This window comes from Perissodus microlepis, chromosome 23, assembly GCF_051167445.1.
Source record: "Perissodus microlepis isolate ML-2025 ecotype Zambia chromosome 23, ASM5116744v1, whole genome shotgun sequence".
Taxonomy (NCBI): Eukaryota; Metazoa; Chordata; class Actinopteri; order Cichliformes; family Cichlidae; genus Perissodus; species Perissodus microlepis.
In genome coordinates this window covers 1,144,735-1,278,926 of record NC_140482.1, presented here as the reverse complement: position 1 = coordinate 1,278,926, position 134,192 = coordinate 1,144,735, and the positions used below count along the sequence as shown (strand labels likewise).

General features: G+C 41.1%; 8 protein-coding genes across 10 annotated transcripts; 6 read left to right on the top strand and 2 right to left on the bottom strand.

The window, feature by feature from the left end:
* Positions 1–21,682: 21,682 nt before the first annotated feature.
* Positions 21,683–26,468, top strand: tceanc (transcription elongation factor A N-terminal and central domain containing). The gene is made up of 3 exons (XM_084921235.1): positions 21,683–21,777; positions 21,935–22,952; positions 26,380–26,468. The coding sequence occupies exon 2, from the start codon at positions 21,940–21,942 to the stop codon at positions 22,909–22,911; it is 972 nt and encodes a 323-aa protein (XP_084777361.1). The 5' UTR covers positions 21,683–21,777; positions 21,935–21,939; the 3' UTR covers positions 22,912–22,952; positions 26,380–26,468.
* A 4,010-nt stretch (positions 26,469–30,478) lies between these two features.
* On the top strand, positions 30,479–34,345 carry LOC146360637 (ras-related protein Rab-9A-like). The gene has a single exon (XM_084921243.1). It carries the CDS (start codon positions 30,489–30,491, stop codon positions 31,098–31,100), a length of 612 nt encoding a protein of 203 aa, XP_084777369.1. The 5' UTR covers positions 30,479–30,488; the 3' UTR covers positions 31,101–34,345.
* On the bottom strand, positions 33,404–80,318 carry LOC146360636 (neuronal membrane glycoprotein M6-b-like). 2 transcript variants are annotated; one of them, XM_084921233.1, is made up of 7 exons: positions 80,296–80,318; positions 43,691–43,877; positions 40,573–40,732; positions 39,874–40,042; positions 37,510–37,583; positions 37,353–37,418; positions 33,404–36,709 (listed from the first exon to the last, which is right to left on the bottom strand). In XM_084921233.1, exons 1-7 carry the CDS (start codon positions 80,297–80,299, stop codon positions 36,557–36,559), a joined length of 813 nt encoding a protein of 270 aa, XP_084777359.1. In that variant the 5' UTR covers positions 80,300–80,318; the 3' UTR covers positions 33,404–36,556. The 2 variants fall into 2 exon arrangements, with proteins under 2 accessions (XP_084777359.1, XP_084777360.1); XM_084921234.1 differs by lacking the exon at positions 80,296–80,318 and adding an exon at positions 63,045–63,286.
* Positions 80,319–82,377: 2,059 nt separating this feature from the next.
* Positions 82,378–84,525, bottom strand: gemin8 (gem (nuclear organelle) associated protein 8). 2 transcript variants are annotated; one of them, XM_084921244.1, is made up of 4 exons: positions 84,425–84,525; positions 84,098–84,162; positions 83,563–83,905; positions 82,378–83,429 (listed from the first exon to the last, which is right to left on the bottom strand). In XM_084921244.1, the coding sequence occupies exons 2-4, from the start codon at positions 84,098–84,100 to the stop codon at positions 83,170–83,172; spliced, it is 606 nt and encodes a 201-aa protein (XP_084777370.1). In that variant the 5' UTR covers positions 84,101–84,162; positions 84,425–84,525; the 3' UTR covers positions 82,378–83,169. The 2 variants fall into 2 exon arrangements, with proteins under 2 accessions (XP_084777370.1, XP_084777371.1); XM_084921245.1 differs by having other exon boundaries at positions 83,563–83,902.
* A 6,126-nt stretch (positions 84,526–90,651) lies between these two features.
* On the top strand, positions 90,652–94,504 carry LOC146360634 (uncharacterized). The gene is made up of 5 exons (XM_084921238.1): positions 90,652–90,796; positions 90,960–91,268; positions 91,543–91,660; positions 91,917–91,950; positions 93,484–94,504. The coding sequence occupies exons 1-5, from the start codon at positions 90,733–90,735 to the stop codon at positions 93,688–93,690; spliced, it is 732 nt and encodes a 243-aa protein (XP_084777364.1). The 5' UTR covers positions 90,652–90,732; the 3' UTR covers positions 93,691–94,504.
* A 568-nt stretch (positions 94,505–95,072) lies between these two features.
* LOC146360633 (uncharacterized) lies at positions 95,073–96,830 on the top strand. Its single transcript, XM_084921237.1, has 5 exons — positions 95,073–95,217; positions 95,304–95,612; positions 95,693–95,816; positions 95,971–96,025; positions 96,161–96,830. Exons 1-5 carry the CDS (start codon positions 95,154–95,156, stop codon positions 96,356–96,358), a joined length of 750 nt encoding a protein of 249 aa, XP_084777363.1. The 5' UTR covers positions 95,073–95,153; the 3' UTR covers positions 96,359–96,830.
* A 7,197-nt stretch (positions 96,831–104,027) lies between these two features.
* LOC146360632 (uncharacterized) lies at positions 104,028–105,594 on the top strand. Its single transcript, XM_084921247.1, has 5 exons — positions 104,028–104,103; positions 104,308–104,628; positions 104,966–105,092; positions 105,397–105,445; positions 105,529–105,594. The coding sequence occupies exons 1-5, from the start codon at positions 104,043–104,045 to the stop codon at positions 105,592–105,594; spliced, it is 624 nt and encodes a 207-aa protein (XP_084777373.1). The 5' UTR covers positions 104,028–104,042.
* An 11,965-nt stretch (positions 105,595–117,559) lies between these two features.
* LOC146360631 (uncharacterized) lies at positions 117,560–121,141 on the top strand. The gene is made up of 5 exons (XM_084921242.1): positions 117,560–117,712; positions 117,880–118,200; positions 118,520–118,658; positions 119,012–119,081; positions 119,166–121,141. The coding sequence occupies exons 1-5, from the start codon at positions 117,649–117,651 to the stop codon at positions 119,256–119,258; spliced, it is 687 nt and encodes a 228-aa protein (XP_084777368.1). The 5' UTR covers positions 117,560–117,648; the 3' UTR covers positions 119,259–121,141.
* Positions 121,142–134,192: the final 13,051 nt, after the last annotated feature.

Sequence of the window (134,192 nt, the reverse complement as noted above, 5' to 3'; positions counted from 1 at the left end):
TCCCAGAAGCTTGAATTTTCTGGATCATGTGCCAAGTGAATTATTTCCATTCACTCGCCATATTTGTGGTCAATTTTGGTTCTCCTTCCATGATGACTGCGTGATTGGTTCTCTGAAAAGTCAACATTGTGTGATGGCTAGCTAGTAGACAACAGGGTTCAATTACTTCTCCAAACTCACAAAAGTGAACCTTGATATTTAAAAAAGTGCCAATATATAACTGATTATAACAATTACACTGAAGCAAGTTGATGATCCTATCGAATTCTGATGTTTAAAACACTGAAATAACTGGACCTTTCAGCTATGTGCAGGTAGATATTAACACTCCTTTAAAAAAGATTTAATTAAAAAAAAAAGCCAGTGCAGAGAAACCTTTAGTGAAATGTTGAGCATGGACAGTTTTTCACTGATTACAGTTTGCTATTGCTTCCAGTTGCTTTGTAACATTAACATGGTTTAAATCCTGTGCCTATTACAAAAAGCTCTGCACTGTTTTGGCTTCTGTTTGTGTGGTAAAGTTACAAATTGTATTTCTCGGATCATTTTGATTGTTCTTGAAACAACACTCTGATCTTGGGATGTTGAAATGCACCTCTGTTTTTGGATGTAAATGACCTGGGGGCAGATTTCAGTTGCATTCTGGCAGATGAAAAACAAATGTGAGCCAGCTATGGTTCAGATGGGCTTTTGGATAAAATATGAGTTTCTAGCCATGGGAGGATTGAGCTTAAACAGGATCATCTCCAATGATCTTAGGTCAACTCTTCATTGTGGCTGATGGTAAACTGAGCATGAAAGCACAGTGACTCGCTGCAGACCCTACGTGAACATCTGTATCGGATCTACCTGTGTAATCTATTGTAGGACAGTATTGTACTGCTAATACTTACCGATGCAGCCTGTAGGCAAAGCTAGGCTCTTGAAGTAATTACCTTCCATTTTCAGTTTTCAAGTACCTAAAATGAATAGACTTAATGCAAACATAGTGGTGTTATCAGTGTAACTATGCAGAACAAGGACTTTGCTAACTTTTGAGTCATGAAAAGTAAACAGTGATAGCTTGATAGGTTTGGTGACATTGTGGGACTCAGTGGAGACAAGTGCAAGAGTAGTTTTAAAGTTCCGCACTAAAAGGGCAATGAGATTAGACAGTGTTGAAATCAAACATCAAGTTTCCCTGACAATGCAAGGTCTGTCAACTCTCCAGCTACTGATATGGAAACAATAGGGGAACTGGCAGCCTCTCGCATTCCTGCATCCACCAGACAAGTGGCCTAATAGACAGCTCATAGCCATGCGAAACAAATCTATTTTCACATTGATGGGAACAGCTATGCTAAATGGACTCCTGCTTTTTGTACTTCTGTGTCATATCAGGGCTTGCCCGGGCTCGGCAGCAGGAGCACCCAGTTGCCAGAGGGTTGAAATGCTTTAGCTGGATTGCGAGGCCGGGCTTGGTGCCGATAAATAGGACAACTAGTGCTCCTAGCTACAGTAATGCTGCACATTGGGAGGCTCTCTGCACAGCTATGGCTTAACTTTTTTTTTTCCTGTTTCCCCTGAACAGAAAAACATGCTGATACATGTTCCTAACAGCATACAGAGCTTAGGATGCTTTTACGGCTAAGAAGATTTTTCATGTTGGCTTAAGCATAGTGTTTTCATACAAATTGAGTCACTGGAAGCTAGCCTTGGCCAGTAAAGCCAAACAATGCAGAATTTGTTGTATTGCACCATTTTGATGATATGATATAATTGTGTTTTGCCTGCGAAGTATAGGAAAGTAAATCTAGCCACATATTTATTGCTAAATGAGCAAAATCAAGAAGAAGAGTGCGTCTTAACTGGCACTACTCCACCGGCACCCACCAGCCTGTCAAAGAAAACACACTGAAACTCAGACACGCTAATCCTCTCTGACAAGATGCTGATCAGATAGAGCAGACTGCAGCCAGATACTTCAGACAAGACATGCAGGTCCTGTCAGGCTCATGCAGTGTATGTATGTGTGTGTGTGTGTTTGACTTCAGGCTGGATGTTATGTAACTCATGACTGACAGACAGAAAGAAACACAGTCACACAGATTGGGTTTGAGGTACCCCAGGGCAATACAGTCCAGGTTTTCTGCTTTCTGCAGAGCTGACATGGCTTTCCTACATTTTAAGCATTTATTTGACACCCTCACAGATTGAAATGTTGGCGGAATAACAGGCACGGGTCCCGGCAAGGACACTAAAAAAAGAGATGAAAAAACATTCATTTTTATTGAAGTAGCAATAAAATGACTGAAGTTAAAACTGAACTTGCAGTTAAAGTCTTTTAGAAAATACACTTCTCTATTATTTTTGAGAACTACAGCCTGCAATTAGCCAGTCTGCTTCTGGTAAGCTAAAGTAATACATTTACAAGCATCTAAAGCTTACATTTTCTATCCAGTTAATCAGTACAGATGCTAAATATATGCAGGAATTCAGGCTAACTGTTTCTTGTGTGTGTGTGAATGGTTGTGTAAAGCGCTTTGGGGTGCTTAGGGACTAGTAAAAGCGCGTTGGAAGATGTATATCTGTGTGGGTTCTTTCCAAGCTTCTCAGACAGAAAGGATGATGTTGGCCTTCAAAATAAAAGCTGTTCCTTACTGCTGAAACTAACATGTTTTAAAAATGTTGGCTTTTACTTTGAAGTCAGGCGTTCTTAGTTTCAGGGTTGGTCGGCACTTGTCACAGTTTCACTTAGCAAGTACCGTATTTTTCGGACCATAAGGCGCACTGTCGATGAACGGGTCTGTTTTCATACATAAGGTGCACCGGACTATAGGGCGCATTAAGTGAAACAAAACAGTCAGATAAGTCAAACTTTACTCAACTCATTCAACTCATTCTTCTAGCTTCCTCCACTTCTGCTCTATTCCCATGTTGTTGCAGTATATTAATGACTAACCTCATATTGTGGATGGATTAGCTCAGTTGTTCTCCTGATTGAAGTTTGGTCCGTTTACAGCATCCTGCCATGCGATTGCATTTGTCCCTCACATTAACTTTTATAGAGTGGAAAAAAGTTAGCATTTATCCTCCAGCTTCACTGTGTTTATGTTATGCTAACATAGCTGTGTCGCTAGCGATCAGGTAACACATCATTATATACCAGCTAGCCCAACTTCAGTAATGTTACAAAAGTCACTGCTGTTTAGTTAAGTGATAGCAGAGCTGTACGTTTCAATTTTCTCAGAAATCTGTCAGTCAGAACACTCTATATTATGTTTAGGTGGAAACCAGCGAGCTAACTTCCTGCTAACTTCTAACTTTGTTAAATTGAATAAATTCTGTTTTCATGGATGCCTGGATGTTAAACTTAATTGTTACACAAATACGGTACCTGGCAAGTGTTTGCTGCCAAGTTGGTGTCTGCTGTACAAACTACAGGTGACCACAGCAAACTGCTAGCAGTCAAAGTAATTGCAGATGTTGGTTTTTAGTGCAGCATTTATCTTTTTATCTTTTATATATCTTTAGTGCAGTTCATATCTCTGTTTGAGATTAATTTTACCCAATGACTGCAAGCAAGAACCTACCAACCAGTCCGGGAATATTAATTTTTTACCAGCAGTTGTTGCAAACCAGTCTCTAGGCCTGTGTTACTGAGGCCTTAAGTAACCCACTAAGGTACTGGAACTAAGGACTGGAAATAAATAACCTGGTTCTTCTAAAAGATAATTATGGAGGCTCGGTATTTCAGTTTGCATGAGCTTTGCATTTGATTGATTCAGAGTAAAGAAATGCTTTATATTTATAGACATGCTCTTTAGCTGCGCTTCACTTAAACCTATGTTTAAGTTCACCACTTCAGGTCTTGTCTTGTTAAGTCAGTACTCTCCAAAAGCCCCATTTCTTTTAATGTGTCAACTTTTGGAAGCCTCCTGAAGGTCTGTGCTGTCTGTACTTTATGTACATGTTTTCCCTGTAGCAGAAAGAAATAGACAAAAAGCTGATGTCAGCAACAAAACAATTTAAAATCTGCAAGTGAAACAGGCAAAATCTGTGGTACCTTCTGAACTGTAATAACACATTTTTTTTTACTTTGAAGTGCAATAGTCTTTGAAGTAGAGTGCTGTCTCGACAATCAGTAAGGAAGTTTATATATGGTTAATATGGAGAGCTGCAGTATTTTTATCTACTTCCTATTTTTAAATATGCAGTCTGTAATTAACAGCAAATTAAAGTGGTAAAACCCATTATCAGGTCTGTTTGTTCCTGAAAGAAGAGACAAACCTCACCCTGTAATTCATTGTCTGCGTGTCCTAAACACGAGTTTTCCATTGAAACAACTTGTCTGGTCACTTTTGAAGTCATGCTACAGTATGTGCAGCATTGTGATGGAGATTTATAGCCTTCATTCTGCATTCATTCAGCAGGTTATAGCACTGTGCTATCAAGTCTTGATAGTACAAGGTTGAAATCTGTAATAAAACATGAGTGCCACGAGTGGGAGTAGACAAACCTATGAGGAATTGAAAACTTGTGGTTATAGCACAAATGTAAAGGTCACGGGAAAGCGGATCTCCTCGCAGACAAAAGGCGAACAACTTGTTTTCATGGGAACTGTTTTGTTTGCTGGGTCTAGAGTACAGTTACAAAACCACTATGTAAACTTCCTCTAAATCAAATTGATATTGTGATGTGGTTTGGGTTTGCGCTAAATGGGTGAGAACCATTTTAGGATGTTTCTCGAGATCCTATTTTGGTGACTTTTCAGCTTAAGATCTAAAAAAATCCCCACTTATTCATATTATGGATGCAAAGTTATTTCTCATTCCTGATGTTGATAATGTTTAAAAATCTGTGTTTGTGTTCCCATCCTCAGCAACTTCCCCTCAGTTATGAGAATTTTGATCCAAGGATTACAGCTCATCTCTGTCAGGCAACTGCATCAGCCAGCGACAGCCTTTTTAATAAACATACAAAGGAAGAAGAGCAGGACTGACTTCACTACATTAGCAGATTGCAGACTTAAATAACACTCCCCTCCATTTATCAACACCACGTTGTCATGGAGATGTTCACCAGGGCCAAAAGCGAGCAGATGGCTCGAGAAATCGATGGCTGAGACTCAAACGAGCTGATCCGCTGATTTGCTTCAGACCCAGGGGGAGAGTGTTTGGGCTCGCTCTCAGCTTGTGTTTGTGCCGCCCGTGTGTGGGTGTGTGTCTTTGCAGTGCGAGCTGGGGTCAAACATGTACAGGCCTGCCACAATCACCCAGAGCATGAGATTGTTGTCTTTTACCTCTACTTTTGGCTGACATTTCAGATATTTCCACTAAGGGTGCTTGGAATGAGACGTTCCCAACATGAAATCAACACTATACACATTTAATGGTTGCTTAAACCTGAAGAAATATATATATATATTTTTGCCTTTAAAAGTTTTTTTTAATGACAAATGTGAATACTTGGCTCTTTATGTTGCTTCTGGCAGTTAGCTGGGGAGACCTATCCATGCTTTCAGCCATGCCTGTAGGGCAGGGTCACATAATGGCTGGGCTTTACAGCCTAGTCTTATTCAATCACCACAACATGACCCATGAGAGATAGAAAGCTAACCCCAGCTAAATGTTTATATAATACCTCATTGTGGAAGAGCTGCCAGCGACTGAGCAAAACATTAGCAGGCCTTTCTAGCATCTTTGTTTTGTCTGGAAGCTAGCTGGCAGCTCCCTCTTAACAAGTAATATACAAAGTGAAGCACAATGGTCTCTCAAATATTGTAAACACGGGGCTAAAATTAATTCAAATGGAGGAAATCACTGTTTTTCACCTGCCTGCCAGAGGCCCAAATGATAAAATACTCAGTTTGACTAAATTCAAGCGTCCAGTTGGACACAACCAAGTAAACAAGCAATCATCTTCACCTGAAATGGCTTTTTAATATGTCTTTAGTCATGTCCTTATGCAATATGTAATCCTGTCCCAAGTGTTCATTAGTAACTTTGTTCCGTTTCTGCTTTTACCTGCAAACACTATTTTTAAAGCTTTTATTTTGAAAAATACAGTTCCTTTTGCAGCACAAATACGAGTATTATTATCAATGGAGTTCAGAGAGAGAGAGCGAAAACAGTCGGTCAGACAGACAGTCTGCCCTTAATGCAACTTTCCAATATTACCCATAATCCACCGGGATGTATCTGTGCAGGCCAGTCCAGTTATCGTGCTCAGAAGCAGCCAATCAGACCTCATCTTATGTAATCCCTGCATTCATCTAGCAGCACAGCGAAGGCTGACAAATTGTGGAGGAGAGGTGTGCATGTGGGTGCGCACACACACACACACACACACACACACACACACACACACACACACACACAGATACAGTTAACCCATTCTTTTCCCTTTGAACTACACTACGCTTTTTCCCAATGTCCATCAAGACATATTCATCTCTTCTTTTATTCTTTTTAAAAATCTGTTCTTTTATTATAGTATTTCAATCCTTTTACACACACACACATACACACACACACACACACGCACACGCACACACACACACACCTCCACTCAATCCAGACCAGAGTAATTTGAACATTCCTCCTCCGCGAGCCAGCGTCTCCTGCTGCACATTCCTCAGACATTAGACTGAGCCGCTGCAGCAGATGGGAATTACTGTAACCGCTTCTGTTCCACTTATGTCATCACACACATCGTATGTGAATTAAGAGTGAAGTATAAATTACCGCATGTTTGGGATGTTTTGAATGACGATGGTGTTTTGTTGATGCTGTGAGGCAGTAATGTGCGCTGCATGGCGAGGAATGTGGAAAGTAAAACTGCTATTTATTATACAGCCGGGGGGATTATGGCAGTAAAATTGTTTAATGGATTATTCTGGCCGCAGCAAAACTGAAGCCCATTTTCCAGCATGCACTCACTCCCTGCTCTAAATCTTTGAATATGTTTACATGCTAATAGCAGAGGCACAGCTATCCTGTGGCTTATTTTCCTACATCTTAAAGGCTTTTTTGCCTACATGTTCATTAAAGTTGTGCATGGCCACATGTACAAATAAAAAACATGAAAAAGAAAAAAGATGTCCGGCGATAAGTTGCACAGTTTCACCTGCAGCTCTTCACCAATAGGAGGTTGGGTTTAGGTGCAATTAACTCAAACCTTGTGCTAGTTAAACTCTTATAGCCTAACTTGTTGTATCTCAGCCTATAATTTACAAAGACGGGAGGCAGCTTTCAAATGTGGGGCATTTATCTTAGACACTGTTATGCCTGCTCCTGTGGTATTCAGCTGATGACACTCCCCCATGATTCTCTCTCTTCTTTCCTTTTTTTTTTTTTTTAGCACTGGACAGCAATGTTGGAAAGCCAGCTTGTGCTAGCTGAAGTGACTCAACCCCGTGCCCTCTGAACCATCACCCGCCTCCTCTCCTGTCTTCCCTCTGCTCCTTCACTGCCAGTTATTCTTGTTTCCCGTCTCTCACTGTACAGTGTTAACACACCCGTGGCGGGAAAAGCCATTGTCTTATTGGGGGAGGAAGGGGCACTGTTGGCTGCGGACAACAGCCAGCCAACAAGAAGACCCCCTGCTGCGACAGCTGCCGTGCTGTTCCACTGATCTGTGGGCATTCCTGCTCATTAGCAGTCTTTGTTGTTCATTTTGTGCGTGTCTGTGTGAGTGTGTGTGTGCGCACAAAGCTGAGTGATGAATTGACTGTGGCAGGTAAAGTAAGAGGCGCAGGATGAATATGCATTAGACTTCCCAGAAAGCCAGAAAATATCCCATCGCTGGGACTGAAAACAAACTTCACAGCAGGTGTGCCGAGCACAGAGTTCTTATTAAGTCCTCCCAACAGTCTGAACTCTCACTCTTTGTGACCACACCTGAGCTCAGGAGGTCACTTCTCATGTTTTTGTGACGTGGGCGTTGAAAAACGAGCTCTCTCCTTTTGTGCGTTGTGTGGAACTCACGTCCAGGCTGAGATTTGTCGTTCTTACCTCATGTTTTCACTTTTGTGCCAAGTGCCAGCGTGCAGCCTTATTTGGACATGAACAAACATGCTCCCATTTTCAGGAATTTTCTTAATGTGTCCCTTCTTCTGTGGTAATCGATGCCATGATAAGACGTACTTCTGGCTCAGAATCTCCTGGGGAAAAAGAAAGAGGAAGAAACAAAGCTCACCGAAAACCAAGCAATGCTAAATATATGCTTATCTTCCTCACTGTTTGCAGAAAGGAGGAACCTCCATTAAGACTCTCTGCGTGTTTTTAGTGAAACGCTTTCATCCTTCACACATTTTTAATGTGAAAACCGCAGGTGAGGGTATGACTGCAATATTTACAACACCCTGGTGCTGGGTGGCAGGAATGAATTAAAGGTAAAAGGAAAACAGGTACGCGCACTGCAGCAAATTATCCACCTCAGTCTCAGCTGGTTGTTGGATTTTAAAGCAAGTATTGAGGGTTTTCAAGCATGAGCTCACCTCTAAAGAATGTGGGCTGCCCCTTCCTCTGTTACACTGAAACCAGCCAGATAACCTGCCCATTACAAGGACAATATGCTACCACATCAAGAGGGAATTTTTCTCTCTCTACCACACATCCCTGAGCTGAGGAACCTTTGTATTTGGTACAGAGAGCAGCCATTGTTTCAGGAATGTGGGAGGGATGATGTGTTTATTAAGGCGAGGATATGAGCTTGGAGCCCTGAAGAGTCCTCCAACAGCGTGCAACTTTTTGTGGTCGTCAAAATGGAAATGCCAACAACAGGAAACTTGTTTCCCAGTCTGTTTGTTATGATAAGGTTATCTGTTATCAGACTGCATATGGTGCTTAATGTCTGCAGTTTCTCTCTAATATGTCGGCCTATTTTTTTGTCACTGTTTTTTGGTGGAGGTGGTTTCAGTACTGCCGTTGTAAGTATAAACACGCCTGACATGGAGCTGACTCATAGCTGGTCATAGATCATACTTAGTGACCTTTAGGACAAACATTATTAACAGTTTATAGCTACAGTAAGAGTACTGAGCCAGGTGAAATATATACTTAGGAAGTTGCCAACATTTATCTAAATACACTGGAAAGAAGCTCCCCTGTTAAATTACACTAAAGTATTAGCAGCTGGCTTTGCAAGCTAACAAGGGGCCCAACTATGGACAAGCATTGCAAACTAGCTGAGGTTATAAAAGGTGGTGCATGGCTGGTTCATGTAACAAACATGTGCCTATAAAAAGAAACCATGAATAAAAAACAAACATCTGATATTTTACAGTGCGCCTACCGTAATCTGATCTATAAAAACATGTATTTTACTTTGCTTCACACAACATATGCTTTGCAGTATAATGCTTATATGTTATGTTCCCACAGAAACACTGTATTATACTGTTTACAGCAACAACATTTACAACATTTTCTCACAGTGCGTCTAAATAATTTTACCACAGGTGTTATTTCAGTCATAGAAGGAAGTGTCCCACAACAATAACACCTCATCGCTAATGACGCATAAAGGTTGCCTTATGGTCAAGCTAGCTAGTTCCTGCAAGGCCTTATCTGACAGCATGTGAAAGCAAAAATATTTAAAGGTGTTGTGAAAGTGGAGTAAGATGCACCTGCAGCTGAACAACAGAAATCCCACTTTGGCAGGTGTTTTTTTCTGTGCTGACTTTTTGTGAACTTAGTTTCGGTTTATTTGAACATGCATCGTCGTTTTCTTCTTCTTCTCGTCACTCCTTAAGTATAAACTTGTTTGTCTTATTTGTGTTCTGACTGCTATCTTAGCGTTTTGGCAGATATGAGCTCCATGCGTCTTAAGTTATTTATATGTTTTTAATGCGCAAAAGAAGAACAAACATTAACACTTGTCACTTTTTTGCTTTGTAGGTTGAGACAGTTCAAAACTGATGCATAACAATGGGGAACATCCCTGTCTTTGTGAATTCTGATAACAGGGAGGAAGAGGATGGTGAAGAGTTTCTGAATGAGAACTGAGAGCGACCTTTCTCCTTCTCGAAACCCTCTGCACTTCTGCATTTGCCCTCGCCAAGGAGGAAGTGGGAGCGTTGACTTCCTGCTGCTAACACAGGTGGGCGGGGATAAGGGGGGGGGGGGCAGACCCTACTTCATCATGGGTCCCTTTACCCAGAATCCATCGCGTGGATTCAAGCAGCAGAAAGGCAGGAAGTGTGACCCAGGCTTGATAACAGCGGGGGCGGCTATTTCTGAAAACGGCGAGCACAGAGCAGACAAGGAGGTGTCTGTTCTGCTTCCTGTTGGTTGTTTTGTCAGATGTGAGCAGCTGAATGTGTCTTTATGTGTCAAAATGAACTGTTTGTGCTCCGAGGTCACCATACTCAGTGACAGACAGAGAAACCTCTACATGGGCACCGACATGAGTTTGCATGGCAGATTTTGCACTTCTCTTTTTTCTTTCTTCACGTTAACACATTTTAGCCACAACGCTTAAGCAGAGGAAGAGCAGCTAAGGTAGCAATGAGTCCTGTCTTTGTTGCAAAGACTTCAGGCTTCAAAATGGCGGCCTTGATAACCTCCAGATATTGTTATTCTGCGTTCACGCTGTGCTTTAAAGGCTGCTGCTGACTCCAGATCAGTCTTTGATAAAAACCTGATGTGGAATTTTGGCCTTCGCCGCCCTCTTTCCTTCCTTCCCCCCCCCCTGTCCTGGGATGCCAAATAAGGCCAGGTTGCCACATCTGCTGAAACTCGAGGGCTGCTTTGTAGCTGCCTTTCAGAGTCTCCACATGAGACCGAAAGAATGAGACAAAAGGGGAAAAAAAGTTTGGCGTTTGTGCGTTTGCCCTGCTGACTCGATCGCGTTCTTTTACTATGAAAGCCATGACATCATCTGGTTTCTTTTTTCTCCCTCTCCTCTATCGTTCCCTCGTTTAAATTCTCCTGCACTTTTTTTTGCTTTCATATGTTCACTGTTATGTAAGTCTGTCGAGGCAGCCAGGGTGAAATTGTGAACCTTTTTTTTGCCTTGTGCAGACAACATTTCCCCTTTTCCACCCCTGGCCACAGCTGCTGTGTTTCACGGACTGTCAGAGTGCGCACAATTAACCCAACAGTCTCCACATGTCTTTTCTTGAGCTTATGCGAAGAAATAAGATGGCCTAAAATGGTCATTTAGCAAGTCTCCAGAGCTGATGTAAGTGCCTGGATTTAAAGAGGTTATAAGATAGTTTGATGTGTAGAAGGAAGTTGAGTGATATGAGAAGCAACCGAGGCTGGCGTGAAGATTGAAGGACTGCATCTTGTTGCTTTGATAGACTTTTGTGCGGAGACACGCCTGTGAGACAACACTGAGACAAAATGTACATTTTCTGTCACGATGCAAATGTGGTGGCGTCAGCAAAAATGAATAAGCTGCGTTATTCCTCCCTGCTTGCAACTATTTCCACCTGATTTTAGTAAAACAAGCCCCGGGCTGGATATCTATACACCATCTTCCTGTCAAGCGTTACTTCCTCAAAGCTGTGTGTGACTGTGTGTGCGTGTTTTTTTACTCTAAAGTTCCCCTTTTGGAATGAGAGAAGCGCCGCATGTTGCCTCAATGCGAGGAAGTGAGACGCAATGTTGTGGTTTACCTCAGCTCAACCAAGTAGCTCAGCACTCAGTTCAAAGCCAAGGAGATTAAAAGGAGCATGACCTGCACTCTGTCTTCAGATGTCCCCTCCTCCCCCTGCTCGGTGTGTTATTGTACCAGTCTCATTGTAAGAGCAGCTTTCATCCCCTGATTTTTATCTGCAGACAAGATTCGCCTCCTCCGTTTGACACGTCTTCATATCACAATACACATTCCACACCTTCAGCAGTGCAGAGGTTAACTATTCGTAGAACTGACAGGACTGAAGGAGACACGACTTTCAGACAGGCAGTCATCAAATGCGTGAGTTGGAGGAGTCCAGATTTAAGGGTGTGTGCTCACACTGCTCATGTTTGGAGAGGTTTGTTTGACCTGTGCACAGCAAGCCTTTACGCCTTTATCTTCAATTTGGTGAAACGCACTCTGGGCTCTTGACTAGAATTAAAGTGGCTGAACCTGAAATTGGAGGTTAACTTGGAAAAAAAAAATGCCATTATCTGTCTGAACTAAAAGTACAGTCCTGACTGGATTTGTTTGGTGCTTCCAAATATACAGGCATGAACACGGCTCTGCAAAATTGTGCTGATGTCATCAGGTATCTTCAAGCTCACATGAATTTCCCATAAAGTTTCCAGTTTCATCACGTGTGGATGAATGTTCATTACCTCTGGAAGTTGCGTGTGAATGCCTTTGGTGACTTTTTTAACATTATGAACAGGTATCATCACGGTTTTCTGCTAAACCAAAACAAGAAGTTTTAGGCTACGTCCACACGTACACGGGTATTTTTGAAAACGGAGATTTTCCATTTTCGTTTAAAAAAATAATCCACACGTAAAGGCAGGAATGAAGGAAAACGCTGCTACGAACATGCCAAAGCAACATGTAGCGATATATTCCTAACCGTGTAGAAATGTTGGCCAATCAGACGTCTAGAAGCCTCGGTGGGAAATAGTAAACAAGGATGAGGCATAGAAGCAAAACCGAGTCGTATGTGTGGAGGGACAGTAACTGTGTGTGTATATGTAAGCATTTAAACACTGCAGAGAGTACAGTAACAGTATTGTAGAAATTCATTTCACCGAAACAATAACGTGGCGCACAGTGTGATGTCAAAAAAGGCGCACACCTTTGACGCTGCTTTTTCTGCGTTTTCTCCGTTTTCCTCGTCCACACGTAAATGCAAAAACGGAGTTTTCAAAAATATCCACCATGGCCGGAGTTTTTAAAAATCTCAGTTTTCAGTGACCAAAAACACCGTTTACGTGTGGACGAAAGGTGCAAATGCATAGAAAAACCTGCGTTTTCAAAAATACCCGGGTACGTGTGGATGTAGCCTTAGTTCCTGAATCTAACCAAGCAGCGGGTGACTAAGAGTCCACATGGTACACGAGTCAAGGTTCAACGAGTCAGTCTTACTGTTTGGTAAGATTGGTTTTGCATATCTGGTGTTACCTGATCCAGTCTTATCACAAAAAAACATCTAAGAAGTTGTCCATTTAGATACCTAGCAGATGATTGGCTGAACCATGTGTCTGTCACCATCTAAGCCTTAAATGTTAGATTATTCCTTATCTTTGTAATAAAAGCTCACCTTCAAAAAAAAAAAAAAAAAAATCCTAGCAACATAAAACATGAACTGCAGCCTTATTGGCCAGTAGTTCCTTGTAGAATGCTGATTGGTCCAAACTCACTGTGGTTTGGCAAATGTGTAGGTTGGCGTCTAGCAACATGGATTTCCTTGCAACCGTGATCTTATAAATACTGTGTTAATTCCACAATGCTTCATCCCCTCCTGTTTGTTTTCAGCATCCGTTATTGCTGCAGTCGGTACATCAAAGATATCCAAACTTTGCTTACATTACAGTCATGTGACTCTTAGCAGCCTTGGCCCAAATTAGGTCACACAAAAGGACAATGATCCCAAGCAGAGCTGCAAAGATACAACAGAATGTCTGAAAAAGAAAAGAATCAAGGAATTGCAGTAACCCAAACTTCAGACCTCAAGTAGAATGAAATGCTGCGGTGGGACCTTAAAAGAGCTGTGCAGAAACAAATGCCTGCAAACCTCAATCAACTGAAGCAACGTTGTAAAGAACCATAACCCTAAGCCTCCACAGCGATGCGAGAGGCCGATAAAGTCATACAGAAAAAGAGTTACTGCGGCTAAAATTGGCCGTGCGGCCTTTTGAATTTAGAGATGCGTTTCATGTTTGGTGACCACAGTCACGTCTGTAGCTAACACGAGCTACTAGTCGCACCGTACTTAGTTAGACTGTTTGACTAAATATTAAAAGTAATGAAATGAGTAAAGGTGCGTTTACTGCTTTCATGTTAACCGTTTTTTTCTCTAAGTAGACTGAATGCGGCGTTGTGTTAACAGCTGCTTACTTATATTGTGTTGTTGTATGATAATGAAAGCGAAGTCCAACAACGCAATGATTTTTCAATGTTTTTATTTTTGTTCAATCAGAACTGTAGGTGTGATTCCACTGCTTATAACACATTTTCTATTCACAGCTTTCTCTCATCTCGAATAAAACAGTTTGTGTTTGTTGTGTGTGTCTGTGTGCATACATACATTTGTGTGTCTGTACATCCCCTTACTGATTACTCAAAGGGAGCGGCGATGACTCCTGCACTCCGTTGGCTGCCGTTGTATTTAACACATGACCAATCAGCAATCTGTAAGAGCATGCATGCGTGTTTGTGTGTGTGAACACAAACACATGAACTCAAAATGTGTGTGTACATTCCCATGGCTTGTGCCCAGGCACAGTCTCACAAGCACACCTCATCCCACACTTTTCTTTTCCCCACTCTTTTCTACTTTCAGCTTTCCATACTCTGTGTCACACTGCGGCTCCCGATCGTGCCTCCATCAGACAGCTGAAGTGGAGGACAGGCGCCGAGAGGAGGTTGTAAGAGGGGAGGGGAGGAATGCATTTAGTAAATCTACAAGGGGGTTTTTGGAGGGTGGTGGTGGTGGGGGGCAGCAAAGTGAAGGAGAGCGAGAAAATGAAGGAGAAAGAAAAGCAAAAAGAGAGGAAAAGGGAAAGGTAAAAGAAAGTTAAGGGGTTAAGAAGTGTCCTGTCCACACACACCGCAGGGCTATGAATCTTAACTGTGGGATATCAGGAATTCAGGCTCAATCACCCAACGGAAATCACCAGAGAGGGGAGGGGGAGGGGGAGGCCGGCTAAAAATGTAAAAAAAAAAGAAGAAGGACAGAACGTCCACTCTCTGTCCTTTCCTTTTTGAAAAACAATAAATCACAAGTTTGACTGTTACGTGTGTCCCCTACCTTGTGTTAACCTTTTCCCCCTAAAAGCTAAAAGTGCGTAATGGATGAATCATTAATCTCTTGCGGCGGGGGAGCTTTCTCATGTTAAAAAGTAACAGAGCTATCTTGGGACATTTAGATTCCGAGGAGTTTATACCAAAGCTGGTCCCTGAAACAACTCGATATGTCCTGCCTCTGCTTCATGTCAGGGTGAAAGAAGATATTATGGCTCACGCCAGACAAAGGCCTTCTGTTGTTCCATTTACACACAAGGCAGCGCCCTTCCAGATAAAGGCACTTTCAGCTGTTATCGTTCATGTACTTTGTCACACCTATTTAAATGTTGTTTACAAAGAGATGTTTAACTGTGTGTGGGGGGCGGTTATGTGCGGGTTTACATTTTATGAGAAAGTGAAAAATCTTTGTGAGAGATTCCCAAGCACTCTGATGTGTGTGCGTGATGATTTGCAAAATTGCTGCAGAAGTCAACTTTAACGAATCAGAACAGAAATAATTAGCATTGCCAACCTTTTCCAGCATTATTTAATGTTATTTTTTATAGGAAACGTTTATACACACAGTGGGCCGGAGCCAACCTAGTGTGATATTTATATCTAATGACACATTTATATAAATCAAATTAAATTAATGGGAAATTCAAAGCAGAATAAGGAACCCTCCAGTTGTCGCAGCAGGAGGCTGGCCCTCCCCGAGTCCTACTGTTAAAAGAGAGTTCTTCCTTCCCACTGTTGCCATCTGCTCGCTCATAGGGGGTTGTCTGATTCTTGTTTTTTTTCTGTATTACTGTAGGGTCTATACCTTAAAATATGAAGTGGTTTGAGGTGACTGCTGTTAAAACTGAATTGAAAAAATATTTCAAACAAAAAAACACTGAAATGTAGACACGAAGGGCTTGTAAATGGCAACAAATATTATGTAAAGTCGCCTGATTTCAGTGCCAGTGCCCATCAGCTGATGTTTTTGCGTTACATTTGGCCATCCTATTACTCAATCATATATAGGGCGTGTGGTTTAAGCAAGTATTAGCAGGTTTCTGCTACACTGCAAACCACTTTGCAACCCACTTCCACCCCATTTCCACAAATGGGGTGGAAGTGGCTGCAAACGACTTTGCAACCCACTTCCACCCCATTTCCTTACTGTCTGCAGCCACTAATGGCTGCCCTTTTCTTTGGGCTCTTGCTCCTGCTCTTGTTGCCCTAAGATGTCCAAATATGAGCACAGAACAACAAATGCTAAAAATAAACCACCAGCAGCACAAGTGAAATTTATTTTAAAATGCTATATAAAATAAACTGTTCTGCCAACTGTGTGAGGTGTAAAAGAACAAGGTTAAGGACGATGTTAGCCAACACTAGATGCTTATTTGTGATTGTTGGTGGGCTTCAGAAGTGACACAGGCGAGCTTAGTTGAGACCTATATGAGCATTTTTTCATGAGTCACCAAAATTGTATTTGTTGGGCAGAGAAGTTTGGTTTCTTTTCTCTGCTCAGTTGCAGTTGGACGTCATGTGGTTACTGTGAGTAACATGTGTCATCATCTATCGGACATACTTGCTCTGAATCCCTTAGACTCGTCTTTTGGTGTGTGTCTTAAAATTGAGTGTAATTGATGTCACACGCAGCTGAACCAAAGCAAAGAGCAGGACCTCACACCTGTGCACACTTTGAGCCTCAGACCTCCGCTGTGATCACATTACAAAAGTCCAGTGGAAGCTGCACAACTGTGAGCAACGTGGGGAGGATGTGGTTATTTGTAACCCGGGCCCACCGGCTGGTGGATTTCCCATAAGGCAGAGCATGTGTCCAGTTGGTGTGTGTGTGTGGGAGAGAGAGGAAGGGGGCGTTCATGGGAAAACAAATGTGATGAATCAATGTGGATAATTATTTGTACAGGGGAGGAAACATATGGTTGAACCCTCAGAGGATCAGAATAGCAAAATCAATGCTAAATTTTTCTCTTTGGTACAAAGGGTTAACAGAGGCAGTTATACAAAAGGAAACAATTTAATGAAACTATTTCAGAGTGTACAGTTTGAGCCCCCAAGTCTGCTTTGAACTGCTATCAAGTGCTGCATCACATCCCAAGAGACGCTATGAAATTGAGTTGCTTAAAAAAGCACGTTGCACAGCTTCAGTTTCACCATAATCAAGAAAAGGGTTCGAGTGAGTCTCGTGATTCTGCTTTGACTCTGCTGTTGAGCAAAGCACAAACAAGTCACAATCGTCTGCACTTCCTCATCGCTTCTGATAAAACAGAGGGTTTTTTTCTTAATCAAATGGGAAAAATGTTACGATCAGCAAGAGAAGACATAGCAACTGTGCTCTAAGCGGTTTCATGTTTGGGGAGGCTCATTTCCTGCCTCGGGGTTTGCAGGACTCCAAATAAGCACAAGCTAAAAAAAACAAAAAAACATGACACTTTGTCTATACTTTGCCTCTTTATAACATTTATTAACTCCCCCCCTCCTTACTCCTGCCCCTCCCACACACACACACAAACAGAAGCACCAAAAAAATCTTTGCAGCGCTTCAGACAAAACAGAATGAACCCTGAGGCAAAGAGAAAACAAACAGAATCCAGTCCAGTCATCAGTGATTACCCTCAAGGTAATGACGGATGGGAAGGGTATGATGGGTAGGGTACTGCCAGACAAGTCCCTCTCAACACACACACACACACACACACACACACACACACACACACACACACACACACACATGACCTGTCAAGAGCATTAAGCATGGATACAAAATAAGAGTTGACTTTGCTCTCACAGCATAAAAACCCCACAGTCTCTGTCGCATGTGCTTTTACAGAGAGATCACATAAATAATTAAAACACATCATTTTCATCATATTTAATAAAATCTGAAAGGCAAAGCACTCTAATTATAGAGCATTACATGATAAAACTTGTTTCACTTCAAACAAATAGGTAACAATAAATATGCTGCTGTTTGCGGTAAAGTTCACATTTTTTTCCTTTGGAATGTCAAAAATGGGAAGAAAACAAAAAAACATTTCCACTTCCTCCACCGAAAAGTCAGATCAGACTTCTGCCAAGAAAAAGGAAATATGCGTAGCTCTTCCTGTTTTCTAACCTTCTCTCACCCTGTTAAGAAAAAGGTTTATCATTGCACTGACACTAACTCAGCAGCATGTGACTGACGATTTCTTATAACACCTTTTCACTTTGTTGTCTTTCACACATGCACTTGGCAGCGTTGGGAGTATTTGCAGGTCGTGGTTGCGGGTGCAGGGACTTACCATGTTGTCATGAATGTCTGACCATGAAAAAGCTGATCACTCTAACAAGAAGGCCTTGCTCCTCCTCAGAATTTCTCAAGCTCAGGGCGGGGTAGTGTGTGCGCGTATGTGTGTGTGCTCATGCGTACACGCCAACTAGAAGGCGGGGACAACAAGAGCAGGATGTGATACAGCAGGACTCCACTTCCTCATAGGGCTCTGTTCAAACCAGCGCAGTGCAGAGAGCGCCACCTCTCGGCACTCGGCTGTCACAGCAGCTGCGTGCTGGTAAAATTCCATTCCCACTGATAAGAAAGTGCACAAGTGCAAGCAGGCCGCACTGAAATGACTTGATAAGATGCAAGATGTCTTGTGACTCTTGTGATGGAAATCAGTCGCATGTGTTTGAGGGTTCAAAATTTAGCAGGTTTAATGTATTTAACCACAGAAAGAGGAGTTTTACACGTGTTCATTGATGGTTCAGCCGGACCCCACCCATCTCAATCCACACCTCGGAGGGGGTCAACACTCAGGATCCTTCTGCTTGTGTTGGTTGGAGTTTTAGTTCACAAAATGCACTTAACAAAAGAAAGCTCGCTCACAGAACCTCGAATATCCCGCGCAGCACATTTCCTCACACGCTCAAAGAAAACTCCTCAAGCCAGAGAAGAAAAGTTAGACATTAACGCTGCTAAAAGCCTCCTGGAAGCTTTAACTTCCATTTGGGGTTTTAAAAGCAGCTCTTTGAACTTGAGAACCAGAAGCTTTTATGCGAAGAGACGCCAAATCAATTTTCCCTTGAGGCCTGCACTGCTATCGGCCCCAGCTGCGTGAATCTTGAAAGCACATTTTAATGTACGATCAGGAGGCTGATGTCACACCAGCAGTTGCATAATGGCGCCCTGCTCGTCTAATTACATTTCATCTGGGCTTTTGTGTGTGAATAATAACATATATGATTTAGCAGGACTATTAAAAGTGCTTCAGTGAATAAAAAGCTCATTTTGATATAAAGGCAGCTCGTGGTTTCTGTTTATCTCTAATTTATGAATGCAATTCACAGTCAAAGGAGTCTTGGAAGGCTTTACAACTTCTGCCACTGCAGCTATCGCCAAATTTGTTGAAACCAGCACCTCAGATGTGAAAATAATACTTCCTACATGGGCAGAAATATACATATATTCTCAAGTAACTTATAAAGGACTGTACAAAAATATTTGTCCTTATAATTAAGATTTTGAAAATGTAGAGGGTTTTATGATTTGTTTCTTGTGTAAAGGAACTCCTCTTGACATCATTTATTTTTATGCTTACCTTTAGCCTTGTGTTGCAAGATAAGTCGCTATAATCTACTCTACAATATCCCCCACACCATTACACCACCAACTGGTTATACAAGCCTGCATGACCCATGCTTTCATGTTATTTACTCCAAATGTGTACTACTATCTGAATGTTGCGTTAGAAATTGAGACAAACCAGTCAACGTTTTTTCAATCTTCTAATGTCCAATTTTTGGTGAGCGTTTGTAAATCGTAGCCTCGGCGACCCTGGGTGTGGTCTTCTGTTACTTCAAGGTTTGATGTGCTGTGCATTCAGATCCTTGCTGATGGCTGAGGTCAGAATGACCAGACTGCTTTGACCTGATCGAAAGGCAACAGTAACTAAAATAACCACTCATTACAACCATCTCAGCATCTCTGAATGTAAAGGTAAAAAAAAAGGCTACAGCAGCAGCAGACCACACCCGGCGCCACTCCTGCCAGCCAAGAACAGAAAACTGAGTCTAAGATTTTCACAAGTTCACCAAACATTTCTGCTCCAGCGTTTAGAATTTAGCATAAACAACATCCAGCCTCAGTTCAGGCTGCTGGTGTTGATGTAACGGTGTAGGGGATATTTTCTTGGCATGCCTTTCGACCCTTGAGTACCAACTGAGCCTTATTTAAACACCACAGTCACTTGAGTGTTGCTGCTGACCATGTTCATGCTGTCATGACCACAGTGTACCATCGTCTGCTGGCTGCTTCCAGGATTAAACACTGTGTCACAAATATCCTTCACAGTCATGAGATCCCAGCGCAATGCAGCACCAATGAGATGTGGTTAAACAAAAGATTCACATCATGGAGCCATGTGCAGCCAACAAATGGATGATGCTATCATGTCGATATGGATCAAAACCTCTAAGGAATGTTTCCAGCAGCTTGTTGAATCTGTGCAACACAGAACTGAGGCTGTTCTGAAGCCAAAAGAGGGTCCAAACCAGTCCTAGCGATGAGTTTACATTTGGTCTTCTTTGCTCACCATAGAAATGAAAAGCACTAACTCCTTTTCGTTATATTATTTTAGTAGTTAGTATGAGTGTGTTCGGGTGAGTCAGTGCTGCATGTTTGGAAACAAAAAATGATGATGAATGTGCCGTGCTGTTGGGGAAAAGGGAATAAAGCAGCAAAATAGGCAAACTGTCTAAAAAACAAACACAGACTACATCAGCCTCCCTCATCACTTCAGCAATTTCCGTACACTCCATAAATCCCTAAAGGTATTATTGAATTGTTTTGTCAATATTCAGATATGCTCCCATTCAGACAACATCCAATTAATACATAATCAACCTTTCAGCCATGCAATTAAGCCTGCATTTTTCTCTCATTCACGTCACCGTCGATGGTGTGATTACATCAAACCATGTTCCAGGTTTCCACGAAATACTAACAACTACCTGCGAACTGATACGTCCGCTGGAACGTTTCTGGTCTTAGCTCCACAACCATGAATTATCCTAAACACTAAATCATCTTCTTCCATCACAACATGTAATTGCAGCACAGCTGAAAGACTTGCCTCATCTTGTCACGAGTTGTGTTCCACTGAATTCCTGTCTGCAGGTCATTTGGCTGCTTGGATGCGAGGATTACACGTTTCTGCACGCCGAACCAAATATCTTTCATCTCGATCTCAGGAGCTGAAAAGAAGGAACACAAGGCTATAATAATAGCCATTAATGCAATGCACATTTGAAATCGAACACTTTGTCTGGACAACACCCTCAGCTCCTCGTGTGGTTTAGCGCAGGTTCATCCACATTTGTTATTGTGGGAAAAACAGGAAAGAGGCGTTAAAATAGACAGAAGTTTGGCCGTGGGAGTAACCTGCAAAATCCAAAAGCACACACCTAAATCCTCACATAAAGCACTAATCCCACAGTACATTTTAGATAAATCACAGACTGACAGCACAGCTGGAAGGCTCTGCTGGGATACTTTCAGATTAAACAGGCCGCAGTGTACTCAAAGGATGATTCGGGGATTCAGGGTGACACTTTCATTGCAAAGAGGTTTCATTTGTAATATTGCATCAATCCCTGTTTTTAGGGAAAAAAGATTGCATACATACATATATATATATACACATATAGTTCCATTTTAAGAAACTGATGGGAAACTACCTGCACTACCCTCATGAACACATTGACTTTGTGAGGCTACAGCTCCATCTAGAGGTGAATGCTGGCATTTTTCTCCCGTGAAGACACATTCAACATGGCTGCTTCCATGTAGACGTTTGCTAGGTTCACTGTTAGCAGGAAGAAACTGCAAACCATGAAGGAACTCAGGTAAACACGTGCAAAAGTCTATTTTAATGTGTTTCTAAGTGGTACATACTGCTGTGCTTTCAGGAGAGCACTGCTTCATTTTGCAGTGAGGGGCAAACATCACCACATTAAGAAAAAAAACATTCATTGTTTCATCTTTGCTTTTGTGTCTTTGCAGCCACGATGGATCCAAAGGAGATGCTCCGCTGTGCTCTTCAGATAGAGAAATTCAGTGCAGACAGAAGCTATGGGAACATCATGACCCTCCTTGGTGACCTCCAGAAGTCTCACGTCACAGCAGAACAGCTGGAAACAACGGACATCGTCAAAGTGCTCTACAGGCTCCTGAAAACCTGCACTGATGACAGCGTGAAGAAGACAGTCAAGAGCTTGCTGTCCAAGTGGAAGAGACAGTACACGAAGGACAGGCAAGGGGTGAAGTGCACAGAGGAGAGTGAGGATCCTGAGCTACCTGCCAGTGTTTCTTTACCAAAAGAGGCCATGGGTGGTGCGGCTTTTTCCCAAACATGTGATGGTGGAGAGGGGAATGCTGCAGGAGAACAGTCATCTATGCAGGCTAAACCTGGACCCAAAGCTCATACCTCTGCTTCATCTCCAGATAACGTGAGAACCAAATGCGTGCAGCTCCTCCTTGCTGCCCTCTGCCCCTCTGCCCCCGATCAGCACAAGGCTGCTGAGTTGGCACGAGACATCGAGCGGCACGTCCACGAACTTCATAAACACAACCAGTTCAAATATAAAGCCTGTGTGAGGAGCAAGGTGGCCAACTTGAGGAATCCCAAAAGCGGCCACCTGCATCAGGGCCTCCTGAGCGGCTCCCTGTCCCCCGAGGCCTTCGCCCGCATGTCTGCGGAGGATATGGCCAGCGCAGAGCTGCGGCAGCTGAGGGAGGAGTACTCCTCCCAGGGCGTGAGTGAGAGGCAGCTTCCTCAAGGGATAGAGGGGACGCGGACGGAGAAGATTTGCTGCAAAAGATGCGGGGGGTCAGACTGTAGGGTGACGCAGGTGTCCCGAGGGGTTCTGTTCTTGCCTGCGTGGGTGAGGCAGGGCGGCCCAGACGAGGATGCAATGACCTTTGTGACCTGCAGCCGGTGTGGCCAGCAGTGGTACCACAGCAGCTGGGTCTGCCTCTGAATCCACATGGATAACATACATGACTCAGCAACTAAGAGCAGGTTAACTGATAATGAAAATAACAGATTTTTAACAGTCATGCTGTGTAGAACTTTCATTAATGATTTACTTTCTCATTTTCGACATCTATGGAGTTAAAAATGTTCAAAAATCTGGAACATGACCTTCTTAGATTCCTAGCTCAGATACTCAGTGTTGCTAGTTTTGAAATAATACATTTTCTTTACACATTTACATAATACATTGACTTAAACTGCCATTGTTGCAGATGAATCACCAGCCATTTAGTTGATTGGTTGTTTCAGCTGTTCTGCCCACTGTAAAATTGCACTTGTTTGAGTTGGTTTTCCAAGTTTCACCCCTAGTACATAATTTGGTATTATAAAGGCTTTCCTGTGACCAGTTACATGATTTGAGTGTTATAAACTCAGTTCTGAAACAGGAGGATTGGTCACATGGGATGCAGAGTGGAAACTTTCCTGCAGGATGAAGTGCATACTTGTGGTTTAAACCAGATTTTTCCCACAGGATTTGTTCTTTGTCTTTCATGAAGTGACCACTAAAACCCACAGCTGAAAGCCTAAACTGTATCTTTACTGGCTGAAATGCCAAGTCATTGCAGTCTCCGACTGAAACCATGGGTTTTCAAGAAGTAGCTGTCGTCATCTTCTTCCCGCTGAATCGTTTCCTGCGTCTCTACTCTCTGTAATAGCCCTTCATTTTATTTCTACTTACAGTAGCTCATTGAACTGCTTTTACTGGCCGCTCTCTCTTACATTACTGATCTAAAGATCCATTAATGCCTTGACCACTGGCGGGGAATTCTTTAAAACATGCCTCTGCTCTACAATATCCCATTCATTTGTGGCAAACTGAATCCAGCAGATGAGACATGTGACCCCCGAAGTACTCTGAGCATGTGAGCCAGTAATCTGCCCTCCCCAGCAGCCGGAGGGGCGGATATCCCATGGTGCTCCAGCCAGCGTGGCACAATGACTCACATACACGTCACTGTGATGTCACATGAAGCAGTCTTTTTTTGTGTGTGAAGATATTACAGAGAAAATCACTTATTTTTATCCTCAGCTGTTCTTCCTGCGTCATTATTTATGTCACGTCCTGGCCCACTGCAGCTTTTTTGATCTTTGCAGCGGACTCATTCCAGGATGGCCGAAGGTAAAATGGCCAAATATGAAAAAACAAAGAAACCATATCTTTCCAGTAAGTGTTTGGTGTCTCAACACTGGTGCATTTGTCTGTAATCCATCTCCTCTCACATGCTCCTTATCTTTTTAGTAGATAAGGAGCATTTTAGTGACGTGGCCTGTCAGATTGATGCTCTGCAGCCACATACAGCTGTGGTGAGAAGTTTACATCCGCTCATCAAGGGCATGACTGTGATGCTAGTTTTGGGCTTTTAATGATTTCTTTGAGCTGTTTTGTTTTAAGGGTGGAACGATTGTACGGAATCCATTTTTAATTACTCTAAAGAAAATTCATTTTAATATTTGAATAGGTGGTGCTGTAGGTTCTACAATATCTTAACAAAGCTAAGGCCTATTGACTCCTCATTAGGGATTATGATTGGGTACAGCAGGGAGTTTATCTTTGCAGCATAAAAAGGATTTGTTTGACAGCACTCATTGGACTGACTCAGAATACTCAGAACAATTGGAAAATTCAAGGAACTCACTGAAGAGACCTGTAGATTTACATAAGTTGGAGTGGCAGCTGTTGGCGAGATAGTTAGGACTGCTGTCTTGTAGCAAGAAGGTTTGAATCAACCATTTTTCTGTGTAGAGTTTGCATGTTCTCCCCAAGTCTGCTTGGATTCTCTCTGGTTACTCCGGCTTCCTCCCACAGTCCAGTTAGTGGGGTTAGGTTAACTGATGAGTCTAAATTGCACAGACTGGCAACCTGTCCAGGGTGTACCCTGCCTCTATCTTATGGTAACTGGGATAGGTTTCAGCCCTCCTGGTTCCCTGAATTGGTTAAAAGGAAGGAAGGAAGAGAATGGATGGATACGCAAGTTGGGAAGGTCTCTTGGAGCCATTTCTAAGCAACTGCAGATTCCATAATTGTCAGTTCAAACAATTGTACAGATGTGTCACCATTGGAAGAAGAACCAGAATGTCAGATTTGTTAGGATGAAATTGGTTGGGATATTCCAGAACAACCCAGGAACCACCAAGGCTTAAGCCTGAAATGGACTGGAAAGTCCTGGAACACCAGTGTCACTGTCCAAGGTAAAGTGAGTTCTATCCCCTGGTCCAAAGTTGACACTTTTAAGGTCAAATGAAATTTAACAGTTGCTCACATGGACAAGCCCAATGCCGATGATGTATGTTTTGGTGGTGGTAGCATCATGTTCTAGGGCTGATTTGCTGCCAGTGGTTCTACAGCACAAGGTGGATGCAATAATGAAGAAGGAGGATTACCTCCAAATTCTTCAAGTTAACCTCAAATCGGAACTTGGACACAGTCGTGTGTTTCAGCAGAACAATAATCCCAAACACACATCAAGTTTATCAACTTTCGCTTTGAAATTGATAGAGCAGGCTAACATTAATCTTAGGTCTTCTCAAAGTCCTGACCTCAGTCCTAAAAATGTGTGGACTATGACTAAAAGCCAGTGCTGTGCAAGGAAACCAACCAATTTAAATGAACTCCACTCCTCTGGGAAGAATCATTAATAAAATATACAGAATTATACCCAAAGCTTGTTGATGGCTATGAAAAGCATCTGGTTGAAGTACAACTTGCAAAGCAACAACCAAATATGAGTGTGTGTGTTTATACATTTGAGCCTGTATATATACTTTTGACCCTGTGTGAATTAGAGAAAATCCAAAATAAATTTGAACTTTTGCACCCAGTTTTAGTTTTCTAAAGTCATCAAACATGTGTGTAGTACAATCATTCAACAGCCCCACGAATAATTAAAAGCCCAGAATGGCCATGTGACTCATGCCCATGAAGAGTGTATGTAAACTTCTTACCACAGCTGTACCTACTTTCCTTCTCGTACATATTTGCAAAACATTAGTCTGAGCTCTTTACTTCTGCAGACGTATAAACCTACAGAGGTGCATAAATGTTTAATATTTGCACTTGTTGTTGTAGTGCAGGAGGGATAGTGTCGCAGTTTGTGGATTATGATCCCTTCAAACAATTCATATCTGCTTAAAACCTCTTAATACAAACATGTCATAGTGATGGTTTGTAGAGGCCTGAAGTAGTAAACGTGTATTTAACGAAACAAAAACAGGACAAAAATCTTAATATAATTCAATAAAACTGTGAAATCTTTGATTTATTTTATACTTTCTGCAATTTTCTGGCTTATTCTGGAACACTTTGGAGGATCGCAGTGTCTATTTCAAACCTACACACACACACACACACACACACACACACGAACAGCAGGTTATATTGCCAACTGTATATTTCACTTTCATTTCTTCACAGTGAGAAACCCACATTAGACTGTGGATGCGTCGGTTTGATCCAGGAACGCGCCTGGTGACAGGAGGCGTGACAGCCCCTGCCGGGTCATATGAGCGTCATCCGCAGCTGCGGGGCCAGAGAGCAGCGGCAGGGACACCGCGGCGCCATGTCACCGGCTATCAGCAGCGGCCCATCGGGGAAAACGGGAGGAATTTAACCGCTAGAATCCAGCACCGATTGGCACATCGACAGGTACGGTTACCGAAAGGCGAAAAGTCCAATTTCAACCGCGAAAATACCAACTTTCTGTGGGTTTAATTGGATTAGGAAAGTCGCGAATGTGCAACTACCAGCGCGCCCATTATCGGACAGCAACAGTTTTAGGAGAAGCTTCCATTATCGGACAAGCTCAGACTTCTCTTTAAAAGGATTTGTCTCCAGATTTTGACGTCGACTAAATACGCGTAACAATAATAACATTTTCATACGTCATGTGCGCTGATTCTGCAGTGATGAACACCTAATTTGAAAGCAAACTTAGAGTTTATGGCTATGTTTCATCGAGGTGTTTCCTTTAACTGTTTTAATGCTGTTTTGTCAGCAAGTGGTACAAATGACAACATTATTCATAATAATAATAATAATAATAATAATAATAATAATAATAATAATAATAATAAAAAGAAACTATGAAAAACATAAGCGTTACTCGAGGTTTCCTGCGTGTCCGAAAATGGATCTAGTGCGTGTTTGCCAGCTGGAAAGCCCCAAAATGCTGACTCTGTGCTGTCATTATAATGTAGTAACTTATAGTGCAAACGCCTCCTGTGCCTCTCACGGCGAAGTTTACAGCCTACACACAGCCAGCTTTCTGAGAGGGCTTAACTGGTATCACATGTGGCTGCAGCTGTTTCAGCTCTTCATGTTGTTTACGGATAAGAAATACTGTCAATTATTAGCTCTCCCTCAGCTGAGGTGTGTCACCTGAACGGCCTGTGCTGCCATGACTCACGGCTGATGATTACCCTGCTGACTGAGCATAATGGCTGCTGCTTTGATTTGAAGATGCAGGATACAAGGTTGTTTTATTTTGAAGGCTCAGAAGTGCAACATTTGGAGGAAACGCACATTTTTATGGAGGAAAAAAAGACGCACATACACAGACGCATAGCAGCCCTCTCTTCAAATTGTATCCTGCTGAATGAAGCACATGACTCTTGAGTGAGTGACTCTGTGTGTGTGTGTGTGTGTGGGTTCTTTCCCGTTTCGTTTTTCTGCTGCATTGCTGCTTTTAGAACTGTCACAGGTTCTTCGAGCAGCTCTGTGCTTAAAGTTTTAATTGCAAAGACATTATTTGCCCCACTTTGGTCCTTCAGCCTATTTTTCACCGCTGGTGACTCTGCAACTCAAACTTTCCTATGGAGCGGTGGGTTTAGTCCGTTCTTCCCCTAAACTGTTGCAGACAGCACGTGATTTTTACATGTAGGACATATTATATAACAGTGCTCAGAAACGTGTCTGAGCAATAACTTAAAGTCACAGTCATGGTTATTTAGAGCCGTTAGCAAGCACCGTCACCTGGAAGCAGCATCATGGACATGTGGAACAGCAGCATGGGCTGTTTTGGTTCCTTTACTTCACCCCCCTGCGTGGAGAAGGCAGAAGTCATAATAGACTTTGTAGTGAAGTGAAACTGAGCGTTAAACCAGTCAAAACCACCCACTTTTTCCACTTTATGTGTCTCACGTGTGCTTTTTGAAATCTTAAATGTTTCTCTTTGCTCCTTCCACAGTCAAAGGATCAAAATCCTGCAGAAAACTACAAATGATAATTAGTGTACTTTTAGAATAATCAAACAAAATGGGGGCATTGTAAAAAGGTTTTGAGGGCAGAGACTGTATTACACTGAAGGAGTGGTTCAGCCACTGAAACCCACTGCATGCATGACGTCAAACGTAGAACATAAGGATTGGTACCTGTGTGAGTAATGCGGCGGTGCAGTCTCACCGTGGCTGTGATAGATGAGGTGATCGTGTTTGTGTAACAAAGCCGTTAGACTGCCCACGTTTGCCTCAGAGATGATCCTGAAGACTGTTATCCTGAAGGTGCATGAAAAGTATGCCAGTGTGTGGGACAGGATTAAATTTGCACTTAAATCCTCATTAGGCTGTTTTTTTCCTTTGCCGCTGAGCCTTCGTGGGTTAAACCCTTGGCCACTTCACGATCTGCGACTCTCTGTCTGTCTTACAGGCAGCTGATGCTGAAGTGATCGGTGTGCAGACGTAACGGTGAGGAAAACTCTCTTGTGAATGACTCACCAGTCCTGTGATCGGTGTCCATGTGATGTTTAGCAGGGGTCATTTCATGCACAACATTGTGCACATGGTATAGTAGCAAGTGTATTTGTTGCATAGAGTAATGAGGGGGCTGCGGCGGTTTAATAGGATTAGCTAGTCTACTGACTTGAATCAGATGTTCACGTGGTCCAAGTTGGAAATCATGCAAATAATACTTGAAGGCCACAAAAGAACTTGGAGAAGTTTTATTGATCCATTTTCTTCCACTTATCCAATTCAGGGTTGTGGTAGGAGTCTGCTCCAGCTGTGATACGCAGGCAGGTTGTCAGTCTGTCACAGATCTAACCACTGTCATGATCATATCCACACCTACAGCCAGTTTAGAGTCACCAGTTAGTCTAACGTGATTGTTTTTGGACTGTGGGAGGAAGCCACAGTACTGAGAGAGAACCCACATAGAAAGGCCACAGATGATGGATTAGAACCCAGGACCTTCCTTTGTTGTGACCGTGCAAACCCACAGTTCATCTGATCTCAAAGTATTTGTAAAGCAATGTGTCAATGTGTGGAAAATGCTCATACAAAAAAACAAAGAAAGCAAATTTGACAAATTTTCCTTCTCCTTTGGTTCAGCTGCTGTTTCCAGCTCATATGTGCATCGATTTATCGACGATATTCTCTTATTTGCAGGATTGATAGTGTTGAATCCAACAGCAATGCACACCCCAGGGTTCGGCTTTCTCTTTAGTAATTAGAGTAACCCAAGTTTTTTTTGTGTGAGATTCACCTTTTGTTCTTAAATAACTGAACTGCAAGTTTATTTCCTTGATTATTTAAAAAGCTCTTGATTAGAAAACTGTAAAAGTGCAGTGCCTGTTAGCATTTTTCACATATGATTTCTTTTATATCTAAATTTCACAAAACTCGAATCTATGATGGGCAGCCAATCAGAACAAGAGGACACAGAAGATGAACTGAGAGGCTGCTCCAAGCCCCTATATCAGATAAATGAGGATTATTCTGAACGCTGAAATCATGCAAAGCTACTTTAGTAGAATCCAAGAATGAAAATATGAAATAATTTCAATAGTTCCTGTTTAAACATAAATTGTGCAGCTTAAAATGGGAATTAATGTCACTGGGAGTATTGTTTGGCACAAGGTCACTAACTGGAAGTGTTATTGTTGTGGAGCAAACAACCACACCCTGCAGGTAGCCTCATCCTTCCTCATTCTCATGCTTCCTCATAATTCTTACCTTTATTTACTTTTTAGCTGAATGGCTTCTTGAACACAATGTTTCTGAAGCACATTCAATAACATACTTTTGTACCTATGACCTTAAATTAAGGTATTTTGCTTCCGCCTGCTGTTGGAGCTACATTGTGTACCCCACATTTGCACATATATACTGGTAGAGTACTAATACTCCAGTGCAGAGCCGAACTAATTAGTCTGTTTGTCTCATTTTTATATCATTGTGCAGTGCTGTGAAAGTTTCTCTAGGAAAATGGGGCGTTTTACTGAATTAATGCAAACATACATGCGATTACAGTAGATGAGGCACAAACAGAGCATGTGCATTTCCAACCAGCTTGAGGGTGAATATTTGGTATGACTACCTTCATTCATCATGTTACCATGAACATTTGGAACTTAAGTAAAATAAAGAAAACTGTTTTTATTTTCTTTTGTTTGAACATTTCCATATTTAAAACTATTCTTTGAGTTGATCGTGACTTTTTTCCTCTGCAGGTCAAACTGCTTCCTTCATCGTTCAGCCGTCCCGTGCGGTCTCCCTGCTCAGAGTAGTCAGTCCAAAGCACCAGGCTTCATGATGTCCAAATCCGCTCTCTTAAAGGTGATCCTTCTGGGTGACGGTGGCGTGGGCAAATCGTCACTCATGAACCGATACGTCACCAACAAGTTCGACTCGCACCTCTTCCACACCATAGGCGTGGAGTTCCTGAACAAAGAGCTGGAGGTGGACGGGCGCCGCGTCACCCTGCAGATCTGGGACACAGCGGGTCAGGAGCGTTTCCGCAGCCTCCGCACGCCGTTCTACCGCGGCTCCGACTGCTGCCTGCTCACCTTCAGCCTGGACGACGGACAGAGTTTCCAAAACCTGGCGAACTGGAAGAAGGAGTTTACTTACTATGCTGACATAAAGGACCCCGACAGCTTCCCCTTTGTGGTGCTGGGAAACAAACTGGATATTCCTGAGCGTCAGGTGTCTGGGGAGGACGCTCGAAAGTGGTGTCGCGAAAACGGCGGACACCCGTACTTTGAGACGAGCGCCAAGGATGCCACGAATGTAGCGTCGGCCTTTGAGGAGGCAGTGCGTCGCATTCAGATGACAGATGACAGAGATGGTCACCTCATCAGCACTGACACCAACACGGTGGACTTGCAGAGGAAGAGTCAGGCTCAGAACAGCTGCTGCTGAGCTCAGCCTTCAGTGTGTGATAGGAAGTGAGCGAGCAGGAGATCATGTGATACTCCTGCAGAGGGCACACAGGGAGTGTGTTTTCTGCAGAAAATGGGAACTGGCGGTGGCTCAGCAGCTCCTCTACAACACAGCCTGTGACGTCCTCGGCTGGAGTCTTGATGCAAATCAGCAGTTTTGTGCAGTTATTCATGATTTTTACACGTTATGATCTCGGTTACATTCAGTCCCTCACAGAAACAAATTGAATCATTAACATTTCTCATTTGGATGTTTCGATTTATAAATTGTGAATAACTCAAATGGGTTTTCAATTTATTTAAAAAAACAAAGAAAACAAGCTAAATTGTGTCACCTCTAAACCACTAAACACAGGATTTCCACCAGTTGGTGTTTCAGACTCGCTGATGGTTTTCATGTCACTGATGGAGCTCCGTCTGGAAGCCACAGAAAGTCCTTTACCATTGTTTTTGCACACCGAAGCAGACACTGTGCTCAAGATGAAGGAGTAAAACTTAAGCTACAAAATGGCTTTTACAGCAGTTTAATACTAATTATCCTTAAACAGACCTGCGAGTCAGATGCATACCTCTCAGAAAACAACCTAAATTTAAAGCTAGTAATGTTTTTGCCTTAGAAACACACGACACACCTTCTTTTCCATCTATATAAACACATAAATGGATGTAAACTAAATGATATTATTTTCTATTTTGGCAGCATAATAATGCCAAACCAGATATTTTCAAAATGTTGCTAGCTGGAGTTAATGTTTTGTGTTTATTAGTATTTATTCATCAGCTATTTTAATGCTTAAATTACTGTAATTATGGTTAAAGGAGTTTGTGTTTTTTAAACTGATAATAAAACAGAACCCAAAACTGGAGAAACACCTGTTTTCTGTACAGTTCACTTGTGTTGCAGTACCACTGTAATCCACAAGGTGGTGCCCCTGTGTCAGAAAATGGTGAGATCGTTCCAGCATCACACTATTTTTTTTGAAGAGGAGGAGGTCCTGTATGTTAGCATTAGACCTCAGATGTGTTAGAAATTGGGCTGAATGTTAGGAGAACTCTCCTTGGACTCTAAATAATATTCATTAAATAATAAAAAATTTTTGCAGCAATTTTGTTAGAACATGAGTGAAAACACCTGTGTGGGCAGACTGAGTTTGTGTGGCGTCTTTCAGTTTCTTTGTAGTCTGGAACCGTAGCTGTTCAGTAGTTCCACAGCTCAAATATTTAGAACCACATGCTTGCCTGAAAAAACATTATCATATCTGCTAATTTCCTTTGGCATTCTGAGAAAGAAACATCTACTTTTCTCTTCCCGTGACACAGAAGGTGGCAGCAGCATACAATTATCTCAGCTGGAATTACCTGTGATTTCAGAAATGACTTGTTCTTTTTGTCCTGCTGGCAAAGCTGCCAAGCTCATGAATCATGTAGGATTTCTATACTCTGGAAACGACTTCAAAGATTCAACTAATCTAACTTTTTAATTTGATGTATGCATTTGCTAGAATAATAGACAAACAGGTGTTACTAATGCTATTTGGCACAGAGTCTTAATTAATGTAATTATTAACGCTTGTGTTTATCTACTATTTTAGATCAAAAAGGCTACTATGCAAATGATTGTTTTAATTAGAGCTAAAATGTTTAATTAGATCACTATTGAAGCTTCTTCATGCCACTTGAAAAATAAATAAATAGATAAAATGTATTTATTTACCAGGCAGCCAAGTCAAAATTTCAGGTTACTGACTTAAAATTTTGAGATGATCTGATTATTTATCCATTGGAACAAGCTTCCATAGATAACTGCTTAGTCAGTGAACAGAAGATTAATTTCTATGCCAAGGCACGATCCGAAGAGGAAGTATTAAGTGTTCAATGCCATTTGTTTGCCATCATGATAACACAAAAAATGCCAAGATGAACTTGGAAAGTTTAAATGATCAGTAAAAATGATTAAATCCCAAATGAATCCAGATCACTCTTTAAAAATAACAAAATAGCGTAACGACGTTAAGAGAATATGCTCATGTGTGCCCTTTTTCCTTCAACATTGCATTTTATTTAGAGAAATGTTTGATATTTAAGCTGAAGTCTTGCATTTTGTTCCCATTACTGTACAAAAATGCACTCCAAGCGCTATTCTGCTGTCTTTTTGTTTTTTACACATTTTTGATTCAAATCACCAGTTGGAGCCTTAAGAGAAGTCTCTTATCTATACTTTCACTTTAATTTTTTAAATAAGTGTCCATAAAAATCACAAGGAAGAGGCGGGAGGCAACGGTGTCACGATAATAAAAAATATCGGTTTTACTAGAGAAGGTTACAAAAATCATCACTATATAGGAGTCATAGAACTATTTCCAACTTAAAAAATAAAACCATAATGAAACACCTACAGGGACTACAATGCCATCAAAGTACAATGGAGTTTTCTTTAGAAAAGAGTGGGTGGAAGGGGAGGAAGGAAGGGGGCAAACACCGCCTACCATAGTTGTCATTACAATTGACTACACATCACCTGAAAAACTGCAAAGACACAGTCATGTCTCCTTCATGCAAATAACAAGGAAACAACAACACCCTGACACGCATCGTCTTATAGGAAATTGAAGTTTGCCTTTACATCGACCTGGCGGCAAAGCACGTATATTTATCAAACATAACACACATGGCAATATAGTCCTTTTTTATACAGAATAGACAGCTGCACACATGGACGATACTGACATGCTTCATCTCATCAAAGTTCAAAAAATTGTTTTCTTCAGTGTTTTATGAGGGTAAACTAACCAGTAATGACTGATATAGAATATAGTTCATGATTATTAAACAATATCTGGTTATAAAATTAATGTCTGAAAATTCCTGACTTGTTTTATTCAGTGTAAACATCCAAAAACAGTCTCTGTGGCTCATTTGAGAGGCATGACGTATAAAAAAAAGGAAATAAAATAGGAGAAATGAAGAAAAGAGTGACTCCCCCTCATGTCTCGAGTCACTCACTTGGTCGGCCGTCGAAAAAATAAGCACAGACATGTTCCATAAAATAATTAGTACTAATTTACAAGAAGAACTCAGCTGCCTAAAACTGGTAAAACATTAAAAATCAATTTCCACTATATTTTTTTGTCACATTTTAAAATGTATACGTCACAAGCACCTCAATCCATCATATCATGTGACTGCACTTTATCCCTCTCACGACATATCATTTAAGATGTTACATTACAATTATTATATCAAATGCAGAACTAGTATCTGAGTGCTAAACACATATCTCAAAGGGTACATTTACATATATTTGTGGAAAAAAAATTGCATGGCAAATCACTGATTGTGTTCTCATTGGTTTGGGAACGGAGCTATTTCATGTTTTTAGGGTCATTCGGCTATTTACAGGTGAACTTTCTCAAAAGAAGGAAGTGAAAGAAGAAGTTTTTACTGTATAATTCACACAGGACTGCAGTCTGGAGAAGAGTTTAAATGGTGATGTTTTAGGAAAAGTACACAACTGGTGGAAAATCAGACTTGGTTTAATACCTGAGGTGTGTGTCTGTTGTTTAAGACCCGGACAGATTTATCTTTGATTTCTGCTGCGGCTGGTGGTTAGTGTAGCAAAACCCCATTTTGGTCTTCAAAGAGCAGTTTCATATTCAGAAGTATGCTAATATGTTTTCTTGCCAAGAGCTAGATGAGTAGATCCATACCACCTTTGTCAGTAAATAAACATCAAGCACTAAAATGCGTAAGAAAGTACTAAAATGATGTACTTCTTTACTTGCACTTGCTGTTTTGAATGCATAAATGCATTAATACTAAAAAGTATGGCTACAGGAAGTGTGTAAGGCTGAACTTCTCACTTTTAATAATGGCCACCAGCTTGTAGCGGAAAAATAACAGAAAAAGAGGAACCAGCAAACATTAGCCAAGAACTGGAAAAAGAAGGCCCTTCAATTAATTATTAGCCCAAAAGTGGTAACGGAGGACCCATCAAACAATTTTTAGCTATGAACTGGAAAAGGAGGGCTTTACAAACAATGTTTCAGCCAGCAGGCCCTACCAATGCTAGTTAGCTAGCTAGCTAACAGCAGCAGATATCTTTCTTCAGCTGCTTGCATTAGTGTTTTTGTGTTTGTTTTTGGATTGATTTTTGCATTTTGTATTACTTAATCATCTTCATTGTAGAGTGAATTAGGTTAATATTTGGTCGGCGTCTCAACAAAAAGGAATGTTTACAAAATACATTAGCTAGCGCAACAATCGATCCAACGCTACAACTGTTGTTTCTGTAGGTGCATGACTTGCTGAAACAAATCAAAATTCATACACTACATGATTATGTACACTGTGTACTACACTGAAGTGAAACATCTTAAATCAGACACAATACCAGTCTTTGTGTTTCCAGTCTTCATGCTAACCGTAGCGCTATGACGAAGCTTTTTACAAATCATACAGACAACTTTTAATCATTTCCTCTAATCCTTGACCTGAAAGCAAATGAGCGTATTCCTCGAAGCTTTTCCTTGCTTCAAAGGTTGCTACCTCTCCGGTCTTAAATAAACTGTGAGTGCCTTGATGAGTAAATAAACTCTTATCATGTAAATGCATAATAATCCTTGAGATACCACATGATTTGACATAATTTTAGGTATTTCTATGAGAGAAGGGATTGGAGTGGTTCATGTTTTTTAAGGGATTTTCATTGTCCCTTTTTTTTTTTTTTTATTTAATAGTGCAACAACGAGCATTAGCAAAAGAAGTTAAAGATGGAAAGAAAAGTAAAGGAGAAAAACCTATGAGCGCAAAAACATAAAGAAGAAAAAAGATCATAATAGTATCTGGCATACTTTTCAGAGAGTATTAAAAAAAACAACAACATTCGTACACATTCGCACAATATATTCATATTCATATATATATGCATATAAAACACCAAAAAAACAGAGGAAGTTGATCACTGCCTGGCTTTTTATGGTCGATGCAGGCAGTGAACAATGTTTATCTTTTTTAGGCTGTTAGGAGCTGTGTGTCGAGAGGCTGTGTTGGCTCAGGGCGCGAGGCCATCACAGCCGGGCCACGTTCACGAGTCGCCGCCCAAAAGCACGAGGGAAGAGACGCTTCTGAACTGATGTACTGTACCTGAGCTCGACCCCGCGGGCGAGCTCTCCCATTCTGAAAGCATCCGCCTCCGTCTGGGCCTGCCACTTCTCCTGACTTTCTATTCTCTTCCCCTCAGGTGTGAGGACGTGCCCACAACCCTTAATGAACACTGCGGAAGGGAAGAGGATGGAGAATCAGGAGGTTTTGGGACTATCAAACATGACCGAGGTGGTTTGTTTTAATGGAGGGAAAGGGTGGGTGTTAGTTGTTGCAAGGGGATGGGGGGTTGTGGTGTGGAGAGAAGACGGACGGTGGTGTTGGGCTCTCTTGTCCTTATGAGTAGGAGGACGAATTCTGGCCCTCCTTGGAGCGTGCCTCAGCCTCCAGATCCTGGTCATCCTTGGTCTTGATGTCCTGGTAATCGTGCGTGGAGGCGGCACTCTTCAGATAGGCCCAGTTGGCCCCCAAAATCATCAGGTAGTGGATCTGAAGAGATACAAGATTTTTTCTTCATGTTCAAGCACAGGAACTAACTCCATACTACTACTACTTCTATTATTACATGCATTCAAAATGTGCTCAAAAACCTCTGCGTGCATGTTTTTGGTATGTCCTGTTACATCCTGTTTTACATCTGTGTGCCAAATCCCCAAGTGTCTGATCCCACACTACTGATTTTTGCCCACTGAAGTTTAGCGATGTCTAAATGTAGAAAACATCCAAATATATTAATAGAAACCAACCTGAGAACAATGAAAATGTTCCAGAGCAACATTACTGTACAAGCCAGTTTTCCTCAGTGACTTTTTTCTAGCATGTCTTTCCACCTTTTGTAACACATCAAAGTACACAGAGCTTCCAGCTGACCCTGTGCCAACATCTGGAGTACTGCTTAATGCTTTTTTTGAGCATCTCCATCTCCCTGGACTCAAAACAAAAAAGCCCACCTCCGCAGCAGAGTAAAACACTGACCCTTGGTGAGCACATGCACAGAGGCGGGCTGCAGAAACCCATAGAAGGACATATGTGAGAGGCGGAGAGGTTGCCGTGGAAACAGATAATCATGCCATAGCAACATGCATATTTTGAGCGGCACACTACTGCATCGGTGGGATCATGAGGAGCTTACCAGTGCGATGACGGTGGCTCCGGCGCCGGCTAACGCAACGATGTAGAGGTGGTAGGACAAGTAGAACTGCGGGGAGAAATAGAAGCTAGGTTAGTGAAGGGAGGAAAGGAGAGCGAGGGAATAAGGAAAAAAACAAAGGAGGTCAGCATCCTCTCACCTCACTGGTGTTACAAATCTCTCCTAGCGTGGCTCCGCAAGCTTTTCCTGGCGTGGCATTATAGGGAATAACACCTGCGGGATCAGAGAGATGAAACGTCACAGGACTGAGACAAGAAGCTTTTTCCTCCCCAGAGACTGTGTGATATGATTGAAGGCATTATGCATTAGGCGCAGATAAAGATTAAAGGAAACAGGGCTGCTGCTGGAAAAATGTGGGTCATTGTGAATCCCTTTTTCCTTTCTTTCTTTCTTTTTACTGTAGAATCACTTTAGGGGATTGCTGCTATAGGCTGCTATTTGTAAAAAAACAAACTGTGTGCAGTTGCTTGTTTTAGCTTCTAAAACCTTTCCTCAATCACTCATCAGCTGGAGCTCCAAAACTGCTGACAATAATTTGACGACTCTGAGTAATTGGGGTTAATATTTCACACGCCGTGCTAGTGCAGCACCGCAGCCAATGAAGCATATGTGATCCTCATCCTACTTTGTAAGCGAGCCAGCTGTCTTTCAAATGTGGGTCACGTACTGTACGTTGGGCCATCAGACTGATGACCACATACGCAATCACAGGGGAGTGTTGCTGTGCTGTAACACTGCTTTGAGGTGGATTTTCATAGAGATCCAGTCACGCTCTCAATAATCTAAATGTATTCGTTTGACCTCTTCGTGCATAGACAATGACATTTAAAGTGGTTGGAGATGAATAGGTGGTGTTTATAAGGAGGGGAAAGCCTGAAAAAATGTTCCAGAGTTTTCTGCCTGCAGGTAACGCCTGTGTGGAAATGAGAGAGGCACCGGGATGTTTTTCCTATTTTGCTGCAGACTTTTTAACGTTAGCCAGAATATTTCTTGATCAGGGGAATTTCTCCTGAACTTTAAAGACAAGTACCATGACAGATTTTTTATTTTTTAAGACATCTTTTGAAGATTGTTTTAAAGTGAACTGAATAGCATGAAAGCAGGTTTCGTCATCTGGTCTACACTGTGCAGCAATGCCACAATTCTGTTACATTTTATACAGCACTTTAAAATATTTTGCACAGATTTTCATAACCTATGATTTTCAAGCATTGCATATCTTCTTGGATGTTTCCATACATACTATACTGTACATAGTAAACAGATACAGTGTATATATGTACATTTTTCATTGTGAGGTCGGCCATTTGCCTCAGGAAGAACCACTGTGTATACATTGTCAATATGTGGTTTTACATTTGATTCGAAAAAAGAATAAAATAAGCCTAATAGGTTTAGGAAGAGGTAGTTTAGCTTTGTTATTCCTAATTTACATATAGCACATTTGAATAAACAAGCTCTCCTTCAGGCTGCATGTAGCCCTGCATATGAGCTAACATGAGTTTGGAGCAACAAGGAATGGTTGTTGAGTTACAAATGACATATCTGTTTATAACCAAGTAATGGAGGCCCACCTGTCTGGCAGGTACTACTCCTGCACAAACTGTGATGAAAATGTGTCAGCTGTGATAACATAAGGTGGGCAGAACTAGGAGCTACAGGAAAAATATAAAGGGCAGACTGGCCTTGTTGGCTGGAGAAGGAGGTAAGAAACAATGCTAGGGAACTGCAAAGCCTTACAGCAATGACTATTAGAATAAAAACCAGGCTTTCAAAGATTTACTGGTGCTAAGTGATGAATTTATTTTGACAGGCTGCATCGTTTCAAAAACAACTATTAAATTGACAGATTTCCCATCGTCAGTATCTGAACATTTATTATTGTTCCAGTGCTAATTTATGTAAGATATTTTAGCCTCTCAATACTAATGTTTATCCTTTATAGGGAAAAACTATGATATTAGTACGGAAAGATACAAAATATCTCATAAAAATTCAGAGAATTATGAGCTAGCCTATACCAGCGGTCCCCAACCCCCGGGCCTCGGACCGGTACCGGTCCGTGAGTCGTTTGGTACCGGGCCGCGAGAGTAGAGGCTCAGGTGTGAAATGTATGGTTTTCAGGGTTTTTATCGGTTTTCAGCGTTATTTTGTTATCGTTTTGATCGTTAACTCAGTTTTCCTGGGTCTTTTCACGTGTGTTATGAATAAATCTTCTTTTTTTCGGTACCGGTACTAGTTTTATTTTGTTGTATTTATCCGCGACACCTTAAAGGCCGGTCCGTGAAAATATTGTCAGGCATAAACTGGTCCGTGGCGCAAAAAAGGTTGGGGACCGCTGGCCTATACCTAGCTAGCCAACCTAGCTCAAATTGGCTAATGTCAGCCAATTTCACTTATAAAATCTACGTATGCCACACATGTACGGTTCATTCAATCACCGAAAGAATGCATCAGACATAAACTTAACTAATACAGTTCACGTCATTTCTAAGTTACTGACCGTACTGCCTGACATCCACACAGATGGAGTCAGGAGAGGTGATGTTAGCATAGGGAGATTTCATGGTAGCACAGGTATTCCACATGTTAAAGAAGAGGAAAACCGGGATCGCCGTGAAGCCGAAGATGGCAAGGAAGGCCAGGAAGAGGATGTAGGTCAGGAACATGAACTGAGGAGAGGAGACAAGTGGAAATAAAGAGAAAAAATTGTGATTTTATAAAAAAGAATATTTTTTAAAGGCTGAGATTGTTTATACGGACACAAATCGGAGGCAAATCAGGGTTTACGCTAATGTTAGCCGACATCTGCAGCAATTAGAGTAATCAGGGTAGAAAGGACAAACAGTGCCAGAGTTACCCTGAAGGCTCAAGTGGGATTTTAAGCATTTGTGTATGTGCAAGTATTTGTTTATATCTGTCTTCGTCATGCGCATGTGCTCATAAATGTGTAAATGCGTGTGACTGGGTCTCTGAAATACTTTTAAGATGACCCTTATTCAGGCATGTAAAGCATACTGAAGGACCGTTTTCTGTTTGTTGTTTTAAGCCACTAAACTACTTTAAGCAGGAACATTTTAAAATACACATCAAAGTCATTAAGTCTCATTTGGAGGCTTTAATTTGAAGTGTAACTGGGTCAGTGGGTGTGATGATTTGCAGCTGCTTATGTGTGCGTGTGTGTATTTGTGTGTTCACATACGAAGGCGGTGATGCAGCGTCCACAGACGGTGGTCTTGAAGTCACTCTGCAGCTCCTTCTTGATGGCGCTGGTGGTGTAAAAGCCCTCAGCCAACAGGACGATGGCGTAGACAAAGAAGAAGGAGCCAATGCCATAGATGATGTACTGAAAAATCTGAATCCTGAACAAAAACAGAGGCAAAGCAAGGAATTAGCTTTAAACATCAAGGTTATATGAACCTGCACCAATTAAACCCTAAGCTAATGTTTTATGCTGGTTAATGTTAGCTCGTGTAAGCTAAAACCCTTTTTATTTTATGTTTCATTTAACTACTTTTACCTTTTTTTTAAAGAGATAAAGATCAAGATTATATTGTATTATATTGACTATTGTTGGGTAACCTTAGATAATGGTACCATTAGCTCATGGTGGTTAATCTTAGCTAATGTTAGATGCAGTTTTTGTGGCTAAAGTTGGTTAAGGTTAGACGTTTGTGATAAGTAATTTAAATTTTACTTAAAATGTAGACTTTTAGGACAAAGGGATGTGATACAGAGCTGGATTAATTGGTCAGGAAGCTTTGTCGTGCTTAAAGTCAGAATTTTCTATCAGTCTGTCTTTTTCCTGACTGAATCATTGTAATAACTCAGGTTATGTTCTGAGTTTCAGTTTAAAATAGATTCAGATCGCACAGTTTCACTGATTCTACTATCCACAAGATGTTTTAAGTATAATATAAATTCTCTACTGTAGGATATGTGCAGCTTCAGAATGAAGCTGTAGTGTAATGTTACAGCAGCAGAACGGCAGCACAGTGTCACTGGCATTTGAATGCAGCTGGTGATGCAGACAATATATATATGTTTTAATACTTGGTTCTAATCTCTTGCTAAGTCTTTTCTCCACTGCTGGAACTGAAGCTAGAATATTAGATTAAAAAACGGATTAGGGTATTTATTTTCAAAAACACTTATTCAGGCAACTTAAAGAGATTTCTTTTGTTAGACTACGGGACAGTAACGTTTAATGTTTATATTAAAAGTTTTACAGCTCTAACGTGCAGCCATCACGTAAGAAGGAAACAGCAGCGTTAAAATACATGAACTTTAGTTAAAATGTTTATTTTAATGCTCTGCACTAAATCCCAAGATTACGATAGATAAAGATCGAAATATGAATTTGTCTTTCTTTCTTTTTTATGTTCCTTATAAATTTTAAGCACGACTTTATCATCATAATCTGACGACATCTCTGAGTGGACTAGACAGAACTCATAGGGATGACTTTGTCAGTACGAAGAGTCAGATGACACATGAAACACCCCTCTTATGTGTACAAGTAGAGAACGGAGGGCTTAACAGCCCATGTTGATAACCATCGTACTGAAATCTGTTTTCTCTGACTAGAGTTTTGAACTTTATGATGATATGTAGACTACAGTGAAAGCTAATCAAAGACAGTTATATCCACTAACTTATGGTTTATGAGAGCTTTTGTTATATTTCGGATTATTTTTTTAACATGTTTAAACCAAAATACTAGGGGGATTTGTTAGAGGTTTCTTTTGTGGGGCACATTGATGAGAGTTGTTCGCCATATTGGACAAAATATAACCGCTGGTTGCTGGGGAAAGGTTTGCATTCTCTGACTAGCTGCTGTTTGATTATCGGAGGCTGTAATTGGGAGAAATCCATCACATAGAGTGTGCTGCACCAAAAAACCTCCTTGTTGCTACAGATTACTGCAATTGCATGTAGTTTGCATGAAAGACGGTGACTGTTATGGCCCTCTGCAACCCCTACTCAACTCAACTTACAGTGGCAGTGCAAGATTCTCTGGGTGTTTCCAAGGCATAAATGTCTATTATCTACACCTGACAAGGTGTGAATAAAAACATGCCTGAGGTTAGCTTAGGGTAGATGCCACTTTTTGTCTTCATGCTATTTGGGCTGTTAATTTTACTGAGATGAGTTAATATTTTTTAAAAAAACAAACAAAATATAGTCTCCTCTTTAAGTTGCTGCTTTTGAGCTGGGTCACTTGTCTGCAAACAATTGCCAATTAGTAGTTGAGTGGTAGTGAAGCTTCAAAGAAATGCGATGCCAATCAGAAAGCGAGACTGTTCACACTCCAAGTAAAACTCGTGTCTCAGTGCTGAAGCCAACACATTACAAAAGGCCCAACTTTTACTTTGAAAAGAATGGTCTGCCTTTTTGCTTTGCATCATAGGCTTTACAGTTTCATGATCACTCAGTGAATTAGTTGGCAAGTGTTTGCAGACGGGTCATTTTCAACATAAACTTTGGGTGATCACAGCTAAAGGTAATCACGAGGAGGTTTTTGGTTTTTGCACCTCTTTGTGACCAATTTCACCTCGTGGCTGCGAGCAACCTGTAGCAAATATTTATGGAATTAACTTTTCCTTCTTCTTTCTTTGCTTAACCTTAACCTGGTTTACATATCCAAAATAGTTTATGTCATGTGGTTAGCAGTCATATAACTGCAAAACCTGAATAAATGAAAACAGAACTATACGGTCCATCCATCGACTCATTTTCTTTGCTGATTATCCAGATCAGCATTGTGGGCCTAACTTAAATTATTATTATTATTCTGAATACCTGACATTACAGAGTGTATAAACACCCCAAGATCTTAGTTTTCATTTATATTTATGTCAGGATCCATTTTAAAAATAATCACCGAAAAATATATTTCAGTCCTGTGGGAGAAGATTAGGGCCAAAAAAGGGGGTTGGGGCTGGATTTCTTTTTTCCAGATTTTAATCTCAGATCCCTTTTTTCCCCTTTCAGTGGCCCTAATCCTCTTCCATACAATTCTAACCTTGACCTTTTAAGTAATAATTTTCTGACTGTTTCTAACATGACCAGTTTACCAGTTTAAGGGTTCTAAGTTATGGCACACAATGTGGCGGGTTCTTCTCAGCAGATCATTGCAAGCATAATATCAGTAAATTCTGGTCATACCAGTTTTTAAGTAAAAGAAGGGGAGTAAGTGAAATACAGTGACAGGACTTATCCATGTCTAATCTTTTCCATAAGGGACATGTGATAAAATCATAAGTAAGAGAACGCCTTAGTGATGAACTACACTTGGATTAGAAACTCAGTGGACTTACACCACAGTGAGGGTGGCGTGGTCGCTAGATACCCTGGAGAAGTGATTCTCCAGCATAGTCAGAGTCCCAGTCAGCGCTACGTGGCCACATCCGCAGAACAGAGCCACACCTATGAAGCAGAGGATGGTGGCCACCAGCGAGGCATAGGGCACCCCGCCCAGACACTTGATGCAGCACTCGAAGCATCCTATAGGGGGAGACAAAGAGAGCCTGATCCATAGGTGTTCTTTTGCATTTAGCTGCTAGAAAGCTTCAAAGACAGAAAGCTTTAAGGAAGGATACAAGAGCAAATAGGTTAGGTCAGATTTGAAAGCACACACATGGCAAAATTGCAATTCAAATGTATGAATTTAACGATAGCAACGAGAGCTGACTGTGGCAACGTGACATCTCACATAGAGACTTGTTCGCCTCTGCTGATGACACTCAGCGCAACACTCGACGGGCCTTTTTGTCCACCGCTCTTTGATTTTTACTCAGGCAGAAACCTGCATGGATGTTTGCACTGCTGGGGCTGAATCAAGCGTGCACGCTTCAAGGGCTTTATGCTCATCTTTCGGAGCAGAACACCTCTCCATTCACAGTAAGAGTGTGTTCACTTTGAGCTCAGTCGGGTGTGCTGAATATTACATGTAAGCTGTGCTACTGTACATGCTGTACATGCTCAAATCTTAAAACTACTTAGTTTTTTTCTTTGTTATGACCAACTTGCAAGATTAACTCATGACCTAATCTACATGAGTTAATAAATTCCTATGAGCTACGTTATTTTTGTAGACCAGAATGATTACAACACATTTGGAGTTCTTACGCTTTAAGTATTTGGGATTTCTATGCAACAAAAAATTGACAAATTGGACGTTTTCTTAGGGGAGGCGGAAAACGACTGAGATTTGCCTGTGCCCGTGTGCATATTTTCCAGCTTTCTGCAGCTGATTTTGCCTTTTTCAGAAGTCAAAAGAGAGTGATGAATAATTTAAAATTATCCCTTGTGCATGAGCAGTTTCTACACAGTGATGATGATGAATTAGTAAATTTGTTTTCCATTAACCGCAGCAGTGTATGAGGCTTCCTGCATGAGTTATGGGCTTGGGAGATACAGGTGCTGCAAACACTGTGCATCCTGCTGCCTCTGCTCCCTCTCACAATCAAGAGGATAAGGACTGATGATGAAGAGGGCAAATAAAACACTGTGTTGAGCTCGAGAGTTCGAATCTTAATAACTCCTCGAATAAACCATGAAGTTACTCAGGAAAAAAGACAAAATGAAATGTCTTGTGCGTGCCACTTTGCTGTTTCCATGACAACCCGCTCCAACCGGAAGCTTTGAAGCATCATAATTTTATTTTCAGAAGTTTGTTCAATTCAGACATTTCTGTATGTGAAACCTTGGAAACGTGATTTATCACATTACGCGTGTTTCACATCCTGCACATGAAGGTCTGCAGAGATCGGACGATCTATAGCTGACAGCCTCTGCTACTAAAGTTGATAGCGAGCATAACAGAATAACACCCTTCGTGCTAGTCACAGCTCTTTAATGCATCTGACAGTTGATTCTATCAGAACATGAAATTCACTTCAACATCCACACAAGCCGGCGCTAAGACTCTCTGACAGCTTCTATCAACGTCAAGCTCAATCAATAGACTCTGACAGGTGATGGCACGAGGTGATATCCTCCCACACAAAGCAATTAAACCGCACACTTGAATGCGTGCATACGCAGAAAGACACAAGGCCATCTCAAGGTTGGCCGGAAGGGAAGAAAGTTTCACCAAAATGCAACAAGAGTGTCATTTTATAGTGAAAAAACCTTTTCTTCCACTACACTGTTGAGAGCATGGTAGGGTTGTAAGCTTGTGGACACTCGTTATTGATGAGCTTAAAGGAGCAGATTGGATTTCAGCCTCCCCGGGGGAAAGAATCATCAATAAAATTACTGCTGGGAGAAAATATACTCCACCATGCTGAAGCTAAATGTGGCGATTATTACCTTTTAAATTTAGTTATCATATTATATGCTCCCATTTAATTAAGTCACTTATATAATAAGCTAATTAACTTATAAATAACTTGACAAAGTAAAAACAACAATAGCACTTTGCTTCCTGAAATAGACCGGGGATTAGCCTTGACTTCCATGACCTGAATACTATAAATTGTGTTTTATTCATCCATGCTAGTGGTGCAGCCAGATGGTAATGCTTATCTTTTGGATATTAATTTGTTCCAGATTTAAATTATTTAAGAACAGAGTGGATGATGCTAACCGATGTGACATATTCTGATGACTACTGGTGATCCCTTATATGCTTTCTTCACACCAAATTTTACTTGATTAATGCTTTAGTTGATAACCAAATGCCTTCAAAGCTAACATTTTAGCTTCCTCAGATTTCTTCAGGGTTTAGTTCTAAACCAAAACCAAAAGTTGACCTGCTTACACACTACACCGTGACTACTGTAAATGTTATAATTTGAACCAGCCAGGCTTCAGTATGTTATCGTAGTCTGCTGTTGTTAGTATTGATTATTAGCAAAGATTAGCATGCTAACACGCTAAACTGCTGGGGAAAAAGTATTCCTGCTGAACACGGGATTGTCACTATAGCACATTGACATGAGAATTTGTGTTTGCAGCTGATAAAGCAAACTTTCACTACCAGAAACATGATTTGTTCTATGCACAAGTGTAAAAATGTGCACTTCCTGTCACTGTTACAGTTTAAAAGGAATTTTTCTTCTTGCGGAATTTAGAGTAAAATCTCAACTGTAGAAACTAATAAAGGAAAAGCTTGCAAGCGTCATTTTTAATGTTAACTGTTACATATCTCTCTGTTATTGAAGGGTCTTTACCTTACAGTTTAAAGCACCTTTAGGCAACTGTTTTTATGATATATAAATAAAATTTAATTGAATTTAATTACATATCCTTACATATACGTAATGACAAAAAATGTTTAGTGTGACTTTTATTCCACCCCTTGAATAATTATAAAAAAGATTATATACACATATATATATTTTCACAATTTAATAAACAGCATTACTTTACAAAGCTTACACACATTTTTAAAAAACTTCTGAAATAGATTTTATGCACAGCAGTCACACAGTTTTTTGTTTTTCACTGATCTAAAAAGAAATGTTCACTCTGGTCAATGCCCATGTCCCTCTTTAAAAGCTGAGACTCTATATCTGCGTGAACATAACTGAACCATAAGTCTAAGATGCAACTGCTCCCCTCCAAAGAGTGTTGCTGTTGATGAAGACTCTACGTTGCATAACGCAGCGGAGCCTCGTTGCGTAATAGATCCAAATCCTATTAATGTTAATGAAGAAAACGGGCTGATGGAGAAGTGCAGCTGATAAGGCTGGATGGCTCTAAACTCCTGAGCCCAGAAGCAGGCCAGGCCTCAGGGGGCCTGCAATGGAGTCAGTGGTCGATACAATGACAACCAGGAGGTTTAAAAGCTGCTCTCGACTGACACTTCATCCTGCTATAAAATGTCTGTGTCAACAGGCAATTTAGTGTGCAAGTCTTCTGACCTTTCTTTCTTTTTCTTTTTGTTTAATTTGGAAAAGAGAATAAAACCAAAAGCGACGTGATAACCCTGCTTTTTCAAATGCAAATCAAGAACTTCCGGGAGATATTATCGTCCAGGTCTATTCATGGATGTGACCGAGGTGACTTTGTTCATTTAAGGCAAATCCTGAGATAGCGTGATTGGATTTTAAGGCTTATATTCTGCTGTTAACTCTGTATTTTCCTTGGCTCCATGCAGCTTCATGGATGAATTCATAGGTTTCTTTAAACACTGGTCAGGCCGCTTCTTCCGGTCTGCCTCTGGCTATGACTGTTTGTCAGCCTCAGTTTAAAACTGCGCTAATGGGAAACAGACAGGCCAGAGTGGTCAGCTCAAGCCAGCCCTAATGGAAATCAATGGGCTATTCATTAGAGTAGAATTTAGGTGAAACACCGAGGCTGGCCCATCTCTCTTGTTTTATAGCTCGCTGCATCCATCTCTGCCTTCTTCTGGTCTTCGACTGAAATATGACTGCACGCCCATGCAGCACTTACAGTGAGCCAGCTGGAGTTAATCGCTGAGACAATATGTTACGCTCCCGCTACGATGCTGCATCATATATCACCTCAACAATCTCACACCAAGGATGACGCATCAGTTTGTGGGGACATTTCACAGGCTGTCTGTGAAGGTGCCCCACCAATAAGTAAGAACAAAAGACTTTCTGCTAATATTGTCAAACAACAGAGCAGCAAATAATATGACAGTCAAAGCTGCAACTGAGGATTAACATCCCCCTACTGTTAATAAGCTTGTTTTCCTTCCAAGTGAGCCTACAGTGCAAAACTATACCTTTGTGGCTGCTGGTAAGAGTTAAGAGAAAGGATGATAATAGACGCCTGCTCTTTTTGCTTTCTGCACAGAGCGAAGGCTAAAGACACAGGGATAGAATAAAAGAGTTGAAGGCAGCATAAAGTCAGGAGTTTCAGGAAAAAAAAGGAAAAGGGTGAATGGAGATGAAGAGCAGGGACAAGATGGATAAAAGCAAGCAGAGGAACAAAGGGATGAGTAAGAAAAAGGAAAGAGAGAAGGAGGTGAAGAAAGGGAACGCGAGTGAGAAACAACAGAGAGAAGAATGAGAAAGAGTAAGTGAAAAGCAGTTCTTGGCCCCAGGGCCGGCAAATGGCAGTTGCTATAGCAACGTGTTACCCGCGACCCAGTTCAGCGGTAGCGTAGTCCTTAGCAGCCGCTGCGCTCTTCTCACACGTACACTCAGAGTGATGTAGCCTGAATCAAAACCCAGAGATCGGTGCTTTAATGGAAGTCAAAACAAAAATAACAACCAGCTGCAGGACGTTAAAGCAACTGAAGCTATAACACAGGAAATACGGAGGGAAGGCAATATCTGGTTTACTCTAAAGTCACTTTTTGGGAACTGGGTCAAACAGAAATTGCAGTATTGGGCAAGTAGGAATAGTATACTGTTAGTACATGCCACAAAAAGTCACATAGACTGCTGATGTGGAAGTATCGTGCCCCACTCACACATGTTATAACTTATAACTATTATAACTACTGACCATGATAAGCTTTCATGGTCTGAAGTTACACCTTTCATTAAGTGATGCAGGAAATTCAGCTAACAGATGCTTCACCAGGAACTAGTTAAAGCTTAGTTTTCTGAAGTGGACGTACATGAGATGCTCGTCTATATTCGTGTGTATTAATGACAGTGAGTGACTGCTGGCAAGCCCCCAGTTTAGAAAAGCATGAGCTGCAGCAGTAGATGTGCAGCCTTAAAGAGTATTTTAAGATTTTGAATATTTTCAGTTTTGCAGTCTCTTATGAAGGGAAACTGAAGCCATTATGTTCTCCAAAGATGTCTCTGACCAAAACAGCGCCTTTTCTCCAACAAATCATGGGAGTTGACAGTCAGCTGCTACATCTGTTTGTGTTACAGCGGGACATTAATGTGGATTCATTCTAACTATTTCACTATTTCAGCACATCCTTAAATCGGATACTTGTGAGGTAAAAGTGCCTCTATCATCACGAAAAGCTTGAAAGCTGGTGATGTAAAAACTTCCACTACCCACCATTTGCCTACTGTCAGTGTAAAGCAATGCAAATATTTTAAAAGTGGGGCACACCTACCACCATCAACTGCAGCTAACACAGCAATCAACAGGAGGTTTCTGGTGCAGCACCAACAATAACCAGCAAAGAGTTGCCAACTGGTAATACACCAAGAGTGCACATTTTCCCCAAGGAACCACAGGTTATGAGGGTTTCACCAGCTGGTCTCTAGGCCCGTGTGGCTGAGGCCTTAAATATTTAACAACAGTGGCATTTCTTCATCCTCATTTCAGGTTTTCTGAACAGTTAGCCTTGTTTTAGAACCAAAGCCTTATTTTTTTCATCAAATTCAAACCCAAGTCTTATTGGACAAGAGAGCCTTTGAGGCTCTTTGACTGGATAAATGAGGCCTGGCACGCAGTAGATGTGGTTGGAGACAGAAGCTGTCACAGATTGCTGACATCTTTTGTGGTTACGCTCCGCTTCCTGTCAATCACCTGACACCCACGACACAAAATGAAGAGTGTTTGCTATGAAATAATCCCTCAAATACACTTCGCATTATAAACTTTGTCACATTTTGTAGCATTTGGTTTTAATAACAGACATCTAAGTAGATATGAAGGGAAAAATAACTGAGGTCAATATATCATTGTTTTCTCAGTCGGTAGCAGGATCTGCTAATGTCTAGTTAATATTGCCTAAATTTATGCACTATATTTCTCTGGCTACATTGATTTCTGTGCCGCCGTGTCTATAAATCAGATTTAAATATAAACTGAGAGTAAAGGCATCCCACTGTTCTGATAGTTAATGATTTGCCATAAACCTAGTGGCACAGCATGATTATTGCCAACTGTGAGTGCGCACAGTGCATCTGCCAGGAATAACAGCGTTATTAAAGCTTTGTGAATATTTCAGCGGCCGATCTGGCCACTGCCTGAGGCTCCATTCAAATTTAGAAGTGTTGTATTCATTATGGGGCAATTTCCTAACAGTGCATTATGGGTAGATTCCCACAAGAGAGAAGAGAGTGGGAAAGGTGTGGGAAAGTGAAGGAAGAAAAAAGAGATGGGAGGGGGGGATGGATGACTGCGCCTCCTCTGGTGGAGATGAAAAAAAAAGCCCCATCTGCTCAATGGCTGCAGACACCCGGCACAGCCACGCACAAACTCGTAACTACAGCTTGGGAGATTTCCATTGTTCCACTTTGTGGAGAGGGATAAAATGTTCTTCAGAGCTTCTTCAAAACTGCAAAAGAGAACATCAAAAGCGCAGCATTACGAGGCCAAGAAAACGAGATTGTTCAATTTGCTTTTTCTCAGTATTTTCTTTAACCAGTTTTTTCCACCAACATTATTCACTAAATCTGGGAACACGGCTACATCACCGCAACAAAAAAGAAACATGAACAGTTGGATAATCAGCCTGGTTGTAAGGAAGCCAACAGCTAGGCCAGATTATGCACATTGGCACAAAGTTGCAAACGCTGATTGGTTGCAACCATTGTGATGTGCCAGTAATGTTCTGGGTAAACATTTTAATAATTCTGACTATAAAATGTTATAAAAAAATTACCGTGAGAAATTCCTGGAGCCCAGACAGTCTTCTACAAAGGATCTGTCTACACAACAGCAGCAATGTCAGTCCTTTCAGTGTCTACCTGTGATTGAATCAAGCACAGTGCTGGGTGTAGGCCATATGCATTTTGTCTGAGGCCATTTAAGTGGTTATGCAGATAAAAATGTTAAAAAGCAGAATTTAGGGTATATTTCTTGCACTTTTAGCAACTGGATTGATCAAAAAGACAGCAGATGATAAGCTGTCATGGTCCTGAATCTAAAGATAATCAGTATACTGTGGTGTAGATGCAAATAGAAGCCAAAACAATTACTCACTGCAATTAATTTTAATCAAATTTGACTAATATACTATAAACAGGACTATCTGCATTCTCTCATCTCTGTAATAAAAAAATAATTATCTCACGGCTTATCTGGCAGGTTATTAGCACATACACAGTTGCTGTATCTGCATGATTTGTCAGATCCGTCTTCTGCAGACCGTTCTGTGCAAAGAAACAACATGAAAATACTCATTTTGTTTTATTTTCTTTCAATTTTCTCCTCATTTTGCCTCCATCTGTCACTGATCTTACAACGACACTTTGAAGTTGTTTTCGGTTGCTTTTCAGAACAATAAGAAACAAAGCAGCACATAATGGTTTACCCGCAAAAAGCCTGTAATTCGCTCAAAACGTTTCACTTATTGCTCAAAAGAAAACATTTGTTTCCGTGAACAAATCAGTGTCAAAACCTTGACAAATGTACCATCCTGTCAGTGCAACAGAGTTGAGTTTAAGTAGTGTGGTTGTTAGAGCCACTGCCTCAAAGCAAACAGGTCCTGGTTTCAACCCCAGGCTGGCCTGGGCTTTCCGTGTTGAGGTTGCATGTTCTCTCTGTGCTTTTGTGGGCACAAATCCTCTAGCTTCCTCCCACAGTCCAAAAACATGTGTGGGTAAAGTGGTGTTTCTAAATTGGGTGAGCATAAATGTCTGTCAGACTGGCATCCCGTCTTTCCACCCCTTGACAGCTGGGGTAGACTCCAGCTCCCCTGCAGCTCTGAACTGGAAAATCCATGGATAGGGCTTTTCTGATGAGGGGTTTCGTCCTAAATTCTAACAGCAAGAAGTTACATATCACCTGTGTGTGGTAGAGCAACTATTAGACATCTTTCATTTTTGTTTTTTTCTTTTCAGCATCCCGATGACTTGGTCACATCAGGTCATGTTTGCAGAAAAACAAAATATGCATGACGGATTCTAACAACTGGCTTAATCATTGTGCGTTAATGGACTTACCCAGAAGACGTCTGAGTATGTTCAACTGAGAAGGACATGAAATCTCATATGTGGAAAGTGTGGACTGCTAACAAGCATTTGCATTTAGTTCAAAGGAATGATAAGTTCCTGATGTTGGAGATAGTTTCTGATCTTTTGATTTCTGTTCTGAGGAATGTACCAGCTTGTACCTGATTAAAAGGACGTGCTGGTTTTTTTTTTTTTTGCTGTTTTATTTCCCACGGTACATAACTGACCCAAATCTTCTGTTTGTGAGAAACCCTTGGCTGATTTTGCAGAATTACGAAGGGCCACTGGGTCAGCATCTGTCCTGGCGTAACTGAGCTTGATGGAGCGTGCGACGCTCAAATCCCGTTCTCGGCACTCCGCTGCGTGATCAATACTTTTTTATCCCGCTGATCTGTGCCGTGTTCATTCCCCTGCAAAGCTCTCTCTTTCAGCAGTCAATCTGAGCTAAACGCTGCCAGCTGGGAGAGAGAGAGAGAGAAGCAAGTCCCAAGACACACATAGCAAACACACTTACCCATGTTAAAATAAATTCTACAGAAATGCCTACACAGATGGGGCGCACATGAGAGCGGATGCTCACACAGATGTAGAGCAAAACACACAAACTGTCAAAATCAGCTTGTTGCCAGTTTCCATCCAAACCACCACGGTTGACACTGACGCTTCCAAAAAGATGACACACCAAGAACAAAAATAATGAGCAACATGAAGTTTAGGACCCCTGATTTATCTTCAGGCAGTCACGTCATTTGAAGCGTTTCATTGCACAATATGATGAAAGAACACTGTATTCCTCTGGGGCTATTTGGCATAATGAGGCGAGTGCAATTAACATGCACAGCACTAAAGGAGTTCATTTAAAAGCACCTGCCTTAAGCGTGCAGTGACACGATTTAAAGCCTGATTGCAGATAGTTCACTGACCTCATACCCAGTGTGAAAACTACTTAAACCGCTCTCCATTGTCTCCTATCGTCTCGTATTCAGAGGCAGGGTCACCTGTCCTGAGCCACCGTCTGCTGGCTCAGTGGAGCGCAGTCAAAGCTATTACTTTGAGTCTTGTTCCACCAAAATGTAAAATGGCCCCTCTGGCCAGAAGTGCGGTGCCATTGGAGTGAATGGCTCAGCGGTTACGCAACCAACTTGGCTAATGTCACTTTCCCTGAGACGTCAAAGAAGTCAGTGGCCCTCCCCTGGCCCATTCGCCTCTCCTCCAACTCGCCCTCCTCCCCCTCGATGTGATCATGAAGATTCACTTTCAGCCGCCTCAGGGACTCTCCGCACGTTAAGTCTGTGTGTGTGGCACAAAGGCACCACTGAGCATGAACTTTAAAATATGAGCTACGAGTCTCATTTACTATAACACAAAAGCACGTTCTGCGGTGGCTGACTTCACATAGTTACATCTCTTATACATATAAAAAGATCTTAAAAGGCTACGAGATGAATCGTACATAAAAAAGCAGGACTGAGACTCTTGCCTGAAATCGAGCCACAGAATGACCTACACATAACTCAGGCGAGTCACTTGTTGATGTCAGCTGTGGCTAATGATCACAAGCGCTAATCAGCGTCAGGAATTTTATTAGGTATGGATGAGAGAAGCAGATTGGACATCAGTGGGTGATGGACGGGGGCCAGAGGAGGTTGGCATCACTCAGGAACAAGACATGCTGCGCCAACCTGCCACTTGCTGCTATTCATATACTCACTGCAGTCTGGGATTCAAACATAGATGCAGTGTTGGAGGGTGATGTGTTCAGACTACAGTTTTTTTTGCACTAGCAGGGGTATTTGTTTCCAAATTCTAGCAATCTGTTGCTTCTTGCTAGGGCAACACAGTTATAGACATCAGCGGTTTGGGTGTAATTTTGTTTTTAATTTAGTCCTCAGTTAGAATGTTAGAATTAGCTGATAATGTTGGTTAATGTTGGCATGATTGTGAGGCTAATGCGAGCTAAGAGGTCCGTCTTCCACAGTAGGAAGTAGCTAGCTGTCTTAGAAAGGCCTGCACCTTCACTAATATTTACACACCACTTTGCATTCATTCATTCATTATAATTAATCTGTGGTTCTCTTTCACAGTGTGTCTTTTGACCCCTCATCTCAGACCAATTGTACCAGATGGCTGCCACTCACTGATTCAAGTGTTTGCTCATAGAGGGTCGTCTGATTGTTGGGGTTTTCTATCTATTATTGTAGGATCTTTACTTTAAAATATAAAGCTCCTTGATGCAACTGTTGTTCTGATTTGGTGCTGTATAACTAAAATTGAACTGAATTGGTGTTTGTGGAAGAACTGGCCCTAGTAGGACCTCATCCAGGGAATTTCTTTGGGATAACAAGGTATTTAATGCGAGGTAGGTAGCATACTTTAGAGTAAGAAGAAAAGCTAAGAATGGTAGGATGTATACTGTTAAACATCACCATGAAAAACATAATATTCAAGATGCAGTCGGAACAACAAAAACCAGTGCAACCATGATGATGATAATAATGAATTTTAGGGTTTTCCGTACAGGTTTTTGGGGCAACAAATTTAACCTCTTAAGCCCCAAGCCTAACAGATCTCCTGCCTTTTGCCCCCGTATCAGGGGGCGTTGGGGCTTAAGAGGTTAACTGTGACTCCCAAGATCCATTTTAGAAAGCAAACATGGCATTTACTTAAAAGACCAGTTCACAGAATAGTTGCAGACAAACTGTCTGATGACCAATTTTATATGACACACAAGGGAGGACGGCTCCATGCTTGTTTATGCCAAATTCTGATCCTACCATCTGAATGCTGCAGCAAAATTTGAAAGTCATCAGACCAGCCAACATTTTTCCAAACATCTGTTTTTAGAAGTGACACCCAGCGTGGTCTTCTGCTGCTGTAGACCAAAATTGTAAATGAAATGCTCTTCTGCATGCCTTGGTTGTAACAAGTGGCTATTTGAGTTACCTAATGCCTTCCAATCAGCTTGAAGCAGTCTGGCCATTGCCCTCTGACCTCTGGCATCAACAAGACATTTTCATCCAGACACCTGCTGCTCACTGGATATTTTCTCTTTTTCTGGCCATAAACCCCAGAGAGGTTTTGTGGGTAAATCTCACCAGATCAGCAGTTTCTGAAATACTCAGACCAGCCTGTCTGGCACCAACCATGTTCAAAGCCACATAAATCACCTTCCCCCAAGTGCTAACTTCATAGTCATGTTAACTGTTTCTGAATGCATTAACTTGCTGTCATATGATTAGCTGAATGAAATTATGGCACATTCTCAAGTTTAGTTTAGTCATTTTGGGCAAATTTACACGCTGATGTAGAAAAATCTCCTAAATCATCTACCTGATGTCCATATTTTAATAATTAAAAAGACTGGACCTGCCACTGTAAGTCACACAATAAAAACTAAGCTGAAATGAGTTAACCCACTCCAGAAACCAAGTGAAATTAAACTAACAATATTAAAACTCTGTTGACATGTTGTAAAACACCATGCTTTCTTTTTAAAACTCCTTTGTGACGCAGCGAATACAAAGATTCCTTTTAAGGTGAGAAACAAAAGGCTCTTTTAAAGGGAGTTTCCTCAGTGCAGCGCGCTTTCATGCAGACAATAAATAGCAAGGCACTCTAACACTACATAGTCCTTGTTTTGTGTGTACACACAGAGATCAGAGCCAAATAAAAAAAATGTGACCACAGTGCAGGGACCGAGAGTAAGAGCACAATGGTGCACCACACGGTCTCGCCCACATGTGTGTACAAAAATAGAGCTTTTCCTTTAGTGCAAGCGAAGCACTGACACAGACATTCCCCTCAACCACTCCTGGTCATTGACACGTAAACAAATACAAGCGCACACACGGACACACACACACATATCCAGATGGAGGCTGACAGCATGCTTTGGGCAAATGGCTTCAAATGAGGAACACATGAGCCTCTCTCTGTGTGACGGCTTTCACATGCTCCCACAACCTCACACACCTCCGGGGCGGGAGGAGGATAGGCGAAGGGTGTGTGCGCATTAGTGTAAATGTGGGAATGAGAGAGAGGGAAAAGGACAAGACAAAGAGGAGAAGAGAGGAGACAGAAGAAGAAGAGGAGAGAAGCAGAAAAAAAAAGATAAACGTGGCACTTAATGACAAATGAATCAGTGGGAACAGTGAAGATGCCAGAGCACATGGGGTCAGATTTGTCAGAGGGATTTTGAAAGCATTTAAAGACAGAATCACAAGTGTAGTTTGTGTTTTGCACAGAAAAAAAAAGATTTTCCTTTAGTTTTGCTGATTCCTTGCATGCAACATTGACCTGATAGCATAGCAAATCACCGGCTACATAAAAAATGCATGTAAAATCATCCATTTATGGATATTTTGAAGCCTCAACTTTGGCGTCTTTGACTATCTTAGGAGGATCTGACTGAGAAACCAAGCACACAGGACGCTTCTGTGACAGAGAATCACACGGTAGCCAGATCTTGTCTATTTGACTAAAATGGGACCATATTTTCATGTGTCGCCAAATACAGAGTTTAAACTGGCGATAGAGACCATAACCCCATAAGGAACATTCCTGCTGTGACATTAAATCAAGTGGGAAAAAGAGTCATTTTCCCATGCACTTCTATTCTTTTTTTGCAACCAGAGGAGTCGCCCCCTGCTGGCCATTAGAAAGAATTAAGGTTTAAGGCACTAGCAAATAAGATTTCACTTTTTAAAAGACAAACTATACTTCTTAAGTTTTTCTCATTTGTCTTTGATGCTTGTCTATATAAATAAATAAAGCCTTGAATCACTATTAATGTAACTTGTCCTTGTTTTAACCCTGTAAATCCTGAACTATGAAATAAACTTGCGCGTTTACTGAACTTTCTGACAAATTTAAAGTCATACTGATGATGTAGAGGTCTCAAAAATTCATATTAAATATGATGCAGTTGGTGTTACAGGTTCATATAATATTTTTGGCATTGATGAACAAACAGATTAAAAGTTCACAAGGACATAACTACATATAGTTGATGTGTGGGAGCTTTTTTCTTTTTTGTCTGCCATAAAAAGCAAGTAAAGGGAGTAAAAGCCTTAGTGAGAGGAGGCTGTTTGTAACAAAGTCAAGTAGGAGACCGATTCCAGCTCAGGCGAGTCTGTGCATTCGAGTAGACGTGGGTGTGTGTGAGAGAAAGAGCGAGGTTTGCATTTGGCCGGACTGTTAGGTGTCAGCTCCCAGTTTAATGGAGACTGAATCACTGTGTCAAAGCACCGATAAAGGAAGCAGCACCTGGCTTACACCAACACATGTCTCAAAAAATATTCATATCAATGTAACTTTGGTATATCGTGACCTGAACTTTATCTAATTTCTACTTTGCAAGAGAGAAAAATATTGGGATGCTCCACAAAGCTGCTGAAGATAAATGCGTGTAGGCCGAGTGATGAATTTACCAGTTTCCTGCCCTGAAGACAAATATAAGCGCTGAATAATGAGTGGCTTTCTGGTAAATCTTACTCCTTCACAAGTGTGGAGAGGAAGCTTCTTAAGATTTATGTGTGTGTGTGTGTGTGTGTGTGTGTGGCAGCAGAGCTTTGATTTGGTCTGTAAAGTGGATTACAAGGCAGAAAAAGACTGAACACAGGCGGCATGCTCCTTCAAAAAAGGAGCAAAAATCTCCATTGGATGTATATTTACTTGGCAAATAAATCCTCTGTTGGTGCTTTATATCTACACATAAATAAAAAATGAGAGGTCAAGAGAGGAGCCCGAACTTTTTAATATGACATTAAAGAATAGCTTGATTGAGATGTAGTAAAGAAAGCTGGGGAGAGAAACTACCCCGATATTCACGAGAAGCACAAACCAAATGTCAGCAGGGAGAACAGCCCCGCCCGACTCCTCACCGCCGCCTCACCTGATTGAGGATCATCAAACAGAGGTTGGCCTTTAAATTCAAGGTGTCAGCCTGGGCTCAGCTGGACTGTAGCACTGAAGCTTTTTTTCTCCAGTGACCCCTGTCTGCCCCCCTTAACCCCCCCCCCTCCAAAAAAAATATACACGTATAAGGCCAGGATGTCATCACACCTCACAGTGGTTATCTTCCTCTTTGTGCAACCTTGCTGTCACTTTATGAATAAAACTGAAGCATATTTTCAGATTGTTATTTTTGTGATGTAAAAATGTGTTAAAAATGAGCAAATTGGCATTACTGGCACTGCCTTTACTTGGTGCCGGATCCATACAAAAAATTTGCAGTATCACACAGTCTCTGATTGGATGCCCGGTCGATGGTCTTAGAAACCAGTTCTTACTGCATCCTGGATGAGCTTAGTGCAGCAAAGCAGCTCTCTGCCTGCAGCAGGGCCTGCTTAGAGTGACTTTTCAGCTCAAAGAAGACTCCTAGAGCAGAAAGAAAACTAGTTATGGAGTCTGTCGACCATGGGGCGAGAGATTCTCTAGGAAACATGTGACAGGAAGGGCCAGGACTGGTTGTTTAGCGGAAACAGAACTTTCAAAATAAGAGTGAAAGGATTGAAGTGAATTGATTTGATTTAAAATAAATTTTATTTAATTTTTTTCTAAAATGAGCTGTCACATCTGGCTAGATTCTCGCTGTCCTGGATTCTAGGCAAGAAAAGGAGCTTTTTGAAATTCACAAAGACATGCAGACCCTTCAGTCTGCTTTAGCGCGAGAGTCTTGTAAGATTCAGAATTTTTAAATGCAGATGCGGGTAAGACAGCAGAAAGCAAAAAAAATTAAAAAACAAACAGCCTGATTAAGAGGAACTCGCTTTGTGCTTCAGAAGCTGCAGCAGCAGCTCTGCCCTTCCATGCAGAAAATTCGACTAAACCTGTATCCTTCCAGACAATGATGTAATCTCTTACAGTTCTGATCTGAACATCATAACCAAAGACGGCGAGCCGGCACTGGGTTATGTAAGAGCAGGCCTGCACGCACACACAAGCAGGGGAGGGAAGGACGGTGTGTGTGTGTGTGTGTGTGTGTGTGTGTGTGTGTGTGTGTGTGTGTGTGTGTGTGTGAACAGGCCAAGCATTTACAACAAAGGGCAGGACAGAAGCAGCAAGTTGAAATGCGCTCTGGGGCACTTTCAAGCGCTTAAAGCCGCTTCAGGGAGTCACATTAAAGGTAAAAAAAAGGTTTTTAAAAAAGAGATGCTTGCTTTCGCTAATCAAACTGTCTCAGCCTAATGAAATCTGATATAATTGCACCTCAGAGAGCATAGATGATGTCTTGTTATCTGAGCTCAGAGCACCTCAACGCACAAACGCACACGCACAGATTAGAGATTATAGGAAGCAATCAAGCAAAAGGATCAATCCGAACCCACCAAAACGCCACCCGCCACCCACCCCCTGATTATAAACCACGTCTGTGTTCTGTGTTCATTTTCCAGTTTGTAATTACTCTCAGCGAAATGTCACACAGAGACCCTGCAGACACAATGAAGGTTCAACTAAGAACAAGACTCTGTTTACCATGATTGGCTAATGGAGCTGAAGCTAAGGGAACATGTAGCTAATGGAAGCAAGTAATGTGAAGAGAAATAATCCAAAGTATGTGCTAAAATATCATACTTATGACTCAGTTCACTTATAATATTCTAAGAATAACCAAAACTAGACACACCATGAAAGCCAGCTGCTTCACTGCTTCCTGTCTTCATGCTAAACGCTAACTGACAGACTTGACTTTGTCAAGAAAGTTTTAAAAAATTATATCTACAGAACTTTTGAGCATGAAACTCAAAATATTTACATTATGGACAGATTTTTAAATTGTAATGTTTTCACTTTGTCTCTCTTTGTCGCAAAAATGATCCTAAAGACATACATACTGTATATAAAAGATGGACTTTGGTTAGCATAGTTTTGGAACGGATGTTAAATGGGTGGGTTTAACTCAGGCTCAGAAGGATGCTGTGTGCTCATTCAATAGTAACTTGTCAGTCACAATGTAGAACCCACTCAAACATATCCTTCTTGGTCATCTCTTTGGACAGAAATAAGGGGCTAATTTAAAAAATGAGCATTATGCTGTATTCAATAAAACTTTAAATTAGTGCTTGAGCCCATAAACTCATGAGAAAAAAATTTCCTGAGGTCACAGGTCAAGGCAACAAACGGCAGTTTCCCTTTTGCCTTTTATACAATTGGAATTCCATCGGAGCCGCCCTCTGCTGGCCGTTAGAAAGAATGCAGGTTTAAGACACTTCGTAAATCCGTCTTTTATGTACAGGTGGAAACGCCTGCTATAATAAGAACTATCACAAAGATGCTGTTCGAGCTATTTGGTGGGAGCTGGCTGTCTCCGTTGGGGTGGAGGCCCCCATTGCTTTTGCAGTGTATTCTATTAGGTAGCACTTAGCATTCATTTAGATTTTCACGAAATGTGTCCATTATATTGAGAGGATGTTACAATGAAAAAAGTGTAAGCCTCTACAAAGAGAAAAAACTCTACTTTTTGTTGCTCTTGCTACAATTTCCTGTTACCCACGGTGCCACAATGGATGTAACCGCAATCAGCTGACATAAGCAGTTCTTTAATCAGTCGTTTAAAACTAAACACGAAGAATCCGCTGCAGAAATAGGAACTCAAGCATCACAATTTAAGCACAAATCCTGCCTTGAGCCTCCGACTGTGACACCAAGCATCTGGGATTGTTTAAGTGTTTACTCCAAACTTCGTACATGTGCTTCCTGATTCAGAAATGCTGGCACACACAGACACAAGCGCCTTACACGTCAGCGCTCGCCTTGTTGCCCCAACTTTAAGTCTTCAGCTTCTTAAGGGATGCTACAAGCTTATGGTCACATTCCAGATGTCAAAGGCACACACAAATGATTACACCGACAAATAGGCCATCCTCCAATCTGGTCTATTTTGGGCCACTGGTGTAGGTGGACTTGGTTGCGCAACATCACACCTGGAGCACAGCAGCCGAGGCTGCAGAACTGGGAGAAAGCAGCTGTGTTATAATTACGCTAATTCAGAAAATAGTCATTAATGAATTCAAGGGCTCAATCGATAGCTATAAATATGGCTCTCTATCTTTAGAGGCCTTTAAAGAGGCTTCGCCCACTCTCGCAGCTGAAGTCACACAAAAGGCTCTCATTGGACATGGGCGTGCGCGTGACAGGATGCCTTGGGAGAAGATGATGTAATATCTTTTTGAAACATCACTGTTGAGGGACACCCCACTCTTTTGAACTTTACGTCACAGACAAACGGTGACCCAGCAATATCACCGAGACAGGACCAAGGAATAAAATAGAGTTCCAGCAAAACCACATAAACTTACTGACAGAGTATGTGCTTCTAGTTTAATTTCCAACTAGGAATAAAGATTTCCTTCCAAACTTACCGAATCCAATCTAATACTAAAAGTACAAATGTAAATATTTGCTTCCAATCTAGTCATTTTTAGCCTGTTTTATACATGCTGCAGAAATATATTTATGTTTTCAAGCATAAACACTTAAATTCTGAGATGGGTTCACACACAACTGTGAATGCAATCTGCAGAAGACACTGCATGGCGCTGTGAGGTGAGTGTCTGTGCAAAGCCCTCCGGGCGTATGCACTCTGACTTGGTGTCACCTATCCTCCTCTCTAAGGAGGCCTAAGGGCAGGATGTCTGATCAGCTGAAACACAACCCTTCCCCAGGTGTAAACATAAAAAAAGGTGTTTATCTTTAAAACACCCATCACTGACTAAATTACGACTTACACCTCAGACTGTTTGTGCTGCACATTCACATTTTAGTAAGTCTATAATCACCACGGCCTGTTTTCAGCTGCCCCCAAACTGCAGGATGTGATTTGTACTACCAGGCCACAACGAAAACAAATCAGTCACATCCACTCTGTATGGACGTCGAGTCCTCCGACGCACAAAGAAACGCCTACACAGAGTCAGTATGAGCAACAGTTTGAGCACGATTTTGAGGGAAAAATATCTAATTGCTTGCTTGTCTTTGACAGGTGACAGGCTGTTTGCACATTTGCGCCTGTAAATTAATTCCATGTGCATGTAAAGGTCTAAATGTATTTTAACCACTGAAGGTGTGAGATACATTGTTGCATTTTCATTGTATTATATAAAAACGAGCATGGCGCAGGGGTCCAAATCGGCATGCGTGCATCACACAGAGGCTCTGTTTCGAGTGCGCCTGGGTTCTAAATAATGGACGCGACCATCTTTTTGCGCCAACAGGATCATTGATTGTTTCGTAGCCTCCAGTTCGTCTAATAAAAGCTGATTTTTTTACTATTATTTTTTAAAACAACAACAAATAAGAATCTCTTCTATATTCGATTAATCGCGCTCCTGACAGTTCAGCCCTTATGGAGACCGCCGATAACAATCAAAGCGGCTGCGGCGGGAGGATCCACCTGGCGGAAAACAATAATGCAGCCGTGCACGGCGCGCGGCCCCGTTATCAGCCGCTCATTAGGCAGGAATGAGCTCACGATCGTGCAGCAACGCAAAAGCAAATTGGCATTAATGCATGCTCCATAAAACCAGAACGAGCAACCTTTCCGAGCGCATCAAGCCGCCCACCCCCTCATTGTCTTCCCCCTGCATCCGTCTCCCCCCCCAGCACACACATTCTTTGAAATCGCAAACCAAGACGTTAAATTGCGCTCGAAACCGCGCGAAATAATCTCGATCACCATATTCCCACGTCGCCAAATCGCCCTCAAATAGGTGTGAGGCCGCAGAACAAAAAAAAGCCATGCTATTGTGTCGCGCGCAAGCGAGAAAGCCATTGCAAGTAGGTTAAACCCGCTCGCGCTGGCGCAGACGCAAATGTCTCCAAAGACAGGGGGGGAAAAAATGCCAAAAACGCGCAAATGCCAGCTGCGGATTGAGCGTACCTTTGCTCTCCTGCCCCTCGTCCTGAGTCTCCTCTGCGTTGGACTCCATGGCAGGCTTTGTCCCGTCCATTATTTTAGGGGAATATAGTCTCCTTGCAGGCTGCTTGCACTTGTACCTTACAGTGTGTGGATGATGGAGCCTATCCTGGTGACTGGATGCTCTCTCTCTCTCTCTCTCTCTCCGTCTCTCTCTCTCTCTCGTACACACCCTCCCTCTCTCTCTCGCGCTATCTCTCCTTCTCCCTGTTTAAACTCGCCACCGTCTCTCTGTCTATATCAACAATTCAGTTTCGAAATGCAAATGCACACGCATCGGTGTTACAGAATAATGCCCCCAAAACAATGGCTGCCGACTCCCTTTTTGGCGCCCAAAATAACCCTCATGATGTAAATTACTCTCTAAATATATTTTGGTGACATATTATTGCAAAAAAATTTAATAATAATAATAAAATCCTGTCAGACTGTTTCATCTGTGGATTCCTGTGATTTTGATTTGTTTTATTGTTTGCTTGGATAAGGACAAAATGTGCAGGTGATTTCAATATGCAAACTCACGAGTAACCATGCAACCACAACCCCACACACACACACGCACACACACACACACACACACACACCGCCCCCTCTCCATCTGGTGAGCTAAGAGAGAAACAGAGAATGAGGGAGGGAAGGGAAGGATGGAAAGAGGCAGAAAGAGGAAGGGAGGGAGTGAAGAGGGGAAAAGAGGGAGATGCTGTAACAGAGTGTAACTGTGTGAAATAAAAGCGAGCAAGAACCTGAGCAGGAAGGCTGGGAAAGGGGGTAGTGACTGATTTTCAGCTTTCTCTCACATTGAACATCAGTTATTTTAACACTTCTGAGCAACCAGTCAGCTCTCATTAACAGCCAGCACGCTCGGTTGTGTGTTGCATAATGGTTATGTTTCATTCAAAATCAATCTCTTGCTTTCCTGTTGTGTTTAAGTAGCTTCAATTAAACTCATTTGAGCTCTGACCGAACCATCTTTGACCAATTAGAGCTTCCGAACTGGTACAAAGCGACACGTTCACCTCTGCATTTCACTGCTGATTAGTTGTTCCCACAATCTAATGAAAAAACGACCAAGGTGGGTCCTTGAATCCCAGAGAAATGCCTACAAAGTGGGGGTGTTTATGCAAAGTGGGGGTCGAGGGAGTGTGTTGTGCAGTTTTCATCATTCACCCCATTTTCTAATAATAAACACATCCCCAAACAATGGGACACCATCTGTCCCGAATCCTCTTAAATAAGATTTTAATTTGAGCCCACGTGTCCCTGTTTTAGACAAAGCTCAGCTCACAAAAACAGTTTAGGAGATCCCCCCTCACCCCACCCCACCCCAACAGCCCCTGATGTTTTCATCTAATAAAACATCAGACGCCAGAATGGCTAACGTGACATATATGAAATTTAGTGGGTCCATTCACCCTGAGGGTTGAAATTAACACCCTGCCCTGCACCATATGCTGGTGAATCCAAGAGGGTCTCCAATCACACTGACTTTTTGACATTTGAATGTCTCTAAGCACCACGAGGAAACCTGAGCCTGCTGCATAAATGAATGACCACCCAACGAGACACCACGAAAACATGTAGGAGTCAAGGGAGTTTGGTAAGAAGTATTATTCCCTTTAATGACAGCACACTTCAGCACCGGAGCCAGATGATTAGTTGAGCTTCTACCATACGAAAACATGTAGTTATCATAGAGCATAATTATTTCTTTGTGTGGTCCACAAAAATAAAATAAAAATCCACAGTGATACAAAGGCTGTGAATAGCTCCCATAATGATTCATCTGGGGTTTTTAATTAACAAGTTAATCATTATAATTTCATGAAGGAAACTGTTCTGCTTGAGAACCTGAAACAGCAAAAGTTTGCCATTGTTGCTTAAAAAGTGAGAGAAAATGAATGGATACAGCTTTAAAGGGGAATTTAGACACAGAAATACAAAATAAAAAAAAATCAGCAAAAAACTTTTTAAATGAAAGGAAAGAAAAACTATGAGCTGAATTACCATTTTTGCATTTACGCAAACATCCATAAAAAAAACGGATCATGTATTGGCTGAAAATTAACAGTAAATTTTCTTTCTTTCTTTTTACAATGTAGCCAAAAAAAATCCACCTTAATGACCATCAAGTGATTATTTATAAATACATTTTTGCATTTATTGCCCACTAAGCACTGATAGTTTGAGGCTAAAGTCATCATCTTGTTAAAACAAAGCATTTCCCACTAAAGTCAGTAGAAACAGGATCAGCAACAACCTTGGGAAATGTATCCAAATACCTCAACATGAAGCTTTTTTCTAAACAAATTTCCCTCCGGACACATAATGTGAAATTACTGGGCTGCTATGCTTAAGTTGGCCATTTATATCCACTGTCAAATTAACCAAATGACTTCAGTTTAAGTCTGGGGATTATTCCTTTTCACTTAGCTGTACTAGTTGCCAAGCACTACAGTCTATGCAGTTCTGTAGTCCATATAGAACAATGAGAGCTCATACAATGAGGATACCGAATAATCAGTAAATGGTATAATTCTGTTTTGTAGTTAATTTGATCTGTAGCAAAACACAGTCATGCGTTGGGACAAAAAAAGAAAAAAAATGGAAGAAAGGAGGGAAGAAATGCAAAAGGACAGAGTCACACAAACTCAAACTGTCAGTTACCAGGCTGGAAGGGTGAGCTTCAAGTCCCATTTTTCTCTCAGAACCCCCATAATCCCTTGCTGGGTCACACAGATTAAGGACTTGTCCACAAGATGAGATACAGTGCTTCCTGGCACTCTTCACGATCACCCTGTCACACACATGCACATGTGCACGATGTTAAAAACACACACACATACACACACAACATGCAGTTTGGTGTTCCAGAGACGTCAGAAAGTCAGAGTCCTCATAATTCCTACCAAGTAAGGCGCAACAAAACTGTTTTCTTTTTATGGTGGAATTCCAAGCAGGATTTTTTAAGACAGAGTTCTTCCAAACTTCTCTTACTTCATCTCACAGATTATTGTGTAACATTATTAAGTGTGTGAGTCACAGAATAAGCCAAAACCTAAATGCAGCTAAAATCTGTTGGTGGTTCTACATGGAAGCATGAATTCATTGTTCAGACATTTCACTAAAACAACAAATTGGGGAGATTACCAAAGTCAGCAGGGTCTGAAGAATGAATATTTGTACCAAATTACATGGTAATTCATTTAAAATGAAAGGAAAAGGGTGCACCAACTGTGCCATGTTGCCATCCTTAGAGTCATGCTCCTTTGTACTGAACTGACACATCAAAGGGATGCATGCTGTGTTTGGAGTAGCAGTCAGGTATAGAACTGTGCCTCTGTGTATTATTGTGAAATGATTAACAACAGAGTGAGACTAGGACTGTAGTTTGGACCCTAAACAGTGTGCTTGTTTGTGTGGGCATGCAGGGAAATGTCAGTGACGCCAGTAAATATTTAAAATGCAAACTTTTGAAGCCTGTGCTCAGAAGTGACCCATGCAACAGCTGATTTTGGAAAATATCTAACATCTAGGTCATTTTAAAGTAGTTGTTAAGCTTGAAAAAAAAAAGCCTCTGTGCTGAAACTTTCTTATCCGCCTCCACAACTCTCTTAGTCCATTAAAGGCAAAGGCACGAGTGCCTGTCGACTGCCTGTCTTCCCTCATTAGAACGACACAGAAGGGAAAGTGGCACTCAAATTGGGTCGTACTACAGTAACGAGCACACTGCAGCTCCTTCATGGGAGCAGATGTGGAGCTAATGTTGAATAAAAGAAGGAAGAAAAGGAGAACGCCGAGGCCTATGAGCGCCTCAGCAACGATAGCCATGAGCAGCTTCAAACTGACTTCAATCTAAATATTTCTACACCATCGTGATACTCTGGAGGTGGTCACATCCTCTTTATCAGAGCAGTCTCGTCTCAGAGTGATACAGGCTCTGCTGTTTCCATGGAGATGGGAAACACTGCCGGCAGGCTGCAGTGATTGAGATCTTTTAGTGATCCTATCAGTTCCTAGAAAACTTCTCATGTGGCTGTGGCTCTATGTCCCATCAGCCAAAACTTAAAATCTAATCAAGGAGATAACCATGACATGAAACTTCTCAGTGTGCTATCAGTAAAATCGTTTCTGCTCCCACGACCAGCTCAGCCGAAGGCTACTGTTGTTGACATGCAGCCAGTGTGTTGAACGCTTCCCGTTGTTGTGAGGAAGAATCATCTTGTGCACTGTTAGAGTGTGTGTAAATAAATAAGCAAGTTGTCTAGCGTGAATGGAAGCAATCACCCACAAGACGCTTCGCATCTTCTGAGTGCACATCTGTAAGTGCAGCAGGAAGCACACTTAACCACATTTATGGAGATGACTGAAATCTTTGTACAACTACATGATGGATTAGAAGAACTTTCCCAGAGATGTTCATGATCCCCAGAGGATAACTCCTATTGACTTCAGCAAGCTTTGTTTTTTCATCACCACCAGTGAAGGTTAAAATATCAATACTACAGTCTAAATATCAGGAGAGCAATTTGATGATTGTGAGTGAAATTTCTCAACAACTGCTGGATAGTTCACTCTAAATTTCCCCATTAGGAGAAATGTTAATAACTTTCATTCAGCGTCATTGACAGGTCAGTGTTTTTTAATTTATACTGTACTTTACTTATACTAAATATCAGCTGTATCTTGTGTTTATTTATCATCTTGCTTTCCATTAGCATGTTAATTCGGAATTAGCATTTGGCACACACCACTTCTGTGTTGTGAGCTAACAGAGCCATTAGCATAGCTGCACAACAGTTTAAATGCAAGTTGTTAAGATTTAAGCTGTATCCACGTAGGAAGTGATCAATCATCACTCGTCACATTGAAACTCAGGGCTGCCAACCTTTTATCAAATAAGGGACACTCTGGTGTGCCAGAAGTACGATGCACAGCTAGCTGGGCATAGTGTAAATATGCACAGTATGTTCATATTCTTATAATAAAAATGCAGTAAAATGTTGGTATTCAGTTCAACCAATACCTCATCTAAAACAATAAAGAAAATACAGTAAATAATCACATGGGCATTTCCTTTGAAAATTAAGCAAAAAAGAAAAAATATTCAAGTAAAATACTGTAAATGGGTGCTTCAATTACCCAGTTCATCATGTTATGCAGACCAAAGAGCAACTTACTGGTATGAATCATGTATTACTCCTCACATCTGGTGCGCTTGACGGGCCGTCACTGACGGTCGTAGATGGACGCAGGCAATCGTCTGACACAATTACATCTGTTAGACAGGTAATGGTCACCTCAGGTAATGGTCAATGGTAATGGTCAATATACGAGACATTTAAGGTAGAATAAGGGACGAACCAATTTTGCTCATTATACGGGATGGCCCGGCTAAAACAGGACAGTTGGCAACCCTAAGGTTGGTCGCTAGATGATAAGTTGCCTAGATAATCTTTCACTCGCTGTGCCCACGTCCTCATTTTAGGTTTGACAGCGCTTTGGTAGATAGAGGTGAAAGGCTTAAACATGAATTGAGCTGCAGTTTAAAGAAGGCCTGTCTTATCTTATCTTATTTTACATGTACAGCACTTTGGTCAACAGTTGTTGTTTTAAATGTGCTATATAAATAAATATAACTAGTTTTTGTTTGTTTGTTTTTTTGTCTGAGTCACCGAATGTGACTGACCTTCTGGAACAAAATGACTGTGTGTGCATCAGAAGTTATTGTCTGCCCATGACCTTTTCAAAACCCAGAAGCTATACTAAGGGTCATTAAACCACACCTTTACTGATATATACTGAGGTCACAACTGTCATTGAGGGTACAGGGGAGTTTGTCTTTATGTGGAAAAGAGTTAAAAGGGTCTTGACCTTACTATGTCAAGTGCCTTGAGTTGATTTATGCTATGATTTGCTGCAAAATAAATACATCTGAACTGTTGCATCACTTTGTCAAAAGACCAATGCAAACAAATTGCAGGATGAATATACAGTGACAAAGAGCACTAAAGTTCAAATGCCTGTTATTGTTTCCATAATCTGCTCCTTTGTCTTGTGTGTGACGCTCAGTCTCACTACAGGCATCGCGTTGACCTTTTAACTGTCTTCCTGACACGCTGTTCAACACCATTAAGCATCTGTTTTGTTGAGCTATGAAGCCATGAGCTCCGATCCCAGAGGATGACCTCATGATGACCTGCAGTATTTGTTGGTCCGTGCCTAGAGAAATCAGTTGTGGGCCACTCAGAGCTATTTGTGCCTGTCTTTGTCTAATGCAACTTCTATGTCAGTGAGAATCAAAGGATCCTTCAGGAGAAACAGTATACGGAGAATTAAAGGTGGGCCGTTTCTTCTGCTTTGCAGTTGTGTCGACTTTTTTGGTTGCGTGGATATAAAGCTTTCAGTTTCAGTTTGACACATACCTATTTTATAATAACTGTTGTTACAAAATTGAGTGATGGCAAAAAGTTTAGCTGAAATGATGACACAGTTATTAGTAGTCTGTAGCTACAGCTAAGTGATGTACGTAGCTACCATGCCAACCAAGTAAGCTTATAGGAACAAACTTCTGGACTACAAGGGCATGACAGGGTGGAGTATAAAACACCAGAATTGAACAGTTTCAGTTCAGCTTGAATTATGCAACAAAAACAAACCAACCATATTTGTCCAGAAAGACAGCACCACCAGTTCAGTGACAGATGGCCTCGCCTCCCTGAGTCTGGCTCTGCTGGAGGTTTCTTCCTGTTAATAGGGAGTTTTTCCTCCCCACTGTTACCATGTGCTTGCTCATGGGTTAGGGTTTTTTCTCTCTATTATTGTAAGGTTTTAATCTTACAATACAAACTGCCTTGACATGCGTTGAACTGAACTGAAGTAAGTGGCTGCCAATCAAAGAAACCATGCCACTAACTTTTACAATATGAAGAAGGATACTAATTATTCAGACCAAAGCCATTTTTGTACCAAGCTGCAAACATGGTTATATCTCTTGTATAGTTGTGCATTTTAATATCAGAGTTGATGGGAAATTGAATCACTCAAGTAGCCATTAGAGGAACTGCAGTTTATGGCACTTCTGTCTTAGCTTCATTTTCAGCCCTGGCAGCATGACGGCACGGTGGTTAGCACTGTTACAGCAACAATGTTCTGGGTTTCTGACTGCGTCTTTCTGTGTGGAGTTCATATGTTCTCCCTGTGTTTGTCAGGGTTCTCTCCGAGTACTCTGGCTTCCTCCAACAGTCCAAAGACATGCAGTTAGTGAGGTCAGGTTAACTGGTGATTCTGAATTGCCCACAGGTGTAAATATAAGTCTGAATGGTTGTCTGTTTCTGGAAACTGTCCAAGGTGTACCCTGCCCCTCGCTCTATGATAGCTTGGATAGGCTGCAGCCTTCTGCGATGCTGAATTGGATAAACGAAAGAGAATAGATGGATGTATATTACCGTTGCAACCAAAGCAATCACCTTAAAGTTTTCGAAATCTAACTTCTAAGGTAAATAGAAAGCATTGATTAAGTTACTTTTTGTAAACTTTACTTATTGGGCTCATGAATCAAATTGTATTGTGTACTCGTTCTTCTTTCCACAGCTTGCTTGTTTCACCCCACAATAACCAGTTTCACACATACACTGGAGCACTGATTTTTCTTTACATTACTCAGCCAGACTGGTTGAATCCAATGTGGCCATATAAGGACAGAGCGGGTGACTGTCGGCCAAATTCAGAGCCAGTGATTGGGTGTGACTTGTCCTGCCTCCTGCATGCGCTAATGTGTCTGAATCTCCTGCTGCTAAATGCGAGAAAGGGCAACCAGAGAGTCTGACTCTGCAGACACTGTCCAGAGTTCATGTGTGACAGCAGCTGATGTTTGGGTGTTTGCCTCCATTAGTCAAATATAAGAGTTGTATCACTAATGCTGAAAACAGGCCATCACTTAAGCGAGCAAAAACATGCAAAGACTGGTACAAACACTAACGCGCGCACACACAAACATTGTCTCAGCGACGGCTTTATGAGCCTCCCGCTGTCGCTTTAGTCTAATCCTTGCTTTTTTAATGGGCCTTTGGCTTCCCCTAAAAGGAAAACCTTTGCCAGAGAGTGAGGCTGAAGTTCTGCACCTTGCTCATCTCTAACCTGAGACAATCCTTTTAATTTATCTGTAGAAACAATGTGCCTTTGTGACTTATCTGGCTTTATTCATCTGTGTGTGTGTGTGTCTGCTCATTGGTGTGTGCATGTACGTCCAGATCTGGTCTCTTAATCTGTGGTGGTTATGATGACCCAGTTTCGCCTCCGCCCTCTGCCGTCGGTCGCCAAGGAGACACTTCCCTCTCATTCCTGAACCAAAAACGTCGGATGCTGACAAAGGTTAATCTACCTTGAATGCACACACACACACACACACACATGCACACACACACAACTCTAAAGATGTCAACACAAATACAAACATTTCATTCAGGCCAGTGTTTTTGTGGATTTTTAAAGGAATGTTCCAAACAAATGGGATTTCTTTCCATGTTCCTGTCCCCTCCATCTCTAGCTCCACTCCACACTTGAAACAGGCACACGGGCAACTTTAATGCAAATTCATGCAAACTAATCCCATCATGCTTCGTCATCATCCATGCTGCCTGAAACGCCTGCACTTCTGTGTGCTCTGAGTTTTCCCTGCGATTGTGATTTCTTAGTCTTAATTGCAATACGACAGAGCACTGAAGCTTCTGTTTCAGCCTGTCATCTCATCCTCACACTCACTCACACAATCACAATGCTTGACCGAACGCCCACCCTCTCCTGTACAGAAATAAAATCTAACTGGGAGAGCATCTCCCATACATTTCATTTTATTTACAATATCTGACTCCTGTCACTACGCATGGGTTAACCTACACACACCTAGAGACACACATACACTCACACACACACGTCTACACGCCCATCCCCCCAGGGCACCCTCCGCTCAGCAATTTATCAGACGAGCCACTAATCCTGCTGGCCCAGATTTGGTCCACAGTCTGCTCCACATGATGTTACGTTGTCATCGTCATCCAAACAACTGCGCGCACACCCAGCCTCGACCTCAACCACGCACAAACAAACATACATTATATATACACACCCCCACCCCACTTCAGACTGCCTGCCTGCATCATATGACCCCCCTCCCCCCCTCCTTCAAGAGTCATGTGACTCTGGGGCTGCTGCACCTGTACGGAACTGCAGCACACATTGGCAGCAATGTGGGATAAGAGATGCTTCCCATCTACAGTGTGCAGGCGCGCCATGAGTCACTGTGTGGAGGAAATGCAAAGCAGGGTGGGATCATCATCTTCTTCACCACCATCATCATCACTGCAGAGGTGGGGGAACAGCAGGGGAGGAAGGGGAGGTGAAGCAGAATGGCATCCCCTGCTGTCTGTGGGTCATGTGTATGTATTTTTATGTATGTCTATTTCTTGCCCGAGTGGGCTCATGAGATCTGATGTGTGACTGTTTGCATGTGCCGGGATTTGAAACGACGCCCGCCTCGCAGCTTTGTGCATCAGTGCGTTGTCAAGGCAACAGGTCCTCTCAACGCCGACTGATTCCGACACATAAAAAGTGGCTGTTGAGCTGAGTTTAAGGAGCCTGAATATGAAAGCAAGTGTGAGGGCTGTGTTTACATATTGGCCTCAGTCAAGGCCGAATCAGTGGGGCGGGTACTAAGCAACAGCTTCCAAAACATTAAAACACACTGTACAAAGAGTAAGATGCCTTCAAACAATAGCAAAATCAATAAAAAGCGTAGTAAGAGAGAAAAACAAATACTACTTGTTCATTTCTTACATTGTTATGGGCAAAATAATGATAGTTTTTAAGACTGTTACTGATATTTGGTGATTCAAAAATCTCCAAAGGCTGATATTTTTTTCTTTTAGACGAATTAAACATGAACAGATTTCCCAAACATTTGTTATCTGTAACTATTTAGGAGTTTTTAAAGTTACAGTGTGTAAAATCTCATCACTAGATGCCAGTAGATTGAAGACCGTCAAGACAACTGAATTCAGTTTTCTTACCTATTTCAGTTCTATCCCAGCTATGGAGGCTGCAGTAGGACAAACACGTTTTAGTCAGCCAAGTGAAGACCATTGCCAATAAGGGCTGCAGCTGATCCATCCATTTATTTTCACTTATCCAGGGATGGGTCACGGGTGCAGCAGCCTAAGTAGAGAAGCCCAGGCCTCCCTCTCCCCGGCCACGTCCTCCAGCTTGTCTGAGGGAAAACCAAGGCGTTCCCAGACCTCTCCGGTGTGTCCTGGGTCTGCCCTCTCAGTGGGTCATGCCTGGAACACCTCACCCAGAATGCGCCCAAACCACCTCAACTGGCTCCTTTCGATGTGGAGGAGTAGCTACTCTAGTCTGAGACCCTCCCTGATGGCTAAACTCCTCACCCCATCTCTAAGGGAGAGGCCAGCCACCCTTCGGAGCAAGCTCATTTCTGCTGCTTGTATGCACAATTTCATTCATTTGGTCACTACCCAGAGCTCATTACCATAGGTGAGGGCAGAGACATAGACCGGTAAATCAAGAGCTTTGCTTTTACACTCAGCTCTGTCTCTCTTTCAGAAAAAGGCGCACACTATATTTGAACATAAAGACAAGACAAAATGAGAGCTCTATAGTGAAAATGAATACAAACAAGTAATTCTAGATTATCTTCTTTTCACAACCACTGGAAGTCAGAATCTCTTGTAAAATGGAAAAGATTCAAGTCATGTGTTCATAGGGGTAGAGTTAAATCCTTTCTTCTTGGTAATGAGCAGTCTGGAGTTAGAACAAGGTAATAATGGCCTCTCATGTGCTTACACATACACAGTTCTTTCCTCTCTTTTGAGATGTTAAAGGTTGTCAGATAAACACAAACTTAACAAATCAAGAGAGTCACCACTGTACAGCTAGTTTACTAAATGCACTTCAAAGTGAGAGTGGGCCACTTAATCTGTTGGAATCAGGCTCAACAAGTTAAACAGTGAAACTGATTGAATCTTAAAAGAAATAGAAAACACTTAAAAGTCATTACAAAGCAGAGACCATCTCTCTCATACTCAGCAGGGAAACTTGGAGGCCATGAATCATGAGGAGTATAAACCATTCAGGTGTTTGTGAGCTCAGCGAGTGTGATTGCACAGCTGGAGCTCCGATCGAGCACTGCACGATTCAATGAGCAAATCTTTTTGAGGAACTAATTCTCGTCATTCAGGAGACTGTAAAGAAGTGCTTTGTGCATAGTTGCCATGGAGGCTTACAAACAGGTATTTATTAACTCTCAGCAAACCACATCAACTGTTGTTGTCTTTCTCGAGCTCCACGTGTGATCATCAACAGTCCACCATGCTCTCGGCACCAATCCTCTCACCAGCCCCACAGTTCCTCATCAAAGTTCAGCTTTAAAAACTGAGGTCTGCGTTGCTCCAGTCAGTTTAAATCAAACCTCCTCTGAGAGTTTCAAGAGGGAGGGACGTTGGTTTAGGTAGTTGCAGGAGTTAAAAGCATACAAGCTTTTCACCTAACTGTTACAAGCGTCTTCCTTGACTCTCTTGACTGAACAAAAACGACACAAGCCTGAGAACAACATGCCACAGGGAATAACGGCACAATAGAAAGGTGCTTGGAGAGGTGTGACTGGCACTAAAATGTTAGGACTTTCCTCACAGTAAGACAGAAACGCATTGCTACAATAGGTTGCAATAAAATCTGTGACCACACTTACGGCTGTTTTATCCACAGAGTAATTTTGTTGCACAAGCACAATGTAAAATGAACTTTACTTGTTCCAGTTCATTCAGAAATTTACATTCAATTTTTTTTTGCCAAGCACATTTTCTTTCATGATTAACTATCGGAATGAATAAAGCTTTCCTTTTTTAAATATATTTCAGTTGCAGTTTACTCAAAATTATTGCTTCATGAATCATTTTTCAACACTGCAAAAAAAAACAAAGAAGTAATAAAAACATAATATTTTTTCCCCACAACTTTGGTTTATTATTTCAAAATTTTGACTTGCTATCTCAAACGTCTTAAGAAATCAGTCAAAATTAACAAAAAATAAATAAATAAATAAAATAAAAAAGAGTTATTAAGTTGAAACTTTGAGTTAATAACTCAAAATTGTGACTCACAGATCACAAATTTTCTTGTTCCAGTGGTGGAAACCAGCTTCCATAGTTCGAGGAAGCTGGACTACAAGGAGCAAACCTATGCAGACACAGGAAGCATTCTGCTGTTTCTGAACAGGCACTGCAGCCCTGAAGTTTTGTAGACATCATCCAACACAGGTGCAAATGAGAATGCAAATATCCAGCATCGGTAGATCAGATCAGTCGCTTTGACCTGCTAGCTTCCAAGTGCAAATTTCATGTGATGTTGGATTGTGCTGATGTGCAAACAGCATTGGGCACCATATGCAAGTGGGAACCATGTGAGCAGCTTCCTGTGCGCTTAACTAAGGCATTTCCAGCTGAGGCGTTTCCAGTAGCGCGACTACATCTGAAGTGGACTATTTCTTGAGTACACATGCACAGCTGAAAATCTGGGAACCCATCAGCTACTCTGCTGACTTAGCCTTTGGGCGTCACGGACAATTTTACGGGGCTTCCTGTGCATTCAGCAAACTACAGTCTTTGGAGATTCCCATATCTGTGCACCAGCCATTGTTTACAAGAGTATATTAAAAAAAAATAAGCTAAATGACTATCAGGTGGTCACCCTGCTTTTCTCCATGCAAAAGATTGTTTACCTGCACGCAACTAAAGCCTGCTGAAATGATTGGTGCAGATTTTATGCATTTACATATAGTAACTGTTTATAGAGATTACATAGTTGGTTACTTTATGCAGTTTTCTACACAAGCATACCATGCAGTGACTTCATATTTGCAAAGTTAATAAACAGAGATTAAAAAACAAGTATTTGTGGTCTGTTTTGGGGCACAGTCAAGCTGTCATAATGACAGCAGTGCTTTAGTCTAAGTGTCAGTACTCTGCTGTTCTAATCAGCTCAGTGGATCAGTCCACTTTTCTCCCTTTTTGCCAGCTCAGTGATCATTTATTCCTTCAGAATAAAACAGTCCTTGAAAATCTGAAGCCTTTGAAGTCTGTCTGCTCGACGGCTGTGGTGCTCAGTATCCATTCTGCAGATCAGCGCCGAGCAAAATCCACAGGAGAGGATGGAAGAGGACACGAGTTTCCACGCGCAGTCGAGCAGAGACGAACTGCAGCAAAAAAAAAGAGAGCACAAAGAGCAGATTCACGAAGGGGGACGCGGAGGGGAGGAGGGGTGGTGGTGGAAAGAATAATGATGAAGACAATGAGCAGGGGGATGATGAGAGGAGCAGATGCAGATGAAAGATGGGATGATGATGCTGACGATGATGGGACTAAAGTAGCAGTTTGGGGGGAAATAACAGGCAAAACTGGAGAGCTGAAAGTAGAGAAGTTTACGACGGCTGCCTGTAGAAAAATGGCTCCTGTTCTCCATCGCAGTAAATCGTGTCATTTGGCTACATCCTGTCTGTTCTCAACTTCTCACCAGCCTAAAGGAGATAAACAGGCCTGCTGGCTTATTGGAAACAGATGTTATGAATGGGAGAGAGAAAAGCAAAGAAAGAGAGAGGGGGAGATCCAGACGTGGAGGGAAGAGGCAGAGAAGTAAGAGGTAGAAACACTTTGAATAAGTGGCCTAATGAGATCAACTTGAACGCTGCTGGTTTCAGGTCAGCCTCCAGTAAAACACAAACAGACGAAACTGCTAGTTTAACAAAAACATGAAACATGCGTCTCTTCAGTTTTTCTGAAATCTGTTTCTCCTCTGAAAAAAAATGACACGTGAACGTGAGCACTAGTCCAGACTGTGCCTTGTCCTCGGTTTGTTTTTTCTTTTCATGCCATGAAGAAGAAGTGTTAGCATGTCAACAGCTATCCCTCTGCACCCATGAATTAATACTGTATACTATAAATACACTGCTTGGTATATAACCTCTGTTCAATATCACAGAGCTCAGTTTATCTTCTTCCTAAAGCAAAGGACCCTAGACTTCAAATATAGCAACCTTAGCATGAGGCATATGGGGCTTTGAGCTTAATGTGGAAAAATGTTGCCGTTAATTTCAGCATGTTTCACTTTACAAACGGCGCCCCATAGAGGTAAGCTGCATTAGATTAGAGAAAATGTTCATTTTGATTTTAGATAATTCTAAATGACTACAGCAACTATAAGTTGGGACTAACCAGTATTGGTGCCATAGTTTTTTGGTGTCAATTTCTAGCAAAAAATTACAATATGTATATATTGGCATACATTATGTAGATGTTTCACTTTAGAAACATAAATCTTTGCACACATTATATATAATGTACATATGTAAATCTGTTGATTGTTTAAATGCTTGTCCACTTTGAAGCCTCTTGATTCTGTGTATCACAAAAAAGCAGGATGGTCCTCCCAAGCAAACATAATGGAGCAGCATCGTTTATTTACAAGGTTTTTGCCTTAAGCCCCACGCCCCCGGTACCGGGGGAAAAAGGAGGAGATCACGTTAATCACGGGGGGAGAAAGACATGTGTGGTATCCACAGAAACCTCTGAATCTCACCTAAAATGTCATAAAAACAATTTCTACAACCACCAAACACACCGAAAACAAGCCACGATTAAACGAGCAGTCACATAAATGTGCAGAAGGCCGCTAAACAAACAAAACCGAACAAGAAATTTGCTGCGCCAAAAATTGGTCCACCCCAAGGATCGGGTCCCCCGACACAAACAGAGTAACATAGTGTACGCTGTTAAGTGCCAGGAGGATTGCCAGGATTTATACATCGGGGAAACCAAACAACCTCTGGCGAAGCGGATGGCACAACACAGAAGAGCCACCTCATCAGGCCAGGACTCTGCAGTCTATCTACACCTACAGGCCAGTGGACACTCTTTCAATGATGAGGATGTAACATCCTGGACAGTGAGGAACGCTGGTTTGAGCGCGGAGTCAAGGAGGCCATTTACGTGAAAAGGGAAAGACCATCTCTGAATCGAGGAGGGGGCCTAAGGGTACATCTGTCACCATCTTACATCTTAATGCTGTGATTGCAGACATTCCCCAACTCTCTGTGAATGGTACTCATGGCCATTGATCAGTGGTTGTTGATCAATGGTCATGAGAATTTGCATATTAATGATTAAGGAACTGCCCTCCCAGCCCATTGTTCCTTCAGTGGGCTGGTTTCAGTCATTATGCAAATGTCCTGTTTATAAGATTTGGGGAAACCTGCAGTCAGCTGAGACTGAAGAAATCACTTGGATGAGTGACGAAACGTTTCTCCCACAAAACGCTACGTCCAGATGAACAGAATCAACTTTTGGAGACGAACAAGAAATTCTTCAGACTTCATGTAACCGGCTAAAGACAGGCTGGTTTGCTTCCAGAGCTATTACTGACTCCAAACACCAAGTTTCACCATGTTCAGACCGAAATTCACTGAATGAGCCGCAAAAGAAGACCCCAAAACACATAGCAGTGCAAATGCGCTGAGACAGAAATTGACTTACTGTACCGATATCCTCCGTTATTTTCGCCGGTAGCCGGTAGCCACGTGATTATCAGCAGTTACCACGCCTACCGCATGGGAGCCGTTTTCCGTCAACAACCTCCAGTGTAGACCCAACTATAGACACGTGACTGGACAGACGTCACATGCAGTAAATTTGGGCCCACGTGGGTTTTGGCATTGCAACGTCTGATTAGTTGAAGTGACGTGAATGTGGCATCGTTACTGTGATCCTATTGGCTCAAACGATTAAAAAGAGGTGTCAATCATGCAAATTGACCAAAAGAAACCAAAGTTACAGCCCCTCAGAGAATTAAACGCTCCATGCGCACGGCAGAAGAGGGCCAATACTATGTAAATGTGTGGTTAATTCTTCAAAAACATATATATATATATAAATATATATATATATTTAAAAAAAAAAAAAAAAAAAAAAGAAGCTTTTTTAGGCCTGTTAATAAAATTAATTAATTTCTGCTCTTTAAGACCTAAAAAATTCAACTGGCATGGTGTCCAATTGTGTGCCAAAATTGGACATTCATTGTTTTCAGCTAGAAAATAAAACTAAATAGTGTACATGGCATTAGTAATACAACTATGGTGGCCATTTATATCAGTTCTTCCAATTTATGAGTCAAGAGGAGAACATCGAACTGTCTTTGCACAACTACTTACAATGATATTTCCCTTCACACTGTTTAAATAAAACCCCTTAATTCTGAACAATTCTTGTATTTCTTTATTTCTCTTCTTATTTCCTGTGCCATACTTTCTGTTTCCTGTTGAAAACAAAGCAAATCTTAATCTCAATGAGATTGCCAATCTGATTTGAGCTAATAAAAGAACAACGAGTGTGCAAAAACCGTGGAACAAGCATCCATCTCTACGCAACAACTGTCTTCCGTGTCCAGCCCGTTTAATCCACAGCGGGGAGCGGATCACTCCCTCTTAATCCAATCAACATCAACTCTCACATGAGTAGATAAGGTGGGGAGAGGTAACCGCTGTGTGCTAGCCGAGAGCCAAGGAATGCCACATCTTTACCTTGCAACAGGAGAAATGCATCACGTGATACGGCGAGGATGGGATTTTTGTACATTTTGAACTTTTATAAAACATCTTTAAAAAGATCTGGAACATGTATCCGGATTATTGGAAGGAAAATTAGTCTAAATCTAAAATGAAACCTACATCCACCCTCTCTCTAAAGGTGTAAAAGCTTTAATTCATGCCCTTTCCACTCACACGCGTGCACCACTGCCAAGACGCCAACAGCGTCTTTTGATGGCACAGTGTGACATCAATCAGCAGATACACGACCGCGCAGGAGAGCGCGGGCACGTTGATTTGAAACCATAACTGCCTAATGAGCGTCAGAAGAGTGAACGTGTGACAAAAGGCTGCAAAGATATTCAGAGTGAAACGGTGAAAGTTAACAGACCGAGGCTTCAAAGTGATAATCAGACATGCAAATAAGAATCCATCACACCGACAACACGCAGCTCAACACGGCCAGGACAGATCTCTGCAGCATCCAACACGAAATGAACCCGCTCCCCTGTGCAAGAGTTGAAATGCAAAATAAGCAAAAACAGCAAAAATGTAAAAACACAGTTCGCCTACCCATGTTTTCAGCTGTTGTGGAAGCTGGTCCGGACACTGTAAGTGACTGTAAGGTGATGTCCACAGGTTGTCTGGAGAGGGGAGGGGGGAGGCAGAATGAAAACAACTGCACGTCCTGTTCTGGAATCAGAGGGAGGAGGAGGGGGGTGGCGTGTGACGTCACCCCAGGGGTTAGAAATGGATAAGGGTTCATTAATCCAAACGCACAAGAGAAGTGTCCTGGTCAGTTCTTCGTGCCTAATTATAAGACAGACGTCCACTTTAACAAAGCACAGCCCAGCTTTAACTCATTTAAATCTGTTTTACATTTGTTTGTTCGCTCATTGAATATTTATGTATGTATTTTTTTCTTTTTAAATAGCTTATTATTTAATTATTTATTTACTGGCAATAAATAAATAAATTATTCATGAAAATATTTCTTTCTTTTTTGCTCATAAAATTATCATATGACACCCATAATCACTGACTCATGAGTCATAATAACAATTTTGAATATACAACTTATATGAAAAATATTTCTGAAAAATATTTACATTTTTTCAATATTTATTTGTCAATAAAAATAGTATATTTTAACATGAGCTTGTTTTTATTTATAGTTTTCATTTTTAATTGAATATTTTTTTTAACTGAAAAGATTTAATTACCCGATGTTCTCTAATGTGTTCCTGTGACTTTCATAATCATAATGAATTGCAGACAACAAACATGTTATATTGTCTTATAACATGTTTTTTAAATCATGTATCTATTTATTGATAAATGTGAATTTTAAAATTAATTTGCATTTATTTACTCTATTTACTGGCTAATTAGTTAATTAATTGGTTAAAACAACAAGTGCAAGTCATTCCGATGTGTCACCACTTTACAAAGACCTGGACGAAGAACCAAACCTTCATCTTTAGGAAATTGGTTACGAGGTTTAGAGGCAACCCAACCCCAACCAAGATACAAGCAACTGCTCCAAAACCAGCACCTTTATGCTCAAATAAAATTTGCAGTTGCCCACGTAGACGAGCCAAACACCATCTGGAGAAAAGTTTTATAGTTGAGGTGTTTGGCCACAGTTTGGAGTAGTAAAGGTGAGGTAAGAACAGTGTATCAGCTGTCATCATGCTCTAGGGCTGTATTGCTGCTACTGGTACTTCTTTAGCACAAAGTCTACCTCCATATTCTCCAACTTCACCTTAAATCAACAGTTAGATGGTTTCAAATGTGGACACAGTTTGGTGTTCCAACAGGACAATGATCCCAAATATACATCAAAACTGGTTTTGGAATGGAAAAGCAGGCTAACATTAAACTCCGAAAAGACCTTCTGAAAGCCTCAACCTCAAGCATTCTGAAAATTTGAAGACTATGTTTAAAGGTTGGGTCCATGCTGGGAAACTAAACAAATTAAATGAAGTCTACCAATTCAACGAAGAAGACTGGTCAAATATTTAGTTTTTCTATATTTAAATTTCAATTTTAGTTATATAGCACTAAATCACAACATCAGTTGCTCAAGGTGCTTAAAAGCTCTTTAGAAGCTCACTGAGGGGAAAAGTATCCAGTATTTCACAAAAAGATTAGAGAAAAGCCCAACAAGTAAGAACTTTAGTTTTTCTCGTATCCGCTCCCGTTAATCTCGCGACCCATCCGATTTATCTCATGACCCCGCAGAGGGGAATCAGAGGACTGAAATACCAAACGTCCCTTCTGAGCAGCTGAATACAGAGTACTGAAAGTGCTAGCATCACAGTTTCACTTCCTTTTTTTTTTTTGATAAGTAAGAAAAACACAAAATGCCTGCATTTTTTTTTAGTGTCAACACTTAATAATTAAATCATTTAATGAAAAATAAAACTGCATTTGCATCCACTACCCCAAAAATTCAGAAATAAATCTTCCAAGTCTGACACTAAAAGCTTTAATTTATGTTGAGATAAAAATTCGAATTAAACAAAGGTCCTACCAACTTGAATTACTTGGCCCAGTTTTATTTCTGAGTACAGAAATGTGCTGAAGAGCAGTTATATAATTGGATTTCCATCTCACAGCGATGCCACTAAAAATTACTACAGGCAAAGGAAGTTTCATGTGGACAGAAAACACTTTATTACAAACAGAAATCATATAAAATACACATCCTCCCGTTTAAAAAAAAATGGAGCAGCTTGGTGCAAACACAAACAAGATAAAACAGAATAGTCAACACCCCCCTCCCCCAGAGAACTCACACGAGTGGCTTTGAAGCCAGTGAAATGTCAGAATCGGAGAACCGCACTTTAGAAGTAACAACAACAAATCACTCTTGTTGTGTAGGCAGAGGCAGCCATGCAGGAACGCTCCCAAATCTGAACACAGGGAGGGGAGGGAGGGGGGAGGACGCGGGGCTGACAATGTTTTTTGTGGTTAAACTAAGTTGACAGGCATAAGAGGAGCTACTGCAGCATGAAACATCACCGAGCCAGAGGGTAAACAAAAAGAGATTAGGAGGAAACACAGGCGCAGGCTGTTTGAATACATTTGCATCACCTGTGGGGGCAAATTTACTGTAACTCTGACCCTCAGCTCACGCTGCTTCTCACTTTTTAGCGCCGAACCAACAGGATGTTTTGGGGGACTAAGTGCTGGTGTTTCATGCCATAAATTAAAAACCAATTTATGCAGTAGGGTAAACCTCGTGTTTCGCGTACTGCCACAGCCAGAGGTTTTTAATCTGGAGCAGCAGCCGACAGGTCAGGGATGTTCGTGTTTGGCCGAGCAGAAGTTTTGTTTTCTTCCTTGAAATAACTTCAAACTTCCTAAACCTGTTAGTTCTACATCAGCAGCTTGCAGAGGGATCAGAGCATAGATCTTCTCCAGATCAAACTGTTTACGGCGTCATAGCTTCAGCGGGATCACGGGCCAGTACTTGGGCTGCTTCAGGTCACAGTTTCTTTCAAAATTGAGTTGCATCGCCGCCTCCATGGCCATGATCTTGGCCGCATCCCCGCCGTACAGCTTCTTCATCTCGGCCGTGCGTCTTTCGCCGGGTCGCTCCAAGGGAGGGGCGACACTGCTCCGCAACGAGAAGCTGTGTAGGTCCTGATCGGCCGGCACGTAGCTGCCCTGCTGCTCCGCCTCCATCTGCTGCTGCTTCTCTGCAAGAACGACAACACAGACCATTTTTGGACACATACCAGACAGGCTCCTCACCTTAGACTAAACATCGGGAGAGGCTGCGCTTTTAAAAAATTGACCTTTTAAAGCACCTGCTCCCCTTTGTTTACTTACTGAGCTCCTCCCTGTGTCGCTCAGTCTGGGCGAAGTACTGCCGGAGCTCCTCGCTGATCTCCATGTTGCTCACATCGCACTCAATCTCGCTTTCCGAGCTACTTTCCTCTGCATCGTCCTCCTGGTCTTCGCTGTTGCTCTCTGCAGAGTTCCAGTCAGCATAGCGAGGCCGGTCACCGGGCCCCTCCTCCTGGTAGCAGCAGGGGCCGTAGGCAGCCTCCAAGGCCTTTCTGTAGGCACGCCTGTGCCTCTGATGCCACACCATGGCCTGCCGATAGTGCTGCCAGTATCGGCTGTACACCGGGCTGGAAAACCAGGACATCACAGTGCTTATGTCCTCCTGCTGATGAGAAAGAGGAGGTCTTCTCAGCTTGATCATTTCCCCAAGAAAATGTCCTCTCTGAGTGATCGCAGTGATTAGCATGCAAGAACATGAGCTAAAGAGTGCTCCTGAAAAAGCCTCGTTTGTCAGTTGAGGGTACAATAAGGGGCGTGATCCTACAAAATAAAAGCATTTCTATCTCAGTTTACTCACCATGACTGCAGACAGCTGCAACTTCTGAGATGTTCCTCTCTGTTAATGTTTCGTCATCGGTAAACCTGCAATTTATGAACAAAGTGCTTTACGAAGGCAAACCAGCCAACAGAGAGTAAAGTAGACACCGCAGGTGTTTGAGAAACTCTCAAAAACACATTGCGGATTAGCGAGGCGCGTGCTGACATCTGGCAAACAAAAATGGACGCTACGTACGTCACTTTTCACCCAGCCACACGCCAACAACACACTCCGACTTTTCACATCATTAATGTGTCAGTGTAAGCGTTTTGAGCCGATAAATGCCTCACATTATCAAACTCTTACCTCTGTGGAGCCAGCTAGTTTAGCATCTCATCTTACTTCCTCGGAGAAAATTTCCCAGCAGCCTTTGAGTCCCTGCACAATAACTGCTGGCTATTTGGCGCCACCCAGTGGATCCTGTGCGAACATGCACCCACATTCAACAGTTGGATGTCGCACGTGACAATAAAAACGCCGCTGCATATTACAATTATTGGTGAATTTATTCACTTTCCTTTTTATGCTAGTAAAACGGTACGTTTAGTTTATTTCGCTGGCTTTGAGTTATTAACTTTACACGAGAGACACTCGCTTTGCTTTTTTTTTTAAATTACACATTTATTCATCTAATACAATTGCAAAATCTCACTACAACATTGTGAAACTCTAAGGTGTTTTGTCATGAAGTAAATAAGGTAAGTAAAGGAAATAATTTAGAGGTTTTTATTTGTTTTTGTTGATGTCATTTGTGCACTTGCCTAAAGTATGGTATTGCGCTTATTCTCGTCCCTCATCTAAAAGCTGTTTGCCAGACCATGCCAGGCCTTAGGGACCGCCCCACATTTAACGCTTCTTTTATGCTTCAGCAGGTGCAGTGTGAAGGCCAAATCTACTTGAAGACAGTGCTTGTTGTCAGATGGAGGAAGTGTTGCTTGTGCTATTGTTGGTCTACCAGCCAGAGTTCTAACATGCAAAGTTATGAAATGAAACTGAGTGTTAACAGCAATGCCCACTACAGCCACTGTACTTTCAGGTTTCTCCCATCCCTCATAAACTCCACTTATACTTCTTTCCCTATTCTGGCCAACTTGTCAACCAATCAGCATCTGACTTGCAGATCATCCATGTACACATGCAATTGGGAGACAGGTGGGTGAAAACACCTTTGAACAGAAATGCAAATGCTGATGAACAATGTTGACTATATAGTGTCTGTTCTTGTTCATAATACATCTGGCACAAACATTATTGTGACTTACTGTGCTGGACTGAAATAAAATGACCCAGCAGATGGTGCAGTTTTAAAACGGTTCACTGAAATTTATTCTGCTGCTTTTTTTCTTTTTCCTTTTTTTGTTTTCATCCACAAAGACACACATCTTGTGTGACACACATCTTGTGTGTCTTTGTGCATGCATGTGACCCCTGCTCTGACAATGAAAATGATTAAATTAGTAGCATTAAATTGTCAGTCTCTTAAAATCCATCCATTCTCTTCCGCTTATCCTTATCAGGGTCTCAGGGGGGCTGGAGCCTATCCCAGCTGCCACAGGTCGAGAAGCAGGGTACACTCTGGACTGACTGCCAGCCTGATGCAAAAAGATAGACAACCATTCGCACCTATGGGTTATTTAGAATCAACAATTCAACTAACCCCACTAAGTGCATGTCTGTGGACTGAGAGAAACCCACTCAAACATGGAGAGAACATGCACGCCACACAGAAAGGCCCCCATATTTTACGTTCTACTATAAATATTACACATACACAATAAATACACATTTCTAGATCTTTCCTGTGCTCTTGGGGGGCTCCAACCTGCTTATCAGTTTGCTTATGCTTCGGGGCCAGTTATGTTCACTAGGGACACACTTGAAATTCATCCAGTTAAAGTACACTGTTGTCGCGGCCATATTGAGACAGAGGTCTTGCATGAAAGCGTGGCGTTATAAGCTGTCAGCTAAGGGTTGCGGGTTGGTTAGTAGCCTGCAGATGCAACTCATATATTCAGCAAGCTAGCAAAATCCAAGGTGTTGCACATGATTTTTGATGGTGTTTAGTGGGGCTATTTAACATGTGAGTCCATCAGGATTGACTTTTGGGGCTGCCGTTAGATAGACCAGTATCTGCACTGGTACTGAATTATATGTAAGGACGTTTTGTGTGATTGTGCGGTTACAAAAGGCCAAAATAGGCATTTATTATTTTTTCAAAGCGATAATAAATATTTTTCATTCTTCCGTAAATTGCTTTTATTTTGAAAAGCAGTATTACGTACACTGAATTTATTTATGTGACTAGATGCTGGCTTTTAATTCACATTATGCACAAGGACATGCTGTTACATGCACGCAGGCAGAGCGGCATGAACTTTGCAATCAATAATGACTCAAGCAGTAACATACAGTGGCTTGCAGAAGTATTCGGCCCCCTTGAACTTTTCCACATTTTGTCACATTACAGCCACAAACATGAATCAATGTTATTGGAATTCCATGTGAAAGACCAACACAAAGTGGTGCACACGTGAGAAGTGGAATGAAGATCATACATGATTCCAAACATTTTTTACAAATAAATAACTGCAAAGTGGGGTGTGTGTAATTATTCAGCCCCCTGAGTCAATACTTTGTAGAACCAGCTTTTGCTGCAGTTCCAGCTGCCAGTCTTTTAGGGTCTGTCTCTACCAGCTTTGCACATCTACAGACTGAAATCCTTGCCTATTCTTCTTTGCAAAACAGCTCCAGCTCAGTCAGATTAGATGCACAGCGTTTGTGAACAGCAGTTTTCAGATCTTGCCACTTTGTGTTGGTCTTTCACGTGGAATTCCAATAAGATTGATTCATGTTTTTGGCTGTAATGTGACAAAATGTGGAACAGTTTAAGGGGGACGAATACTTTTGCAAGCCACAGTATATACACATATCTATTTATTTATTAGAAAGAGTTTAATTTTCTATTTTTGTCAATAGTTAGATTTGCTTTCCTCGCATTTGAATGAATCAGGATATAATTTTGTTGTGCTTTTGGCTTAATTACAATAAAAGATTCTGATTCTGATTTAAAATTTAAAAACCGGTTTGGAGTAATTTGAATGAACTTAAATATGATTTGGAAATAAAGATTTGATCGCAGAGTTGTAGAAATGCCACACGTGACCTTATACAAGCGAGGACGCTGTCATATTTGAGTAAGGGGGTGTAAAAGCCGAAGAGAGTGTTTGAGTGCTGCTGAGATGTCTGACTGTATAACTGGGTCATGCATTGGCTTCAGGCTTCAAAGCTTTCAGAGGAAATGCAAAAAGACAGATGTGTCTTTTCAGTGTTGTTCACATGGATGTGTTAACAGAACAAGCAAAAAGTAAATTAAGTACTTCATTTTCTATTTCGGTGGTCCTGGATATCATCAAATATGTTGTCAACGCTTCCTTAAATATCACCCCATGCTGCTGACTGAGTGATAATACCTCGTGAATAGCACAGAAGAGGATTAGTAGTTTGGATTATTATTTTATCATTCAACAACTGGATTAATTTCATTGCCTCATCCCCAAAGTGTAAAAAGTGGACACAATTAATGAGAACTTAATTGTGTCCACTGATGCATGATTTATGTTCCGATATCTGTAGTGTTTGTAATCTCAACGGAACAATTGGGGGTCATATCTGCGATTGCCTTTTCTTCTCCTTCTGCTGGCAGGTCTCAGAGATAATTGTTTATGTGTCACCCACAACAATATATAGAACAAGGGTGAAGCTGGTCAGGCAGCATCTGTTATACTTGATTTTGAGCTTTGCTTTCCCCCCTTTTTTTATTTTTTGGTTGCATAGCTCAGATGAAAAAGAAAAACCATTATCAGACAGCGATCTAACCAGCATTACTAACAAACAAGAGCAAACGGCACAAAGAGGAGGCCACAAAAACCCACACCTGAAACTATGAGAGGCTCCTGAAGCTGCGGTTAAATTCTTTTTTTGCTTTCTTCCTATGAAGTTCTTGTAAGCTTCGTATGTTTTGGAGTATTACCGCCCCCTCCTTATGTGCACATAGCCTTGCCTCTGCTAAAGCATCTTGCATCTTGGAACAATGGACTATCATTCACTGTCTGTGTAGGAGGGGGGTCTCGCTCTGGGGTGCTATCTGTTGCATCCTGTTAAAAAGGCTCATGACTTGTTTGCTTTCAGCTGATGGTGCAGCTGTTATGATACAAACGCCTCCATCAAAACATCTGTTGTAACCTGACCATGATTCACTGCGAGCCTTATAGTCCATGCTGCTCTATTTTTATTAGGTACATGCGTTCAACTGCTCATTTATGCAAGTACCTAATCAGCAAATAACATTACAGCAGCTTGACGCATTTAGGCATGTAGACATGACCAAGATGACCTGCTGAAGTTCACACTGAGCATCAAAATGGTAAAGAAAGAACTTGGCATGATTGTTGGTGTCAGATTGGTTGGTCTGAGTATTTTAAAAAACTGTTGATTTACTGAGATTTTCCCACACAGTGATCTCTACGGTTTACAGAGAATAGTGCGAGTGAGGAAATATCAAGTGAGTGGGAGTTCTCTGGGTGGAAAAAGGCCTTTCTGATACCACAGGTCAGGAGAGCATGACTGCTATAAGCTGAAGGCTGGAGTCACTCAAATAACCAGTCATTACAATCAAAGTAGGCAGAAGAGCATCTCTGAATGCACAGCACATTGGGCCACAGCAGCAGAAGAGCACACTGGGTAGCACTCCTGTTAGCTAAGCACAGAAAACTAAGGTTACAACCAAAGTCGGACAGTAGAAACCTTAAAATAAACAACATGAAACAACATTCAAAGATTTATTACCACCCATACTGTAAGAGTACTGGACAGTCACATGTCTGTATGATTATGGAGGGAGTTATCTAATGTTTGACCCTAAACACTGCTTCTGTCTCCATCCCATTTGTGCTTTGCTCATCATTTAAAGCCCCCATGCTTCGCTCAGGAGCAACATCTGTCCCCAGACAGCCACTTTGACTTTAACGTGCTTCTTTCTGTAATACATGTAGCGTTGCATTAACACAATCATGTACATGATTCTGTTTATTAATAGTAGCTGAAAACAGAAATGAAATAGCAGCTAACATGCATTACTGTGATGTTTTGACCTAGTTTCATTTGACCATATCATTCAACTATATCATCACATGCACAATTACCGCAGTGACAACCTTTCTGATCTATACTGAAGACAACAGCAACAGCCGCTCTGTGTCTTTGCTTGTTTGGTCTGGTGTCTAATTTTACATTTCTGTCTGTTTACCTGTCTCTGTTGCAGTTGCAGTTTTCAACTGTCTGCTTGTAGCTGAGGATGTTTTAATGCAACTTTCATACAAGATTAGAGGTCTGGATTTGGACTGGGATTTGCTGCTGAGTTGTGCTTGGGATCATTGTCCTGTTAGAGGACTCAGTTTGAGCGAGGCTTTAGCTGTCAGACAGGTGGCCTCACATTCGACTCTAGTATACTTTGGTACACAGCAGAGTTCAAGGTCAACCCAAGGTAATGTTCCCAGGTCGTGTGCCTGCAACAAGCCCAAGTCATCACCCCCCCGCCACCGTGCTGACAGTTGATATGAGGTGTTTGTGGTGATATGCTTGTTTAATTTTAGCCAAACGTGGTGCTGTGCATTATGACCAAACATCTCCACTTTGATCTTTGTTCCAGATGTCTTGTGGTTTGCTGAGATGCAAGTTTGCAAAGCTAACCCATGCTGCTCTGCTCTTTGAAAAGAGGGGCTTGTTTTAAGGAAACACTTCCAATCAAGCCATACTTGCTGTCTTTTTCTTTCACGAACTTTAACGTTTAACATGATAATTGAGGCCTGTAGCGTCTGAGATGTAACACTTTTTGTCACAGACCTCATGAGAACATAATGTATTAAAACCCACCTGAATGCTCCAGATCAGCAAAGTCCCCTTTTATAGAGGCTCTCACACGTGCTGATGATCAATTGATGATTAGCAGCATCTCGCTGCTATCTTTGACAATCAGAAGCAGTAAGGGTGCGTTGAGTGTTTGTTAAAGAGATCATGACACGGTGTAATAGGTCACGTGTGGGTTACACATTTGGTTGACAAGCACCTCAGTTAAGTTCCAGGAGGAAGCACAGATCCCTTTGGGATTACATCAAGAATCCCATGTAAAAGGCTGGCAAAACAAACCAGCAGAGCTTTCTGCTGTGACTAAACGTGGCTGTTAGCGTTCATCTGAGACTTAAAAAATATTTTTTAAAGGTGTAAAGGGTTATTATGATACATTATTATATCCTTATATCTAAAACCTTTGATGTGAAAGCCTCTGTAGAGTATAAACACTGTGACCAATGTGCTTTAGCACTAATGTTCTGATTAAAATGAAGACCCTCCAGTTTAGTCATTGGCTGAATGTTACTTGACAATTAGAAGCAGTTGCTTGTTGCGCTTCCCTGTCTCGGCACTTCTACCTTGATTCCACTTCTACTTGATACTTTTTCTCTTGTGGTTTGATGATTAGTGTGTCAAAGGATTGCATTCAGCATGTTTCGTTTTCTTCTGGGTATAACGTCTTGATTTGTTTGGACATTGCTGCAGCTATGGACCAGAGGGCTTTGTGGTTTGCTCTGTTTCTGCCTCTGTCTTTGAGTTTTGACACTGAAGGTACTGTATGATTATACACATCCAATCAGTTTTAAAGTCTTGTAAAATAACAGCAGACTATAGCACTGATCTATTGTTCTTAAAGTAGCCTTTAACCCCTTTTTTGGAGACAGTTGGCGCAATTAGGCCAAACAGATCTTCATTACATCTTCTTTAATTGCAGAGACGATCATGAGAACCATTGGGGAACAAAAAGATGTCACTCCACTTTGCTCCAAGTCTAGAGTGGATTACATTTGGATAGTGTGCACGATAAAGACAAAAGGGAACAGGGCAAAAGGCTGTCGTCTGCAGTATCAACATGGACGGGGCTTTGAGAACGAGTGCGACTCCAGGTTCAGGCTGGTAAAAGAAAACCGAGTCGTGTTTCTCCAGATGATCAATTTAACAGCAGAGGATAGAGGGAAGTCCACCTGTGAGTGTTCCCGTAGCGATGGGAGAGATATTATCCATCTCCTTATCTCGGCTGAAGGTGCGTGTTTGCTTTGTTCTTTCTCTCATACCTGTTTCTGTTTGCCTCCTATGCTGCTGTTCAAGTTGTGCGCAGACTGCTGTTGAATAAATCGGACCTGCATCACAGACTCATTCTTTTGAATCATGACTAAAATGAAAACTAATTGAGGGACATTAGCTCTTGTACTGATCCTAACATTAAAACTGGAGGTAATGTCTAAAGTCTGGTTTTACGGTGGTTTTACTCTATTTTTCTACATTTTCTAACTTTTTCTTTTGTGATTTTTCTCTAGAAGCTCACACTTCTCCAGTGAGGCAGCTGATGTCTACCACTGTGATTTGTATATGTACTGGAATTGTCATTGTAGTCGGAGTTGTCCTTGGATTTATCCTGAGACAAAATCACTGCAGGTGAAAATTTGTTTCTTGTACTTTAAATTTAAGCAGTTTGTGTTTACAACACACAGAGAAAAGAACTGCAACTTAAACAACTGGACAATCAGTAATCAAACAATTTTAGTTTGTAAAGATGATTTAATTGTGAAGATTAGAGAGAACATTAGACACTAATTTCAATCAAACTGTATGTAACTGAACCTGTAATAGATTTAGGATTACCTCATCTGTTTCACTTAAGCATGGCTCTAACTGTCACTTTTGTTCACAGATACCCTACAAGGAAAGAGCCACCTGTATCAATGGTAAGTGAATCCTCTTGTTCTTTATTCTGTTGTTCTGCGTTCTTATAACACAGTAAAAAAAATCCAGTTTATTGTGTGCATTCCTACAAACTATACATTTAGAAATCTAGCTAGCCCTCTTATCCAATGCAACATAAAAAACTTGGAGAGATGCATAAATTCTGTATAAGTTAGAAAATATAAGTTGAGAAATGAAACCACTTGAAAATCCACTCAGTTAGTTGGCAGCTGGCACTTCACCATGTGCACATGTCACTGCAGCAGTGCACTTGTTATTCAGAGAGAAGGTGTAACAAAAACAAAGTTACACTTGGCACCGATAAAACCTCACGATTGTTGCTTAGAGGATCAAATAAAAATGTTCGACACTCTCAAAAACGTTGCCTGTGACAGTTATGCTGCCAGTGTTTAGAGCATAATGCTTTGGAGGAGCCCACTTAAGACAAACAAGGATGTCTTTTAAAGGATGCACATCTTAGAGACAGAGAACTGAGAGTCGAAGGGATTTTTCTTTCCTTTCAGGGTCAGTAGTGAGAGAGAAAGACCAGGGGGACTTTGGTAAAGCGAACAGATCAGACTTTCAGTATGATTCAGGTTTCGCAACAACACTTGTAGCAGGCCATGAAACATTTTTTCCAGCTTAATTATGTGGAAACCTTTATTTACCTTTAAAATGCTCGAAATGTCACGATTTGGCTTAAAGTCAGACACAAACCCGAGCCAAGCTTCACTGTGAGGCGGATGGTAATGTCCCTATAAATGCTACAAAAGGAAGAACCACCAAGAAGTACAAAACTCCAGAAACTAACAGGGCATGAAGAGGCCGAGGAAAACTCATAAGAGACACAGCGAGGAAATCAATGGACAGTCAAGTGCAAAATGAACAGAGACCGAGCACTCGGTAATTACAATAGAACAACAACTGTCCAAAAGTTTAAGCACCAAAATATAAAGAAACCTCAGTTTTCCATTCAAGTCACTGACCCTAAACACTTGTTTGAACACTGGTCTAAACACTTTTAGACCAAAATGATGTGGAGACGTTAAATCTGATAGTCACCTTAATATATAATAAATATAAAGCAAGCTCTTATTGGTTGAGCTGCAGTCTGTGTTCCCTGCAGCTCAGGCCACCGAGATACTCGCTCAGCAAACACAAATGGGGTCACGCCTGCATGCAGGTCAAAGGTGACAGTCTTCAATTTGAATTTAAGCTGATGATACTCTTTGCAATCACTTCCCAAATCCCACCTTTATGCTAGCTTTAATCTGGCAGAAGCAGAAGAAAGTTGGGAAGCAGCCATTATTGCTCATGTAACATCTGCTTGCAATGAAGCTGGCCAAAGCCCACAGAGTGAGGGCGAACCTCAGCAGCACCATCACAGGTCTCCTGATCACAGCCCAAGTACATAAGCTCATAGTGTAAACTATTATGTGACCTTGTGTTTTTTAAAGTGAGTCACTGGCTGCCAAATATATATGGAAAGTTTGTTTATGAGCACAAAAACCTTACACATTTGGATGTTTTTACAGGGTAAAATCGATTATGATGCTACATACACAAGCCTTTACCGGGAGACAGATGAGTTCTACCAGACTGTGCGATGTCAGGCTTACAACAGCGAGGAGGCGACAGATAGAGATGCAGCCATCACTACGGTGACCGCCCAGCTGAAACAGGAAATAGACAAAAGAAAGAGAGATCAAAGTTTTGACATATATCAGAATATACTTTTTTAAGAAAGAACGATTTCTTTTCAGTTTTTTTCTTTTTGTTACAGATGTGTTCATATCTTCAGCTAGTTTTTCGTTAAACTAAACAATGGAAGAAAACCACAGAGCAAGCTTTATATCATTAAATCATTATTTTTTTGCTATGTGCCTCTAGGCCCTCATTTCAATGCAATAATATATGGGATCTGCTTTTAGGGTTTTATATTCATTCAAATTAAAAGCACCTGTTTTTAACTTTTTACACTGCTGCGTGTGAGTTGTGTTGTTGTGGCCAGTGTCAGATGTTACTCCCACACTTATGCACGTGTTTACAAAAAAACAAAATCACCAAACGTCAACCACAAACTAAATTGACCACAGACGTCTTATATGAAACTTGAATAAGAGCCGACATGAAACATTTTTGCATTCATGCACCTGAAAGTGAGAACTGAGAAGTTGAAGTTTACCCATCAGCCTTTGTGAAAAAGAGAGTTTCTCAGGACTCCTCTGCACTCCTACGCACCACCATCAAATAGTTTGTAGAAACACTTCTAGCTGAAATAACTAAGTAATCATTTTCTGTATCGGTCGTTTAAATCATTTTTATATTTTTACAGTGTTGCTTAAGTTCATTGATGTGTGGGGACTTTCTTTTGGGCCTTAAGGTCCTACCGCTGCATTTAAGTTGAGCTTAGGTCTAGATTTGTGGTGTGCTTGGGATTATTTTCCTGTTGCATGACCCAGTTAGGGCCAAGCTTTAACTGTTGTACAGACAGCCTCACATTTGACTGTAGAATACTTTGCTACAGAAGGGTTCATGGTCGATTCAGAGTGCCACGGTCCTGTGGCTGCAAAACAAGTGCAAAACATCTCCTCCCACACCGTGCTTGACAGTTGGTGTGAGGTGTTTGTGCTGGTTGGCTTTGCAACTTTGCTACCAAAGTTGCGGGTGCACTGCCATCTTCTTTTCTCCTGGCAAGCTTTCCAAACAAGCCATACTTGTTCAGTCTTTTTCTAACTGTGCTGTCATGAACTTTAATATTTAACATGCTAACCGGGTTTTTACATTTTTCGCACGATCTGAACTTGAGGTGAATTTCTTGAGAGGATTGTGGCAGAGTATCAGCACAAACCTGAATGATCCCGACCTGAAAAGTGTCAAAGCATCTGTTTTTATATAAGTGCTCACACTTTATTTATTAGACTGCATTTGATCAGCAGTACGTGACTGCTAACCTGTCCCATGGAGAAAGCAAGAGTGTGTTCAGTTTTTTCACAGGTCTGTGTAGAGTGCTGTGAAAGCCTTTTAATTCACATCACTGTATATGAGACTTACAGGAACTGATGTATTTTAACAGGAAAGTAGAAGCAGTCAGGTTCACTTCTGTTTCAATCCACGTCACACCAGGTCACGTACAGGTTACTGTACCTTAATACAGAGTATTAAAAGAACAGCAGGTAGACTTGAGTTTAATCTCTTAGGCTCTATGGACGGATGGAGACGTGGATGGCTCATTCTTCTGCCGCTGTGTGTGTGCGCTGACAGCAGAGGTACGGCACTAAACCTGTTTTACGATAGAAAACTCTACTCTTTGTACTGATGTTGGTAAAATGTTAATTTTGTCCTTTTCACTCAGTGACTCTTGTGAAAACCACTGGAAAAGGGCCAGACATCACTCCAGTGTGCACCAGTCAGAACTTGACTTTGGTTTTAGTGAAATGTTGGATCAGCACAGAGAGACACACAGGGGAAACCTGCTGCCAGCTATACAGACTACAGCAGCCATTAAAGTGCGGCTGTGACTCCAGGTTCACGCTGACAGACGTGAATCACACTGTATTTCTCCACCTGACCAGTTTAACAGCAGCAGACAGTGGCAACTACACCTGCGAATGCTCATATGAAAGAGAAACTCAGGTTTTAAGTCTTAATATCACAGTGAAATGTAAGCTTGTTTGGTCTTTTTTATATTTTTCAAGATAATGTTGATCGTCTCTGATTTATTTTTTTTGCGTCAATGTTCAGTAGAGGACGACACGTTTTCTGGCATGAAGTTCATGGCAACAGTCATCATCATCTCTGCTGTTGCTACGCTCATCATTGTGGTTGGGATAACGTGTTGTGTCACCCTGAGGAGAAATCCTCCCAGGTGAAAACTTTTTAACTTGTAAAATAACACTTCATGATTTGAAAATGTCTGATTTTTTTAGCTTCTTTGAAAGCAGCATGAAGAGATGCCCACATTAGCAGGTTGGAGGTATTTAATGTTCACCCTGTAAACTCTGATGTTTTTATTCTAACAGACAAAACCAACCAGGACCATCTAACTTAACCAGATCTGAAACTCTGCAGACTTTGGTGAGTTTGACGTAGTTCTGTTTCACACTTCTCAAAATGCTTAGGGTCATGTGACAGCGTGTCTATTTTCAAACAGCACTGTAATTAAATATTATAATAAATATTAAATATGTTTAAATCCGAAATGTTGTTTAGGATGAAGTGGACCCCTACATGAGCCTTCAACACCCGACCACTGATGTCTACCAAACTATCTCGTCAGGTCGCCCCCAGCATGATGCTAACTCCAGTCCAGCTACCTGTGATGTCACAGTGATGTACATTAATACTCAGGGAATAGAAGGAAAAGAGTTACATGTTGATTATGCAATCTATGAAACTATCAAGTACTAAGTTGGAAGTATTCAATATCCACTTAGTATACAAGGTGCAGATAATATCTGTTTATAATATCTGTAAAGTAAAGAGAGATATTTTGTTGTACAGAAAATGGGTCCTATAGACTAACATGTCAATCAGAGGGTAGAAAATGTGCTTAGAGGCCTTTTTGTTCTTTCTTTCTATTTTAAAAAACTTTTTTTTGCATTTTATGTAATTCTGTGTGAAACCATCAACTCGACAACTGTGAATCTCAGACAAATCTATATTATTATATTGCTTCATGTCTGTTTGTTTGATTAAAATCACATTTAATAAATACAGAATTTCTAATAAAGTATTTTTAATCTGAAATCAATCACCTCATCCACACAGCTGCATCTCACAGACCAGAGGATTTTAAAGCACCAGGGTGTACATGTGTCTGGTTTAACATGCGTGTGCATTAATCCTCTGTTGTTGCTTTGAAATGTTTTACAAAGATCAAGATGTGCCCTGCTGGGGTGGGTTTTAAAATGACCTGAAAGACACTTGAAAATAGGTAGATCTTGAAATTGAATTTAAAAAAAGGAAGAGGAAAACTTTATAAAAGAGGGAAGACTGTTCCAGAGATGGAGAAAGGTGTGTCACTTTTAGATGTTAAGTGGGAGTGTGGAACCACTAGAGGACTGCAGGGTTTGAGTGGATTTGGCTGACAGATGTAATGTGAGTGTTATTTGGTAACACATCAGTTACATGTAATATTTACATTTCTTGGCGTTTGGTTTTCCTTCAACTTTTTTTCTTCATGAATTCCAATTTTAACTTAACAATAATGGGTGAGGCTACATTTGAATCCATACAAGTACTTCCTGATTTGACAGCAGCTCAGCCCTCTCAGCTTGGGTAGCTGCAGAAACATGCAAAGGGGTGTATCTGACTTCCACCCTGCAGTACAGTAGAGTACAGTGTACACAACCAGCAGCAGTTAAAGAGTTGTTTAGATGTATTGACCAGTATGGGTAGATGGAAACTGTGGTTTGCTCTGCTTCTGCTGCCGTTCTGTACAGGCACAAAAGGTATTGTGCATGAGTTACTTTTATTTCTAGAGGATCGCTTATGTAGAGCGTTTTGATGTTGAACGATTAATATATGTTGGTTTTTAGAGGGAGAATATTACCTTTACCAATAAATGTTATTATTTATTTGTTTTTTTAATACAGGAAGTGCTAACTTAGCAGCTGTAATTCATACTGAACTGACTTTTATTTTTTGTACTGCAGCTGTCCAGGAGCACCGTGTGAAAACCATTAGTAAAGAACCAGATGTCACTCCACTGTGCACCAATGAAACAACACAACTTATCCTGATGATTGTGTGTAAGATTCAAACAGAGAGGAGCAGAGGAGAAAACTGTAGTCTGATGTATCGACATGGACACGACTTTGAGCATGAATGTGACTCCAGGTTCACACTGATGACAGAAAATCAGACTGTGTTTCTCCACCTGACACATTTAACAGCAGAGGACGGCGGGAACTACACCTGTGAGTGTGTACACACTGGAGGATCAAAAAAGCTTCATCTCAGTGTAACTGTGGAAGGTAAACTGTGGATTTATTTAATAACTTTTATGATTTACACTTTATGTATTTCTCTGTTAATTTTCTGCAGTGGTAACATTGTGATAATAATTATCACTGACATGTCTGCTGTAATCGTCAAAGAAATCAAACTGCTTTATTTAACAAAAAATGTGAAGCAGTTAATCTGACCAAACCAATTATAAAACAATGTTCAGAATTTAAATATATGACAACACACTTAATACCAACATTATGAAATTAATATTACATGACAGGCAAGAATGCGTAGCATCCTAATGTTCCCTTATAATTGATTAGAACCTGTTTTACTTTTCAGAGTTTTTAAATAATGTAGACGGCGTCAATACCACCACAAACAGTTCTGCAGAAGTAACTTTCTTCTATGCTGCAGCTGGATCAGCTGTATTCATCATCACATCTGGAGTTATTCTTGGACTGGTCTACAGCAAAAAATACAACAAGTAAGAGATTTTTATAGCTCAAATAGTTAACGGCTGTATAAATATCATCTAATGACACACACACACACACACACAGACACACACACACACACACACACACACACTTTGAGTATCAAATAGCAAATTTATAACCACCTTTTCTTTTTTAATTGTGTTGTTTGACAGCAGAAAACATCAGGCACTAATAATCAGTCGTGGAAACGACACATGGAAACTGTACACGGTAAAATGTTGCACTTGTCGAACTTTTCTCTGCTGTTCGTTTTACTTCAAAAATGTATTTTTTCATCTTTTCTTTTGCAGGAAGCAGAATACCGAGCCACACAGTGTCTTCATGCAAACGAAGAATGGGCTTTAATTACAATGACTTCTAAAATCAACACGCTTACTATTTATGTAAATGTTTGAAGAGACAAGATTAGGGAACGTTATTATTGTTGTTATTGTTGTTATTATTATTATTATTATTATTATGTTGTTATGTTGTTGTTGTTGTTAAGGTATTGCATTTAAAGAGATTTATTTTTAGTATAACATGATGAATGGTTTTCTGGTGGATAAAAACTGAGGCAGGCTTGCTGCCGTTGTTACTTTGCTACCTGTTTCACTCACCTGTAGATGTTTGAGTAAATTTTGTTTTAATGTTTTACATGATCATGTTGAATATTTCAAGCATTCAAAGTACAGTTTGACTGTTTTACAAAGAAAGTTTTGTCTATAACAAAAATAAAATGTTGATCTTTTTCATACCACAAAGTTTGTCTACTACCTGCAAAGCATTAGTGACCTTATGTTACTAATCTGAATATTTTAAAGGTTTTATTAAAAAGAGGCTCACCCAGACATCATCTGGAGGAACACTGATGTTTCACTCTTAAACAAATATTCATGTTTTGTTTAAGAGTGATGTTTATGATTGATTCAAGCTGAGTATTTCCCCAGTAATTAATAAGTCGTCACCTTGACCATCTTCAGTCTTCCTGTGTCAAGCTCCTGTCCTTAAAACACACATGACTCTTTTTCACTGTTCAGCACTGATTAGCCTTTAAACATGCCCCAACCATCAACTTACAGACACCTGAGCACAAACGCTTGATGGGCCCAAACCAGCTGAAGTTTAATGTGCAGACATTTTGTCCCGTCTTCAACAATTGGCTATAACATTACGGTCATGCAGTGTTAAATCATTATGAATGGCACTTTACATTTAGGCATCTAGCGATGCCTAGATGTCTCCAATTCATTAGTAAACAGACTGCTCATACTCTTCTTGTCTACAGCCTCTGTGTTGGTCTTCCAGTTCAGCCTGCTGTCAGTGGTGCTTGCACTCCACCACCAAGTCAACATCCTGTCCTATTATAGATACCAGCCATGTAGCCATCGTCTTCCTTCTGAAGTCGATCACCAACTAATGGGTCTTTTTCACATTCAGGCCAGATGATTCCTCTGAGAACACACCGCAAAATCATACACTAGTGCTTTGTACTCCTCCACCTGCCCATCATTAATACATCTAAAGTGTGAGGTGTACACGCTGAGCAGGAGTGGAGACAGCACAGCCCCTGTGGAGCCTGAATGCTGTCTAGTCTTATAGGCTGTGGCCTTTCTGTCAGGTAATCAGTAATCTGTGAGATAACAGACTAGTTTCCTGACATTTTCTGTAGTTTCTGTCTCAGAAACAGTGACTGGATTGTGTTAAATGAACTCGAGAAATCAAATATGATGCTCACTGTGTCAATTTACTCAATAACTCAAAAAATGTTTTATATTTTAGAGTCTTTAAAATAGCCACTCTTTGCTTTGACTACTGCTTTGCACACTCTTGGAATTCTCTTGATGAGCTTTGTGAGGTCGTCACCTGAAATGGTTTTCCAGCAGTACTGAAGGAGCTCCCAGAGATGCTGAGCACTTGTTGGTCATTTTGCCTTCACTCTGTGGTCCATCTCACCCCAAACCATCTGTACTGGGCTTAGGTCAGGCGACTCTGCAGGTGGGGGACATAGGAGAGGTGGAGAATAAACTTAACCTGGGTGTCTATTGACTTGTGTAGTCTGGGAGATGATTGAATGTTAGGGTGGGTACAGTTTCCTCTGCGGTGGGGTAGGGTGGGCTGCTCTGGGTCCTGTGGGACTGGGCGGTCCTGCTGCCATAGGCCCCGGTCTGGATGGGCCTGGGCTCCCTTGCCTTAGTGGGTGCCGAAGGACGGGGGTGCCTCTGTCAGTGCGCCCCAGGGTGGCTGTGGCTACAATGTAGCTGCCATCACCAGTGTGTGAATGTGTGTGTGAATGGGTGGATGACTGGGTGTGTAAAGCACTTTGGGGTCCTTAGGGACTAGTAAAGTGCTATATAAATACAGGCCATTTACCATTTATTGGGGTCAGCGGGGGAGCTGGCCCCAGGGAGGGGCCCTTCTATTCCTCCCCATCCCCGGCTGCCTCCCTCTTCCCGCTCTAACACACCCACCCAAGTAGGGTCTTGGGGTGCGGGTGTGTCACCAGGGTGCAGGGGAGCACCCCCCGTCCCCTTCTGGCTGCCTGTGCCTCAATTTTATTCCACAACTTAGACATCCACATTATTCACACTCTCATAACACATACATATAGGGCCTTGAGGGTGGGCACGTTAACGGCGTCCAGTGGACGGTCTGTGTATTCAACCCCACCTCTGGCACAGGTGCCCACCTCTCAATTTTAAATCCATGTAGACATTGAGGGTTCTCGGGAGGGGCCGTGCTAACACCTGCTGCTCTCTGGCAGCAGCACCATGCTCTCCTGTGTTTTAAATGCACCTTAGAACAACACGCAGCAACACTACATATGAGCAAGAGGAGGGAGGTTTTGGTCTTCACACACCCCTGTTCTCTGCTGGCCATCGGGGCGGGGGGGCTGGGAGGAGGTGTTGGCTGTCCGATTGGGATCTGGGATGCGGGGCCTCCCTGCTGCTGCGGAGCCTGGGGCGGTCTGCTTGCCTCCACCCCGGGGGAAAGGGTAACATCTCCTGGGTCTAGGTGCCGTTTCCCCCTCTGGGGGCAGGAGTACCTGGACCCGGGGTATAGAGTTTGTTTGGGGAGTGTGATTGTGTGTACATGTCCATGTATGCCTATCCCTACGTTGGGTGAGTGCTGGGTATTTGTATATGTGTGCATGAGGGTGGGAATGCATGTTTGTGTCTGTGTGTGCCTGTTTGTCTGTGTCTATATGTCAGGTCGGGTCTTACACTCCACCTCTCTGGGAACTCCCAGGCCCTCCAAAGGCCTATCTCCCCTCACCACACTCTCTGCCGGTAACTGATGCCCTCAGGGGTCGGTGCGTTGGTGGTTCTTGGTGTCCGGGGCTGGGCGCTCAGGTATGTACCAGCTCACTCCCGGTGACTACTTGGTGGGGCCTGGTGCCTGTTGCTCGGTCAGGCCTCTTCCTGACCGAGGGGGCCCTCGGGCCTCTGGCCTCTGGGCCTCTGGGCCTGTGGCTCGGTTCACTCTGGCACAGCTGGCTGCCGGCAGAGCCGGCGGGCATGCTGGTGCAGCCCCCTCTGGCTTCTGCTCCGTGGCTACTGGGTGACCCCTCATCTGGGGCTCTCCTCAGCTCTTCCCAGGAGGGAGGCACGGATGCCCCTCCGGTGGTCCTCCTTGGGCTCTCACACTCTGGGGCCTCTGGATGTCTGGAGCCTGGATCTCCTCCATGCCTGCTTCATGCCCTGGGGGACGGGGCTATGGATCTCTACATCCTCTAGCAGACCGTTACATGGGGAACAGAACAGAAGATCTCAAATTTGGACTCATCAGACCAAAGCGCAGATGTCTACCAGTAATATCTGGTCCTTGTGTTTCCTGGCCCAAACAAATCTCTTCTGCTTGTTGCTTTTCCTTAGTAGTAGTTTATTAGCAGCTATTTGATCATAAAGGCCTGATTCACACAGTGTCCTCTGAACAGTTGATATAGAGATGTGTCTGCTACTGACTCTCTGTGCTGCATTTATCTGAGCTGTAATCTGAGGTGCTGATAACTTGCGATTTCTGAGGCTCGTGACTCAGATGAATTTATCCTCAGCAGCAGAGGTGACTCTTGGTCTTCCTTTCCTGGGCCGGTCCTCATGTGAACCAGTTTCATCGTAGTGCTTGATGGTTTTTGCTACTGCACTTGGAGACACTGTGATGGACCGAGCAGTAAAGGAAAGTCTGGCACAGGTTAAAGTCCAATTTATTAATTAATTAATTAATTAATTTTTAATTTAACTCAAAAAACTAACCTGGTTAAATTATACAAATAAATAAATAAATAAATTTGGGGCCCATAAAAGAGGTCAAAGTAACAGAACTCTTCTCAAAAGCTGGCAACAACCAATACTACAGACTCAAACAAACTGACCTATCTAAATGAGATAAAAGTGAAATTTAAATAGTGGCTGATCAGCCCAGACGAACACAAAAAGTTCTTAAAGTAATGATGGACTGTCACTTCTCTTTACTTAGCTGATGATTTTTGCCATATTATGAATTCTTACAGTTGTCAAATAGGACTGTGAGCTGTGTACCAACCTGACTTCTGCACAACACAACTGATGGTCCCAACCCCATTAAGAAGGCAAGAAATTCCACAAATGAACCCTGACAAGGCACGCCTGTGAAGGGAAAACCATATCAGGTGACTACATCATGAAGCTTATTGAAAGAAGGACAAGGGTTTGCAGCGCTGTCAACAAAGCAAAGGGCGGCTACTTTGAGGAATCTAAAATGTCAGACATATTTAGAGTTATTTGTCATTTTTTTCTTTGCTACATAATTCCATGTATCTCGCTCCATATATTTGATGTCTTCACTATGAATCTACAGTGTAGACAGTCGTATAATTCAATCAATAAATCAATAAATGAGAAGGTGTGTTCAAACTGTTGACTGGTAGTGTATATAAATTAATATCTCTGTCAACTCCATCAAAAACAACTTTTTGCATTATATGTCATGCTGTATTTTGGTAAAATTGAAAACTGAAAATGTGTTAAATTATATCAAATTTAATTGACAAGTTTCTATTGCAAACTAATTTTTAACCCCGACTCAACCAATTTATACAACAGACATGAGGTCTGAGTGGGAATCTTTCATATGCCTTTCAGGGCCTGGAAGATTTTATTTTTCAAACCCACTGTTTTCTTTATTCTTGGCAGAGTGGCATTTTGTTATTGCTGCTTTGAAATGTTTGGTAAACATCAAGTTATGCCTGTTTTGCACTAATGTCTTCATACATATTTGTTCTCTTTGCTATAAAGTCATTGCGTAGCTTCTAATTTGACTGCTATTTTAAGACAGACGTCTTCCTTCATGTAAGAGATGTGATGTGAGTGCTATTTGTTAACGCATCAATCACATATAATAGTTTCATTTATCAGTGTTTGATCTTCATTCAACATTTTTACTTCTTGAATTTCTTCAAACAAGATAGTTAAAGTTATTTTAATTTGACACAAATGGGTGAGGCTACATTTGAATCCATAAAAGCACTTCCTTCTTTGACTGCAGCACTAAAACCTTTGACAGAGGTTTTAGTGCTGCAGATAAATGCAAAGGGGTGTATCTGACTTCCACCCTGCAGTACAGTAGAGTACAGTGTACACAACCAGCAGCAGTTAAAGAGTTGTTTAGATGTATTGACCAGTATGGGTAGATGGAAACTGTGGTTTGCTCTGCTTCTGCTGCCGTTCTGTACAGGCACAAAAGGTATTGTGCATGAGTTACTTTTATTTCTAAAGGATCGCTTATGTAGAGCGTTTTGATGTTGAACGGTTAATATATGTTGGTTTTTAGAGGGAAAATATTTCCTTTACCAATAAATGTTATTATTTATTTGTTTTTTTAATACAGGAAGTGCTAACTTAGCAGCTGTAATTCATACTGAACTGACTTTTATTTTTTGTACTGCAGATGTCCAGGAGCACCGTGTGAAAACCATTAGTAAAGAACCAGATGTCACTCCACTGTGCACCAATGAAACAACACAAGTTATCCTGCTGATAGTGTGTAAGATTCAAACAGAGAGGAGCAGAGGAGAAAACTGTAGTCTGATGTATCGACATGGACACGACTTTGAGCATGAATGTGACTCCAGGTTCACACTGATGACAGAAAATCAGACTGTGTTTCTCCACCTGACACATTTAACAGCAGAGGACGGCGGGAACTACACCTGTGAGTGTGTACAGACTGGAGGATCAAAAAAGCTTCATCTCAGTGTAACTGTGGAAGGTAAACTGTGGATTTATTTAATAACTTTTATGATTTACACTTTATGTATTTCTCTGTTAATTTTCTGCAGTGGTAACATTGTGATAATAATTATCACTGACATGTCTGCTGTAATCGTCAAAGAAATCAAACTGCTTTATTTAACAAAAAATGTGAAGCAGTTAATCTGACCAAACCAATTATAAAACAATGTTCAGAATTTAAATATATGACAACACACTTAATACCAACATTATGAAATTAATATTACATGACAGGCAAGAATGCGTAGCATCCTAATGTTCCCTTATAATTGATTAGAACCTGTTTTACTTTTCAGAGTTTTTAAATAATGTAGACGGAGTCAATACCACCACAAACAGTTCTGCAGAAGTAACTTTCTTCTATGCTGCAGCTGGATCAGCTGTATTCATCATCACATCTGGAGTTATTCTTGGACTGGTCTACAGCAAGAAATACAACAGGTAAGAGATTTTTGTTACCCAGGCAGGGGAAAGACTCATTAGTAAAGCATTACAGCCATTTAAATATCATCTAATAAAAATTCTTTCACTTAATATCTAATGAAATTTTCTTTTTAAAAATCTTTAATAAATTTAGTTTTTAGGAGAGGTGAGCTTTTATCATGCAAAGGCTGTTTTTAAAAAAAAAAAAATCCATGCATATCTGACATAAGAAAATTTAACATAAAGTATAAAACATTTGTTTTATCTGAGTGCCAAATACAGAATTTTCAATCACCATGTTTTCATGTTATTTGTCCAACAGAAGGCGACATGTCCCTATAACCATCTTTGAAAACACAGAACTGTACACGGTAAAATGTTGCACGTTGAACTTTTTCATAATGTGCATTTTACTTTACTTTGGCTTCACGTTCTTTCTCACTTTCTTTTGCAGCAAGCAGAACCGATTGAGCCATACGAAGTCTTCATGCAAACAGAGAATTTAATTTACGATCTCTAACATGTTAAAATTTAACATGCATACTATTTATTTAAATGTCTGAAGAGGGGTGATACACATTAAGGAGTAATGTATTGTTGTTAATGTTATTATTATTATTTCCCAATACAAATTAAAGCAGAAGCTGCTGTATACAAATCAATGTTGCTTTGCTATCTGTTTTGTATGAGTACATGTTATTTTAATGTTTAAAGTTCATGTTTAATGTTTCAAACTTTGAAATTAAAGCTGAAGTGTTTTAAAGTTTTAAAGCGTACTGTGTTGTATAACAGAATTAAACAATTGGTCTTTTGGACTTTTTAAAAATCACATATTCAGTTTGTCAAATACCTTCAATGCTGTGGTAGCAGTACAGTAATAATCAAAAGTTTCTTAAAGTTTAATGTAAACTTTAAGAAACCGGATATCATCTTGACGCACTTTGAGATTTCACTGTAAACCACTGTGTGAAACAATAATCACCAGTGACACATGTAGAGGTTGTTTTTTTTGCAGGTGTAAATGAGTTGTCGCTTTGACTGATCACCATCATCATGCTTCCTGTATCAAGTTCCTGTCCTTACGCACTCATTTGCACTTCAGTTACCTTCAACATGCAGATCATCACCTTACAGACCCCCTGAGCACAAATGTTTGATGGCCCCTGGATTTTATTCTTCAGACTTTTTTCCCCTCTTCAACAATTAGCAATAGCATACATGCCATTACATAAATAAATACAGAAAAGCTTATAATGATAATAGTTCAGGGTTGCAGGATGGTGAGTGGTCAGTCTGTCACAGGGTAAACACTGCATTAGCCTGCTCATTCGTTATTCTTGTTTAAACTCTTAAAACTCAATACGAATACATTCATATTTTGGCATCTTGCAAGTGCTCTTATCCAAATTAACATGGCAAACTGAGCCACATTAGAACTTACATGACATGACAAGTGACTCAGTTTGTCAGAGTGTGGCAATAATTTTTACATAGCATAAAATACTGAAGATGCTAAAATCCCAAATGTCTCAACACCATCAAACAAACAGGTTTTTAATACATTTATATATATATGATATATTGATTTTAAGATTAAGGCAACTTGTGGGGATTGCAGAATACAATACAATGCTTTGAAGCCACACGATGGCCATATTGTGTTGTGGAGGAGATTACTAAAGACAAGCAAATATGGCTTTTGAAGTAGCGCCTGTATGCATACGTTAAAGACACAGAGGTTTTTGTGGGTCAGGAGTGAGAGAGGCCGAGGGAGCTGTGGTGAAGCGATAAGCTCAGAGTTTCAGTATGACTCAGGTTTCCTGACAATACTTGGACTGGCCTGTGTGAACCAGTTTTGCAGTCTATACATTAAGGCTTCAGAAACCACTATCATACACACTGCTAAAAAGAAGTTATTGCTTAGGGGGTTTTTTTTAATAGCAGTTGAAATAATAGTAATAATATGCAACACACATGACAAGACCTCCACCTCCAATGTACAGGAAGTAAACTGGGAGGATACAAGTATACCAACTTCTGTTGGTAGCACCAGAGAGGCAACTTTCCATCTCCCAAAGGTTAGTCTCCATTGCAGATAATGAAACAACCAGGAGCCCTCCCCTTGACCACTGCCACTTCCTTCTAAAATCAATCAACAACTACTGAGTCTTATGACCTAGATTTGTACTTAAAGTGGGAGGTTCACATGGTAAACAATGTCACAGGGAGTCCTGTGATCTCTAAGCGTACTGCAGTGTTGTAAATCTAACTGTTGTGTATATTGATGGCACATTAATTTTAACATCATGAAGAGAATTGCTTAAAATTGTAAGATTCCTGTCTAATCTGTTTCTCACCTCTCCTCCATCTGGCAAAAACCCAGTAACTGTTTTTTTGGTCTCCTTCTATGGTTAAGTTCATGAGAGGGAATGTGCCAAGTGTAGTACAGGGGAGGGGGTTAAAGAGTGTGTTGATTTTAAACGTTTATGGAACTGGAGCACTTTCTAAATATACTGGTGTTAATGTTCCCAGTGTTAATTTATTATCATTATATTTGAACGACAGCTTAAGCATTGCTATTAACTTATGTAATCCTTAATTGATATTTAATTGTTATTTCAAGGAGTGGGAGGAGCCACTGGCTATTTAGAATAGAATAGAATAGAATACAATTCAACTTTATTGTCATTGCACATGTCACAAGTACAAGGCAACGAAATGCAGTTTGCATCCATCCCGAAGTGCTTTAGCCATGATTTAGATATATTACAAAATATATATTAGCAATAATATAGGTATATAGATATATTACAGAAATAGGTCTGTTATAGGTCTGAGGGTACAAAAATGGGTCTATTATGGGTATGTTACAATGTACATGGCATGAAGGTATGTTATGAATATGCTATAACTATAAGTATGTACAGGCCGTAGTGGGTATACAAGCTATGAACAGGATATAAATATGAAACTATACAGAAATATGCAAGTTATAAACAGTTGTAAACAGTTGTAGAATTATAATTATCATATTGTTCAGAATGATTGTTTATACAGAATAATACAGTAGTGCAGTTAAGATGAGTGAAATATGTGGCTACTTTCTACAGAGGCTGTATAAAGTGTTAGTGGTTGTGTGTGTGTGTATGTTCAGTCCATGAGTTCAATGTGGGTCAGATGTCAGGAGGCAGAGTTCAGGCGTCTGACAGCTGTAGGGAAGAAGCTGTTCTGGTACCTGGTGGTCTTAGTCCGGAGGCTCCTGTAGCGCCTCCCAGAGGGCAGGAGGGTGAAGAGTCCATGTGCTGGGTGAGTCAATGGTCAATGAGTCAATGGTCAATGGTAACTTTATTAACTTTAAAGGTTCAACAAAGACTGTACTTTTTAGGAGGTTGAGAGGTTTTAATGTTTCATCTGAAATGATGACTCTTTTTTATAAAAGTTTTATTGAATCTGTTTTAACTTTCTGTATCATTGCTTGGTACGGTAATATGTCCTACTGAATAATAAGACCAGACTTAACAACCTGGTTAAAGTGGCTGGCAAGATTTCAGGGAGGTCTCAGGTCCAGCTTGTGGACTTTTATAACAGGCAGGTGCTGAGGAAGGCGACCTCTGTCCTGTTGTGTTCAGATCATCCTGTCTTTAATGATTTTCAACTGCTTCCATCAGGTCGTCGTTATAAAGTGCCTGCAGTGAAGACAAAGAAACATAGATTGTCTTTTGTACCTAGTGCTATTATCATAGTTAATAACACTAAACCATAAGTGTTGTTGCCATTGCACATTGCACTTTTTTGATGAAAAATCTAGGTTGTTTTATCAGGCTTATATTATATTATTTTGGTGAGTGTATGTGATGTGTTGGTTGTCTGTTTGTTTGTTTGTATGGACATACTGCAAATCAATTTCCCGTTAGGGACAATAAAGTTACCATTGACCATTGACCATTGACCTCCCAGAGGGCAGGAGGGTGAAGAGTCCATGTGCTGGGTGAGTGGGGTCTTTGATGATTTTCCCAGCCCTTTTCAGACACCGCTTCCTGTAGATGTCATTGATGACAGGAAGTGGCGCTCCAGTGATGTGCTGGGCAGTTTTCACAACCCTTTGCAACGCCTTCCGGTCCAAGGCAGTGGACTGGAAGGCGTGGCTCAGGGGGTTGGGAAGCGCATCTGTAACCGGTTCGATCCCCGGGCTCTCTGTCCTGGTCGTTGTGTCCTTGGGCAAGACACTTTATCCTACCGCCTACTGGTGTTGGCCAGAGGGGCCAATGGCGCGATATGGCAGCCTCGCTTCTGCAGTCTTGCCCTACCCTATTCTGTTGGGAACAGGTCTCCCTATTGTATGATCTTATTGCGGAGAGGGAAACAAGTTTATGTGGTGTAGTCAGTAGGTTGAAGGCATCCATCCGTTCTCTTCCACTTGTCCTTGTCAGGGTTGCCGGGGGGCGACCCAGCTACCATAGGGCTAGAGTAGCCAGCCTGTCGCAGGGCCAACACATAGAAACAGACAACCATACACACTCACATTCACCACTGGGCAACTGAGAATTACCAATTACTACTCAGGACCTTCTTGCTATGAGTTAACAGTGCTAACTATTGTGCCACTGTGCTGCCCCATCTAAAGCAAGTAAGCTTAAAAATTGTGTTTTGCCATCAGTCTGGCAGTTGTGGGGAAGAAGCTGTTAAAAAATCTTGTTCTGTGTGTGATGATGCTGTGTGAACTGTTGTGTCTAAGATTGTATGTACAATATTGTGTCTGAGCAGAGGGTGAGCTGGATGGTGTGGGTCCCTGATAATTCCATCTGCTCTTTTTCAGCAGCGTTGTGTGTACAGAAAGTCCATGGAAGGAAGTTTTGTTCTTATGATCCCCTCCGCAGACTTTATGACTCTTTGCAGAGCCTTCCTCTCTGTCTGTGTGGTGTTCCCATACCAGATAGTAATGCCTGTGGTGAGGATGCTCTCTATCAGTCCTCTGTAGGCCTGGCGCTGGTTCATCAGAATCAGAATCAGAATACTTTATTGATCCCTAGGGGAAATTCTTTAAATGCTGGTTCTTCTTCATGCTGGTTTTCCTGAGCAGCTGAATGAAATAAAGCCTTTGCTGTGCTTTTTTTCACTGTTGCTGTGGTGTTAAGAGTCCAGCTCAGGTCTGATGTAACCTGCAGTCCCAGGAATCTGTGGTCGTTGGCCCTTAGCACCTCCATCTCTTTGATGATAAGAGGCTGCAGGGGAGGGAGGGGGGATTCTTCCTGAAGTCCAGTATTAATTCCTTGGTCTTGTCCTTGGTGAGGATGAGGTCGTTTTCCTCGCCATAGACAAGAACGTTGTCTACCAGGGCCCTGTATCCAGACTCGTCCTCCCCTTTGATGAGATGGTGGTTTCGTCAGCATATTTGATGATGATTGAGTTTTTCTGGGTGGAGACACAGTTGTAGGTGTACAGGGTGAAGAGTTTGGGGCTGAGACAGCAGCCCTGTGGAGATCCAGTGCTGACGGTGAGCTCAGCAGACATGCATCCTCCCATTCTCACCACCTGTGGTCTGTCTGTCTGACAAAAAGAATAGGACATCCCCCCACTTCTTGGGCGTGAAATAATTCACATAGACTGACATTTAAACTACTGTAGAGTGTGTTTGTGCCTGGTTTGACTGGTTTGACTTATGACAAGGGTGGATTAATACCACACTGTTTTCTGGCAAAGACACACGCTCACAATGCAGATATGCATGGTGCAGTGAGGTGCATACAGCGTTTCTTGCTCACAAAGGTGTGGGGTAGCCTACATATTTACTTGTATTTTGGCAGTATTTTGTGTGTGTGTTTGATGTTGTGTTGTGTTTGTTCGTAGGTAACGGAGCAATCATATGTAATTGTTACATTTACTAATGTTAGGTCTTATTTTGAAAATACATTTTTTGCTTCTTGAATTTCATTAAACAAGGTGTTGAAAGTAACCATAAGGAAATTCAAATAAATATGTATGTTTGTATGTTTGCATTTCTGCTTTCTTCCAGTTCGAACACAAAAAGCAGAAATATCAGCACTTCCTTCCTTGACTCACCTCTGTGACAGCTGGTGATCTGAGGTTTGGGTGTATGTGTGCAAAGCAGTGTGTATATCTTTAACCTTGCAGTAGGGTACAGTGTACACCTCAAGCAGCAGTTAACGGTTGTTTAGATGTCTTGACCAGTATGGGTAGATGGAAACTGTGGTTTGTTCTGCTGATGACTTTCTGTACAGACAACAAAGGTATTGTGTAAGAACTAATTTTTTATTAAAATGTATAACTTTCATGCAAAGTTGTTTTTGTGCTGTTAATTTGTCTTGTCAAAGTTTTTAAAAGGAAAATATTAGCAGTTAATGTTGGTCATGTATTATAGATATACAGCAAATGATATTATTTAATAATGAACTGTTTTCTATTTGAACATATTTCAGCTGGTACGGAGATTCTTATGAAAATCATTGACAAACAACCAGATGTTACTCGAATATGCAGCAACGAAACGCTGAACGTTATCATGCTGACAGTGTGTAAGATCAGCACACAGAGGAGCAGAGGAGAAGAGTGCAGTCTGCTGTATCGACATGGACACGACTTTGAGCATGGATGTGACTCCAGGTTCACACTGATGAAAGAAAATCAGACTGTGTTTCTCCACCTGACACATTTAACAGCAGAGGACAGCGGGAGCTACACCTGTGAGTGTGTACAGACTGGAGGATCAAATAAGCTCCATCTCAATGTCACTGTGGAAGGTAAAGTGTGGATTTAACAACTTTTATAATTGTGAGTCACTTTTATTGATAACTAGTAACATAAGAAGCAACAATGAAGCTGTGGACAGTGAGCTGTGCCCACATACTTTTTTTTTTAGAGAAACTAGCAATTAAACAAAAAATAAAAATAAAAAAATCTGCTGTTAAGCAGTATAAAAGTTAAAATAAAAAAATCACTTAATGTAAAGAATATATTACACGACTCTATAGCAACAGAGGTTAATATCATGATTTTGATTTATAAATAACACGTATCTATCGTACTTTTCTGATTTGTTTTTCTTTTTTTAGCCAATGGAAGCCATGAAGTCACCACCAGTCCTACAGAAATACATTTTTCTTTGTCTTTCTATGTTGTAATTGGAGTGCTTGTAGTTATCATCATATCTGGAGTCATCCTTGGATTTATTCACAGAAAGAAATGCCACAGGTAAGAGATTATTATAGCTCAGAGAGGTTAGATAATGGATAAATGGCTACAATTCCAATCCCATATTATTTAAGGTCAAGTATGTTAATCGTAACTTGAGTTCTTAAAATCCATCTATACCTGACTTGTTTATGTATTTTGGTGCCTTTTATTTGTACATTAGTTTAAACAAACTGTTTCTATCTTAGTGCCAAGACAATTGAATGTGTGCGTATTTTCCCTCACAGAAGACAGCAGGTGCCCACCAGTCATGAAAACACAGAACTGTACACGGTAAAATGTTTCACCTAGTGCACGTTTGTCTGCTGTTAATTTAGTTGTAAAAGTATTTTGTAATGACGTGTTTTCTTTTGCAGCGTGCAGAATACACTGAGCCGTCTGTCTTCATGCCAACAGAACGTGAGCTTCTTTTAATTTCTAAAGTCAACACATGTACCACTTATTTCAGTGTTTGAATAAAAATCCAAATTTAGGGATTTTTCTTAATAAGTAATTGAAATTGAAGAATTTGTATTTGTAATCTTTTTATGTAACATCTACCTCTATAAGATGCAGGTTTTTCTTGTCCATATCTGTGTTGCTTCACTTTGCATTTCACTCATCTGTAGCTGTTTGAGGAAATAGTTGTTTTTTACAGTTTGTTTTACAGGTCATGTTGAATGTTTAAAACCGGACAAATAAAGGTTGGTTTTATCATGTGTGCATGTGCTGCACCAGTAATGTGACGTGACAATAAAAGTGACTTGATTTGATTCTGTAACAAAAATAAAATGATCTTTTTAATATCACACAGTGAATTAGTGAGTTTGTTTAATCTATAAACAACAATCTACAAACTGTAGTGGCTTCATAGTACTAACCAAAATATTCTCAGAGTTTAGGGCAGAAAGCTGTTTGCTGTGACTTGTTGGGGAGTGAGGGGAAAGGGAAAGGAAAGAAAAATGACCATAGAAAGACAAGGACAGAACAGACGGTGGAAGAAAGAAGACAAAAATGTACTGACATGCTGCAGGGGTGAGTGGAGAAGTACACAGTACATTGCAAGACCTCCCACAGTAGTCTGAGCCTATAGCAGCATTACTAAAAGATCACATCGTCCCGGCCCAAGTATAAGCTTCATGAAAAAGGAAAGTCTTGAGACTAGTCCTAAAAATAGACTATATGTAATTTGCCTGTAGACTCAAAGCAGCCCTGCAGTGCCTCCAGTTCCTCTTCTGTCCACTGTGGATACAAGTTGTCATTTGAAATGAGTAACTCACATTAGACTAGATTATGGTAATGCCTGTTAAGAAGAAGGGGATTGGACTGTATGTATTAGTATTTACATACAGCAGGCCTGGTAATTGATATACTTTGTGCAAAAACTTTGCATCTGTTCAGTGAGATGTGGTTAAGATCACCAGTAATCGTAAAAACAGCGGATGCTGGGTTAGCAGGCGGTCTACAGTCTACAGTGATGTCACAATGTACCTCTGCACCACCTGATGCTTGAATGTAAACAGAAACAACAATAGCAGATGAGAATTCACTAAACTCAGTTTGTTAAAAAGACAATTTCATACTATCACTGTAAACCTTTAACAAAGTACGGTTTCTTAAATTGGGAAAACATGATCACATTCTGTACTTGTATATAAAATTCTTCATGGCCTGGCCCCACCTCCTCTTGATGAGTTCATGAAACAAAATCAAAGTTCATCTGTATCTGCCAGAGCACTTTTCAAAGGTAGTTGTAAAACCGCTCCAAACTAAAGCTGATGATTTTTAGGGTCACATCCCTTTTTCCACCGGCAGTGATTACAGAGGAATAAACACAGTGGCTTTCTTCTTTTTTGGACTTGAACCCCTTATTAAAAACTTTGTTGACATCCACCAATATATATACATATATTAACAGCTTTATAAATAGCATCTAATGAAATTATTCTATCACATAATATTAAATGTAATCCGTCTATCTTACACTGAGCTCTTAGAAGAGATTGATGTGTGGCTTTCGTTTTGTAATTATTCCTACACAAGCAGTTTATTGTATAAAATCCATGTATATCTGTCATATTTACAAGTTACATTTACACTTTCCCACTGTTCCCACTGGAAGAAGATGTGAGCTGGACTGGCCTTGCCATCCCCAACAAAAGCTCTTTTCTCACATCTCAAGTCCAGTTTACTCTTGTCCAGTCTACAGGTATCCGGTCTTTAAGACTGAAGTCACTGTGAGGGCTGAGAGTTGGAAAATTGTCTAAATTCTCCCATCTTTAATAAAAACATCAGTGTGGCTGCTTTACCAGGTCTAACAAGTAAGTTTAACATGCAGGCATCCATGGATTCTGCAGCTATGGGGCATATATGGTATCACTCTTGGCTGGAAGCAGTGCGTAAACAATGGAAAAAACACAAACTTTGTCCAAAAACCTCTCATGTTCAGCTGTTTCCCACTTTTTCTTTGGTCATTTTAGCCTTTTTGGTCAGGGTGAAGGGAGTACCTGCCATCAAACAAGAAGACAGCCGCATGTAACTACGATGGTGTTTGCTAGTTCACCTTACATGCATTAATGTAATAACGTGGTTAGCCTACTCAACATAAATTACACACGAACAGCATTAAGCTACTCACGCAGAGAAGAACGGCTGCTGCTGCATCATCATCCTCATCATTTCTGCTACACTGGCAGGGCTAGGGGCCAGGACTCTCCTCTTCGGGTTTTTGGGGGATGTTGCTAACTCCGGGTAGCAGGCACCACACCCGCAGTAGATGTGCACGGTGTGAGGTCTCGCAGCAAGCTATAAAATACGGTGCATTTCTCAGCTTTTAAAAAAACGCTATGCGTCGCCAGGTGTTTCATCAGATTCGAGGTGTTACCTCCTTTGACAGTATCACAGTATCACCTTAAAGCACTTGTTGCAGGCTGCTGAGTTTGCATCTTTTGCTGTGAAGTACAGCCAGACTTTGACCGCTTCGCTTTGGGCATTTTTAATCTGTAGCTCTGCTCTAAAAGAATGTACGTACCTGGACCCGCCTACTACGCTCGCAAAGGTAAAATGATTGGCTGGAATCCAAAGTGTGTGACATCTCAGGAAAAAAAAGTGTGCGCTGCTTTTCGGTCTGGTTACTACCGTTTCTGTCAGAACCGGTGCCATAATGGTACCGGATACCGGTACCCATCCCTATTAAACAGTGTGCAGCAGTTTCTCTCAGCAGTAGCATTTTGATGTGATAAGTATGGCGTGGAAGTCTTATGCTTCATTACATTATTTGCCTGGTTATCCTTTACCATAAACTCAGATACATTTAATCTGCCCAAACAGGGTATCAGACAGAAACTTCTCTGTAGCTTGCACTTGGTCGTTCTTATTTTTTGCACTGGAATAATCATGAGTGAATGATAATGCAAACCCATCTCTGGTCCTGCTGGTCCTGCTAGGTCGGTGTGTGGCCCTGTGTGCACACCTCATATTGTAGGGCAGGTTTGTTTGTTACCTTTGATTGTCATATCATCAACAACATTTTCCTATTTTTGAATGTCATCATAATTATAGTGCCCTAGTATTACACACTGTGTCTGCTTAACATATCAACCCTTACACTGGTCACTTGCTGTATGCAGGTAGTGCTGTCTGTTGTATTCATAGATGTGGAACTTTGTACTGTCTCTGTGCTGCATGGCGTCTTTCTCTTTGTTGAAAGTCACATCACCCAACTGGGAAGCAGCTGCTTTCACAGAAAAGATGTCCTGTAACTATAAGGGGATGTACAGTGCGTGTTCACTGCACTCAAAGACTAAACTGCATTTTGTACAATGAGCCAACTTCACGCAGTGTGTCCTCAGCCCAGTATCATGACAAAACGTGTAATAGCCACGCCAGTCCACTGTGTCGTATCACACTTTGGAGAGGCAGAAGTTGCAATAAGTTGTAGTGAGCTGCAGTACCAGCAGAGGGTGATACTGTATTTCAAGCCAACATTAAAAAAATCATAGGAAAGTGTTTAAGACATTATTACACATTTACATGTAAATACGTAAATATTTGCTGCGTACCATCATTGCTTCTGCAATGTACTTAATCATACCTCCCTGTCTCACTACCGACTGATTGGCTTTGAATATACTGTCTCCCTCTGCTGGTAATGCCACCTCTGCAGCATGCATGCCCATTTCAGGTTTTGAAGAGTCAAAGCGTGAAACAAACACCGATATCATATTACTCAACATGATATCGGTTTGGTGTCTCAGTCTGGAAACTTAATTTTTTGGAACTTGGCATAATGATATACCCTGCCCCAGTGTCTGCGATCAGACTCTTTTTCTGAGTGGAGCTTTGTATCCTTGTCACTTATCTGGACCTGGAAACCACAAGTGACATTGAGACTGAGGAGGTCAGGGACTGCTCTGACTTGGGAGCCTCTGGTATGAGGACCATGAGATGTACAAATGATAAAGTATTTAATAAGTGATTAAGAGACATTGTTTTAACATCTATTTGTAATTTTTAATAGGATAAAGTCAATCAAGATGATGCATACACAATCCTTCATCAACCGTTTGTCTGTCTTTAGTGTGTTTTTGCAGAGTTGATTTGAATCTCTATACTGGTCCTTAACATATTTCAAAGTTCTTACATGTAAATTTACAACAAACCATGTGTCAGATAAGGATGTTTAATAATTTATGTTATAATGAATACAATGCTCACTTAGCATACAAGATGTAACTACAGAGGAATCTATAAATAAATGAAAAAAGGGAATTTACCTTCCGGCTGAAGCAAACGTGTTTCCATCTTATCTCTCGGTAGATTTTGGAATTGCGCAACACTGCAACCTTCTGGATACTGAAACTCCAGCTAGTAAATCACACATCAGTCAACAGTCAAGATAACATGATTAGGAAACTCAGATACTTCTAGGTAATGGGACAGTGATGTCTATTTGTTCAAACATGAGATTCTTTCATCTGCCTTTCATGCATCTTCAAGTAGATTACTCTTGCAGTATGACTTTGAAATGTTTGACAAAGGTCAAGGCACATGCTCGCAGATGCAAAATCTCAAAAGCTTTTGCGTTCATTTCTATCAGACATCACTATAAGAGTGATCACGAAGTCCTTTAAATTAACATGTATACGAGTGTTGCTATTTGTTTCCCCTCAGCCAGAATATATTTTCTGTGTTTATGCACCGGCTCTCTCTTCCAGCACTCACATGAAAACAGAAGCGTCGTCAGCACTTCCTTCCTCCACACCAACACAGACCTCAGTGAAGGCTGAGAATCCGAGGCTTGGGTGTATAAACCCTTCGCCCTACAGTGATCTACAGTGTCAACTGTCAGCAGCAGTTACACTGTTATTTAGATGTTTTGACCAGTATGGATAAATGGAGACTCGGGTTTGCTCTGCTTCTGCTCCTCACTTCCTGTATGGACAACAAAGGTTTGCAAAACAGTTACTTTTATTTATGTAGGATCGCTTATGCAGCGCATTGTTGTTGTTGTTTTACAGTTAATCTATGTATTTACCAATAAATGTTGGTAATGTGCAAGTGGTAACTTAGCAACTGTATATCACACAGAACTGACTTCCAGTTTTACATATTTCAGCTGGTACGGAGATTCTTATGAAAATCATTGACAAACAACCAGATGTTACTCGAATATGCAGCAACGAAACGCTGAACGTTATCATGCTGATAGTGTGTAAGATCAGCACACAGAGGAGCAGAGGAGAAGAGTGCAGTCTGCTGTATCGACATGGACAAAACTTTGAGCATGGATGTGACTCCAGGTTCACACTGATGAAAGAAAATCAGACTGTGTTTCTCCACCTGACAAATTTAACACAGGAGGACAGCGGGAGCTACACCTGTGAGTGTGTACAGACTGGAGGAGCAGATAAGCTCCATCTCAATGTAACTGTGGAAGGTAAAGTGCGGATTTAATACCTTTTATAACCGAGCCTCACTGTATTACTGTGGTTATCGATAATTGGTATCATATCAATCAACAAAGGTTTGTATGAAGCTGGGGTCACCTCACAACTGCCCACATATCTTAATGTAGAGAAAAAACAATTGACCCAACAAAATCTGCTGTTAAGCAGTATAAACAATAAAATCAAAAGTCCCTTAATTTCAAGAACATATTACATGACACTATAGCAACAGAGGTTAATATCATGATGTTGCTTCATAATTAACTCATTAACTCACTGGTGCTTTTCTCATTTGTTTTTCTTTTCTAGGCACTGAAAGCCATGAAGTCACCACCAGTCCTACAGAAATACATTTTAAATTGTCTTTCTATGTTTTAATTGGAGTGCTTGTAGTCTTAATCATATCTGGAGTCATCCTTGGATTTATATACGTAACAAAATGCAGCAGGTAAGAGATTATTATATTAATATATTATAATGTCTGTGAAGGTTCTCAGTCAGTTCTCAGTATTATAACACGGTTAGGGAGTATAACCGTATTATAATCATATTATATAATATTATATAATCATATTTACTGAGGCATTCACAACATCTCATGCAAACTCTGTCACATATTATTTAATGTAACATTTATCTTACGCTGACGCTCATCTTATGGTCGATGTGTCTTTATTTGTGTAATTCTCCTGCACAAGCTCTTTGTTTAAAATCCACATATATAAAATAAATATTTTTATCTCAGTTCTAAGAAAATGCAGAATTTTTGAAAAACATTTTTTTGGTAAATTGTTTTCCCAGCAGAAGACGACAGGTGCCAATAACCAGTCCTGAAATAATAACTGATCCTGGAAACACAGAAGCGTACATGGTAAAATGTTGCACTTACTGCATTTTGTTCCTGCTTTTCATTGACTTAGAACTTTTTACTAACTGAGTGTGTTTCACTTTACAGGCAGCGGGAGAAATTGAGCCATACAGTATCTTCATCCAAACAGAAAATGGGCTTTATTCAACTTCTAAAATAAACTTAAATCATATTACTTGAAATACATTTGATGTAAATTGAGGTATGAATTTGCAGCACTTTTATAATAAGTATCTATTTCCTAGTGAATAAACAGTGAAGCTGGACTTGCAATCTCCAAAGCAATGATGCTTTACTATTAGTTTCACTTATTGTTCATTAGTAGAAGTACAGTTTATTTTAATCTTTTAAGAGTAACGTTTTATATCTGAAACTTAAATATCAAGTCACACTGTCTTGAGTGACAAAATAGACTTTTATAGCACATATTCAGTTTGTTGATTTCAGAGCTGTAATAGCTTTATAGCAATATTTAGATCTTGACTGATGTTGGATGTTTAAGACTGATACTGATACCAATATTTAGTAATTTCAAACTCAGATATTTATTCTGGTGTTGTTGTCTTTGAGACACACAAAGATAAACAAATTTCCCAAACATTTTTTAAGGGTTATCTATATAAGATAATATCATAGGGAGCCGGAGATCGACAGACGGATTGGGGCTGCAGCTGCAGTAATGCAGACGCTGCACCGGTCCGTCGTGGTGAAGAGGGAGCTGAGTGTAAAAGCGAAGCTCTCAATTTACCGGTCGATCTACGTCCCTACCCTCACCTATGGCCACGAGCTGTGGGTAGTGACCGAAAGAACGAGATCGCGGATACAAGCGGCAGAAATGAGCTTCCTCCGAAGGGTGGCTGGCCTCTCCCTTAGAGATAGGGTGAGAAGTTCGGCCATCCGGGAGGGGCTCAGAGTAGAGCCGCTGCTGCTCCACATCGAAAGGAGCCAGCTGAGGTGGTTCGGGCATCTGACAAGGATGCCTCCTGGGCGCCTCCTGGGTGAGGTGTTCCGGGCATGTCCCACCGGGAGGAGGCCCCGGGGCAGACCCAGGACACGCTGGAGAGATTATATCTCTCGGCTGGCCTGGGAACGCCTTGGTGTTCCCCCGGATAAGCTGGAGGAGGTGGCTGGGGAGAGGGAGGTCTGGGCCTCTTTGCTTAGGCTGCTGCCCCCGCGACCCGGCCTTGGATAAAGCGGATGAAGATGGATGGATGGATCATAATGCAGTTTAAAACAAAATCCTGTTTTTTTTATATTAACAACAGGTCATGGATTCCTCATTTGTTCTCTGCCCAACTTTGCTCGGATCAACCGGTTCTTGTGTTTGGAGTTTCAAACACATCTGTAGCCAACAGGGGACTGCAGAGTGCCCTCTTATGGACAAACTATGTAACAGTCATGGTTGAATGGTGTTTCTCCCGTCTCTACTTTTAAATTTTTTTATTTATTAGTTAATGTAAATACAATATATTGACTGATAGATTAGCTCAGCTGATATATCAGTTAATAAAAATAATGATAATCCAAAACCAAGTTATTATGTCAAACAGCGTCATGCAAAAATCTTTTTTGAGGCATGGTGCGAGTTCACTACACTGAGATTTGTAACCCACTTTAAACCACTATGTGAAACAATAATTAGCATTTCCGCTTATCGTTATCTAAGTATGGGTTGTTGAGTGTTTCAGGGCTTTTTCAGTTAATGAGCCGTAACCCTGACCTCACACCATCTTCGAGCTTCCTGTATCAGCTTCCTCTTCTCACAGACAGATTTTGCTCTTTTGCACTTTACCAATGTTCCCCACGCAGTTGGTTTTAAACAGGGACTCCCCAGCAACAACCACCAAACCTCTGTACACAAGTGCATTTTCCAGGCTCTCTTCCTGGAATTTAATATATATGAAACTACTGAAAAGGCCAACAGGAAAATATTGTGTCTGAAAGAAAAGGCCTTTACTGTTTCGTGAATTGTGCACGCATCTATAATGACAGTTTTTTTTTTTGTTTTTTTGTCCTGTAATTTAAAGCAATTCACCTGAAAAAGATCCTAATAAAATACCTCATGTTAGACGCAAAGTTATTCCTTTACTTTTTTCTTTCTTTTTCTTTTGCCTGTCAACTGCAAACAATTTTAAAACAATCATATTCATTTCATTTCTCAGATTTGCACATGGTGACCAAAGTTGCACATAGACTAAGCCTACATAAAAACTTTTTATATTTATCCTTTAAGTCTGTTGAATGCCACCAGGGCTACAGGTGAAGAAAATGAAACTAAAGCGGTCATATCACATCTAATTATTAATTTAATTATAATCTATCAGATTCTCCTGTGTCTTGATGACAAAGCATAGATACTTACATAATGTTACTTTACACATTTGGCATTTTTGAATGGTTTTTGTGGTGCCTCAACTTTTTGCATATCATGGTGTTTTTCTGGTCTTGCTGACTGAAGCACTTACAGACCACACACAGGGCTTTTTTTATGGGCATTTTGTAGCATTTACTTGATGGAGCTGCAAAGAAAGTCAAGAGAGAGAGGGGGGGGGGGGGAAAATGGCACACAGGAAATGGCCCGGGGCATAGTCAAACCCAGGTAACTGCCTGTCTCTGAGCATGTGGGTCACTGGTTCAACCCAATGAGCCACAGGGGCACTTGTGCAGCACTTTGTACTTCTGCACAGCACAATCATACTGCTGATTTCAGAAACTGTGTTAGTTTCACTCTGCATTATGCATAATTTTTCTAATATTGTAGCTTGCTGCCTTTGTAAAATTAGCCACTTTGCTACCTTTTCCATGTGGACATGGTAGTACCTAGATTAACAAACCCTGGATTCGTTTATGGCGTTTATAACCACCTTTAAGTGACCGCTTAGGCTGATTGTTGAAGTTAGAGAGTGAAGCCACATAACAGAAAGACGTCCTGGGTATGTTGAACTTGTTTCATGGTGCAATGTCTTACCGTCACGGTCTTGGCATAACTTACTGTATGAGTAATCTGAACACCATACCTAACTTTAACAACTTACCACAACATGTGCTTTACAATTTATAGATCAAAGTGTATCCACAAATGCACAGGACATCCATTAGTCTAGTGTTTTGACTAAACTAAAACTGAAGTATTTCACATTTTTATGATTCAGAATTTAACATTTTCATGGATTTGCACTCCTATATAGTGATGCTGTTATCCCCACAATAGCAATGGGAGTGCATTTTATTGAAAAGTTGAAATAAATATTTATTTTCTGGAATTTTCATGCTCTGCAGAATCATTTAGTGGGCCACACTGGATGGGTCATGCACCACGGGTCAGAGATGGAGAATCAAGAAACTCAAACTTAAAATAAGGTTTGGCTTTTTTTTAAAAATATTTACTGGAGTCCAAATGAGTAAAAAAAGATACAAAAATACACTCAAAATAAGTCAAAATAACACAGGAAACAAAGCCGTGAACTCGGAAACATATGTGAAGAGCACAGGAGAAAAAGTGAGTGAACTGAAAACAGGAAAGAGGAGAAGGCAGAGTGAGGATACACAGCAGAGAAGCAAACACAGGTGAAACCAATGAAAGCCAGAAAATCCCAAAAGAAGAAAAAGAACAACAAGAGGAAGTGAAACAAAAAACAAGACATGAGAAAAACATCCTGAAACAGCAAGTAAAGCATATTTTTCACTTATTCCATGAAATCATGGTGATACTATACAACACATTATTACACAATACATTATACAATACATTATTAGACAGGTAATGATGTATATGAAATGTCATTTTAGTTGTATTTAGTTTGTGTCACGCTGAAGATGTTTACATTCTGAAGGAAATTGTCATGAGATTTGCTTTTAGACTAAACATCAAAGTGCGGTTCTGCTTTTGAAGAAAGACCATGAATGACTTTGTGATGTGAATTGTGGACTTTTATTAATGGAAAGTTTAACTTACACTTAAGTCTTACACTTTCTGAGAAGATGCAGCGTCACTGACATATTAAGGTGTTAGTTTGAGGTTTAGGTTGTACTTCCGCTTGTCAGTTACATAAAGTATAATGTGTACAAATCCAGATGATGTGCATGCTCACTGAACTTCTTTGTTATAATATGGAGCAAATGAAGCTGAAGCTATTTACCCCTCTGTCTACAGAGGCTATTTATTGCATGCTTTTTTTGACACATCTAGCTTGTAAAACTTAGTTATATATATCTATATATAAAAGCTACATTTACGCAGGTCATTTTAGTGCAGTCTAAATGGGGTTATTTTTGTATTCACGTGCTTGCTTGCTATTTACTTTTTCAGTGTCCTACTATAGCACGCCTGCACAGGAACTTCCTTTTTTGAAGTGCCAATACTTTGATGTTCAGATAGTCAGAGAAGTATTAAAGTGGGCATCACTGTCCTCCAGTTTTCAGTATATGAGGTGACATATGTGCGCTGCATTAGTGTTTATTTCTTTTATTGATATGGATCAATGGAGGATGTGCTTTATCCTGCTCCTGCCGCTTTCTGGGTGTTTTGAAAGTGAAGGTAATGTTTTCTATTTACATATTTGCAGCCCATCTTTCATTTACATCAAACACAATTATCTGTAATTTTCACTATTGGGTTTGTTAACCCAGACTATATTGCACAATACATAAACTCTTAATTGATTGTTTGCAGTGACTATTATGAAGACTATTGGGAGAGAAGACCAAACTCCAGCATGCACCAGTGCAACACTGAATATTAAACTGATTGTATGCACGATCAGCACAGAAAGGAGAAGAGGAGAAGAGTGTCTCCTGAAGTATGAGACCAGAGAGGACTTTTTTCATGGCTGTGACTCCAGGTTCACGCTGATAAAAAGAAATTAGACTGTGTTTCTCCACCTGAACAATTTAACATCAGAGGACAGCAGGAACTACACCTGTGAGTGTACAACTGCTGATGGAGCATTTGTTCTGCATCTCATTGTTACCGTGAAAGGTCTTGATGCATTCTCAAGGAAGGTGAACGTGGAAGGTGAACACAAGCACAAAGGTAACACTGTGCGAACTTATTCCTTACTTTTCTCTCATATGTGAGTTAAGGTGGTTACTTTCCACTGCTTTAACAGTGTTTATCAAGTGTTTCAGTGGTGTGATATCCACGCTTTCATAAGAAGGTAGTACTACATGGTTTTTTAAAGGTTTTGTTAGCGGTTAATATTCATGAGGTTTTGCTTTTTATGTTCATTGCTGTGTTTGTAGCATAGTTTCTGCAGACAGAAACATCAGCTGTAATAAACTAGCTGAGATAATGTTAAGGTTTTTCTTTGCAGACGACGTCCAGAATGGTGGCGGCAGCTTAAAGAGAATTGTAATTTTACTCTCCTCAGTTGGTGCAGCCACAGTCTTCATTGTAACTCCATTTTTTTTTGGGAGTTATCTACTGTATTAAACGTCACAGGTAAAAGACTTAAAAAATATTCACAGTGCAGATCTACCAGATAAAATGACAGGATGATTTACTTATTTTATTTAAGAATGTAGAGTAAATCAAAATTTTATTACAAGTTTTAGCTTTATTTTTGTGAATACGCGTTTCACTAATGATGTCGTTCTTTCTCATCCAAAATGGCAATGCAAGGTCAGAGACACCGGGATTATATATACATGAAACTCCGCGCATTTTGGTGAGTAGTACACCATCTGGCCAAAATAAATAAAACAGTAAAACACTCTAATATTTGCTTGTCTGGCTTTAGCTTTAGTTACCTACTTTTGGCAACATTTCAATAATGTTCACAATCTGTCACAGGATTTACTCACGTCCTCTCCCGCCTTTGTAAACATGTGAATTTGACCTTCCCCAGTATGCTATCAGTGATATCCCAATTCCCTTCAAAGAGAGCAAAATGCACCACAGAGAAACCCAGAAACAAAACACTCAAGCAATAATAAGCAATAAACAATGACAGGCAGTGTGGTCTTTTATGTTGTGAGGACACAACATAAATAGCTCATGTGGTTCTCATCACACAGGGTGGGTGATGAGAACCACATGAGCACAGAAACCCCAAATGTCCAAAACCGAGAGAAGACCAAAGTGTTGTGGAGACCAGCATCCTGAGCAAGAAACATGCAGGAAGGTCTCCACTGATTCCCAGGGCACCCCACCGAGAGCCAACAGAGGACAGACAGCAGAAGCCAGTCCCAACCAGGCAGCATGGATGCCAAGGAATAGGAGCACACATGAGGAGCCGAGGGACAGCAAACAGTCCCAAAGCCCAGGAAGCTCATCAACTGGCACAAACAGGATACTACAGGGTGGGCCATTTATATGGATACACCGTAATAACATGGGAATGGTTGGTGATATTAAAGTCCTGTTTGTGGCACATTAGTATATGTGAGAGGGCAAACTCCTCAAGTTGGGTGGTGACCATGGTGGCCATTTAGAAGTCGGCCATCTTGGATACAACTTTTGTTTTTTCAATAGGAAGAGGGCCATGTGACACACAAACCTCTTCTCCCACTCTTCACACACTGATAGCAACACCGCAGGAGAAATGCCAGCACAGGCATCCAGTATCCGTAGTTTCAGGTGCTGCACATCTCGTATCTTCACACCATAGACAATTGCCTTCAGATGACCCCAAACATAAAAGTCTAAGGGGGTCAGATCGGGAGACCTTGGGGGCCATTCAACTGGCCCACGACGACCAATCCACTTTCCAGGAAACTGCTCATCTAGGAATGCTCGGACCTGCACCCATAATGTGGTGGTGCACCATCTTGCTGGAAAAACTCAGGGAACGTGCCAGCTTCAGTGCATAAAGAGGGAAACACATCATCATGTAGCAATTTCAAATATCCAGTGGCCTTGAGGTTTCCATTGATGAAGAATGGACCCACTATCATTGTACCCCATATACCACACCAAACCATCACTTTTGTTGTTCCAACAGTCTTGGAGGGATCCATCCAATGTGGGTTAGTGTCAGACCAATAGCGGTAGTTTTGTTTGTTAACTTCACCATTCACATAAAAGTTTGCCTCATCACTGAACAAAATCTTCTGCGTGAACTGAGGGTCCTGTTCCAATTTTTGTTTTGCCCATTCTGCTAATTCTGTGCGCCGATCTGGGTCATCCTCGTTGAGATGCTGCAGTAGCTGGAGTTTGTAAGGGTGCCATTTGTGAGTAGCTAATATCCGCCGAAGGGATGTTCGACTAATGCCACTCTCCAGTGACATGCGGCGAGTGCTACGCTGTGGGCTCTTGCTGAATGAAGCTAGGACAGCCACTGATGTTTCTTCATTAGTGACAGTTTTCTTGCGTCCACATTTTGGCAAATCCAACACTGAACCAGTTTCACGAAACTTAGCAAGCAGTTTGCTAACTGTAGCATGGGAGATGGGTGGTCTCGTAGGGTGTCTTGCATTGAAAGCTGCTGCAATGACCCGGTTACTGCGTTCACCAGATATCAACACAATTTCAAGCCGCTCCTCACGTGTTAACCTCTTCGACGTGTCAATGGCTGTGAACAAAGAGAAACTTGTAAATAACTCATGAAAGAATAAAGTTACGTTGAAACCAAGCACACCATTGTTTTTCTTGTAATAAGTTTGATGTGTCACATGGCCCTCTTCCTATTGAAAAAACAAAAGTTGTATCCAAGATGGCCGACTTCTAAATGGCCACCATGGTCACCACCCATCTTGAGGAGTTTGCCCCCTCACATATACTAATGTGCCACAAACAGGACTTTAATATCACCAACCATTCCCATGTTATTACGGTGTATCCATATAAATGGCCCACCCTGTAGAGTCCATCTCCAGTTCCACAGGATAACCCAGCCTCACAGGGTATCCACCTGAGCCTCCACCACACCACGACAAAGCAAAAGGTACGCATCCCATCCCAGAGTGCTGCATGCAGGGACCAGGCACCAGGTTCTGAGGAAGGACCCCACGCCTGCACCGTGGATGCCTGCACAGCAGAGCAGGGGCAGACCAAGGGAAACTTACACTGATTTTTTGATCTTGTATTCTATTGATAATGGAAGAATTGGACCACTGTCTTCTCCAGAAGCTTCCCAATAAGGTCTGGACTCTGTTGAAAATGATGTCTCACAGTCTCTGTATCCCTTTTTCACAATTTAAGCCTGAGATGAATCCTGGCATTGTTCTCTTGGAATATCCAGGTGTGTGCCAACCTGGGAATAAAAAAAATCCAAGATGGAGAAATCTGGTCACTCAGAATATTTCGGTAGTCCGTTGATTTTTTTTTTTTTTTTTTTTTGATGCATGGCATTGCTGAAGCTAGAAGTCTGAGATGATGGGTGAATAATCCACCTCATCTTGCCCTGATGTGCCGATGAATATTGATCTTTATTTATTGCACCAGAGCCCAATGACTATGCTTCCTAGCATAACCGAAGAAATTATTTCTGGTTAGCTTATAGCATAAACATAGCTGTGAGTTCTACTGATTTCTTTTACATTCTCTTTCTATTTAAGACTTTATTTTAAAGGCCCAATAATCAATGGAATGTATGAAGAGGGTTTTTAAGGATCAGTAAGTGTGTGCGGTTTAGATTCAGCAGAGATTGGTCCCTGAACTTCATTGAAAAGTTGAGATCACAGTGAATGTGACCCAGCAGTGACTCTCTCATTGGTTATTATTCTAACTGACATCCAGAATTCTTTTTTTTTAATCTATTGATTGCATCCATGTTATTGTCTTATAGGATGATGTTGATCTCGAATATTCCTACGAAAACCTTCAACTGCCAGGACACGATGATATCGATCAAACTGTCGTCTCGTGAGAACCACAGAAACGGTCGACTTGGATGATCAGGAAACTGATCTGAATCATGAACACTATGAAAACATGTAAACCAAAAGTGAGTCTAATATCAAATATCAACAAATACAGTGGCCTTGAGTCTGTTCCTTTATTTACCTTTTTCAGTCAAAGTTTTGGTATTAAATGAAATGTGTTAATCATCCACTAGACCCGTGTGTTGCTATTGAGAAAGAAAATAAATGACTGCATCGATTTGAATACATAGAAAGTATTGTTGTCTCCTATTTTTTTAGAACTGAGAGTAATGTTTGTTAAACATCAATGTGTAACTGGCCTATATTTTACTCATGGAAGTTTCACTTGAGCAATGTTAAGTAACATTACACAAAGAGTTTTTGTTGCCTACTAAGTTATAACGCTGTGATGCAAAAATTGCACACTGCTTTTTATTATGTGCAATGCAGTGAGCTGCACAGCAGATGCTGTTCTCTATTTAGAGATCAAATTCAGGCCTCCAAATATGAGAGAACCACAAACACAAATGGATCAGCTTCAGCACTTTACTTCATCTCAGTAACTTGATAATCACACATATTGTGTCATTACACTGCTTGGCGAAACTTTGCACCTTTTATTCAGTCTCTGTGGGATGCCTCGTTACAAAGTGATGCAAAGTATCGTTGCATTTATCTGCAAAATGGTGATGCAACACATTACTGTTCCGTGTACTGTAAGTTTGTTACCATGCCTTTTCTTGCACATTTGAGCAACAATCATTTGATCTCAGTTCATGGACACAAAAACAGGTCATCCTAAAACTTATAAGGCATGCAGATACAAAGCACACCTGTTCACCTGCACGTAAATGTAAATAAATAATCAGCCAATCATATGGGAGAAACTCAATGAATTTAGGCTTGGAGACATGACTATGGTATCCTACTGAATTTAGACTGAGTTTAAGAATGTGGAAGTGTTGACAGAGGATGGCCTGAAAAAGAGAAAATATCCCCTGCGCAGCTGTTCTCTTGGTGAAAACGCCTTGCCGATATCAGTGGTCAGAGGTCAGAAGAGAATGGCTTAACATCTTCGAGCTGAGAGAAAGTCAGCAATACAGAAGGGCATTTCTGAACACACATTAAACCTTCAAGCAGTTTACCTACAGCAGCTGAAGACCACACTGAGTGCCACTCCTGTAATTCAGAGCTGCCCGAGTTCTTCATGACATAGAGTGATGAGGTGATGGAAACATTCCTCAGAGGTTTTAGTCTATCGTGACATGATGGGATCACACAGCTGCTGCAGATTTGTCAGTTGCACATCCAAGATGTGAATATCCACATAAACATGTACACTGGACAGAGCATCTTCATCCAATGCAAAGGTACAATTTGTCCATTCGTGTCACCTACTCTAACCAGACATGCTATCAGATGATGTTCATAAAATGGTGATTAACAATCTCTAAATCACACAATAAAATGACAGTAAAATGCAACACTATTACAAATAAGAGAATAGGACAGGGTTATTCCTTTTGATGAGAGAGACAGTGAGGATGGTGGATTCCCTTCAGATTCAGGTCGGATGATGAGTTAGGAGATCAGGGGGCAGTTAAGGGGCAAACATGAGATGTTTGTCCAAGAAATAGTGTGCGCATGTGGGTGATGATGGTGTTTACACATTTTTGTGTCTGGAGCACAGAGAGTGAGATGAAGGGAGATGAAAGGTAGTGTGATGAAATGGTATTCCAAACATTAGAAACACCAGAAATGTGACATCCACATCAGTTTCACATCCACCAGCAACTTCTTCCTGAAGTTCAAAGAACAAAGAATCATTTTCAGTGTCAGACACACAAATAGGCACAGTCTCACTAACCCATGCTTGTGCACACACAGGTATTTTATAAATGCTTGTATGAAAATGGGTTTGTAAAAATAAAAGTTAACATTTTGAATCAGATGCTTGAGTATGTGTAGAACTGGTGTACCTGTGTAGCACATTGTTGCCTTGAAGCAGCAAACGAAGGAACCCCCAAGTTCACAAAATGTAAAGTTAACCTTCTTTGCCACAGATATTTATGTCCAGCATAATCCTGGAATTGACCTACAGAAATTAAATGGTATTGTTATAGCACAGATGGGAATAGACTGATAAGTAGTAAAGCTTAACGTCTACAGTATATAAATTGCATCTAATGCGAATTCTGTTGCATAAGATTTGATGTAATGTTGTTTATCTTACCTTTATTAAAGAGAACATGATTACATGTTAATTATTTCGTGTAAAACAGCGCCACCCAGATATCATCTTGAAGCACAATGAGATTTCACAGTAAACAAGCATTCTTCTTTCAGCTGCTCTCTTTAGGGGTCAACACAGCAGCTCATCTGTATCTCTAGCTCCCTCTTCTGTCACACCAAACCTCTGCATGGCCTCCTTCATTACATTCACGAACCTCCTCCGAGACTCATCTTTTTTCCTTCTTCCTGGCAGCTCCATATTCGGCATCCTTTCTCCAGAATATCCTCTATCCCTCCTCTGCACATGTCCAAACCATCTTAGCTTTTCTCTAACTTTGTCTCCAAAATGCTCAATCTCTCTACTGCTCTCTACTGACTTTCATTGTTCTTCTACTACACCTCTCCAGGCCCTCTTCCACCCGCTCCCTATTCTCACAACAGATCACAATTTTTGAGAATCGGGACAATTGTAATGACATTGTCAAACCTTATAATTCACATGGATTCCCACCTAACGTCGGACTTCCTGCCTATCAGTGTTCACAAACACCTTGCAACTCCTTGACTCATATCTCTCCATTTGACTGTAAAATAATGTGAAACAATACTGACTATCTCTTCATCAGTGACATAAGAGGGGGTTGTTGGATATTTCCGGCCTCTCTCTAAAACAATAGCAGCAGCGGTTGATGGGTTGTCACCTTGACCTTACACCATCATGATGCTTCCTGCATCAGCTTCCTGTCCTGATACATGCATTCAGCTCCTTCGCATGCAAAAGGTTTTAAAGAGAGACTCCCCAGCAAAAGCTACTTAACTTCCATGAATAAATATTTGTATTTCCATACTCTATACTGTGCATTTTTAATGTACACGTACATAATGTACAGAGTTGGTCAGGACGATGCTGACAGAACTGACACAAAAAGAGCCTTTATCAGTTTGTGAACCTGTGCATGGATCTGAGAATTCTGCATGTTTTTCAGAACTAATGCTACTTACAGATACACACAATGAAAACTTTTGAAAAGCTGTGAACATTAAAACAAACACAAAACCCTGCAAATAAGGCGTTATGTCTCTGTCTACCACTAAGGGTTTAAAGGAAGTCCCCCCTCTGCTCCTCAAACCACAGTCTAATGAGAAGTTTTCAGTTAAAGGTGTTGCTTTTAATACACAAGGCCAAAAAAAGGAAACAAAATCAGCGATATTTCAATGAAATATACTTAATTCTTCAGTGGTAAAACCAAACCAAAGACACTGAAACTAAGCCCCTAAATAAGCAGAAACAACAGAAATCTGTGCAAAAAAACGGTGAGTAACACTGTGCAGGCATGTACAACATGCAGTATAAGCAGCATGCATTTGGTTCAGCAGCAGGTACTGTGACTGTTTAGTGCAGACACTATGTGAGCGATTTAAGTGCTCATAAAAGGGAACGCCTGTGGTAAGAAACTTGCTTTTTAGCGCCTCCCAGAGGGGAAGAGTTGGAACAAGTTGTGTACAGGGTGAGATGGATCTGCAGTGATAATGTCTGCTTGTTTGATGAGTAGACAATATCTGAGTCAGGACTTGAGTCAGGACATGACAATATCAAGCCCTGACTGTTCTTCTTAGTCTGTTCTTTCCCCATTTTGTGGCTGGTCCAAACCATACAGTGATGGATGTGCAGAGAACAGACTGGATTATTGCAGATTGGAATTCAGAGGCAAGCTGGACTTTCTCAGCTGGGACAGTGCACCACAGGGGTTGTTCAACATTACATCTGTTTGCAAACTCATGGCCTTCCTTGATGAGTCCAATGACCATTATTTGCAGATATCACAGTTTTACCAGATGGGTCTTGTGAGGTGCAGTCATTTTTGTACAGGGAGAAGAACAAAGGGGAGAGGGCGCATCTTTGCTGATTCAACAGGTTCTGGATGTGATTCTCTCCAGCTTTTGGATCTGTCAGAAAGTTTGTAATTCACAGACAATTTGGAGTGCAGGACTATTGCTGCTAATGAACACCGAGCTGAAGTCCACAAACAGGACGCTAACATATGTCCCTGGGCAGTTGGGATGTTGGTGGATGTAAGCCAGTCCTATTTTTAAAGCATCATCCACTGACCTAGGTTTTGATTATATGCAAATTTGGTCACCAAGAACAAATATGTGCTCTGTTTAAGACCATATATTACTCACTATAGTTGTAGTTATGGTTTAATGTGGTGAAAATGTCAGATTCACTGAATAAAGTCTAAGAATCTACAGGGTGGGCCATTTATATGGATACACCGTAATAACATGGGAATGGTTGGTGATATTAAAGTCCTGTTTGTGGCACATTAGTATATGTGAGGGGGCAAACTCCTCAAGATGGGTGGTGACCATGGTGGCCATTTAGAAGTCGGCCATCTTGGATACAACTTTTGTTTTTTCAATAGGAAGAGGGCCATGTGACACATCAAACTTATTGGTAATGTCACAAGAAAAACAATGGTGTTCTTGGTTTCAACGTAACTTTATTCTTTCATGAGTTATTTACAAGTTTCTGACCACTTATAAAATGTGTTCAATGTGCTGCCCATTGTGTTGGATTGTCAATGCAACCCTCTTCTCCCACTCTTCACACACTGATAGCAACACCGCAGGAGAAATGCCAGCACAGGCATCCAGTATCCGTAGTTTCAGGTGCTGCACATCTCGTATCTTCACACCATAGACGATTGCCTTCAGATGACCCCAAAGATAAAAGTCTAAGGGGGTCAGATCAGGAGACCTTGGGGGCCATTCAACTGGCCCACGACGACCAATCCACTTTCCAGGAAACTGTTCATCTAGGAATGCTCGGACCTGCACCCATAATGTGGTGGTGTACCATCTTGCTGGAAAAACTCAGGGAACGTGCCAGCTTCAGTGCATAAAGAGGGAAACACATCATCATGTAGCAATTTCAAATATCCAGTGGCCTTGAGGTTTCCATTGATGAAGAATGGACCCACTATCATTGTACCCCGCATACCACACCAAACCATCACTTTTGTTGTTCCAACAGTCTTGGAGGGATCCATCCAATGTGGGTTAGTGTCAGACCAATAGCGGTAGTTTTGTTTGTTAACTTTACCATTCACATAAAAGTTTGCCTCATCACTGAACAAAATCTTCTGCGTGAACTGAGGGTCCTGTTCCAATTTTTGTTTTGCCCATTCTGCTAATTCTGTGCGCCGATCTGAGTCATCCTCGTTGAGATGCTGCAGTAGCTGGAGTTTGTAAGGGTGCCATTTGTGAGTAGCTAATATCTGCCGAAGGGATGTTTGACTAATGCCAGTCTCCAGTGACATGCGGCGAGTGCTACGCTGTGGGCTCTTGCTGAATGAAGCTAGGACAGCCACTGATGTTTCTTTATTAGTGACAGTTTTCTTGCGTCCACATTTTGGCAAATCCAACACTGAACCAGTTTCACGAAACTCAGCAAGCAGTTTGCTAACTGTAGCATGGGAGATGGGTGGTCTCGTAGGGTGTCTTGCATTGAAAGCTGCTGCAATGACCCGGTTACTGCGTTCACCAGAGATCACCACAATTTCAATCTGCTCCTCACGTGTTAACCTCTTCAACATGTCAATGGCTGTGAACAAAGAGAAACTTGTAAATAACTCATGAAAGAATAAAGTTACGTTGAAACCAAGCACACCATTGTTTTTCTTGTGACATTACCAATAAGTTTGATGTGTCACATGGCCCTCTTCCTATTGAAAAAACAAAAGTTGTATCCAAGATGGCCGACTTCTAAATGGCCACCATGGTCACCACCCATCTTGAGGAGTTTGCCCCCTCACATATACTAATGTGCCACAAACAGGACTTTAATATCACCAACCATTCCCATGTTATTACGGTGTATCCATATAAATGGCCCACCCTGTATACTGATGCTGAACTGGTAAGGTCAAAGACTTTAGATGCTCTCAGAGGAAACTTTAGATTAAGCTACTTTTGTGTCACTGTCTCTCAAATTGAAAAAGAGTCACATTCTTTGGAAAGAAGGTTTGAAATTAGCTTTTAGAATATCAGAGTGTTTTTCTCCTTTTAAAAAAGCCT

Bases quoted from the DNA above. Each gene is read 5' to 3' on its own strand.
- tceanc (XM_084921235.1), top strand. From the start codon at position 21,940: ATGGATCCAAAGGAGATGCTCCGCTGTGCTCTTCAGATAGAGAAATTC.
- LOC146360637 (XM_084921243.1), top strand. From the start codon at position 30,489: ATGATGTCCAAATCCGCTCTCTTAAAGGTGATCCTTCTGGGTGACGGT.
- LOC146360636 (XM_084921234.1), bottom strand. From the start codon at position 63,114: ATGGACGGGACAAAGCCTGCCATGGAGTCCAACGCAGAGGAGACTCAG. The intron at 43,878-63,044 runs GTACGCTCAATC...CTCCCCCTATAG, and splicing joins CGAGGGGCAGGAGAGCAAAG to GATGCTTCGAGTGCTGCATC. The intron at 36,710-37,352 runs GTAAGCTCCTCA...GTATCTCTTCAG, and splicing joins GAGCCACCGTCATCGCACTG to ATCCACTACCTGATGATTTT.
- gemin8 (XM_084921244.1), bottom strand. The intron at 83,430-83,562 runs GTAAGTAAACAA...TCGTTCTTGCAG, and splicing joins GCGACACAGGGAGGAGCTCA to AGAAGCAGCAGCAGATGGAG.
- LOC146360634 (XM_084921238.1), top strand. From the start codon at position 90,733: ATGGACCAGAGGGCTTTGTGGTTTGCTCTGTTTCTGCCTCTGTCTTTG. The intron at 90,797-90,959 runs GTACTGTATGAT...CTTTAATTGCAG, and splicing joins TTTGAGTTTTGACACTGAAG to AGACGATCATGAGAACCATT. The intron at 91,661-91,916 runs GTGAAAATTTGT...TTTTGTTCACAG, and splicing joins CTGAGACAAAATCACTGCAG to ATACCCTACAAGGAAAGAGC.
- LOC146360633 (XM_084921237.1), top strand. From the start codon at position 95,154: ATGGACGGATGGAGACGTGGATGGCTCATTCTTCTGCCGCTGTGTGTG. The intron at 95,218-95,303 runs GTACGGCACTAA...CTTTTCACTCAG, and splicing joins TGTGTGCGCTGACAGCAGAG to TGACTCTTGTGAAAACCACT. The intron at 96,026-96,160 runs GTGAGTTTGACG...AATGTTGTTTAG, and splicing joins CTGAAACTCTGCAGACTTTG to GATGAAGTGGACCCCTACAT.
- LOC146360632 (XM_084921247.1), top strand. From the start codon at position 104,043: ATGGGTAGATGGAAACTGTGGTTTGCTCTGCTTCTGCTGCCGTTCTGT. The intron at 104,104-104,307 runs GTATTGTGCATG...TTTGTACTGCAG, and splicing joins GTTCTGTACAGGCACAAAAG to ATGTCCAGGAGCACCGTGTG. The intron at 105,093-105,396 runs GTAAGAGATTTT...TTTGTCCAACAG, and splicing joins TACAGCAAGAAATACAACAG to AAGGCGACATGTCCCTATAA.
- LOC146360631 (XM_084921242.1), top strand. From the start codon at position 117,649: ATGGATAAATGGAGACTCGGGTTTGCTCTGCTTCTGCTCCTCACTTCC. The intron at 118,659-119,011 runs GTAAGAGATTAT...TTGTTTTCCCAG, and splicing joins TACGTAACAAAATGCAGCAG to CAGAAGACGACAGGTGCCAA. The intron at 119,082-119,165 runs GTAAAATGTTGC...TTCACTTTACAG, and splicing joins GAAACACAGAAGCGTACATG to GCAGCGGGAGAAATTGAGCC.